General features: G+C 47.9%; 1 protein-coding gene across 1 annotated transcript; it reads left to right on the top strand.

Annotated features, from left to right (window-relative positions):
* The first annotated feature begins 32,720 nt into the window (after positions 1–32,720).
* On the top strand, positions 32,721–130,832 carry LOC141022827 (uncharacterized). The gene is made up of 4 exons (XM_073499097.1): positions 32,721–32,834; positions 129,282–129,366; positions 129,518–129,784; positions 129,883–130,832. The coding sequence occupies exons 1-4, from the start codon at positions 32,721–32,723 to the stop codon at positions 130,671–130,673; spliced, it is 1,257 nt and encodes a 418-aa protein (XP_073355198.1). The 3' UTR covers positions 130,674–130,832.
* The last annotated feature ends 644 nt before the right edge of the window (positions 130,833–131,476 follow it).

Below are 131,476 nucleotides of genomic sequence, written 5' to 3'. Positions count from 1 at the left end.
GCTTTATTTCCTCCAAAATGCTTACCATAATGACCTAGACTTAGCTAATCTTCCTCCAAAATGACATAATTAACTTACTTAGCTCCAAAATGATCTATACTTAGCCTTGTTTCCTCCGAAATGACCTAAGTTATCTCTAATATGCTTAGTTACCTAGGTTTGCTCAATAATGACATACACTTAGCTTACGTATGTAAAACATGGCATAATTAGCTTACTTAGGTTTGAAATGGCACAATAATATTGGTAACCTCATATATGTCATATAGTTAGCTTATTTTCCTCGAAAATGACATAATAAGCCTAATTAGCTCCAAAATGATCAATTTACCTAAGTTAGCTCCAAAATGACCTAAGTTAGCTCTAAAATGCTAAATTAGCTCTAATATGCTTAGTTACCTGGGTTAGCTCAATAAAGACCTATAATTAGCTTACTTATGTCAAAAATGGCATAATATGCTTAGTTAACTCAAATATGGTATAATTAGCTAGGTTAGCTCCAAAATGACCAAGTTTACCTAGGTTAGCTCCAATATGACCCATTTTACCTAGGTTAGCTCCGAAATGACCTATTTACCTAGTTTAGCTCTAAAATGACCTACACACATAGCATTTTTTACCTAGCTTAGCTAAAAAATGGCATTTTTTCCTACCTTAGTGAGAAGAAGAAGAAGATAAAGAAGAGGAGAGGAGACTAATAAAGAGTAGATAAATTATACTTCTTCTTCTTCTTTTTCTTCTTCTTTTTCTTCTTTTTCTAGCTAGCCTTCTTCTTCTTCTTCTAACTTTCTTCTTTCCCAATTTGCAGATTTGCTTTAGATGAGGAGCTTGCTTTCATGGAGTCTACTCTTTTTGTTTTGATTTTGTACGATGAACTTTGTTGGAGGAAACTTCTTATTAGATATGTAGTGTTGGAAACTTGTTGGATATGTTGTTGGATATGTGTTGTTGCAAACTTGTTGGATATGTTGTCGGATGTGTTGGAAACTTGTTGGATATGCTTGTCTATATATATCTTCAAATGTTTATATATATATATCTGTGAAGTTATGTGAAATTGAATGATTTTAAGAAAAACAGAAAAAAACAGGGGCTATACAGGCTCTTTGCCGTCTGCTGGCAGACGGCAAAGAGCTTTGCCATCAGCCAACAGACGGCAAAGCTGCCACGTGGCAGCTACCTGTGCAACCTAGGGCACTGGCTGGCCTATTTGGTTACTTTGTCGTATGCTAGCAGACGGCAAAGACCGTTGCACCTTTGCCGTCTGCCAGCGGACGGTATAGCATGCCATGTGGCAGCACCTGGGGGCTGGCCTATTTGGTTACTTTGTCGTCCGCTGGCAGACGACAAAGGTGCAATGGTCTTTGTCGTCTGCCAGCGGACGGCAAAGGACACCGTTAACCCCCTAACAGACCTAACTTACCACGTGTGTCGTACAAGCTCTTTGTCGTCTGCTGGCGGACGACAAAGACCGTTTCATCTTTGTCGTCCGCCGGCAGACGACAAAGAGCCCTTCGCCGTAGCCTATTTAGCCGGACCTGTTGCCGTCTGCTAGCGGACGGCAAAGGCCTTTGCCGTCCGCCAGGTATGCCTTTGCTGTCAGCCATGGCAGACGACAAAGTGCCTGATTCCTGTAGTGTAGTTGACTAATTAGAGCATGGCTAATCCTCTTGTCCTCATAACTAGAAGCCTAGTGTGGTTCTAATCTCCTCCCTCTAATTCTCCGGGGACGATTAGCTCTGGACAGCAAAGCGCTGCCGGATCGTGAAGGCTGCACGCTTGCAACCAAGTAGAGAGGTCGTGCTTTCGGTCTTCAGTTCGAGGGACTGTTCGTGGGAGGTACAAGGGATCATTCATCGATGGTTCGAGGGACTCCAAGTACAATCTACACCGACACGTTCTTCTTCCACTGCAACTCGGTGACGGTAACGATCGTGATCCCAACCCGTTATGCATCTTCATATTGATCTTGGGCGATCGTAGGTGTGAATTTTTTGTTTTCTACTACGTTCCCAAGAGGAGCATGGAGCAGTACCATACATCCGCCCCATTGCTCTTGCCCTTAGGGGGCATAGTAGCAATGCGATCTCAACAAACGATTAGTGGATTGCGTAGCAAAGACATTGTATAAGGACAAATTGGCACTTCGATGTTTTTTGAACAGGTTGAGTCTGCATCGAATTGTGACATAGTCCTATTTTGCTTCTAGGGTGATTTTATCTTGAGATATTGTGGCACCGGTAAAAATTCCGAATAAGCTACAACCGGAAGCAAACCATATGGTATTTTTGCGCGTTATCCAGTATCGCATGTGACATATGCAGTTATTTTCCTCTTCACCCCCTACCCTCCTGACTCCACCCTTGGTCAAGGGAGGTTTGTGTAGGTTCAAGATGTACAAGACTCCTTGGCACACTCTACAAAATTCTCTTCCTCACGCCGGTCCAAGTCATACAAGACTCTTTGGGATCGATCCTAGAGCTCCCCGAATGGGTTTTGGTACATACCCAAGGAAATTATATATGCTAGTGATCCTTGACAAATGATTGAAACTACCCTTGGGATGGTAGGTGGGAGGAGTAGTGAAGGTAATTTTTGGTCCATGAGTCCATGGTGGACTAGGTGAGGGAAATAGGTTCATAGCTCATGGTGGATCAATCCCTCTCATCCCTCCAGCACGGTGGGCTTCTCTTCTTGGATGTCCTTCTTGACTTAAACTTATTTGAATTTAGCTACTCCTTTGACTTTGTATTATCTTTTTTGCTATATTTGCTAGTTGGTTACCTAACTTTTACCAAATTGGCTTGTCCTCGATGCTTTGTTAAGTTATGCTTTAGGGGGCTAAGTGTAATCTCAGGTAGGATTAATTAGTCCCACAACACAACCGAAACTACAATGGATAATTTATGTGGCACTAAATAGATTACTATATGTCTTTGTTCTTTGGTTTCAGTCTTAGTTGGACCATGTAGGAAGAGGTAGGGATCTGCCTTGCTTTGATTTTTTTTCATTTATAATGTGTGTATATGAAACTGTTTGCTGCAAATTGCATTCGTCGCCATGAATGAAAGCTTGTGCTTTTGTCTTCTGTAAGGGGACTGGAGGGGTAGAAGATAGGAGGTAAGGTGAACCTTTATTTGAGCCTAGGGATTGGTAAATTGAAAGGCTATGTTGCAGTGCGATGGGATTATCAACCGGCCACCTACATGTCGCATGTAGGGAAGTCGGTAGACAAAGGAAGCACATAATCAGGATGCACACTTTGGAAGGCCCCCGCGGCGGGCGTTTTGATGGGCCGCGAGCATGCCAAGTGGTGTGCACAACCATCACCACATGTAAAGCAAAGGGCGCACTCGCGGAAGCACGACTTTATGTGCATGAGTCTTGGGGGGTTTTGAACATTTTTAGGATTAAAAATAAAGCAATAAGACTAAAAAGTAGGATTTAGATATGGCATTGCCTAGTTTTTCTAAGTTTTACCAGCCTTTTATTTTTTCCTTTTTTTGTTTCTTCGGATTTTTCCAGATTTACGTTTGGGAGGAGCATGTGCTTTCCACGTGAAGCACATTTGTGCTTTTGCATGACTAAAGCACAACTGTGCTTCATAGTTGTGCTTTTGAGAAATGAAGCATGGATGTGCTTCCGCTTTCACAGTTGTCGGATTCTGGGTTCCGGCAAACCCTTGAGGTTCGAACACTGGGGTGCGCATGAAGATCTCTCTCCCTAGCTGCAACGATCTCAAGGCCTAGCTCGCCGAACCCAAGGAACAAGAGACACAAGAGTTTATACTAGTTCGGGCCACCATTGTGGTGTAATACCCTACTCCAGTGTGGTGTGGTGGATTGCCTTGCAGGCTGAGGATGAACAAGTACAAGGTATGAACAACCTCCCGAGGAGAGGTGTTCTTGAGCTCGGTGAGCTTGTGTGTGTGAGGGTGATCTGAATGATCCGTCCCCTTTCTAGGGTGGTGGCTAGTCCTATTTATAGAGGCCCTGGTCCTCTTCCCAAATGTTGGAGGGAAGGGATCCCACAATGGCCAATTTTGAAGGGAGACAAGTAGTACAAGTTATCCTGACTAAAGGTGGTCTTCGCCTGCCAAAGGCTCTGGTGGTGATGCAGCTGTGGGCTCCGCGATGACCTTCGCCCTGCCGTCCTGCTGGTCTTGGTCTTGTTGCACCGATATGGAAACCTTTGCCTGATGCCTCGGGACTCCTTGCCTGCGCCTGCCTCTTTGGCTCCAAAGAGGAAACTGGTACTCTGCGCCTGCTGGCGCCTGCCTGGCTTCGGTCGTCATGGCTCATGTCATGCGGACCTCGCGAGGTGTCCGCCGCCTTGATATCTCTGCTCCTCGCGAGCCAGCCTAGCGAGGCTGCCCCTGAAGAGGTCTTGTGTCATCCGCCTCGCGAGGCTTGGCCCCTCGCGAGGGTCTTGAGTGGTTGGTGATGAAGATGGGCCGTACCCGGCCGCTGGCAGAGCCACGCCGTGGGCCGCAGGCAGGCAAGCCTGGGGATCCCCGTTCCCAGAATGCGGACAGTAGCCCCCGGGCACAAGGCGCGCTCGCACTTGGCTTCGAGGCGAAGCCAAAGGGCAAGTGCGGAGCGCCGCAGGCCCCAATAGCCTGCGGCCTTGAATGATGCGTGGCGACTGACGGGACGTGTGCGCCTCCGCTTCCCCACGCTACCTCAGCAACCGTCCGACCTGACAAAAGGCTAGCGCGCGCCGCAGAGACTTCATTGCCTTCCTTTGTCTTGCTACAGATCCCCTTTCCTGCTCTTTGCTCCCAAAGACTCCAGATCCGCACCAATTCTTCCCCGAGCCTGCAACCGATGGCGTCCGGCAAGGCAAAGGCCGCTCTTCCACCCTCCCGGTACGAGCCGACTCTGAGCGCGCGTAGCATTTCGGAGAAGAACCTCACCTCCACGCTCCTGATGACGGCGGAGAGCAGCAACGAGAAAGGAAAGATCGCACTCTGGGCTGGCTCCGCCGAGCGAGAGGCCTCAGGCAGCACCTTCTATCCCTTCTTTATGAGTAGTGTCGTCGCAGGGCTGATCCCCCTTTCTCCGATTTCTTCTACGCCGTCCTTAGCCACTACAAGCTGCATGCCCTTCATCTTCATCCCAACTCCATCCTCCTCCTACCGATCTTCGCCTTCTATTGTGAGGCATTCGTGGGGGTGATGTCGTCTGTCGCGCTGCTTCGCCACTTCTTCTACCTCCGGAACAAGGATGGTCATTGCTCGGGATGCGCCAACTTCGTTGCGGCCACCGGGACCAACGCGATCTCGAAGGCCGGGAACAAGGCCGAGGGCTTCAGGAGCAAGTGGGTCCTCATGGACACCAAGTGCTCCCACCCTCGATTGGCGCTGCCGACGGAGATGCCCACGCCTCATGACGGGTGGCTCCGCGCGAAGCTCACCGACCCCCGGGCAGAGCAGGTGCTGGAGAAGATGACTGCCAACCTGAAGACTGACGATCCGAAGGCGGCAAAGCTGATGGGGGCCATGATCGTCAAGAAATTCCTGACGCAGCGTGTAGCCCCGCTCCAGGCGCGCTCGCGCCCCTTGTGGGAGCTCGGGGACGAGGAGGACGACATCTGCCTGCGCCCGGATGCCTTGTCTGACGAGGAGCTGGGCACGGCTCTCCGCCTCTTGGTCGGGGATGATCAGGGGTATCCGCCAGACACCCATGTTCCCTTGTACTGCCGCCCAGATGGGGCGAAGGTGGCTGCCTCCATGCCCGTCTTCGACGGGCGCATGCTCGTGCCGCCAGCGCCCTCCGAGGCCCTGATGGTGACGGCCCCGGTTATGGTGTCCTCAGGCGAGTCCAACGAGGAGGAGAGGCCCGATTCAGAGGCGACCCTGGAGGGGGAGACCTCTCCTCTTGTGGCGGACCTCCTCCGCGCCCTTCCTGATGATGACGAGGCCGGCGACCATCCGGTGAGGGAGTCCCAGGCCCCCGCTAGGGTCACCACGAGGTCCAGGGGCACCCCCCGAAGAAGCCATCGACCGGGGTTCCGACGAAGAGCCGGTCGGCGTTGGTCTCCCGAGGTGGCGCGACCAGTGCTGCCGCCGGGCCGGCCGCCGCGGCCCCATCTGTTCCTGGAACTCGCATGCCGGCGCCCCAGGCTGCGAGGCCCCCGGGCTCCGTGCTTCTGAAGAGGCCGCGGGAGTATGTCACCGTGTACCAGTAAGCACCTTGTCCTGATTTTGTTCTTGCTCCTGCTTCTGTCGCTACTTCCTGACGTTCTCTTCTTGCACCGCCAGGCCGACGCGGTCGGCGAAGAAGAAGAGGGAGGGAGCGGCTGCACGCTCGGGGACCCAGCAACCTGGCATGGCCACGCCTCCTCCAGCGCAGAAGGGCGGCAACAGCCCTCGCGCCTCTCCGGCCCGGTCATCCTCGCGAGGCCCGGAGGACCGTCCCCAGGAGAAGGCGACCTCCTCAGACAGGCTGGCTCCGGAGGCGCCCGTTCTCAGCTCGTCGGCCGAGGTCCCACAGGCTCCAGAGCTCCCGGCCTCTTCTTCCGCTGACATCAACTCACAGATCTTGGCGACGACGCTGCCTCCTCCTTCTGACACACTGCTAGCTCGTGATCCTTCTGCTTCGCCCGACGCTTTGGAGAAGGCTCTTTCTGTGCCAACCCAGCTCCGGGATGATCTTCAAGGCGCCGACCGTCACCTGGTGGCGGGGCACCTGGAGCTGATCTCAGGTTGGCTGCACTCCGACGCGTCTGTCAGGGCGGCATTGGGCCAGGTCGTGGTAGCTTTCGAGGAGGACAAGCGGGCCGTCGACCAAGCCGCGGCTACCCGCGAGGTGGCGCTGAAGGATGCCGAGGCCGCCGAGGAGCGCTGCAGGGCGGCGGAGACCGAGTTGGAGAACCTGCACAAGGAACGCACGGCCGACGCTCGCGATCGCAAGGCGGAGGAGGAGAAGATGAAGGCTCGGGAAGACGCAGTCGCCGGTCGTGACGCCGAGCTGGAACAGTCGGCGAGGGCATAGGCCGCAGAACGCAGCCGCCTGGAGAAGCTGGAGAAGAAGGTGGAAGCTGAGAGGGTCCAACTGGAAATCAAGGCGAAGGTGCTTGCCGAGGATCGCGAGGCCTTCAAGTCTCTTGAGGAGAGATCCCGCGAGGCGCTGCGGGAACTCTACGAGAAGGGCTTGGAGAAGCCTTTGGTGACAGACGACGACGGCCCCACCCAGCTACTCCCTCAGCTCGTCACGAGGCTCGAGGACGTCGTCAATGGAATCGGCCCCGTGGTGGAGGGGGAAGAGCGCGCGCTCTCCTCATCGGCCTTGACGCGGGTCCTCAACCATCTTCACCTTCGCGATCCCACTGCCGACCTTGGTGTCCTGCTCGAGCCTGTGGAGGAGGAGCGCTGCGCAGCCGCTACCGAAGCCGTGAAGGGCCAAGTGGAGGCCTTGTTGAAGAAGTTCCTCGCCATCGATCCTACGCCCCCGGCCGGCGGCGGCGCCGCTCCCGTGACCACGACCGACAACACGGGCGATGGTGATGTTGCTGACGGGGAGGCGCTTCCTGATGACAATGCCTAGGGCTGAAGAGGAGGCTCACTGGTGATGCTCCCTCCTGTTTTTACTTTCCTATGAACTTTCCTGCAGTATGCAACGTGCCTCATGGAGGCGTTAAAACTTTGCTTGGCGTTCGGGGAACAATATGTTTTGTAATATTTGGTTAAGATTCCGCAATTTCCTTTCCGTTTGCTTGATGTTCTACGTCGGCGAGGCCCGACCCCGCGCATACCTCAGCCGCCGTTGGGTCGTCCGGATCACCAGGACGAGACCAAGGGGTGAGGGGCTACGTGGCCAGTTAGGCTCCTGAGTCGCGATGCTCAGGAGTCCCCCTTGACGCGCAAATGGCTTACGGGAAGGAGATGTGAAAGGAGGGCTTAGTGTTCCACATCGGCAGGGCCTGACCCTGCGCATACCTCAGCCGCCGCTGGACTGTCCGGATCACCAGGATTGGACCAAGGGGTGAGGGGCTACGTGGCCAGTTAGGCTCCTGAGTCGTGATGCTCAGGAGTCCCCCTTGATGCGCAAATGGCTTACGGGAAGGAGATGCGAAAGTAGGCCTTAGTGTTCTACGTCGGCAGGGCCTGACCCCGCGCATACCTCAGCCGCAGTTGGACCGTCCGGATCACCAGGACGGGACCAAGGGGTGAGGGGCTACGTGGCCAGTTAGGCTCCTGAGTCGCGATGCTCAGGAGTCCCCCTTGACGCTCAAACAGACCTCCATACCTGTCCTCGCCGAGGTCCCGCTCGGGAGTGGCGCACGACGACCAGGTCCGAGGGACCTGGCAGGGCAGCGTACGCTAGGCGTGACCTGAGCGTAGCCCCCGTGCCCAGCCCCCTGGCGCGACTCTCCTGAGGTAAAGCGTTGCGGTGAGGCTGGACACTGAGCCGGGTGGCTCCCTGAGGTTGATGCGGCCGTGGGGCCGCCCTCAGTTGTTTATCACCAGCGCGGAGCATAGCGCTTCCGCACTTGCACGGGCATAGCCGCTCCTCGACTGTGTTGACTGCCAGCGTGGAGCATGGTGCTTCCACTGGTGCATGGGCGAGGGCTCCCTCTGAGTGGAGCCCCCGGGGCGTGTACAGCCCCGCCCTGACACGTGGCTTGCACGACAGGGCTAGACGAGGTGTGTCTGGGCACTCGTGAGCCAGTGCGGGACTCACGAGGCCCTACCTCAAGGCGGGTTGCGCCTGGTCTTGATTCTTGATGGATGTGGTGGCCCTGCGAGATGGTTAGGCAACCTGCGCCGGATGAATCTCCTGAGGCGATCACATGAGAAGGCCAAACACCAACGACCCCAGGAGGTGACGTGAACGGGGCCGGCCCACCAGACAGAGCTCTGTCGTTGGATTTATCGACGCTGCAGGGACGGACCCGAGCACAGATGCCATGCCTAGTCTTCTGATGCGAAGATCCTGAAGAAAGACGACCGGCGCGCGGCTCCCGTGGTGGCGAGCCACCGGGTCATGCGCCCTGGCCTGTCCATCTGTGATTAGCTCATGCGAGAACAAGGCACCAAGGGCCATGGGAGGTGACGTACACGGGAGCTGGCCCGGGAGCCAGAGCTCAGCATCTTGGGTTTTGCGACGCTGCAGGGACGGACCCGAGCACAGACGCCGTGCCAGTCCTTAATCATGAGGCGGTCGTGGGCGGGCTTGCAAGGGCGCACGACGTTCATGGTATCGAAGTACTGGACAGGCAGTTGGTAATCATAGGCAACTCATGCAAGGAGACAAGCTAGTTCGGATAGCCGCAAGAACGATACATGCCACCGGGACGGACCCATGCGGCCTGGGGACGATGCAGCCCGAGGGGCGGCCCCAACAGAGTAAGCTAAAGATGCAGGAAGATACACGCCACAGGGACAGGTCCGTGCGACCTGGGAATGATGCGGCCTGAGGGGCGCTCCCAGTTGAGTAAATCAGAAAATGTCACCCGGTACCGTTGTCGAAGAAGTGTTGAAGTAGCTGAAGGTACGTGCTGAAGGAGTCGCTCCTCATGAGCCACCAGAGCCCTGAGCCTCAGGAGGCTCTGGGGGCTCCGGTGGTTCCTGGAGGACCGTCGCCATCTCCGCTAGGACTGCGTGATGCCTGGCCTCCTGAGCCGCCAAAATGCTCCGCAAGCGGTGCTAGAAGGTGATAGCCGCGTTCGGCAGGCCGAAGGGCATGCGAACGTAGCTCTGAGGTGGACCCTCGCACCGACCAACGCGCGAAGGCCAGAAGCGCTCTTGAGATGCGGCCCTGTTGAGCCCTGGAATGTCGACGTAGACGCGCAGCCCACCGTCCTCACCAGGATGGGGGCCGCGCCGGGGGATGGGCGGTGGTCACCGTGTACGGTCCTTGCCTCTTGAAGCTTCTGGGTCGCCTTGGTGATGAACTCCTGAGCACTGGGCACTCCATGCCCTGTGCCCTCTTGAGGGAAAAGTGCGGCGAAGCACACCTCCACATGGTGCTCGAGCGCCTCCCTCGTGACGTTGGCTAGGTCTGAGGCCCTCCAGAAGAGAGACCCCGAGCCCAGCCCGAGGAGGGCGTCGGGCGCGCCTTCCTATGCGAGGGAGGGAGGCGCCCCATCTGTGGGCGCAGATCCTGAGGTGGTGCCATTGGGAACGCCGCTCTCCTGAGGCCCTGGGTGGAGTAGCTACTTCTTCTTCTTGGGGATGGCCTCAGGAGGGTACAGGGTGCCTTCGTTGTCGGGGTCTTCGACCGCTGCAGCTTGGTAAGTGCGCTCGAGGGAGCACACCGCATCTCTTTCTTCACAAGGGACCATGATGATGCCGCCGCTCCCTGGCATCTTGAGGACGTTGTAGCCGTGGTGGGTTACTGCCATGAACTTGGCCAAGGCAGGATACCCGAGGATGGCATTGTACGGCAGACGGATGTGGGCGACATCAAAGTCGATGAGCTCGGTGAGGTAGTTGTTTCGCTGGCCAAAGGTGACTGGGAGGTGGACCTGCCCTATCGGGGTGGTGGAGCCATCGGTTACTCCTGAGAAAGGCTTGGTAGGCTGTAGCTGATCGTATGGCACTTGGAGGCTATCGAACGTCTCGACGGACAGGACGTTGAGCCCTGCGCCGCCGTCGATGAGGGTCTTGGTGACTTGAACGTTGCTGATGACGGGTGAGCAGAGCATCGGGAGGGCGCCGGCAGTTGTCGCGCACTTGAGCTGGTCTGACGAGCTGAAGGTGATGGCGCACTTAGACCACCTGAGCGGGCGCGTGGCCTCAAGCCTGGGAAGGGACGCATTCACCTCACGAGAAAACTGCTTGAAGATGCGCTGAGAGGCTGGGGCTTGAGCACCACCCAAGATGCAGGCGATGGCACGAGGCTTGGAAGCCCCCAGCCCCCTCGTCCTGATGATGGTCGCCGTTCCTCCTCGGTCGCGGCGGCAGCGGAGGGAGACTGGCGTTGCCCTGAGGACGGTCCTCACGAGGCTGGTCCCTCCACGCGCCCTCACGAGGCTGGTCCTGCCAGTGGTCCTCACGAGGCCTGTCGCGCCACTCCTGGCGAGGACTGCGGTCCCAGCGTCCTCCACTACATCCTCCTCCTCGGCTGTAGCCCCAGTCGTTGCGCTCGGGGCGTCGACCGAAGCGTCCATCATGAATGGCCCTGAGCTCTTGGCAGTCGTTGGTGTTGTGGCTGTGTACGTTGTGGAAGGCGCAGAATGGACGACTGCTGTTGGACGACTCGGGGTGGTCCCGGCCGCGCTTCATATCCGGCTCAGCCGCAAGCACGGCTACTCCCTTGCGCTTCACGTCCTTGGCCTGGGCTTTCTTCTCTTCTGGGTCGGCAGCAGGGAGCTCAAGGACGGAGAGGCGCCCCTCCTCAGCTCTTGCGCACTTGGTCGCCATGTTGAACATTTCCAGGGCCGTGCACAAGTCTTCGTGGATGGCGAGCTCCTCCTTCATCTTGACGCCGCGGACACCATCAGAGAATGCTGAGATGATGGCCTCGTCCATCACCTTGGGAATCTTGAGGCGGACGCTGTTGAAGCACTGGATGTACTTTTGTAGGGTCTCTCCCGGCTGCTGCTTGATGCGCTGTAGGTCACCCGCGGCCGGCGGGCGGTCACGAGTGCCCTGGAAGTTGGCGACGAAGCGCTTGCGCATCTCGCCCCAGGAGGAGATCGATCCCGCAGGCAAGTTCAGGAGCCACGAGCGCGCACCATCTTTGAGGGCCATGGGAAACCAGTTCGCCATGACCTTCTCGTCGCTACTCGCCGCCTCGATGTTCAGCTTGTAGAGTTGCAAGAACTCTGCAGGGTCGGGAGTGCCATCATAACGCGGAGGCAGGTCTGGCTTGAACTTGTTGGGACAGACGACGCTACGCAGCTCAGGAGTGAAGGCACGGCAGCCTGCTGTGGTCACCGGAGCTCGTCGAGGAGGCGGAGCCTGATCCTGGTACCCACGCGCCACCGCTGCGGGTGGCACGCGGTCTTGGCGCTGCGGTGCTGGGAGTGCAGGAGCGTTTTCTTGTGGTCGGGGGACTTCTTGGCAGCTTCCTTCTTGGTGCGCGGGCGCACGACGCGACGGATCGCGCCGCGGGGCCGCGCGTCTTGGTGCTAGGGCGCCGTCTTGATGTGGAGGTGGTGGAGGCGCTCCGTGAGCTACGTCGCCCGCAGCTGGAGGTGGGCGAGGCAGCAAGAGGGGCGGTGCGGGGGAGCCCCCGGCGGTGCTGACGAGCTCGTCGATTCGGTCCAGCCAGTCCTCGTAGAGGTCGTCGACCGGGCGGTAACGCAGGAGCTCGCGTGCCATGAGCAGCGTGGCCTGCGCGTCCGTGGGCACGTGACGAGTGTCGGACGACGAGCCGGCCGAAGTCAGCGACGGAGTGGCGGTGCGGCCGTCCCGCCGCACAGAGGGGTGCAACGATGAAGCCTGCTGCTCGTTTGCCGCTGGGCCGGTGGCGGCGTTGGCAGCGGGTGATGGAGAGCGACGGGGAGGCTCGCCGACAGGAGCCGTTTGAGCGACACGAGCGGCAAGGGCAGCCCGGCGCTTAGCGCGGGCTCGGCGAGCGTCAACCATGGATGCGGTGGAGCAGTGGAACGTGGATCAACGGAAGAAAGGCTTCAGAGCACCCCTACCTGGCGCGCCAAATGTCGGATTCTGGGTTCCGGCAAACCCTTGAGGTTTGAACACTGGGGTGCGCACGAAGATCTCTCTCCCTAGCTCACTCTCGCAATGATCTCAAGGCCTAGCTCGCCGAACCCAAGGAACAAGAGACACAAGAGTTTATACTGGTTCGGGCCACCGTTGTGGTGTAATACCCTACTCTAGTGTGGTGTGGTGGATTGCCTTGCAGGCTGAGGATGAACAAGTACAAGGTATGAACAGCCTCCTGAGGAGAGGTGTTCTTGAGCTCGGTGAGCTTTTGTGTGTGAGGGTGATCTGAATGATCCATCCCCTTGCTAGGGTGGAGGCTAGTCCTATTTATAGAGGCCCTGGTCCTCTTCCCAAATGTTGGCGGGAAGGGATCCCACAACGGCCAATTTTGAAGGGAGACAACTAGTACAAGTTATCCTGACTAAATGTGGTCTTCGCCTGCCAAAGGCTCTGGTGGTGATGCAGTTGTGGGCTCCGCGATGACCTCCGCCCTGCCGTCCTGCTGGTCTTGGTCTTGTTGCACCGATATGCACTACAAAAAAATACACTTCCATGATGATACGTGTTTGCCACAGTAGGTCGCGTTTTTTGTCATGCATGTACATCCATGACGATTTTATGACAGAATCAAGATAGTCATACCTGTGCTGTCGTAGAAGTGTTCCATGACATTACCAAAATTATCATCACGGAAGTGTGCACTTCCATGACGATAAATCGCGCGTCACAGAAGTGCTTTCGTCAAGGGTGACGGACACGTGGCATCCACCGTAACGGAATGCCGTTAAGCTATCGGGTCGGGTTTTGGATCCGATAACCCGTTAACAGCCCCGACCAATGGGGATTTTCCACGTGTAAAATCATCATTGGCTGGAGGAAACACGTGTTGGCTCATCGTTGGGACAGATGTCATCCACTCATTGGATAGAAGGCGCCTATGATACGTCGACACGTGGCACGGCCCAACAGAGGCCCATTCCTGTGAAAGGGCCCGTTTGACTTGGTCAAAAGGTGGCGGGCCGGCCCATGGAAAGCTTGTTAACGGCATGTTCGCATATAGCCCATTTACAGCCCGCTAACCCAAGGCCCATTACGCCCTATCCGAATTAGGCCCAGTAGCGTCATCTGGGCCATCCAATATGATTCCAGCCCGTTTTCACTTCTGGCCCATGTATGGCCCATGACGTGTTTCGGCCCATATGAGGCCCTATGTAACTCTTGGCCTATTAACGGCCCATGGTGAAACTGGCCCGGAATGAACAGTGTATCACTTTACACCCATTAATGGCCCGTGGTGAAACTGGCCCGTAATGAACAGTGTATCACTTTATACCCATTAACGGCCCGTTATTCCGTTGGGCCGTTTCCAGCCCATGTTATCTTTTGGCCTTCTCAGAGCCCATTTATTCTTGGGCTCATTTCCAGCATTCGTTTACTTACGGCCCGTTACTGTCATTTTCTGCTTGTGGGCCAAATTCAGCCCGTGGTTACAGTCGGCCCGTTTGTGGTCCGTTAATACGTTGGGCCGTTTTCATAGCATCATCAAATACAGCCTATTAACGATGGCCCGTTATGGTCGGCCCATGAACGGACGATTCCAACTCTAGCCCGTTTACGGCCACAATGCGGCCTGTTATTGGCCCATGTTTGGCCAATCGATCATATGGCCCGTATAAGGCCCATTGATGATACGACCCGTAGAAGGCCCATTGTTTACGGCCCGTAGAAGGCCCATTGTTTCTACGGCCCGTAGAAGGCCTACTGTTTCTATGGCCCGTAGAAGGCCCACTGTTTCTACGGCCCGTAGGAGGCCCAGTGTCACTATAGTAAGTATTAGCCCATGGTTATTGTGGCCTAGTTTTAAAAAATAGGTTATTGCAGCCACTAGCAAACCGCGGAAAAAGAACTGCACTGACTACAAGCAAACAAATAAACAAGACAACAAGGAAATAAATAAGCAAGCAACTTATGCTAGGCTATCACGGCTATTACACATATTACATCCACTGGGCATCAAAGTTCGGCACCAGTGCAAATATAGGGAACAAAGCAGCATATAAACGCTGCAGCAAAACAAGTCTAGAACTGAAACCACTTCAGAAGAGTTTAAGAAACAATATCCTGGGTACCCATAATGCTGGCAAGATGCTTAGCAAGCTTATTAACTTTCTCTTGTTTGGCGCTTAAATCCTCCAGCGCTTGCTGTTGCACAAGAAAGTACGCATCTGAATTTTGCAGGGACTTCCTCAGTCCTTCGGCTTCTTGCTGCAGCACAGCTGACTGATGCCTTTCAGCTTGTAGCTGAGATTGAAGAAGCCGAAGTGATTCAGGCAGCGAGTTCGAAGAGCTTGTGCCAGCGGTACTGGCTAGTAACTCGAACACTACATCAACGCAGGACTGTGGGGTTTTCTCACTGTCTACAATATCGTTTTTATCACCTTTCTTGGAGACCAACAGGGCTGTCTCACTATCTTGAACCTTATCTGCATTACTTTCTCTACCATTTCATAGTGGGGTGCTCTTCTCCAATATTCTGTTTGCATACTACAAGAGAAACAAGCAGACACATCACAGGTTTAGCTTGTAGTATACAAAACTCATTTTGGTAAACCGGTTCAGTAGTAAGGTGGACAGGATAACAGCATGAAACAAACATATATCTATGTACTATGGTCACTGTATTGTCCATATCATTCTACTTTATGTTCCCTAATCAAGATAGAGACACAGTTCAACTCATATATTTTTAAGACACAACAACATAGACAGAATATAAGTGTGCGAAACTACACAGCATTGGCAGCACTTGTAATGTGCATCACATGAGAACATAACTGTTTATACAACTTAAACTAAAATCAACATAGAGCAAGAAGTTAGAACAACAATCCAGTTAAAGAAATAGGTTTAAAACATACCTGTTGCGCCATTGGAGTTTCAATTGAATCCTTCAAATTCGAAAGTAGTTGGTATGAGTAAATACAGTGATGCAACAGCAAAGGAGTATGGACCATAGCTACGGAATCTGACCTGAGAACAGTTGCTCTTCTGCTTTAAACGTGGACTTTGGGTTAGCTGTGGTGGTCTTCGTGCTTTGGGCACTGCAGTAGCTTTACAAACTGCTCGTGTGGGGGTACTCTCTGGTGGACATGGTACTTTGTTAACTATAAGTGGGTTACTATCCGCTGGGGTTGCGGTTAGATGGGTTGTAGCTGGTTCTCTGCCCAACGGTGTAAGTGTGCAATCTGGAAGAGTCTCGATTATGTGTGGTGGGGCTAGTTTGTGGGCCAGTACAACCATGGTTCTATCTGCATCGACGGGTAGCACTGTCTTTTGTGAAGAACGGGTTTTTGCTCCCTTAGATACTACCATCACCCCCTCCAATTCAAATGGCTGATAAACAAGAAAAGAAATTGAACGTACAGACATTGTATGATAGACAGATGTGGTAATTCACATATATGTTGTCTAACCAAACAAGACAGCATGACACAATTTCACATATATGATGCCTAACTAAACATGATAGCATGACACAGTTTCAGATATATGATGGATAACTTAACAGGATATAATGGCATAATTCAACATATGATGAGTACCTAAACAGGATGACATGACAAAACTATATGATGTCTTTCTAAAATAGGTTGGGATGAAATAATTCACATACATGTTGTCTAAGTATACAGGATGGCATGATATAATTGACATAATTGATTCATATACTAAGCAGCTGGCACTCGCATGTATGATCTCTAAACTAAGCAGATAGAATTCAATATTGTGCATATGATGTCTAAACTAAGCAATGCAAGATACCATATGCATCATATGAGAAATATAAACATTGCAACTTAGAGCATACACCTCAGGTGGGATATAGGACTGGTCATCTATCTCTGAATCCTCCTCTGAGGAGCTCCGTGTAACCATCGAGATATATGCTTCAACAGGTACCATTGCCTGCTCTAAAGACCTTGTTTTCACTCCAGATTTTTTCCATAACCGGCTCAATGGCTGATACACATGAAGAGTAGTTCAATATACACAGATTGTCGACAAATGGAATTCGTAATGAAAAAAAAAGATGGCATGAGATAATTCACATATATGATGCCTGGCTCCATGGCAGTGCATAATTCACATATATGATAACTGGCTGAAAAACATGGCATTGCATAATTCACATATCTGATATAGAAAGCAAACATGAGGCATTCACACAAAGCATGTCTAATCTAAGCAGATGGCATGGCAATGCAAGACACCATATGCATGATATGAGCAATATAACCCAGCCAAGTTAGAGCATGCACCTCGGGGGGGGGGGGGATACGACTGGTCATCTCTCTCTGAATCCTCCTCTGAGGAGCTATCTGTAACCAGCAAGAAATTTACATCGACAGGTAGCACTGACTGCTCAGAAGACCTTGTTTTCACTCCAGATTTTCCCATGACCGACTCAAATGGCTGATGCACAGGAAGAGTAGATGAATGTACAAACATTGTTGACAAATGGAATACATTATGGAAAAAAATATGGCACAATACAATTCACATATACGATGACTGGCTAAACAGGATGGCATTGCATGATTCACGTATATGATGCCTGGCTAAAGAAGATGGCATTGCATAATTCCCATATACTCCCTCCGTTCCTAAATATTTGTCTTTTTAGAGATTTCAAATGGACTACCACATACGGATGTATATAGACATATTTTAGAGTGTAGATTCACTCATTTTGTTTCGTATGTAGTCACTTGTTGAAATCTCTAAAAAGACAAATATTTAGGAATGGTGGGAGTATGATATAGAAAGCAAACAGGTGGCATTCACACAAAGCAAATCTAAACTAAGCTGATGACATATAAGATGTATAATGTAAGCAATGCAAGGCGCCATATGCATGATATGACCAACATCAGCATGCCAGGTTAGAGCAAACACCTCAGGTGGTAAACAGGCGTGGTCGGCTCCTTCTGAATCTCCATCTGAACAGTTATCTTCCTCTGGAATACAATCTGGAAATGCAGGAGGGGGGGCACTTCGCCCACCATGGAGCGGCGTCTGCATGACATTATATTCGCACACAACGGTCTTCTCTTTTTCTCTACATGTTCAGTACGATTGTGTACAATATCTGACATGCATAATAAAAAAAATAGTTAGATTTTGTAAGGCCTAAGGGGTGCATGCAAAAATAAAGACTGATGGTAGCAAATGAGTGGATGGATCCAAAACTAATGATAGCAGGTAGATTATACTTCAGTTTGAAAAGATAGACAATGGATCATCTATTGTTTGTTGCCCACCCAACATGAACCACATAGAAGACCCCAGATGAACCAGATAGTAGACAGATACTATTCGTTGCTGGCTCGATATGAGACCCATGGGCAATTCAAAACTCAAGATTGAACGAGAAAGTAGCAGGTAATAATAACCGATGTATAACGTAAGCAAACACGAAAGACTGCGACCTCTCTTCCGGATCTGTGTAGTCCCAGGTTCATCTGCTCAGTCGATGATGGTAATGCAGTTGGTGTGGCTGCCAGCAACGGGGAAGATGATCTGAGGCGGCGAAAGGAAGTCTGCAGGGGGATCTCTGCTGCAGTGAACGCTTCTGTCGATGGTGCACCTCAGGTGGGGTGGATGACGACACGGCAGGAGCAGGACATAACACACACAGAGTTTTCTTTGACGCCTATCTGAAAATGAAGTAAATCTGTAAGGGCTCCTTAGAATTGGAGGATTCTATAAATGCAGGGACAGGAAAAACACAGGAATAGGATAGGAATGCACGTGCAAAACAGAGCATTTGGAAACATAGGATTTCAGTCAACCTGGGTGTTTGGCTCACATGAATTGGAAGAACAGAGGAATGGAGAAACAAAGTGATGCGATGAGTGTACAACCTCTTTGGCATAGCCTTGTGGACCTTAGCATCATTGGGTTGGACGTGGAGGATGGTGATGATGCTGGTGTGACTGTCGGAGGCGGGGAAGAAGATCCGAGGCCTCTGGAAACGGCGCCGAGGGTACTGCTCCGCTGTGATGGATGGTTCCGTCGTTGGAGCAGCTCCGCTAAGGTGTACGGCGACGAGGCTGAAGCATGACAAGACAGACAATGTTAATCTGAAGTGGGACCCTAATATCATCTGCAATAGATGATGTAAAATACATCACCAAAAAGTGCTAGATGTAAAACGCATCAGCCGCGCCACGGCCGCTCCGACAGATGCTGTAAGTACTGTTCACTCTGAACTTAACTGAAGAAAATGAACTTCACAGTCGAAACTGAATTTTACTATCGAAACTGATTGAACTAGTAACAGAGCATTGCAATAGATGTTTAGGGCGTTCGAGCACTAGTAGCAGAGAAGCAGTGATCTAAATCAGCAGACGCTCGAGCAGGGAACGCACTAGCAGAGAGCAAGTCGTGCAGTAGCACCGCGAGCGAGTGCTAAAGCAGCAACTCCTGTAGCTGCCGGAGGTCGTGCAGCAGCAGCGCAAGCGAGAGCAAGAGCAGAGCAGTAGCACGAACGAAAGAAGGAGCAGTGCAGCAGCGCGACCGACAGCAAGAACAGAGCCGCAGCGCGAGCGAGAGCCGGAGCAGCTGCAGCTAGTGCCGTTCTGGAAGTCGCTGCCGAGGAAGCAATGACATGGGGGAGAGACGCCGTGGATGATGTGGCCGGCGACGGCGCCGTCGATGGAGACACGCCATGTCTGCTCGGTATCGAGCACCGGCAGCCCCGTGAGATCGAATAAAAGATAAAATGCAGCGGTGAGTGCAGAACCTCCTTGGTGGCGCCGAGTTGGCCTCGGCTTCATCGGAGGAATTGGTGAGGGTGCTGCGGTTCCAGTGGGGTAGGTCAAGACGGCGCTGTGGGGATTGAGGTGGTGCGATAGACGAGGCGAACGTCGGGGCAGCTCCTTGGAGGTGGAGGACGGGGCGGCTGATCCGGCGGGACGATGACATCGACAACGGATCCTCATTCGGTGCAGTGGATGAGGGACGGCGAGCTATTGCGGTGGACGACGTAGTCGGGGAAGAGTCTCCGGCTGGGCGGCGGCCGGGAGGCCGACGGAGGAGCGTGGGGTTTCGCGGGTTTTGGCATCCTCGGTGTACGAATGGGGGGGCGAAGGGGGAGGGAGGAGCCAAGCTTAGGAACGCGCTTGTCCGAAATGTAGGGTAAGTTACCAGCGTACCCCACCGGTTTTGACACCGCGATGTGGAGCTTCATTTCCGGCTGAGGGGTAGAAGGGGGATTTCGTGTGTCTGGGCTGCGGGAGCAATTTCGGATGAGGAGGGAGTTCTCGCGCGCGTCCAAATTTCGGGATAACAAGGCGCGGCGCGGGTTGAAGAAGCAGGAGTTTCAAAGCAGGTGAGACAAAAGATACTCGAGCTTGAAAATTTCGGGATAACAAGGTGCGGATTCCTTGTTCGGCAGAACAAACTAAAAGTGTAAAAAAAACAATTCATACAAGACACAAGAGAGTCATGTCCCCTTTTACTATATTTCTATATATGCCATTGAAAAAACTACAAGAAAAATGTAAAAAAAAATCGGGAGAACAAGATTACCCAGCACAGTACCAAATCGATTCGCACTTCCCTCAACAACAACAAAAAACAAATCAATTCCCACCAAAGAAAGAGTAATGTCCCTTTTTATATGATTACAGATGCCATGATCTCGAATTTCAATTTTTGAATCCACGTTATGTTGAATTCGAATATATCGTTAGGTGACCTTGCGGTTTATAATTGATGTAGTCGTACATTTTGATCTTCCATCATATATGAACATTTTACTCCACCATGTGAACATATATATTGTCGTCTACCATATGGACTAAATTTGAATCAATTTTCCTTATTTGAATACGATTTTTGTCAAGTTATATAATAATTTAAATATTATCTTGATAACAAAAAACATACATATAGCAGTAATCATATTTCACTATGAACTACATGTACCATACGCTCTCCAATTCAAATATTTGTGTCCATTTTATGTTGAATTCAAATCATAGTACATTATTGGTCTAGGTAGCGAGATGTTTGGGATAATCTAAACCCTGTTTTCATACGTATAATTTTTGGCTGAATTGGGACAAGTTTTGGTATAAGCCTCTTGCAAAACCGGAGATTCTCTCAACAAGCATCGTGGTTCCGAGAGGGAACATGTCACCTTTGTGTGTGAAACGATATACGCTGCCCCCCTGATTTTATTTACAGAGGCAACATAGAACTATATGAGTGCCCTGTTAAATTTTGGAATTATTTCGGGTTCATTTGGCCTTTTTATACATTAATTGAGTTTCTGGACTTTTAATGTGCATAATCTAAATATGAATTGCATGCACATGCTCCGGTGCACCAAAGTGGGTTGAAAAATCACATGTGTGTCCTTGGTTGAATTTCTAGGTCCCATGGAAGAAATGAGAATGAAATTCAAACATCTGGGCGTCATGACTCGGCCGAGAACTTCGAGAAACTTTGATTTTAAATTCATGTAAATCCAAAACTCGCCTGGAAATCATGAAACTTGGCATGGTGTCATGTCATGGCACTAACATGTTGTGGTAAAAAATTGGGCCGATTTGGAAGCTCGTGGTTCTAAGAGGGAACGTGCCACCTTTGAGTATGAAACGATATACACTGCCCCCTTGAGTTTCTTAACAAAGGCAACATAGAAATACATTAGTGCCCTGTTAAATTTTGGAATTATTCCGGGTTCGTTTGTCGTTTTTTATACATTAATTGAGTTTCTGGTCATTTAATGTGCATAAGTCAAATTTGAACTACAAGCACATGCTCTCGTGCACCAAAGTTGGTTGAAAAATCACATTTGTGTCCTCGGGTGAATTTCTAGGTCCCATGCAATAAATGAGAATAAAATTAAAACATCTGGGCATCGTGGCTCGGCCGAGAACATTGAGAAACTTGGTTTTAAAATTCTTGTAAATCCAAAACACGTATGAAAATCATGAAACTTGGCATGGATGTCATGTCATGGTACTACCATGTTGTGGTAAAAAAATTGGCCGAATAGGAACAGATTTTGGTATAAGCTTCTTGCAAACCGAAGCTTCTCTCAAGAAGGCTCGTGGTTCTGAGAGGGAACGTGCCACCTTTGAGTGCGAAACGATATACGTTGTCCCCCTTGAGTTTATTTACAAAGGCAACATAGAACTACATGAGTGCCCTATTAAATTTTGGAATTATTCCAGCTTCGTTTGGCCTTATTTACACATTAATGAGTTTTTGGTCATTTAATGTGCATAATTCAAATTTGAACTACAAGCACATGCTCCCGTGCACCAAAGTTGGTTGAAAAATCACATTTGTGTCCTCGGGTGAATTTCCACTCCCTCCTTCCATCTATATAGGTCCTAATGCGTTTTCGAGGCTAACTTTGACCAAACGTTGGAGCAATAATATATGACATGCAACTTACACAAAGCATACCTTCAAATTTGTATGTCAAAGGATCTGCCAATAGTTAATTTTCATAGTATACATCTCATGTGCTATTAATCTTGTGAATAGTCAAAGGCTATCTTGAAAAACACATTAGGCCCTATATAGATGGAAGGAGGGAGTAGGTCCCATGCAAAAAATGAGAATAAAATTCAAACATCTGGGCATCGTGGCTCGGTCGAGAACATTGAGAAACTTGGTTTTAAAATAATGAAACTTGTCATGGTGTCATGTCATGGTAGTACCATGCCATGGTAAAAAAAAATTGGCCGAATAGGAACAAATTTTGGTATAAGCTTCTTGCAAATCGGAGCTTCTCTCAAGAAGGCTCGTGGTTCTGGGAGGGAACGTGTCACCTTTGTGTGCATAATTCAAATTTGAAATACAAGCACATGTTCCAGTGCACCAAAGTTGGTTGAAAAATCACATGTGTGTCCTCGGGTAAATTTCTAGGTTCCATGCAAGAAATGGGAATGAAATTCAAAATTCTGGGCGTCGTGGCTGGGTTGGAAACATTGAGAAACTTAGTTTTTTAATTCCTGTAAATCCAAAACACGCATGAAAATAATGAAACTTGGCTTGGTGCCATGACATGGCACCAACATGCTGTGGTAAATTTGCAGTCCGATTTGCGAAGGCGCACACATTAACAATCAACAAAGTCATTTTGGAACAAGTGCTGTCACGTTACAATCGGAAACACAAGTATTATTGAAACGGTGGGCGTTCTACTTACTAGTACCATTTACGTGCCGCCACGCGTCCCCATTTTTGATTAGCTAGGAGGCGCCCTGCAGGGTAGCTATTTGAGTACGAGAGGCGTGCGATCAGACCCCTGCGCGTGCTTATCGGGAGGAGAGCCTTTGACCTCCATCTGCCGTCCACCTCTCTCCCAAGGTCTCCATTAATGGCGCCCGAGCCTCTATTTAATGGCATGGCTATGTCTCACTCGACTGAGATTTAAGAGAGAAAAAAGAAAATCTGAAAGCACGGATCTTGATGTAAGATCCGACGGACCTATATAGCATCTAGTGCGACTTATAGCAAGACTGATGAATATATAAGGACGATTAATTTTTTTTGATCAAAGAAGGGCTTGCCCCTTCCGATTTTCATTACTGAAAACCACCACAATTCACAAGAAGTTTAGCACAACTCCAGCCTAACACGAAGGACTAAAAGCTACCAGATTGAAATCGCAACATCCCAAGAGGCCAACAAAGGCCAAACATCCGCGCTAGAACCCAACATTTCACAACCGACGACACAATCCACATCCTAAACCGATTATTACATCAAAAGAAACCAGGAAACTGAAGGAAGCCCAGCAGCAACTAGAAGAACAACAACGCCAGGGTCGCCACAGCAAGAGTTTTCTTCATTCCAGCCTCGCAACATTGATCTTCCACAGAAAGATAAGGATGATTAATTGTATTACATAATTAGAAAGATAATTAAAAAAGCCACATGCGGCTACGCCGGAAATACACAAGGGCAAAAGAAGAAGGAAGACAAGGATCTGGCTTGCTGATCTCTACTTTCTTGATGTGTTGCTGCAGGCCGCGGGAACTAGTCTCCGCGGTGAGCGGCGATGAGACGCTGCTTGAGAACATCCACGGATTCCTCCACCAGCCTTTGGCGCTCATTGCGGAGCATGTCATTCTCATCCATAAGTTTCTTGACGATGACGCCGGTCCTCTTCAACAAGGCACTGGTCTCCTCCTGCTGGTCTGCACTTCGGACGATCTTCTCCCTCAGCAGGTCGCGCTCGGCCCGGAGCCTCTCATTGCCCTCCCTTAGTTGCCGGATGACGCCGGTAGCCTGTTCAAACGAGGCTTTCATGTCGTCCTGCAACCTCGCCCAGCCGGAGATCTGATCCATCTGGCTATGGACGATCGCATGCATGCGCCTGTAACAGTCGTCGCCTGCCCGCGAGAAATTTTCCCAGGCCACCATGGCACGGCGGGACATCTCTGCTGCATTCGTGGCACGGCGAGACATCTCTGCTGCTTCCGCGGTGGGACCTCCGTGCTGCTTCAGCGGCGCGGCGGGACCTCTGTGCTGCTACTTCCGCGCGCCGGGACATGTCGGCTGCTCTCGCAGCGAGGCGGGACATCTCTCGTGCTTCCGCTTCCATGCTCGCCTCTCCCTGGTGGCAATCTCTCGACCCAGAACTCACGCTGGCCATGGCAGACACAAGGGAAGGATGCCGAATGACTTGTTTGTGTTTGTGGATGAGGAGTTGAGGAGGAATGTGCAGTCATCTTGGCATACTAGTATTTATAACCGAGTACTAATACGCTCCTAAGTGGGAAACCATTTAGGTTGTGATCGGCGTGAACAGGTTTGCAATTCAATATAGCGTGGTACTAATACGCTCCTAAGTGGGAAACCGTTTAGGTTGTGATCGGTGTGAACAGGTTTGCAATTCAATATAGGTGGAGCAATTTGGAATGTGACGAGACGCAAGCTCAAAATTTATTGACGGTTCTAGTTTCGAAATGCGGCACTATTCCCGGATGGAGTACTTCTTTTTCTACTCCCTCCTTTTCGGTTTTATAGGGCTTATCTCAAAATTTTAGTTTTTCCATTTTATAAGGCTCAATTTGGTTGTTCCCCAACACATGTTCAGATTCCAAGGTGCATTAAATCATTGCATGCAAGTATTAAGAGAAAATTGACCAATGCATTGCAAATTTATGCATTGATAAACATAAATTTTTGAGAAAAACAAGAGCATTAATTAGGTGCTTTTGCAAACTACAAAAAATATTTCACCACTCACCATCTTGGTTGGTGAGATTTTTGAATTAAGCCCTATAAACCGGAAAGGAGGGAGTACTGCTGTGTACGTGCAATAATTGGCACCGTCATATACATATCTTACGGTTAATGGGGCGTTCGACAGGAATAGCCGCGTGGCGAGCTCTAGGCTAGTCTTTTTTTCAGACGCATTAAACCTATCTCTCGGGACTTCTCGCACGCACCATCGTGCCACCCACAAAAACTTGTACTCTGAGTTTAGTAGTACGTTATACAGGAAGAGAAGAGGTGCACGCACGCACTCGTCCTCTCACACACGCGTCTGTTTTTTCTTGAAAAGGAGGATGATGACCCCCGGCCTCTGCATCTGGGGGTCACACACGCATTTGTAGCTACGAATTGTAGTGTTCTCAACCATCCGATTGGCTCTATCATGGATGTACCTATATACTAAAACATGTCTAGATACATCTATATTTTGACAAATGGAAGGCATGTATTGTGGAACGGAGGGAGTGCTTGTCATCAAAATGGATAAAAAGGGATGTATCTAGAACTAAAATACGTCTACATACATCTCCTTTTATCCATTTTGATGACAAGTAGTACTTCTTACCCAAAGGAACTTTATATCCAACAGACACAAAATATCCGTTCGACTGTTGGAAATTACTGATCTGATGTCGAAGTAATTGCTGCATCGCCACCAAAACCCACCATTTCTTAAGCTAAAGTAGACCAAGGTAATCCCTATATTAGCATATTACTAAGATAAACAGAAGGCACTGTAGAAACATTTAGGACGTGAGCTTGTCAATCTGAATGTGGAGGGACACAAGCTTAGCCCCGGCCAGCAGCTTGGGCGGAACTGTCAAGAAGGTCAGCTCCTGCACGTCGACGTCGCCGGGATCCTTGCTGCTTGTCACCTCCATTTCCACCTTGACGGCGTCGGTCGTGCCTTTGGGCTCCCCCGGCGGGCCGTTCGCCCACAGCTTGGCCACGTAGTGCGGCAGTGGGGACGCCCCCGCTCTGATGCAGACGACCGACATGGCGATAGGCGCGCCGATGTCGAGCACGCCGCCGACCAAGAAAAACGCGCGGCGGTCCTCCTGCGCGAACTGCAAGAGCCATGGCTCCGACAGTGGCACTTGCAGCTGGAGCACCTTGCCGTACTGGATCCTGTGCACGGGCATGGGATGCGCGGTGTTGATGTGGTGGTAGAGCGCCGGCGGCGGGCCTTCGTAGCCGCAAACGGGCACGGGGCATTTGCAGGGCGCGAGGGGACACACGCTCTGGTGATCGGCGAGCTTGTGGTAAGTGACGTAGAGCCCACAGCCTTCGTGCGGGCACTCCACCCTCACCGACGAAAGGACGGAGTCCACCGCCGTGTTCCGCACGTCGAAGCCACCGCCATGCTCGCACTTCTGGCACTGCCGCTGGTTCCCGGGGCGCTCGACGCGACAGTCCACGCAGGCCAGGTGCCCTCCCTTGCACTGCAGAAATCAATCGAACATCACATCAATCAAGAAACCTGCACCTTGCTCAATCAGCCGAACGGACGAGGTGTATTCGAACCTCATACACTGGAGGCGTCAAGGGGCGGAGGCACAAGGGGCAGTGGAGCACGGTGAGGTCCATCGAGACCTTAGAGAGCTCCATCGTCGGGTCCTGTTCGGTCTGCATGATCTCGCCCTCCTCGTGCACAACCATCTCTCGACTTGAGCCGGGGTATTACAAAGCTTTACCGTCACATATTTTATACTACTTCAAGGTGCATTAAATCAACACATGCAAGTATCAAAAGGAGAGTCACGGCATGCATGCATGCGTTGTAATTAATGCATCGGTAAACGCAAATTATTGAAATATATCGAGTGCAGTGCTTTGATGTGTCGCGTCAACTCGTACATCAACGAGAAGTTTGATTATCCTCTCCCTCACGGACTTAACTGCACCTGCCTTTGGCTGTATGACAGGTTGGCCACACACCTGTCGGGCCCACCTGTCATACACACAAAGGCAGGAGCGTCCCTCCCTCGCCCATGAGCGTGGTGGCTGGCAAGACTAGGAGAAGCTTTCGCTACACGCTCTCCCTCCCGCACGCGGTGGACATGCAGCAGTTCAATCGGTGTCAGATGGCCAGAAGCGTACTGTAGTACTCCTCCAGTGCAGTAGTACTCCATCATTGTTCGACTTCCCGAAGAGGCGAAGAGCCAAGCGCAGCCCGGACGCTCGTGTGGCAGTTTCATGTGTAGAGTAGTCCAGGATAGCGTGTACCGTGCCTGTAAGCTTAAAATCGTTGGGGTCGGCTCCATGCTATGTGGCCGTCTCGAAGTTTAAAAAAATAAATTAAAATAGTCTTCTGGCCCTACCTGACACCCTGGTGATTGTAGTTTGCATGCTCATCTGGTCAAGACAGGAATATATATTTTAATTTGTTTTTTTTTTCGAAAAGGGGGGACTCCCCGGCCTATGCATCAGAACGATGCATACAGCCACATATATTTTAATTTGTGGTGGGTAAATGTTAGAGGTTGCATCAAATATATTGTACAATGCGGGTCTTTCAGCCAAGTTTAGAGGCAAGCATGTGGGGCCAGTGCTATGATGTGTCGCGTCAACTCGTACAACGAGGAGAAGCTTGATTTTACTACACGCCTTCTCCCTCACCCATGGGTGCGGTTGCTCGCAAACGCGGACAGGCTTTTGCTTAGTACTCCCTCCATTCCCTTATACAAGGCCACTATGAAAAATACATTTTACATCTATACAAGGCCACTAACAGCAATCGAGGTAAAAGTTAATGATGTTTCCTCGTAGTAGCAACTAGTCTAACACTTGCATGCATGTAGTCATAATGACACTATGCTACTTTCTTCTCATTCCTTCCTTGCATGCATGTGGGCACATTAATGATCCCGGTTAACAAGAAGAAAAGTTGGATTACAAAGCGGTTATTAAATTTTACCTTGGTACCTGTAATCTGAGTTTGTGGCCTTGTATAAGGGAATGGAGGGAGTAGTACTTCTACAACAAGCTATCCGTCCCGCTCGCGGTGGACGGACATGCAGCAGTGGATTCGACACTGTAGAAGCAGTAGTAGTAACATCATTGTTCGTCTTCTCGAAGAGGCGAAGAGCCAAGCGCAAACTGAACGTTGCAGTTGCGAACATTGGAGCACGCATATAGCCAGGCTCTTGCATGAGACAAAATTGCTATGTGAGCCCACTATTGTACTAGTACGTATAACTACTTGCTAGTATAGCCCTATAAACCAGAAAGGAGTATTTGCCCTTCTAGAGATTTCAACAAGTGACTAGACTACACCGAGACGGAGTACATATGGAGCAAAATGAGTGAATCTGCACCATAAGTAAATACGTACTAGTTCTATCGTTTTCCTCTCCGAGGTGCACAATATTGAGTATACTGACTAGTCTCTTTTTGACACGCATTTACGTTTTTTTTACACAGTACAGACGCAAGCGCTCATATACACGCGCATACACTCACCCCTATGAATGCACACAGGCACGACACTATCATCTTGAAATTTACGAAGTCACCATAGGCACCTCGTCGTCGACGGGTCCATAGGTGCTTGAATGCCAAGGAGGGAGAGGGTAGTGGTTCCCGAGACGTTGAACGGTCAATGATGCATCCTCAATTACATGCAGAGGGAATTAATTGGAGAAGCAGAATAGAGCCAGCACGATGTGAATGCAACAGAGTTTGGACTCTCATATAATAAAGGCACCCCACCACTCCAATCCATCTACTCCCAACTCTCTGCGCAACATTGCTCACTCCAATCCAAGACCAAGTGACCAGAAGCCACAAGCACCTATGGAGGCGATGGACGCGAGCGGCAGTCGGCTGTGCCAAATCATCCAAGGCGCCGGCCTACGGCCCCGCACCGCGCAGCGTTTCCAGACGGTGCTGGCGACCGCAGGCATCGTAGACCTCACCGACGCCGGCTTCGCCTCTCGCATGGACGACATGATGGTCAACTCCATCCGCAAGTTCACCGCCGTCAAGAAGCGCGCGGACGACCTTGCCGTACTGCTCTAGCCCGCGTGCCCAGACTCCTCATTGCCTGCCACCCTCATCGGCCTCCATGGTGACGAACTCTTTCAAGCCCTGGTGGCCCTGCAGGTGCCGGAGGTCGTGACGAAGAATGTGCACCTCGAGGCCGCGCTCGCCGCGCAGCGCCTCGCCATGCAAGAAACCGTCGACCTGCACATCCACGTCTACGAGGAAATCGTCTACATAGGCCACTACAAGGCAAGCGAGGACAGAAAGACGTTGGCCTTCTTCCAGCGGCTGGAATCTTTGGACGCCATTGTTCAGAAGCACGTCGACCTGGCCACGAAAGCCGCTGCTACTTAGGCGCCGTTCGGTGGGCCGGCGCCCTGAGTCGAGGAGGTGGACGCCGTCGATGGATGCATCTCTTCTTGCCTCCTGTAACCAGCACTGCATCGCCTCGTGGCCTTAATGTTTTATTAGTATAGTACTCCCTCCGTTCCCAAATATAAGTCTTTCTAAAGATTCCAGCAAGTGACTACTACATACAGAGCAAAATGAGTGAATCTGCACTCTAAACTATGTCTACATACATCTGTATGCTGTATTCCATTTGAAATAGTATCTAAAAAGGCTTATATTTATGAACGGAGGGAGTGTATGGCATTTTTATTCCAGTCGTAACGTTTTCACTGTGAGGTGGGGCCGCAGTTGAGCAAACCCACCCCGCCCACCGGGCGTCGGCCGAGTTTAGAATTAGAAGAGAGAAACGAGGGAGGTGAGCTAGCTGTAGCACGGACGTTGTTGTCAGATGGGACTCGTGTTTATAGAATAGGAGTACTGAGCACTCGTGCCTCTTTTTTTTAGGGAAAAATTAGTCGTATGTCTAGTACCACTAATTGGGTGCGTGCGACCTATATCTGTCATCACTTTAGTTCTCTTTTTCGAACCGCGGATACGCTTCACAGTACATATTATTTCACGCATTTATCCTCCTATATGTACTCCTAGGCTATTTCCACGTGCTCCCATTCGCCGACATGTGGGACATAGAGCATCTGGGTTGTAGTGCATGCACGACTCGAAGCATATGCCGGGGTACTTTACATTTCAGACCTCACGAATTACATGCAAACCCCCCGCAGAAGAATAAATAAATGAATGAATTACTACATGAAACCGGATTATTTTCGTGGAAACCGGAGCACGTTCATTAAATTTTGGACATAACACGTTTATAAAAAATGACCGGACCGAAACCAGTCTAAGGGCCTCTTTGATTTTTCCCGCAAAAAAAGGGCCTCTTTGATTCGCAGGATACTCACGGGAAGATTCGACCGTACACTAATCATGCACGCAAATGTGTACGATCAAGATCAGGGACTCACGGGAAGATATCACAACACAACTCTACAACATAAATAAGTCATACAAGCATCATAATACAAGCCAGGGGCCTCGAGGGCTCGAATACAAGTGCTCGATCATAGACGAGTCAGCGGAAGCAACAATATCTGAGTACAGACATAAGTTAAACAAGTTTGCCTTAAGAAGGCTAGCACAAAAGTAGCAACGATCGAAGAGGCAAGGCCTCCTGCCTGGGACCTCCTAACTACTCCTCGAAGCCGAAATCCATGCAGAATCATCCTCGGGATCTCTAGCTCCTGGACTCCAGCACCTGGTTGCGACAACCAGGTATAGAAAGGGGAAAAGAGGGAGAAAAGCAACCGTGAGTACTCATCCAAAGTACTCGCAAACAAGGAGCTACACTACATATGCATGGGTATATGTGTAAAGGGTCATATCGGTGGACTGAACTGCAGAATGCCAGAATAAGAGGGGGATAGCTAATCCTGTCGAAGACTACGCTTCTGGCCACCTCCATCTTGCAGCATGTAGAAGAGAGTAGAAGGTAAGTTCACCAAGTAGCATCGCATAGCATAATCCTACCCGGCGATCCCCTCCTCGTCGCCCTGAGAGCGATCACCGGGTTATATCTGGCACTTGGAAGGGTGTGTTTTATTAAGTATCCAGTTCTAGTTGTCATAAGGTCAAGGTACAACTCTGGGTCGTCCTTTTACCGAGGGACACGGCTATTCGAATAGATAAACTTCCCTGCAGGGGTGGACCACATAACCCAACACGCTCGATCCCATGCCGAACACACTTTTCTGGGTCATGCCCGGCCGCGGAAGATCAACACGTCGCAGCCCCACCTGGGCTCAACAGAGAGGTCAACACGCCGGTCTAAATCCTATGCGCGCAGGGGTCTGGGCCCATCGCCCATTGCACACCTGCACGTTGCGTACGCGGCCGGAAGCAGACCTAGCCTAGCAGGCGTTCTAGTCCAATCCGGCGCGCGCCGCTCCATCGCTGACGTCAAGAAGAGCTTCGGCTGATACCACGACGTCGAGTGCCCATAACTGTTCCTGCGTAGTTGGTTAGTGCGTATAGACCAAATGGCCAGACTCAGATCAAATACCAAGATCTCGTTAAGCGTGTTAAGTATCCGCGAACGCCGACCAGGGCCAGGCCCACCTCTCTCCTAGGTGGTCTCAACCTGCCCTGTCGCTCCACCACAAAGTAACAGTCGGGGGCCGTCAGGAACCCAGGCCCACCTCTACCGGGATGGAGCCACCCGTCCTTTCAGCCCCCTCATCAGAATCACTTGCGGGTACTCAACGAGCCGACCCGACTTTAGTCACCACATGTGTCATGTATATAAAGTATATAGTATATACCCGTGATCACCTCCCGAAGTGATCATGGCCCAGTAGTATAGCATGGCAGACGGACAAGAGTGTAGGGCCACTGATGGAACACTAGCATCCTATACTAAGCAGTAGGATGGTAGGTAAGGGTAACAACTGTAGCAACAATGACAGACTATGCAGCAGAATAGGATTATCGAAAGCAGTAACATGCTACACTACTCTAATGCAAGCAGTAGAGAGAAGAATAGGCGATATCTGGTGATCAAGGGGGGGCTTGCCTGGTTGCTCTGGCAAGTAGGAGGGGTCGTCAACTCCGTAGTCAAACTGGGGGTCGCCGGTAGTCTTGGGGTCTACCGGAAAGAAGTAACGGAGGGGGAACACAATAAATAACAGAGCAATCAAAGCAACACAAAGCGTAACATGACAATATGCGGTGCTAGGTGTGCCCTAACGCGGTAGTAGGTGATACCGACGAAGGGGGGAAACATCCGGGAAGGTATTCCCGGTATTTCGCGTTTTCGGACAGATGAACCGGAGGTGAAATGTTACAGGCTCACTATGCTAGGGACGCGTGGCGGACGAACGGGCTGCGTATCTGGATTCGTCTCGTCGTTCTGAGCAACTTTCATGTACAAAGTATTTTCATCCGAGCTACGGTTTATTTTATATGAATTTTAAAAGATTTAAATTTAATTTTAGCATTTAATTAATTAATTTAATACAACATTATCCAGAACAGTGCATGCTGACGTCAGCATGACGTTAGCAGTCAACAGGGCGTTGACTGGGTCAAACTGACGTGAGGGTCCCGCATGTCATTGACTGATTAATTAACTAACAGTTAATTAGGTTAATTAGTGATTAGATTAATCTAATCTTGATTAATTAAGTTAATTAATTATTTATTTAATTAATTATTTTTATTATTGTTATTTTTTTAAATTCTTTTTTATAAATAAAAAAAAACGTTCTGGGGCTGGTGGGCCCCGTTCGTCAACGACCCGGGGGTTTAACGGGCACAGGGCGCGGGTGTAAAGGGTGCCGGGTGCCCAGCCCATTTGGGCATCTGCCCAGGCCACCAGGGGGGGCGCCGGCGACAGCAAGGCATGGCGAGGCCGGCCGCCGGAGGCGGCAGTGGCGAGGCCACGGCGGGGCGGCGCCGGGGCGCGGCAGCAGCGGTGGAGGGTGGCAAAGGGGCGCAGCGGCGCGGCCTCAACTGGGTGAGCGCGTGCGGGCGCGAGGGGCAGGGCCGTCGCAGGTGCGACGAGTTACGGCCGGACCGAGCGCGACCACGGCGGGGCAGTGGACGCAGCCGGTGGGGCGCGAGCACGGGGCGGCCTGAGCGCGGGCTAGCGGGGCGCGGTCATCGCCGGCGAGGACGCCATGGGCGCGGGGTCAGAGAGGGGAGAGAGAGAGGAGGAGGGGGTTTCCTCACCCCACGTTGCAGGGGAACAAGCGGCGAGGCTCGAGGTGGCTGCTCGGGGGGAGACGAGGGTGCGTTCCGGCGAGGCAGATCGAGGACGGGGGCGAGCGCGACGCGGACGAGGTGGCGCGGGTCGGGCGGCGCCGGCGAGGCGACGGGTGGACGACGACCCGAGGCAGGGGCATGGCGTCGAGGTGGCGGGGGCGTCTAGCGATGGCGCCGTCGTGGACGATGGCGTCGAGCAGCACCGGGCGGCGAGGCGCGGTCGTCGGGGCGCAGGGGGTCGATCCCGATCTAGCTCGGGTCAAGGTGGGGCGGGCGCCATGCGGGGGAAGTCGGGGAGGCAGGCACCGTCGAGGGGGTGGCCGGAGGCGCCGGGCGGCGGCAGCGTGGCGAAGGGGTCGGGGCCCTCTGCCCCGATCCAGGCGGGGAAAGGGGAGAGAGGCGTGCGGGGAGCGAGTGGGGGAGTGGGGATCGGGAGAGGTTAGGGTTCGGGGAGTGGGGTGGGGTGTCCTAATAGGCCAGGGGGCAGCAGGGGTGGGCCGGTTGGGCCAGTGGGCTGGCCGGCTGGGCTGGTTGGCCCAGTTAGCCGGGGGGTCTTTCTTATTTTTGCTTTTCTTTTATTTTGCAATACCCTTTTGTTTTGTTTATTTTTAGAGCATTTAGGCATTATATAAAAATGTGGTTTCTCCACCATACGTGCCTATGATTTATTTGTCACAACCAGAACATTTTAGCTTTAATGTTTGAAAACTTTTATTGTTTTACTTTAATTCAAATTTGAATTTGAATCGGTTTTGAACTAGCGCGAGATTAACAACAGTAGCCGTGGTGACGTGGCATCATTAACGTGGTATTACTGTAGCTTAATTATCCGGGCGTCACAATTCTCCTCCACTATAAGAAATCTCGTCCCGAGATTTAAGAGGTAGTGAAAGGGGGGAAGGTTTGGTAACGAATCTAGCGGGTCTTCTCGAAGAAGTTAATCCTTTGGTTGATGTCTTCAATTCTTTATTCCAAAGCATCATGATGAAGTCGTCGTCCTTCCTTCGGGAACTCCATCGTACTTACGAAAGGAGAAGGGGACATTACGGAAAAACGGGCCGCTACAACGTTTGTTTATCTAGTAGATAACATCAGGGAGGGTGGCGGGAGGTAACCCTCGAATTGAAACTTAAGACATTATCGAGAGCAAGTAAGAAGGTGCAAAATAGAAGTTTCGAGAGGATAGGCAATAGTTCATTGCCTGAAACAAAACGTGATAGGGTTCATAGCAATGGGAATAAGTATTGTGTCTGGTACCAGAATAGATCACTAGGCAGGTGGCCCGTGAATCACATACGAAGTCAAGCGCGAGGAATATCTTTGATAACATGGTGTACAGGAGAGTCAGGTTTCGATCCTGTGGAACTGTGGGTTATGGGCCCACCATGTGGATTAAAAGTAGGAGGAACAGTGACATCTTGCCCAGTCATGATAGCAAGGCATGTCAGAGGGTAGCCTGCCAGTTATGTCGGCAACAACGTCGGTACCAAGGGCGAGGGACGAAGAGAACCATTTCCCTGCTCGTTGAACGAGGCGGACCAATAGGCAAAGTTCTCGTCCATCGGTGGCTAACGGAATGTCATCAACAATAGTAACAGGGTCTTACTGACAGAGTGGTACAACAAGGTGCTTACCTAAGCAGGGAAATGTCACTGCTCAGTTAAGTCAGACTACTGGAAAGGTTAAATAATACAATGGAAAGGATAGTATGATTATCAGATTAAACAGAACAATGGAAAGGAAAATGTGTTTAAACACATATTTCAGGGGTATATCCTTCCCAAGGACAAGCAGAGCATGATAACCATGATAGGATATTATATAGAAAACCCTCTAGGTAAGGGGAGAGAATTTTCATGACATTACCCATACAACGGTGTTTGGATAATTGAGCAAGAAAACATTTAGCATTGGGCTTCAATGTTCTTGTCGAAAATCAGAGTACCACAGACATGCTTCGGGATAGCATTGACATGGTCTTCAAGCAAAGGTCAGACTACTGGAAACACAAAGGATCCATCAGGATAAACTTATTAAACAAGGCATTCAATTTCCTAATGGAAAAATGGTTAACCTTGTTAAAAAGGAAACTATAACAATAGGCCCTTCGGCCAGGTGTGCTAGGCATGACATCACCTTACCGGGTCATATAAAGACCAATGTTATAACTCTTGGAAATATGTTCCAGCCATCGTCTCTGACCAAGGTTCAGATCCGATGGGTGTCAGGATACCTCAGACTCAGGATGCCTGAGAAGAAAAGGTGCAACACAATTTGACGAAATGGCATGGTAAGATTCTCGGGGAATGAACTATGGGAGTGAGTTCCGAAACAAGAGTTCATCATTAAACTAAGGAGAGGATGAGGAGGTGGCTGATGGACTCGACGACATATCATGAAAATTTCCAAAAAGATGGATTTCCACAATTATGTGGATAAGGAGATAACATTTGTCAGATCAAATGATATAATGATGTGTGCTCGAGGAAAACATATGAAATTAACCATTGGTTGAAAGGTGCACCCGTAATATGGGATTAGGTAGCATGATCAACGTTAGAATGGTGATTCGATAACCATTAATCTAAGAATGAACGGCGACCAATAACTTCAAAGCAACAGGGTTGCTAGAAGGGTAGAATCCAAGCTGCACCGTTGGCTTGTAGGTATCCCGGTTAGAACCAACACGGGGACCAATAAAGAATGGTGATTGTGATAAGTATCACTATCCCAAGAATTCTTAAAAGGTGGAGCAATCCTCACAACATACTTGTCATCAAGTACGTTAATACTTCAAGGTAGAACATCATAAAAGCTGGATAGCAAGTTGCATCCATAACATGAACAAGTTTGTGTTGGGGGAAGGCAAGAAAGTGGTCGATGATAACACAAATCATCGAGGGCAAGGATGGTATTTCTCATTATGAATTCAATTGATATCCTGGAAGAGCTCAAAATGTTGGTGTTGATCACGACACATTTGTCGAGAGATTTCATGAAGATGTAATCTATCGGTGATGACATCAAGTCAAAGGAATTATGAAGCAAAAGGTTATTGGAACCATGGGTACGACACAAACTCGAAATCAAGCTTGTTGTTCAAGGTGAAATGATATGACGAGAAAGATCGACGTAAGCTTAGCTCATCGTCGAAAGTCGTGCTTCGGGATTAAGGACCAGGTAGCACACAGTTGAAAAGTTGCACGATATTGATATAGTTGATCAGGCTAGGAATGACTTGAAGGATTTTTAAACTCGTAAGCAACGAAAATTACTTAGAGTTATTGAATTGGAGTGCGGAATTGATTCACATATCGGTGTTCTCGAGTGAATTAACTCAGAACCCGGGAGAAATCTGAAATCAGTGAGAAGCAATACTAGATGAAGACTCATTGGAAGCAACACAGTTCTTTGATATTCTCGAGATATTGGAGGGTATTACTCGAAGGAAGATCGACATAGGGGTTGCGGAGAGGTATTGATCTGCAGAAGACAAGTGTTTTAACTTGTCTGAGAAATGGTATTTAAAGGAGAACATGGTCGGAACCACGACTGCAAAGGGGCAATTCACCGATATCAGATGATATTATATCAAGGAAATAGTTATTATTACAAGAAGCTTCCATGATAGGATCTACATCGTGTCCATGGGCATGAACACAAAGTTCAAGGTCGACTCCCACTTGTTCAACGCATAACCTTTCATTTACCTCTCGTATTTCGAAAATGACATTAGTTGTTGAAAGTTTTTACCTGATGCAATACCAGATAAGTATGACCCGTGAAATCTTTCGGGTTCACACGGATTAGGGAAGGCGTAGGTTCAACCCATCAGGGCATCTTGGGAACATATACCACAAACTTTGGAGTAAATAATACAAGCTCGAAAGTAGAGCATGGTTCACAAAGCAGAGGATACAATTTACCAAAGGCATCATGTATCCGAGGAAAAGCTCACAAGCTTATTTAATATGAAGGACATTGTCGGATAAAATCCGACAAAAGGGTCTGGTGGTCCATAAGGGATCTGATGTGAGCATCAGTACTCACTAGAGGAAGAAATAATGCAAGGAGATCAGATTATAGAAACAACTGACTAATTCAAAGTTCAAATGCAAAAGAATTATGATTTCCAAATCAGGGGATCAGGAGCAACTCTCTGATCAAGGATGGATAAGTTCAATAGACATAGGGGCAAAATCGACGACAATTTGATTGGCGAGAACCAGCTCACGTTTCAAATGACGTCTGAGCCGGAAGGATGAATTCTAGGCTCTGATTGAGGATTGCGAGCATTCGCAACAGATTGAATCAACGGACTCAAAATGATAATGACAAGAGATGCCAATAAGATTACGAGACTTAAGATTAATCATAATGCAAGTAAGCAAGAATTTCAAGAGCAAAAGGCTCCTGAGGATTTTGGAAGATCGAATGGTATTTTGAACACTTTTGTGAAATACTTGAATCAACTGGGGATGAGCGGATACTCGGTAAGTGCGAGAATTATCCGTAAGGGTATTCAGGTGACAAAGAACAGCAAGGCAGTAAGCTCAAAAGATTCTCGGAACAACAGAGAGAATTTCAGGGTATCTTGTAATAACAAGATCAACTGGGAAACATTGTATGAATGGCAAGTATACGTGGTTATCCATAGGAGTTCATCGATGAAAGGGAATTGTAAAAGCGATGAACACAAGTTCTCGGGTTATCAGCGGAGAGTATCTTCAGGGTCTTCACGTGCAGCAGACGATCATCAGTAATAAGGGGCTCTCCGGGTGAAAGTGATAACGAGATCCTAATGTTATATTTAGTAAAATCGTTTAACCCGAATAGAAGAGATGTCAGAGTCCCACAGTATAGGTTGAGGAATAAAAGATCCTACTACCACCCAATGGCGACGTGGGCCCGTAAGCCACACAGCCATGTTAGTAAAACAGTTTTCACTGACTAGACTCAACTTCGGCCAAGGAGTTGGAAAGGGGGATTCCTATAGGCAACCTGGCTCTGATACCAACTTGTGACGCCCCCGATTCGACCGTACACTAATCATGCACGGAAATGTGTACGATCAAGATCAGGGACTCACGAGAAGATATCACAACACAACTCTACAACATAAATAAGTCATACAAGCATCATAATACAAGCCAGGGGCCTCGAGGGCTCGAATACAAGTGCTCGATCATAGACGAGTCAGCGGAAGTAACAATATCTGAGTACAGACATAAGTTAAACAAGTTTGCCTTAAGAAGGCTAGCACAAAAGTAGCAACGATCGAAGAGGCAAGGCCTCCTGCCTGGGACCTCCTAACTACTCCTCGAAGCCGAACTCCATGCAGAATCATCCTCGGGATCTCTAGCTCCTGGACTCCAGCACCTGGTTGCGACAACTAGGTATAGAAAGGGGAAAAGAGGGAGAAAAGCAACCGTGAGTACTCATCCAAAGTACTCGCAAGCAAGGAGCTACACTACATATGCATGGGTATATGTGTAAAGGGTCATATCGGTGGACTGAACTGCAGAATGCCAGAATAAGAGGGGGATAGCTAATCCTGTCGAAGACTACGCTTCTGGCCACCTCCATCTTGCAGCATGTAGAAGAGAGTAGAAGGTAAGTTCACCAAGTAGCATCGCATAGCATAATCCTACCCGGCGATCCCCTCCTCGTCGCCCTGTTAGAGAGCGATCACCGGGTTATATCTGGCACTTGGAAGGGTGTGTTTTATTAAGTATCCAGTTCTAGTTGTCATAAGGTTAAGGTACAACTCCGGGTCGTCCTTTTACCGAGGGACACGGCTATTCGAATAGATAAACTTCCCTGCAGGGGTGCACCACATAACCCAACACGCTCGATCCCATTTGGCCGGACACAATTTTCTGGGTCATGCCCGGCCGCGGAAGATCAACACGTCGCAGCCCCACCTAGGCTCAACAGAGAGGTCAACACGCCGGTCTAAATCCTATGCGCGCAGGGGTCTGGGCCCATCGCCCATTGCACACCTGCACGTTGCGTACGCGGCCGGAAGCAGACCTAGCCTAGCAGGCGTTCCAGTCCAATCCGGGGCGCGCCACTCCGTCGCTGACGTCAAGAAGAGCGTCGGCTGATACCACGATGTCGAGTGCCCATAACTGTTCCCGCGTAGTTGGTTAGTGCGTATAGACCAAATGGCCAGACTCAGATCAAATACCAAGATCTCGTTAAGCGTGTTAAGTATCCGCGAACGCCGACCAGGGCCAGGCCCACCTCTCTCCTAGGTGGTCTCAACCTGCCCTGTCGCTCCGCCACAAAGTAACAGTCGGGGGCCGTCAGGAACCCAGGCCCACCTCTACCGGGATGGAGCCACCTGTCCTTTTAGCCCCCTCATCAGAATCACTTGCGGGTACTCAACGAGCCGACCCGACTTTAGTCACCACATGTGTCATGTATATAAAGTATATAGTATATACCCGTGATCACCTCCCGAAGTGTTCACGGCCCAGTAGTATAGCATGGCAGACGGACAAGAGTGTAGGGCCACTGATGGAACACTAGCATCCTATACTAAGCAGTAGGATGGTAGGTAAGGGTAACAACTGTAGCAACAATGACAGACTATGCAGCAGAATAGGATTATCGAAAGCAGTAACATGCTACACTACTCTAATGCAAGCAGTAGAGAGAAGAATAGGCGATATCTGGTGATCAAGGGGGGGCTTGCCTGGTTGCTCTGGCAAGTAGGAGGGGTCGTCAACTCCGTAGTCGAACTGGGGGTCGCCGGTAGTCTTGGGGTCTACCGGAAAGAAGTAACGGAGGGGGAACACAATAAATAACAACACAAAGCGTAACATGACAATACGCGGTGCTAGGTGTGCCCTAATGCGGTAGTAGGTGATACCGACGAAGGGGGGAAACATCCGGGAAGGTATTCCCGGTGTTTCGCGTTTTCAGGCAGATGAACCGGAGGTGAAATGTTACAGGTTCACTATGCTAGGGATGCGTGGCGGACGAACGGGCTGCGTATCTGGATTCGTCTCGTCGTTCTGAGCAACTTTCATGTACAAAGTATTTTCATCCGAGCTACGGTTTATTTTATATGAATTTTAAAAGATTTAAATTTAATTTTAGCATTTATTTAATTAATTTAATACAACATTATCCAGAACAGTGCATGCTGACGTCATCATGACGTTAGCATGACGTCAGCAGTCAACAGGGCGTTGACTGGGTCAAACTGACGTGAGGGTCCCGCATGTCATTGACTGATTAATTAACTAACAGTTAATTAGGTTAATTAGTGATTAGATTAATCTAATCTTGATTAATTAAGTTAATTAATTCTTTAATTAATTAATTATTTTTATTATTATTATTTTTAATTCTTTTTTATAAATAAAAAAAAACGTTCTGGGGCTGGTGGGCCCCGTTCGTCAGCGACCCGGGGGCTTAACGGGCACAGGGCGCGGGTGTAAAGGGTGCCGGGTGCCCAGCCCATTTGGGCGTCTGCCCAGGCCACCAGGGGGGGCGCCAGCAACACCAGGGCACGGCGAGGCCGGCCGCTGGAGGCGGCAGTGGCGAGGCCGGGGCTCGGCAGCAGCGGTGGAGGGCGGCAAAGGGGCTCAGCGGCGCGGCCTCAACTGGGTGAGCGATTGCGGGCGCGAGGGGCAGGGCCGTCGCAGGTGCGACGAGCTATGGCCGGACCGAGCGCGACCACGGCGGGGCAGTGGACGCAGCCGGTGGGGCGTGAGCACGGGGCGGCCTGAGCGCGGGCTAGCGGGGCGCGGTCATCGCCGGCGAGGACGCCACGGGCGCGGGGTCAGAGAGGGGAGAGAGAGAAGAGGAGGGGGTTTCCTCACCCCACGTTGCAGGGGAACAAGCGGGGAGGCTCGAGGTGGCTGCTCGGGGGGAGACGAGGGTGCGTTCCGGCGAGGTAGATTGAGGACGGGGGCGAGCGCGACGCGGACGAGGTGGCGCGGGTCGGGCGGCGCCGGCGAGGCGAGGGTGGACGACGACCCGAGGCAGGGGCACGGCGTCGAGGTGGCGGGGGCGTCCAGCGATGGCGCCGTCGTGGACAATGGCGTCGAGCAGCACCGGGCGGCGAGGCGCGGTCGTCGGGGCGCAGCGGGGTCGATCCCGATCTAGCTCGGGTCAAGGTGGGGCGGGCGCCATGCGGGGGAAGTCGGGGAGGCAGGCGCCGGCGAGGGGTGGCCGGAGGCGCCGGGCGGCGGCGGCGTGGCGAAGGGGTCGGGGCCCTCTGCCCCGATCCAGGCGGGGAAAGGGGAGAGAGGCGTGCGGGGAGCGAGTGGGGGAGTGGGGATCGGGAGAAGTTAGAGTTCGGAGAGTGGGGTGGGGTGGCCTAATAGGCCAGGGGGCAGCAGGGGTGGGCCGGTTGGGCCAGTGGGCTGGCCGGCTGGGCTGGTTGGCCCAGTTAGCCGGGGGGTCTTTCTTATTTTTGCTTTTCTTTTATTTTGCAATACCCTTTTATTTTGTTTATTTTTAGAGCATTTAGGCATTATATAAAAATGTGGTTTCTTCACCATACGTGCCTATGATTTATTTGTCACAACCAGAACATTTTAGCTTTAATGTTTGAAAACTTTTATTGTTTTACTTTAATTCAAATTTGAATTTGAATCGGTTTTGAACTAGCGCGAGATTAACAACAGTAGCCGTGGTGACATGGCATCATTAACGTGGTATTACTGTAGCTTAATTATCCGGGCGTCACAACCCCTGACTAAAATTTTTTAGTCTCAAGACTAGTTTTAGCCCCTCTTTAGTCAGGGGTGCTTGGAACTTTAGCCTCTTAAAGAGACTATTTTTAGTCAGACTAAAATAAGTCCCTTGGATCCAAGAACCCTCTTGGTGTGGCCGGCTATTTTGTGGCCTCCTCCCGCTCACAATTGACATAAACGAACCATCTATACAAATCAAGCATGCAAAACATGGTAATTTTTACTTTGTCCATACAAATGAGATATCCCACTTAAACATACAAGTCGTCAATCAAGCATCACAAAATATAAAAACACTTCATGAAACAAAGAATGAGCTAACTCATCACGGAAGTCATTCACGATAGGGAGGGAGCCCGGAGCCCCTCACGCACCGAGGGAGGAGCTCGCCATCGTCGCTCTGGAGGAAGGCTCTGTAGAGCCCAAGCCCCGGGAACCCCTCTGACGCCGGCCCTTGCGAGTTGAGGTCGACACCGGCATGGGTAGCAGGGCCGCTTGCCGCCGACTGGGAACTTAATCTTTGGGCCTCTAGAAATAATGCAAGCCTGTAACTAAAATACCTAGAAAGGTGAACTGAATCTTTGGGCCTCTAGAAATAATGCAAGCCTGAAACTGAAATACCTAGAAAGGTGAACTGAATCTTTGGGCCTCTAGAAATAATGCAAGCCTGAAAGTGAAATACCTAGAAAGGTGAACTGAATCTTTGGGCCTCTAGAAATAATGCAAGCCTGAAACTGAAATACCTAGAAAGGTGAACTGAATCTTTGGGCCTCTAGAAATAATGAAAGCCTGAATTGAAATACCTAGAAAGGTGAACTGAATCTTTGGGCCTCTAGAAATATTGCAAGCCTGAAATTGAAATACCTAGAAAGGTGACCTGAATCTTTGGGCCTCTAGAAAGATTTATTACCTCCTCAAGCAGCATCAAACAATTCCATGCGTGCACCACAAATCTATACCAAGTTTGATCAGGATCTACTTTTCCAAATCAGAATTAGCGCTAGAGCAAGCAAGATCAATGATATGGCCGTGAGACAGAGAAGGAACGAACAAACTAACCCCTCTCGCGACCTCCCTGGTAGATGCGCCGCCACCGCGCACGACAGAGGGAGAAAAACGACTGGTGAAGGGGGAGCGGGGCGACCTTCGAAGGCCGGAGGGAGAGGGCGGCCGGAGTAGGGCGGCGGAGGCCGGAAGGGGAGGGCGGCCGGAGGAGAGAGAGGGCAAGCGACCCTATGGGGAACAGAGAGGAGTCGTGCGAGAGGGGGGGAGCGATCTGGTGCGGGCAGGGGAGATTTTTTTAGTTCTCTTTTAGTGGGCCCAAGGATAACTAACCCAATTAGAACCTCTCCATCGGGCTAGTTTTTTTAGCTGGGTTAGAGCAAACTAGCTCAAACTAACCCCTCTTGTTTCGATAATTTGAGGCTATTTCAACCCAAACTAGCTCTAACTCAGGGATCCAAACAAAGAGGAGTGTTACTGTACATGCTACAGTGTGGACCATAGCACATTGTTTTTTATGGCCATATCACCACATTCTTTTCTACTGCTGGTTCACTGGGCTACCGTGGTTCGCACTGCTGGTTCACTGGGCTGCCGTGGTTCGCACTCCTTCGACCTGAGTAGTACTCCCTCCGTTCCTAAATATAAGTCTTCGTAGATATCTCACTGTGGACCACATACGGATGTATATAGATGCATTTTATGTGTGGATTCACTCATTTTTCTCTGTATGTGGTCCATAGTGAAATCTCTCCAAAGACTTATATTTAGGAACGGAGGGAGTAGTATAGTACTAGTATATACCGCATCATTCTTTGCTCCTTCTTACTACTCCGACATGTGGGAGAGCCAGCATCCGGGTCGACGTGTCATGCACCGGATTAGAGCGCAGAACGGAAGGGGGGCATCACCCCGGTCGGAGCGCCAGTAATTCATGACTATAGTGAGTGGTCATATCACAAGTCTTTCCAGCAGTAACGCGCCGTCAAATCGCATAGCCCCACTCGCTCACCCTCCTCGCCTCTTTGTCAAACCGCCTACCCGAAAACTGCCGCGCGTACTGCCCGGGAAAAGCCCCGCCCTCAACTTTTAACTACGCGAAAATAGTTCGAGCTTGTTCGTTCTATATAAATACAGTACTTACTGTATGTTTATTCACCCGTGGGGTTGTTCAATGAATGGAGGGGCGGGGAGCACAAGTGAACAATACTGTAGTGCTACTAGTAGTAAGTAGGAGTCGTACAGTAGTCACCTTAAATAGAGAGTTTCTTTTCTTTAATGCCACGTACACAAATTGAAACGCTTGTTGTGGAGAGAAAAAAGATAATCACTCCACTATATATGGACGCAGGGGCCTGAGCGCTTGCTTTACTAGGGTTGCTCTCTTCATTCTCTCATCCTCTCCAGATATAAACAAGACAGCGGTAGCGACATTTTCTCTCTGCTCACCGCTGGTCACAGATCCGGCCGGATCCCTTCGGCCAGTGTGTGTAGAGGACTAAAAGGTGCATCGTTCACGCGGTCATCGCCGCCGAGGGAGGAAACCCACAGCTGCCGGAGGGGCCCGATCCTCTGCCCGTATCGTTCTCTCCGACACAGCGCCGGCTCGGGAGGTCCTCCGACCCTTCTTCCTCCCTGCCGTATTGTCCGCAGATCCGACCTGCCGCCGCCGACATCCCGGCGACCCTCAGGTATAAGTTCTTCGAAAGCGGCCTTGCTCTACTACCCCAGCTCCCCACATGTCTGCATGTGCATCTTTTTCTACTCCCATCAGCTCTTCCAAAGCCACCTAATTTTTTAGTATTATTAGAGGTAAAGCTACTTCATGCATTCGAATCTAGGGCTTTGTTCAAACAACGAAGAACGGGGGGAAAGTTGTAGCATGAATCTAGGACTTGATTCAAAGAGGAAATAATATGGTGAAAGTAGTAGAGACCAGATACCCAACCAGTCTCTTGGTTGAAAAGGGAAATAATGGGAAAACGCAGTACAAACTAGATAAGGAACAGATCTATTATTGGTTGAAAAAAGGATAGAAAGTGGCGGCTGGTGCACAAGTCAACAGAGTATGTCCAGGATTAGATTTGCTGCCATCACATAGTAAAAGGTCTCCAGGATTAGATTTGCTGCCCTCACATAGTAAAAGGTCTCAGGATTAGATTTGCTGCCCTCACATAGTAAAAGGTCTCAGGATTAGATTTGCTGCCGTCACATAGTAAAAGGTCTCCAGGATTAGATTTGCCGCCCTCACATAGTAAAAGGTCTCCAGGATTAGATTTGCTGCCCTCACATAGTAAAAGGTCTCCAGGATTAGATTTGCTACCCTCACATAGTACAAGGTCTCCAGGATTAGGTTTGCTGCCCTCACATAGCATGAACAAACTCGGCATCACCACTTTATGCCTCCTTGTAGGTACATTGTGCTGATGCGTCCACTGTCGCATGTCCTTATACCAACCTTTTGCTGTTGTTAATGTAAGGGCGCATGTAAAATGAAGCGATCACACTGTTACCTTAGGGACATGTCTAACCAATGTTATTGTTAATCTAATGCCTCCAGTGATAAGATGCAATTAAACTGTGTTACAAATGGCACTCCTGCTGTTTTCCCCAGTATGATAAGTAAGTTGCTCCTTTACGCTGCTGAGTGTCCTGGTGTCCCCACGGTCCCATGCCCTTAAACCAACTCTTTAGCTGCTGTTGATTTACTGTGTTTGGTAAACAAGCAATGCCACCATTAAAGTAATCCCATATTTGAGGAATCTCATTGTTGATCGTAATGCTTATGGTAACATGAAGCATTGCTGACGTTTTTAAATTACTACTGTCCTTGTGTGACTGCCATGAACATAATTAAGATGCTTCTTTTCATTTTGTATATCTTTCGTATATTCTTATTGACCAGCAACTGTTTACTTTCTATCTTTTTGTGCAGATAGGGATATCCATTTCACCTTGTTGCTATTGTGACCTTTTGGTGAACTGCACAAAACACTTTTTTTTGGAATGAGTGTCTTGTGCAGTTCAACTAAAATGTCACGTGGGCAACATCTCTCAATTTTGGTGGAACTGCACAAAATGGTGATTGGAGTTTCCAAAATCTCCGTCAAGTTCTGCTGGTAATCTCGTGCAACATTTTATTAGCCTTTGCAAGATGGAGCCGTCACTGTCACCACAATGGCACTTTATTTTAGTGGAACTGCACAAAAGGATAAGAAAATTATAGTTGCACCTTACATGAGTCGGACAGCCAACCTTAATGTTCCTCAATTTTAGTGCAACTACTAAAGAAGAACCTGCCAGCTCACAAGAGCAAGTACTTCTTGCTAGCTGAATGATGCAATCTTTGCTTCATTTCAGGTGAACTGCAGAAAAAGGCGCATGAATTGAATCATGGAACTCCAGGCAGACCTCATCTAAGTAGAGCTGGAGGTTGAGTTCAAGGAGGCCGCTATTAAAGCGAAATCATGCTCTCCCGTCTCCTTGTTTGTGCTGTGCAAACATGCTGTGCAAACAGGAATACTCAACTACAGATGTTGTGACGGTCAAGAGCATTCGCCAAGTTCTTCGATTGTATGACATGGCTAGCCAAGATGGATTTAATCCCGATATTCACTTTATCAAAAGGCTCTAATGGGTTGGTTCTGAATCTTGCAAGCTGGGAATCAGTGAGATGTGTAGGCATCTTTGTTGTACTTATTATTTGAATCTTATTTGTTGGTTCTGAATCTTGCAAGCTGGGAATCAATGAGATGTGTAGGCATCTTTGTTGTACTTATATTTGGATCTTATTTGTTGGTTCTGAATCTTGCAAGCTGGGAATCAATGAGATGTGTAGGCATATTTGTTGTACTTATTATTTTTATCTTATTTGTTGGTTCTGAATCTTGCAAGCTGGGAAACACGGCATGATGATGCAGAGGACAACAACCATAACAAACAGTTCAAACTTGGTAGTATTATCTTTGTGAAAGTGCGACAAATGTGCTGATCGTGTGCGTCCTGAGAATAATAATTCTAATTGTCGTGCATGTTGATCCTGTGGCACTGATAGAACGAGCGAATGCATTGCTTGTTTTAAGTATAAATTTCTATTAAAGCCAACTAAATTTAAGTAAAGTGACCACTAACTCCTGTTATTACAGTACCAATACAGACCCGCTCGTGAACCTACGTGTGGCCGAGGGTGCATCTTCTGCCGGGCGTGCAGCGGACGAGGGAGGGGTAGTAACTGTTGTCGCCTGTACACACTCAACTTACTGTTGAATCCAGTTCCCCAAGAGCTGAAAAACGAACTGCTGCCGCCGCCTACACACTCGTTCACTCGAAGAGACTCCAATGGCGATCCGAGGGGTGAGCCTGCTGGATATGGACTTCAGGAAGGAGTTCCCCTTTGAGTTCGCCGTTCAGTCCTATGGCTGCACCAAGTTGAATGTGATGTACACCAACGATACAGACTCGGTGAAGCTCTGCCTCGCCTCAGTCCTATGGCTGCACCAGGTTCTGGAGCATTCGCCCGTTTCATCGGTAGCGCCGACTGCACCTTCGCTACGGTGGAGAGAAGGAAGAATGCGACGATTCGGCCATCTGGTGCAACAAGCTTGTCGACATCCAGAAGCAATACAAGATCATCAGCAACGGGCAGGAGAAGGACTCCGTGGTTGACCTCGCTGAGACCATCATCGACCCCTGATACGCCAACATGAAAGAAGACGACCTGAACACGTGGGAGGTACCTCTGAATCTAGCCTACATAACCTACGCGGCCAAGGACGCATACGCATGCTACGACATGTACAGGCAGAGCTTGGACATGAGGGCGTGTCTGCTTCCCGTAACCGACGAGTACACGGACAGCCGCAGCGTCATGATCAAGCGTGCCAGGAAGGTCTAGATGTTGTACTTTATCTGTTTATAAGCACCTTTATCATCTGAGTGTTTCATGCATTAGCCTATCTGTCGTAATTATCTGTTTTGTACGAAATATTTCTTTTAAGAACCCATTAATCTGATTGCTTTTTTAGTGGCTATTTGCTTATGTATGTAAACTAGATCACTTGTCCGTAAAAAAAACTAGTTCACTCGGCTGCCCTGCTTTGAATCTCCTTCCTCCCAACATATTCCCCTCCTCAGGTGGACCCAGCAGGTCTCTGAATTTTCTCCCACTTTCTTTTTCGATGTAAACTGAGTTTTCTCCCAGTACTTTCCCCTAGAACCAACTCAACTGTCCCACGTCTAGCCTAAAAAATAATAATACCCCACGTACTATTAACTCATCAAATTAAAATGATATTTTATTTCGTAAGTTGAAAGTTCTTACAAAATAATAATAATAATTGTTTATATATAACTTGGCAAGTTAACTCCTAGTGATTGCGTACATAAGCTTGCAAAGATTTTACTGACGTGCAATCATGTGTTTATGTTTTTATAACATTTCTCCGTCTAGCCCAACATGATATTTTCACCCAGCCCAGCAAGTCCGCGGATTTCGAGAAAAATGCAAATGGGATTTAAACGGGCTGCATAGATGCTACATCATTGTTTCACCCAGCCCACCAAATGGACTAAAAAAACAAATGGACTGGCTGACATGTGGGCCAGTAGGTCGAAGCCTAAGAAGGCGTTGGACTTACATCCAACGGCCGACATTCTTCTTCAATCTCTCGTCTTCTTCCCCCAGCGCTGCCGGAACCGCCTGCTCCAGCCTTTGGCGTCCAGCGGCGTTGTTTTGCGCTCCTCAGCGAAACGCTACCCCGCCGACGGCCAGGCCATCCCTCCACTCCGCACCTCCTGTGTTGGGGAACATAGTAATTTCAAAAAAATTCCTACGCACATGCAAGATCATGGTGATGCATAGCAACGAGAGGGGAGAGTGTTGTCCACGTACCCTCGTAGACCAAAAGCGGAAGCGTTAACACAACGCGGTTGATGTAGTCGTACGTCTTCACGATCCGACCGATCAAGTACCGAACGCACGGCACCTCCGAGTTCAGCATACGTTCAGCTCGATGACGTCCCTCGAACTCCGATCCAGCCGAGTGTTGAGGGAGAGTTTCGTCAGCACGACGGCGTGGTGACAATGATGATGTTCTACCGACGCAGGGCTTCGCCTAAGCACCGCTACGATATTATCGAGGTGTAATATGGTGGAGGGGGGCACCGCACACGGCTAAGAGATCAATGATCAATTGTTGTCTCTATGGGGTGCCCCCTGCCCCCGTATATAAAGGAGCAAGGGGAGAGGCGGCCGGCCTAGGAGGAGGGCGCGCCAAGGGGGGGAGTCCTACTCCCACCGAGAGTAGGACTCCTCCTTTCCTTGTTGGAGTAGGAAAAGGGAAGGGAGAAGGAGAAAGAAGGAAGGGGGCGCCCCCCCTCCCTAGTCCAATTCGGACTAGTCCATGGGGAGGGGTGCGGCCACCCTTTGGGGCCTTTCTCTCCTTTCCCGTATGGCCCATTAAGGCCCAATACGAATTCCCGTAACTCTCCGGTACTCCGAAAAATACCCGAATCACTCGGAACCTTTCCGATGTCCGAATATAGTCGTCCAATATATTGATCTTTACGTCTCGACCATTTTGAGACTCCTCGTCAAGTCCCTGATCTCATCCGGGACTCCGAACTCCTTCGGTACATCAAAACACATAAACTCATAATATAACCGTCATCTAACTTTAAGCGTGCGGACCCTACGGGTTCGAGAACTATGTAGACATGACCGAGACACCTCTCCGGTCAATAACCAATAGCGGAACCTGGATGCTCATATTGGCTCCCACATATTCTACGAATATCTTTATCGGTCAGACCGCATAACAACATATGTTGTTCCCTTTGTCATTGGTATGTTACTTGCCCGAGATTCGATCGTCGGTATCTCGATACCTAGTTCAATCTCGTTACCGGCAAGTCTCTTTACTCGTTCCGTAATACATCATCCCGCAACTAACTCATTAGTTACAATGCTTGCAAGGCTTATAGTGATGTGTATTACTGAGTGGGCCCAGAGATACCTCTCCGACAATCGGAGTGACAAATCCTAATCTCGAAATATGCCAACCCAACAAGTACCTTTCGAGACACCTGTAGAGCACCTTTATAATCACCCAGTTACGTTGTGACGTTTGGTAGCACACAAAGTGTTCCTCCGGTAAACGGGGGTTGCATAATCTCATAGTCATAGGAACATGTATAAGTCATGAAGAAAGCAATAGCAACATACTAAACGATCGAGTGCTAAGCTAACGGAATGGGTCAAGTCAATCACATCATTCTCCTAATGATGTGATCCCGTTAATCAAATGACAACTCATGTCTATGGCTAGGAAACATAACCATCTTTGATCAACGAGCTAGTCAAGTAGAGGCATACTAGTGACACTCTGTTTCTCTATGTATTCACACATGTATCAAGTTTCCAGTTAATACAATTCTAGCATGAATAATAAACATTTATCATGATATAAGGAAATAAATAATAACTTTATTATTGCCTATAGGGCATATTTCCTTCAGTCTCCCACTTGCACTAGAGTCAATAATCTAGTTCACATCGCCATGTGATTTAACATCAATAGTTCACATCACCATGTGATTAACACCCATAGTTCACATCGTCATGTGACCAACACCCAAAGGGTTTACTAGAGTCAGTAATCTAGTTCAAATCGCTTATGTGATTAACACCCAAAGAGTACTAAGGTGTGATCATGTTTTGCTTGTGAGATAATTTTAGTCAACGGGTCTGTCACATTCAGATCCGTAAGTATTTTGCAAATTTCTATGTCTACAATGCTCTGCCCGGAGCTACTCTAGCTAATTGCTCCCTCTTTCAATATGTATCTAGACCGAGACTTAGAGTCATCTAGATTAGTGTCAAAACTTGCATCGACGTAACCCTTTACGACAAACCTTTTGTCACTTCCATAATCGAGAAACATATCCTTATTCCAGTAAGGATAATTTTGACCGTTGTCCAGTGATCTACTCCTAGATCACTATTGTACTCCCTTTCCAAAATCAGTGTAGGGTATACAATAGATCTGGTACACAGCATGGCATACTTTATAGAACTTATGGCCGAGGCATAGGGAATGACTTTCATTCTTTTTCTATTTTCTGCCGTGGTCGGGCTTTGAGTCTTACTCAATTTCACACCTTGTAACACAGGCAAGAAACTCTTTCTTTGACTGTTCCATTTTGAACTACTTCAAAATCTTGTTAAGGTATGTACTCATTGAAAAAACTTATCAAGCGTCTTGATCTATCTCTATAGATCTTGATGCTCAATATGTAAGCAGCTTCACCGAGGTCTTTCTTTGAAAAACTCCTTTCAAACACGCCTTTATGCTTTGCAGAATAATTCTACATTATTTCCGATCAACAATATGTCATTCACATATACTTATCAGAAATGTTGTAGTGCTCCCACTCACTTTCTTGTAAATACAGGCTTCACCGCAAGTCTGTATAAAACTATATGCTTTGATCAACTTATCAAAGCGTATATTCCAACTCCGAGATGCTTGCACCAGTCCATAGATGGATCGCTGGAGTTTGCATATTTTGTTAGCACCTTTAGGATTGACAAAACCTTCTGGTTGCATCATATACAACTCTTCTTTAATGAATCCATTAAGGAATGCAGTTTTGTTTATCCATGTGCCAGATTTCATAAAATGCGGCAATTGCTAACATGATTCGGACAGACTTAAGCATCGCTGCGAGTGAGAAAATCTCATCGTATTCAACACTTTGAACTTTGTCAAAAACCTTTTTCCGACAAGTCTAGCTTTGTAGATAGTAACACTATTATCAGCGTCTGTCTTCCTCTTGAAGATCCATTTTTTTATGGCTCGCCGATCATTGGGCAAGTCAATCAAAGTCCATACTTTGTTCTCATACATGGATCCCATCTTAGATTTCATGGCCTCAGGCCATTTTGCGGAATCTGGGCTCACCATCGCTTCTTCATAGTTCGTAGGTTCGTCATGGTCTAGTAACATAACCTCCAGAACAGGATTACCGTACCACTCTGGTGCGGATCTTACTCTGGTTGACCTACGAGGTTCAGTAACAACTTGATCTGAAGTTTCATGATCATCATCATTAACTTCCTCACTAATTGGTGTAGGTGTCACAGGAACCGGTTTTCTGTGATGAACTACTTTCCAATAAGCGATGAGGTACAGTTACCTCATCAAGTTCTACTTTCCTCCCACTCACTTCTTTCGAGAGAAACTCCTTCTCTAGAAAGGATCCATTCTTAGCAACGAATGTCTTGCCTTTGGATCTGTGATAGAAGGTGTACCCAACTGTCTCCTTTGGGTATCCTATGAAGACACATTTCTCCAATTTGGGCTTGAGCTTATCAGGATGAAACCTTTTCACATAAGCATCGCAACCCCAAACTTTAAGAAACGACAACTTTAGTTTCTTGCCAAACCACAGTTCATAAGATGTCGTCTCAATGGATTTAGATGGTACCCTATTTAACGTGAATGCAGCTGTCTCTAATGCATAACCCCAAAACGATAGTGGTAGATCGGTAAGAGACATCATATATCGCACCATATCTAATAAAGTACGGTTACGATGTTCGGACACACCATTACACCATGGTGTTCCAGGTGGCGTGAGTAGTGAAACTATTTCACATTGTTTTAACTGAAGGCCAAACTCGTAACTCGAATACTCTTCTCCACGATCAGATCGTAGAAACTTTATTATCTTGTTACGATGATTTTCCGCTTCACTCTGAAGTTATATGAACTTTTCAAATGTTTCAGACTTCTGTTTCATTAAGTAGATATACCCATATCTGCTCAAATCATCTGTGAAGGTCAGAAAATAATGATACCTGCTACGAGCCTCAATATTCATCGGACCACATACATCTGTATGTATGATTTCCAACAAATTTGTTGCTCTCTCCATAGTTCCGGAGAACGGCGTTTTAGTCATCTTGCCCATGAGGCACGGTTCGCAAGCATCAAGTGATTCATAATCAAGTGATTCCAAAATCCCATCAGTATGGAGTTTCTTCATGCGCTTTACACCAATATGACCTAAACGGCAGTGCCACAAATAAGTTGCACTATCATTATTAACTTTGCATCTTTTGGCTTCATTATTTTGAATATGTGTATCACTATGATCGAGATCCAACAAACCATTTTATTGGGTGTATGACCATAGAAGGTTTTATTCATGTAAACAGAACAACAATTATTCTCTAATTTAAATGAATAACCGTATTGCAACAAACATGATCAAATCATATTCATGCTCAACGCAAACACCAAATAACACTTATTTAGTTTCAACACTAATCCCGAAAGTATAGGGAGTGTGCGATGATGATCATATCAATCTTGGAACTACTTCCAACACACATCGTCACCTCGCCTTTTACTAGTCTCTGTTTATTCTGCAACTCCCGTTTCGAGTTACTACTCTTAGCAACTGAACCAGTATCAAATACCGAGGGGTTTCTATAAACACTAGTAAAGTACACATCAATAACATGTATATCCAATATACCTTTGTTCACTTTGCCATCCTTCTTACCCACCAAATAGTTGGGGTAGTTCCGCTTCAAGTGACCAGTCCCTTTGCAGTAGAAGCACTTAGTCTCAGGGTTAGGACCAGACTTAGGCTTCTTCACTTGAGTAGCAACTTGCTTGCCGTTCTTATTGAAGTTCCCCTTCTTCCCTTTGCCCTTTTCTTGAAACTAGTGGTCTCGTCAACCATAAACACTTGATGTTTTTCTTGATTTCTACCTTCGTCGATTTCAGCATCACGAAGAGCTCGGGAATTACTTTCGTCATCCCTTGCATACTATAGTTCATCACAAAGTTCTACTAACTTGGTGATGGTGACTAGAGAATTCTGTCAATCACTATTTTATCTGGAAGATTAACTCCCACTTGATTCAAGCGATTGTAGTACCCAGACAATCTGAGCACATGCTCACAAATTTGAGCTATTCTCCTCCATCTTTTAGCTATAGAACTTGTTGGAGTCTTCATATCTCTCAACTCGGGTATTTTCTTGAAATATTAACTTCAACTCCTGGAACATCTCATATGGTCCATGACGTTCAAAACGTCTTTGAAGTCCCGATTCTAAGCCGTTAAGCATGGTGCACTAAACTATCAAGTAGTCGTCATATTGAGCTAGCCAAACGTTCATAACGTCTGCATCTGCTCCTGTAATAGGTCTGTCACCCAGCGGTGCATCAAGGACATAATTCTTCTGTGCAACAATGAGGATAATCCTCAGATCACGGATCCAATCCGCATCTTTGGTACTAACATCTTTCAACATAATTTTTCTCTAGGAACATATCAAAAATAAACACAGGGAAGCAACAACGCGAGCTATTGATCTACAACATAATTTGCAAAATACTATCAGGACTAAGTTCATGATAAATTTAAGTTCAATTAATCATATTACTTAAGAACTCCCACTTAGATAGACATCCCTCTAATCCTCTAAGTGATCACGTGATCCATATCAACTAAACCATAACCTATCATCACGTGAAATGGAGTAGCTTTCAATGGTGAACATCACTATGTTGATCATATCTACTATATGATTCACGCTCGACCTTTCGGTCTCAGTGTTCCGAGGCCATATCTGCATATGCTAGGCTCGTCAAGTTTAACCTGAGTATTCTGCGTGTGCAAAACTGGCTTGCACCCGTTGTAGATGGACGTAGAGCTTATCACACCCGATCATCACGTGGTGTCTGGGCATGACGAACTTTGGCAACGGTGCATACTCAGGGAGAACACTTTTATCTTGAAATTTAGTGAGAGAACATCTTATAATGCTACCGTCAATCAAAGCAAGATAAGATGCATAAAAGATAAACATCACATGCAATCAAATATAAGTGATATGATATGGCCATCATCATCTTGTGCTTGTGATCTCCATCTCCGAAGCACCGTCATGATCACCATCGTCACCGGCGCGACACCTTGATCTCCATCGTAGCATCGTTGTCGTCTCGCCAACTATTGCTTCTACGACTATCGCTACCACTTAGTGATAAAGTAAAACAATTACATGGCGATTGCATTGCATACAATAAAGCGACAACCATATGGCTCCTGCCAGTTGCCGATAACTCGGTTACAAAACATGATCATCTCATACAATAAAATTCAGCATCATGTCTTGACCATATCACATCACAACATGCCCTGCAAAAACAAGTTAGACGTCCTCTACTTTGTTGTTGCAAGTTTTACGTGGCTGCTATTGGCTTAGCAAGAACCGTTCTTACCTACGCATCAAAACCACAATGATAGTTTGTCAAGTTGGTGCTGTTTTAACCTTTGCAAGGACCGGGCGTAGCCACACTCGGTTCAACTAAAGTGAGAGAGACAGACACCCGCCAGTCACCTTTAAGCAACGAGTGCTCGCAACGGTGAAACCAGTCTTGCGTAAGCGTACGCGTAATGTCGGTCCGGGCCGCTTCATCTCACAATACCGCCGAACCAAAATATGACATGCTGGTAAGCAGTATGACTTATATCGCCCACAACTCACTTGTGTTCTACTCGTGCATATAACATCAACGCATAAAACCAGGCTCGGATGCCACTGTTGGGGAACTTAGTAATTTCAAAAAAAATCCTATGCACACGCAAGATCATGGTGATGCATAGCAACGAGAGGGGAGAGTGTTGTCCACGTACCCTCATAAACCGGAAGCGGAAGCGTTAACACAACGCGGTTGATGTAGTCGTACGTCTTCACGATCCGACCGATCAAGTACCGAACGCACGGCACCTCCGAGTTCAGCACACGTTCAGCTCGATGACGTCCCTCGAACTCCGATCCAGCCGAGTGTTGAGGGAGAGTTTCGTCAGCACGACGGCGTGGTGACAATGATGAGTTCTACCGACGCAGGGCTTCGCCTAAGCACCGCTACGATATTATCGAGGTGTAATATGGTGGAGGGGGCACCGCACACGGCTAAGAGATCAATGATCAATTGTTGTCTCTATGGGGTGTCCCCGGCCCCCGTATATAAAGGAGCAAGGGGAGAGGCGGCCGGCCTAGGAGGAGGGCACGCCAAGGGGGGGAGTCCTACTCCCACCGGGAGTAGGACTCCTCCTTTCCTGTTTGGAGTAGGAAAAGGGAAGGGAGACGGAGAAAGAAGGAAGGGGGCGCCCCCCCTCCCTAGTCCAATTCGGACTAGTCCATGGGGAGGGGTGCGGCCACCCTTTGGGGCCTTTCTCTCCTTTCCCGTATGGCCCATTAAGGCCCAATACGAATTCCCGTAATTCTCCGGTACTTCAAAAAATACCCGAATCACTCGGAACCTTTCCGATGTCCGAATATAGTCGTCCAATATATCGATCTTTACGTCTCGACCATTTCGAGACTCCTCGTCAAGTCCCTGATCTCATCCGGGACTCCGAACTCCTTCGGTACATCAAAACACATAAACTCATAATATAACCGTCATCTAACTTTAAGCGTGCGGACCCTACGGGTTCGAGAACTATGTAGACATGACCGAGACACCTCTCCGGTCAATAACCAATAGAGGAACCTGGATGCTCATATTGGCTCCCACATATTCTACGAATATCTTTATCGGTCAGACCGCATAACAACATACGTTGTTCCCTTTGTCATTGGTATGTTACTTGCCCGAGATTCGATCGTCGGTATCTCGATACCTAGTTCAATCTCGTTACCGGCAAGTCTCTTTACTCGTTCCGTAATACATCATCCCGCAACTAACTCATTAGTTACAATGCTTGCAAGGCTTATAGTGATGTGTATTACTGAGTGGGCCCAGAGATACCTCTCCGACAATCGGAGTGACAAATCCTAATCTCGAAATACGCCAACCCAACAAGTACCTTTCGAGACACCTGTAGAGCACCTTTATAATCACCCAGTTACGTTGTGACGTTTGGTAGCACACAAAGTGTTCCTCCGGTAAACGGGGGTTGCATAATCTCATAGTCATAGGAACATGTATAAGTCATGAAGAAAGCAATAGCAACATACTAAACGATCGAGTGCTAAGCTAACGGAATGGGTCAAGTCAATCACATCATTCTCCTAATGATGTGATCCCGTTAATCAAATGACAAATCATGTCTATGGCTAGGAAACATAACCATCTTTGATCAACGAGCTAGTCGAGTAGAGGCATACTAGTGACACTCTGTTTCTCTATGTATTCACACATGTATCAAGTTTCCAGTTAATACAATTCTAGCATGAATAATAAACATTTATCATGATATAAGGAAATAAATAATAACTTTATTATTGCCTCTAGGGCATATTTCCTTCATGCTGTTATTCTCTGCCGAGTGTAGGCCCACCCCGCACCCGAACCAGTCAAGTTTCCCACTCCTCTCTGTCTGCGACTCCACTGCCGCGTCTTCCCCATCTCCGGGTCGTTCCAGTCTGGGGCCTCGCCGTCGTCCACCGCCTCGGTGTGCTCGGCGCGGCGTGTTCAACATACGAGAGTCATCGGAAGAGGACTGTACGTGGAGAGCCTGACGGCTGGGACCCACGAGGTCCATGGTCGCACGCAAGGAAAGTTCCTCCTTATTACGCACTGTACGTGCACTGTACGTGGGAAGGGCTTCTGTATTTCGCGAAAAAAACGTTCCCCCCGCTGACAGGTCAGACCCACCAGCTATATCTTCGCACACAAGGAAGTGCCTCCTTATTACGCACCAAAAATGAATACCCCCTGCTAGCTGGGACCCACCATAGTGGGTGGCTGACTTGTGGGCCTACTAAGTTGACGAGGATGGAGGGCTTTGTCAACTTAGTCAATATGAACGATTCTAGCTCCAGTGACCGTACGATGTCCATCCAACGGCCATAGTGCTTCTTCAACCTCTGGTCTTCTTGCTCCAGCCGCCCAAAGCAGCGCCGGTCGTGCCGCGAGCTCCTGCCTCTCGTGGCCGGCTGTGATGCCGCGGAGGCCTCACCTCCCCTACTACTCCCACTGCTGGCCCAGGGTATCCCTCTACTCACCCACACCCCTGTTATTCTGCGGTGATGGCAGCCTCACACCGCAGCCGAACCAGTGAATCCTCGTACTCCTCTCCGCGTGGGCATCCACTGCCGCGTCTTCGCCGGCTCCGCGTCGTCCCCTTCCTAGGCCTCGCCGTCGTCCACCGCCTTGGTGCTCTCGGCGCGGCGTGGTCAATGTGGTGAACGACCGACTTCCATCGGAAGAGTACTGTACGTGGAGAGGCTGACAGCTGGGTCCATGGCCACATCCCAGTTTTTTTGTGATTTGCCAAGTAAGTCGCTTTGTCAGGCCTGTTGGGCTGCAAATCTTTCAAGACGAGGAGAGCTTCATTCGGTTGGCCGAGAAAATGGCCTATCAGTAATGAGAAATGGGTTGTACATTTTTAAAACACATCAAACCGGCAATTAGTTTCAAATATCTTTTTTTCATTTCGAGATTTTAAGTTACATTAATTTTTATGCGTGGAGAATTTGTTAGATTTTATATTGATATACATTTATTTTTAAAATCAGTTTGAATGTGAGTCGAAATTTCGGGATTAAAAACAGTTCGGACCGCACCGAAATATGCAAAATTTCGTATAATTTTTTAACCGTGGCCACAATATGGGCTGTAATGCTAACAAAAAGAATATGGGCTCCAAAAAAACCTTAAGAATTAGCAAATGGGCTGTAAATTATTAGAAATAATGGCAGATGGGCTGTATGCTGTTTTCCACAGATTTGAGGCTTTCCTAAAAAAAGGTTGATGCACAAGCAGTGACTATTGGATGTCCATCGAACGGCCGTCGTGCTTCTTCAATCTCTGCTCTTCCTGCTCCAGCCGCTCAAACAAGCGCCGGCGGGACTGCCTGCTCCCTCCTCCCCGCGGCCAGCTGTGCTGCCGCGCAGGCCTCACCGCCCCACCGTACTCCCATCGCTGGCCTAGCCATCCCTCTAGTCACCCACACCTGCTGTTATTCTCCGGCGACGGCAGACGAACCAGTAAACCCTCGTACAGTCGTACTCCCCTCCGCGTGTGAAACAACTGCCAAGTCTTCCCTGCCTCCGTGTCATTCCCTTCCTAGGCCTCGCCGTCGTCCACCGCCCTGGTGCTCTCGGCGCGGCCTGGTCAACGTGGTCAACGACCGACATGCATCTAAAGTGGACTGTACGTGGAGAGGCCGACAACTGGGTCCACGGTCGCACGCAAGGAAGTGCCTCCTTATTACGCGCAAAATAATGATTCCTCCACCTGACATCAGGGACCCACCGAAAGGGCCTCTGTATTTCATGAAAAAAACGTTGCCGCCGCTGACAGCTCGGACCCACCAGCTATATCTTCGCACGCAAGGAAGTGCCTCCTTATTACGCATAAAAAAATGAATACTCCCCCTGTTAGCTGGGACCCAGTATAGTGGCAGGCTGACTTGTGGGCCTACTAAGTTGACGGGGACGGAGGGCTTTGTCAACTTAGTCAATATGCACGATTCTAGCTCCAGTGACCATACGATGTCCATCCAATGGCCGTAGTGCTTCTTCAACCTCTGGTCTTTTTGCTCTAGCCGCCCAAACCAGCACCGGTCGTGCCTCATGCTCCTGCCTCTCGTGGCCGGCTGCGATGCGGCGGAGGCCTCACCGCCCCCTACTACTCCCACCGATGCCCAGGCCATCCCTCTACTCACCCACACCCCCTGTTATTCTGCGGCGACGACAGCCTCACACCGCAGCGAACCAGTGAACCCTCGTACTCCTCTACGCGTGGGCATCCACTGCCACGTCTTCCCTGGCTCCGCGTCGTCCCCTTCCTAGGCCTTGCCGTCGTCCACCGCCCTGGTGCTCTCGGCGCGGCGTGGTCAACGTGGTCAAGGAACGGCTTCCATCGGACGTGGACTGTACGTGGAGAGGCTGACAGCTGGGTCCACGGCCGCAGCAAGGAAGTGCCTCCTTATTATGTGCAAAATAATTATTCCTCCACCTAACAGCGGGGACCCACCGGGCGGGCCACCGTATTTCACGAAAAAAATGTTTGCCCCTGACTGCTGGGACCCACCAGCTACATCTTGGCACGCAAGGAAGTGCGTCCGGGCAAAAAAAAACGATTCGCCCCCTGACTGCTGGGACCCACCAGCTACATCTTCGCAGGCAAGGAAGTGCCTGACAGTCGGGACCCACCTGGTCGAAGCGTACGTAGCGTTGTCATTCTGGTCGCGAACGTGTAGGTACATATATACTGGTGGATGTAGAGGCGCGCACGTGTCGTAGTAGAGGCGCGTACGTGTCGTAGTAGAGGCGCGCACATAGCATGTACACGTACATACAACGGCCAGGGTGCAAGAAAGAAAATACGGCCACGTATGTGTACATACGGGCGGGGTCTCGAACGCCTACTCGCGCATACGTACGGCCAGGGCTCGTGTACATGGCTGGGTCGGAACGGAGAAACAACGCCGTCGTCGTGTTCATGGGGAGGCAACGGAATGCGTCGTGTTCATGGGAAGGCAACGGAATGCGTCGTGTTCATCGGGAGGCAACGGAATGCGTGGGAGCCAACCGACTGGGTCGGAACAGAATGCGTGGTCGTGTTCATTGGGAGGGCTTGGACGGAATAGGCGATGGAAACGAGGCCTGGCGTACCACACAACGGAGGAAACGGACCTCCTATGTTCTGAACGGGGTCCTGTTGATCGGGAGGGGTGTGGCATACTGCAAAACAGAGGAAACGGACCTCCTACGGTCGAACCGGGGGTCCTGTTGATCGGGAGGGGTGTGGCGTACCGCAAAACGGACGAAACGGACCTCCTACGGTAGAAACGGGGGTCCTGTTGATCGGGAGGGGTGTGGCGTACCGCAAAACAGACGAAACGGACCTCCTACGGTCGAAATGGGGGTCCTGTTCATCGGGAGGGGTGTGGCGTACCGCAAAACGGGACTCCACGGGATACTGTTCATCTCCACCGTCGAACTCCTCCAGCCTCCACGGGCTACCGTCGACCTCCTCCAGCCTCCACGGGCTCCTGTTCATCCAGCCTCCACCGCGTGCTACTCCACCGGCTACTGTTCAACCACCCCTCCACGGGCACCCCTCCACCGTCTACTGTTCATCCAGCCCTCCACACCACGGGGTCCTCTTCAACCACCCCTCCACGGGCACCCCTCATCCATCTACTGTTCATCCAGCCCTCCACCACACCACGGGGTCCTGTTCATCCAGAGGCAACGCCACCGCTCACTGTTCATCCAACCCCCCCGCAACGCTCACTGTTCATCCCAGAGGCAGCATCGATCGGCTTCAGTTAGCAGCAGTAGCGAAGGAATCGCTCGATCGGGTTCAGTAACGCGTAGCCTGCAGTGCAATCGCTCGGGTTCAGTTAGAGCCCAACGCCTCGCTCGGGTTCAGTTAGAGCCAATGCCTCGCACATGCGCGCGTACGTGTATGAGAGAAACACGCATCGCTCGGGTTCAGTTAGAGCCCAACGCCTCGCTCGGGTTCAGTTAGAGCCAATGCCTCGCACACGCGCGCGTACGTGTATGAGAGAAACGCGCATCGCTCGGCCCCCGACCTCCCACCGTAACTGGGAACTCGCCGAAATTTTCCTCGCCCTCGCTTCTACCACGGTTTTTTCCGTCATGGACGGCCCAAAGAATGTCATGCAGTTGCGTCTCCGGCCCGCCCAGGATGAAAAGCCCATTTTCTGTCATGATTTTTTGTCATAGAAGTAGGAGCCCACCACATCTATGATGATACCGGGTTTTGTCACAATTATCGTCATAGAAGTGTCATATGTATGACAGAAAAAAATTTGTTCGGCCCAAAATGTCACAGATGTGTCTTTGTTTGTAGTGATGGAAACCTTTGCCTGATGCCTCGGGACTCCTCGCCTGTGTCTGCCTCTTTAGCACCAAAGAGGAAACTGGTACTCTGCGCCCGCTAGCGCCCGCCTGGCTTCGGTCGTCATGGCTCACGTCATGCGGACCTCATGAGGTGTCCGCCGCCTTGATATCTCCGCTCCTCGTGAGGTCTTGAGTGGTTGGTGATGAAGATGGGCCGTACCGGGCCGCTGGCAGAGCCACACCGTGGGCCGCAGGCAGGCAAGTCTGGGGACCCCCGTTCCCAGAATGCCGACAACAGTTGTGCTTTTGTGCTTCTCAAAAGTGAAGCATGGATGTGCTTCCGCTTTCACAGTTGTGATTTTGTGCTTCTCAAAAGTGAAGCATGGATGTGCTTTCGTGTGAAGCACTGTTGTGCATCCACACGAAGCACAATTGTGCTTCTACGATTGAGCCTCTAGTTTTTCCAGTTTTATGTTTTTCTCAGCTTTCGTTTTTTTGGTTACGACCTTTTTTGTTTTCCTTTTTTTTCGTCTTTCGGTTTTTTTATCCTGATTCTTTGGTTTTTGATTTTCTTTTTTTGGTTTTCATTTCTTTTCCATTTCTGTTTTTTTGTTTTCATTTTTTTTGTTTCTCTTGTTTTAGGTTTTCTGTTTTTTTGTTTCCGCGTGAAGCATAGTCGTGCTTCTCACGTGTGAGCCCTATTGTGCTTCCCTGAAAAGTGAACCACGGTCGTGCTTCCATGTGAAGCACACTACTTGCAGAAGCACAAGTTAGTTTACTTGGAAGCATAGGTTAGTATACTTCGGAAGCACAAGTTACTAGTTTTGGGAGCACAAGGCTGCCCAAAGAAAAACCTATTAACATGAGATCTAATGTCAAAGATCTCGACACACGAGATGCAATGATGAAAACAAATCGTGATTTAGACATATGGTTTAAGAGATCAAATGTTTTGCAATAACAAATCTAAAAAAGCACAGGCAAAACGACACGTGCCTCTCATGTGCGAGGAGAAGTCTCACAAAAACTCTCTGGTGGTGACAAGTGTCACACATGCAGTGTGTCACTTGTCACAACTAGAGGAGGAGGGAGTAACCTTTGCAAGTGGTATCATGCTTGTTACATTCTTGAACGGTTGTTGGGAGCCCTAGTGTAGGAGTTTGCAATACACAACATGTTTCCCCTTAGTGAGAACCCAATGTACAAATTCATTAAGGTACCGGTATCCTATAACAATTTAATGCCTAGCAACACAAATAGAACTTCACTTGTGTCCCCAACAGTTCTAATAAGAGTGCCAATCCTTGTCAGTTCCAAAAAGGTAACGTGGGATATGTATCTTTGGTATTTTTGGAATAAAATAAAACTGAAAACAAAATAGCATGTAAAAGTTGTTGGAAGGATATTCTTATACTAAAAAATGAACCGTGATTCGTAGTTTGACTAAATGTAACTCTCCAAAGCATAAAGTGTGGTAAGTAACATTACCATGTGAAAAAGTGCATCATGAAACATCTCGTACTCATGCAAGATAGGTGAACGTGTAAGATCATATATAGACGGCACGTCCAAATAATAAAACCGAGATCTCCTCGTACATCTTATAGCTAAATGGCCCACCATACATCGCGAACACTCAACATCATTCGGACATTAATTAAGTGTAAAAACATGAAATTCCATTAAGCATGATGTCATATTGTTATGGTTAGGGTGTTATTGATCCTTTACTAACCCTTGACCCTCAGTAGCAACAATTCTAAACAAAGCCTTTTCTATTTTTTATCACTATGGTAGATTACTTGCAAGATTGAACCCAACTAACGCACACCTCTTTCAATATTGGCCACCGATCTAAACTGGCCAAGAGAATACAAACAACCGGAGAGAATTATGCATTTATAATATTAAACATATTGCACACACAAATTTGAAATAAAGAGATTATTCATCACATGATCAATATCACTACCACAACTACATCAGATAAACCATACTCATGTGGGGAAACTCATATGGCTATTATATTGAACATAAAAAACAAATCTAGATGGATAGATTGCAACATTGGCTATTGCCATGAACCCGTAGTCCAGGGGATGGAATATTCACAACTCATCTTGGAGCACAAGTATCGAGGTTGGTGATGATGGAGATGGATTCCCCCTCCGACAGAGTTTTGGATTAGGGCTGAAAAGGATGATCGCCTCGGAAACGCTATGTGGCAGAGGCGAAAAAATGATCAATAATTAGGAGGTGCAAATTGGGGGCATTTATGGACCATTGGGCACCTGCGGCGGACAGGGGGCCCACGCCCTGTAGGCATCCTAGCGCTAGGGCGCATAGGGACTGTGCGGCCCACCTAGTGTTGGGCCAAGCCTCCATGGCCTTTTCTGGTGCCGAAATATTCTAAACCATTTTTAAAATATTTGGGGGGGGGGGTTCTAGGTATTTTCCTTAAAATACAAAAACACTAGAAAACATAAACTGGCATTGGGCGCTAGATTAATATGTTAATCCAATGAAACATGAAATTAATATGTTAGTCCATGAAACAGGAGATTTGTTTTTTTTTGCGAAAAGACCTCATATTCATTTAGGATTGCTATAGAATGAACCCCAACAAAGAAAGAAAATACACCCACGTCCCTGGGGAACCGACCAGACACACACACCACCGTGAGTTGAGGGCGCGCCGCCGCTACCGCCGTCGCTGCTCCCTCCCGGAGCCGGCGTGATCTTGGAATCTGTGGATGGATATTCCGTGAACAGGAAGGCTTCAAGCTTAGGTCCTTCCGGACCAGCGCGTCGGAGTCATGGCAGATCGCAGACATCACCGACAACATGCCATCATCTTCCTCACCAATAGAGAAGAGGAAGGCAGATCTGGATCCATTCTTGTAGAAATCACAAACAACGCCAACAATGTCTCGCCTCCAACCCCATGATTGACGATGAGGAAAGAGAAGCTTCGCAGACCAATCCACCCAGAAGCATCGATGGATCTGGCACCGGTCGCGCCACTAGCCGGAGAAGATGCCATAGGAAGCTTTATTCATTTCCGCCGAACTAGCAGCAACACCAGGAAGAGAACCCTCACAGGAGACATAGATGGAACAAGGGAAGACAAACTACTTCGCCGCCGCCACGCCTGAAAAAGACGCACCGTTGGACAACAGAACCCTAACTACAAACTACCTACACTAGTACACAAGTCCAGTCGGTAGATCAAGCCCTAACCCAGTTCGCTCCGCCGCCGGTGAGGCCGTCGGATGAAGTGGGAGGTGCCGATCCGCCAGTGGAACATGGGTAGCCGATGGGTTTGCTTAGATACCTTATGTCTCTTTGTGAATCTTGTCTTACTCATGTCAATCATCAAAATAAGGTTAGGGGCTCCCCTCCCCACGTCGCCCCCGCCCTGGGTGACTCGGGGGCTTTGAAACCCTAGGCAGCGGCGCCACCCTCACCGCGCCTCCGCTGGGTGAAACATGCGTGGCAGACGGCGGTGGCGGGGGGCTCTCCTCTCCCGGCTCCCCCTCCTCCGTGGGCGGCGGTGTCCTACGGCACTCGCGGTCGAGCCTGAGGCGGCAGGCCTCGGCGAGCGAGGGCGGGGGCCGTGGCGGCGCTCAGGCGTGCGTGTGGCGGCGGGCCTCGGCAGGCGCGGGGCTCCCGACGGCGCTCTGGCGTGTGCGGGCGGTGGCTCTGGTGCGCGGTCGGCGGCGTCGCGGGCTGCATGGTGGTGGCCGTGGTGGCTGATGCGTGCGGGGGGTCGGGCCTCTCCTTCTCCGACCTAGATCGACTAGGTTTGGGGGCTTCACAAGCTCATCCCCCCAGCAGCGTGGCGCACGGGTGCCTGCCCGGTGGCTCCGATGCTTGGAGCTCACCGGGCGGCGTGGGTTGGGCAGTGGTCCGGTGTGACTGCTGCTCCGGCCATGGATGGCTCCATGGCAGCTTGGCAGGTCGGCTACGGCGGGGGCCGACTGGTTCCAGCATTGAATCGTCCGCAGACGGCTTGTGTCAGCCTTCGATCCTCTCCTCGTAGTCCGGTGGTTCTCTCATCGATGGGTTGGCCGGCACCCAGCTGTGGTCCATCGCTCGTCTCGCGCCCGGTGCGGTAGGACCGAGCTTGTCTCCCGCACGGTGCAGCAGGACAGAGCTTGTCTTGCGCATAGTGCAGCAGGACCGACCTCGCCTCGTGCACGGTGTCGCTGGACTGAGCTCGTCTCATGCCCGGTGCTGTAGGACGGGTCGATGGAAGCCAGCGGTGGCCGAGCTTTTGAGTCTCGGTGCTAGGGGCCGCCCAAGGGTGCGAAAGGTTGGACCTTTCCACTCGTCTCGTTGGTTGGGGTAGTGGCGGGTCTCGGGCGAGGTGGTGTCAAGGTCTTGAATGCTGGGGCGGCGGCCCTAGTGGTGGTAGCGCAGTGCTCATGGGCAGAGGCCGTGGCTTGGTGCTGCCCGGTGGCCATGGTCATGTGGGCGGCGTGGTGGTCGGGGTGTGGTGTCCGGTGGCGGTGAGTGTTGGTCAGGATGAAAACCCGTTCTATCTTCAGACAGACCGGTGGCGGCGGAGCTTGTTCCCTTCTTGAAGGCGTCGTTGCGGCTCTCACTGCCCGTCGTGCGGCTCCAGGGGAAACCTTGATCCTCAGATCGGGGGTGGCGGCGCTCCGGTGTCGTATCCGTCCTCAAGGTGCCACCTTGGAGCCCACGGTTCGTCTTATGCGATTTCATCTCTTTGCGGTTGAGGGAGTTATGGACTAAGGGGTCCTCGGGGTGTCGGCCCAATGGATATGGGCCGAACTGGTGAAGCCACATAGTTAAGGAAGATCTATGAAGCCGTGGTGCGTCCTCCAAGTTAAGGATAGACATGATCTTTTTATCCCTTATTGTAATCTATATCCGATAACCCTAACCCTATCAGTGTCTATATAAACCGAGGGTTGTAGTCATTAGGGGGGATATATTCATCACCCCATCACCTTAGCGTTGAGCTCATACTGATCTCGAGGTAGATCTACTCTGTAAACCATACTATACAGCCAATATAATCAAGCAGGACGTAGGGTATTACCTCTTCGAGAGGGCCCGAACCTGGGTAAACACTATTTTCGTCGTCCCTTGTTCCCCATCGATCCTAGATCCACAGCTCGGGACCCCCTACCCCAAGGTCTGCCAGTTTTGACACCGACATTGGTGCTTTCATTGAGAGTTCCCTTGTGGGGTCGCCTGAAGGATCGATGGCTCGCTGATACATCTCCGACGTATCTATAATTTTTGATTCTTCCATGCTATTATATTATCTGTTTTGGATGTTTTATATGAATTAATATGCTATTTTATATTAATTTTTGGGACTAACCTATTAACCTAGAGCCCAGTGTTAGTTTCTATTTTTTCCTTGTTTTAGAGTTTCGCAGAAAAGGAATATCAAACGAAGTCCAAACGAAATGAAACTTTCGCGATGGTTTTTCTTGGACCAGAAGACGTCCAGAGGACTTGGAGTGCAAGTCACATAAGCCACAAGGCAGCCACAAGGACGGAGGGCGTGCCCAGGGGGTAGGGCGTGCCCCCACCCTTGTGGGCCCCTCGTGACTCCACCGACCTATTTCTTCCACCTATATATATTCTCAAATATCCCAAAACCTACAAGGAGAGCCATGAAAACACTTTTCCACCGCTGCAACCTTCTGTATCCGTGAGATCCCATCTAGGGGCCTTTTCCGGCATCCTGCCGGAGGGGGATTCGATCACAGAGGGCTTCTGCATCAACACCATTGCCTCTCCGATGAAGCGTGAGTAGTTTACCTCAGACCTACGGGTCCATAGCTAGTAGCTAGATGGCTTCTTCTCTCTATTTGATTCTCAATACCATGTTATCCTCGATGTTCTTGGAGATCTATTCGATGTAATAATTTTTTTGTGGTGTGTTTGCCGAGATCCGATGAATTGTGGATTTATGACCAACTTATCTATGAATATTATTTGAATCTTCTCTGAATTCTTATATGCATGATTTGATATCTTTGCAAGTCTCTTCGAACTATCGATTTGGTTTGGCCAACTAGATTGTTTTTCTTGCAATGGGAGAAGTGCGTAGCTTTGGGTTCAATCTTGCGGTGTCCTTTCCCAGTGAAAGTAGGGGCAACAAGGCACATATTGTATTGTTGCCATCGAGGATAACAAGATGGGGTTTTAATCATATTGCTTGAGCCTATCCCGCTACATCATGTCATCTTACTTAATGCGTTACTCTGTTCTTCATGAACTTAATACTCTAGATGCAGGCAGGCGTCGGTTGATGTGTGGAGTAATAGTAGTAGATGCAGGCAGGAGTCGGTCTACTTGACACAGACGTGATGCCTATATTCATGATCATTGCCTTAGATATCGTCATAACTTTACGCTTTTCTATCAATTGCTCGGCAGTAATTTGTTCACCCACCGTAATATTTTCTATCTTGAGAGAAGCCTCTAGTGAAAACTATGGCCCCCGGGTCTACTTTCCATCATATAAGTTTCCGATTTACTTCCTTTGCAATATTTTACTTTTCGTTCCATAAACCAAAAAATACCAAAAATATTACTTTACCGTTTATCCATCTCTATCAGATCTCACTTCGCAAATAACCGTGAAGGGATTGACAACCCCTTTATCGCATTGGGTGCAAGTTGGTGTTTGTTTGTGCAGGTATTCGGTGACTTGCGCGTTGTCTCCTACTGGATTGATACCTTAGTTCTCAAAAGTTGAGGGAAATACTTACTCTACTTCGCTGGATCACCCTTTCCTCTTCAAGGGAAAAACCAATGCAAGCTCAAGAAGTAGCAGGAAGAATTTCTGGCGCTGTTGCCGGGGAAATCTACGCCAAGTCAATACATACCAAGTACCCACCATAAACTCTCATCCCTCGCATTACATTATTTGTCATTCGCCTCTCGTTTTCCTCTCCCCCACTTCTAAAATGATTTTCGAAAAGATTGCCTTTTCTTCGCACCTCTTCCCTTTGTCTTCTTCGCTTGCCTTTTGTGTGCTCATGTGTTGGATTGCTTACTTTGTCAATGACCCCACCAAAAAACGTTGACCCTCACCTTAGGAGGTTAGACGAAATCGAAAATAATGTTAGAAGCTTCATGTCTTTGCAATTTGAGCATAATAATTTCTTTAGAAACGAGCTCAAGGAGCAGAAAAGTTTCATGGAATACATGAATAAGGAGCTTGATGATATGTCTAAGGAATTTTATGGTTTGAAATCTCAGTTTGTGCATCTTGAAAATTTAGTAGGCCAAATTTCCGATAAACAATCTACCTTAGTAAACAAAATGGCCGCTAAACCGGAGGCTTTGAATAATAATGAAGATCTTAAAGTGATTGATGTGACTCCTATTGAATCTTTGTTTTCCAATATAAATCTTGATAAAGATGGGACTTGAGATGAGTCAACTTTAGTTAAAAGGCGTCCCAATGATTCAGAGTTTTTAGATCTTGATGCAAAAAATGATAAAAGTGGGATTGGAGAGGTCAAAACTTTAAGTAGCAATGAACCCACTCTTTTGGATTTTAAGGATTTTAATTATGATAATTGTTCTTTAATAGATTGTATTTCCTTGTTGCAATCCATGTTGAATTCCCCTCATGCTTATAATCAAAACAAAGCTTTTACTAAACATATCGTTGATGCTATGATGCAATCTTTTGAAGAAAAGCTTGAATTGGAAGTTTCTATTCCTAGAAAACTTTATGATGAGTGGGAACCTACAATTAAAATTAAGATTAAAGATTATGAACGCCATGCTTTGTGTGATTTGGGTGCTAGTGTTTCCACGATTCCAAAAACTTTATGTGATGTGTTAGGTTTTCATGAATTTGATGATTGTTCTTTAAATTTGCATCTTGCGGATTCCACTATTAAGAAACCTATGGGAAGGATTAATGATGTTCTTATTTTTTCAAATAGGAATTATTTTCCCGTAGATTTCATTGTTCTTGATATACATTGCAATCGTACATGTCCTATTATTCTTGGCAGACCTTTCCTTAGAACGATTGGTACAATTATTGATATGAAAGAAGGAAACATTAGATTTCATTTTCCGTTAAGGAAGGGCATGGAACACTTTCCAAGAAATAAATTAAATTGCCTTATGAATATATTATGAGAGCCACTTATGGTTTGCATGCCAAAGATGGTAATACTTAGATCTATTCGTGTTTTATGCCTAGCTAAGGGCGTTAAATAATAGCACTTATTGGGAGGCAACCCAATTTTGTTTTTGTTTTTGCTTCTTAGGTTATGTTTTGCAATAAATATTTCATCTAGCCTCTGTTTAGATGTGGTTTTATGTTTTAATTAGTGTTTGTGCCAAGTAAGACCTTTGGGATAGCTTACGATGATAGTGATCCTGCTGAGAAACAGAAACTTTTGCGCCCAGGAAAATAATTTTCATAATTCACAGAAGCGTGATTTTGATCTGATTCTTTTAGCACTGGAATGGCACACAAATTTCCCAGGTTCCCTAATTTTTCAGAATTTTTGGAGTTGCAAAAGTATTCGAGAGTTACAGATTCCTACAGACTGTTCTTCTTTTGAAAGATTCTGTTTTCTATGTGTTGTTTGCTTATTTTGATGAATCTATGGCTAGTATAGGGGGGTATGAACCATGGAAAAATTGGAATACAGTAGATATTACACCAATATAAATAAATAATGAGTTCACAACAGTACATAGAGTGGTGATTTATTTTCTTATACTAACGGAGCTTATGAGATTTTCTGTTGAGCTTTGTGTTGTGAAGTTTTCAAGTTTTGGGTAAGGATTTGATGGACTATGGAATAAAGAGTGGCAAGAGCCTAAGTTTGGGGATGCCCAAGGCACCCCAAGGTAATATTCAAGGACAACAAAAAGCCTAAGCTTGGGGATGCCCTGGAAGGCATCCCCTCTTTCGTCTTCGTCTATCGACAACTTTACTTGAGGCTATATTTTTATTCACCACATGATATGTGTTTTGCTTGGAGCGTCTTGTATGATTTGAGTCTTTGCTTTCTAGTTTGTCACAATCATCCTTGCTGTACACACCTTTTGAGAGAGACACACATGAATCGTGATTTATTAGAATACTCTTTGTGCTTCACTTATATCTTTTGAGCTAGGCAATATTGCTCTAGTGCTTCACTTATATCTTTTTAGAGCACGGTGGTGTTTCATTTTAATAGAAATTGATGAACTCTCGTGCTTCACTTATATTATTTTGAGAGTCTCTAAACAGCATGGTAATTTGCTTTGGTTATAAAATTAGTCCTAATATGATAGGCATCTAAGAGGGATAGAATAAAAACTTTCATATAAAGTGCATTCAATACTATGAGAAGTTTAATTCCTTATGATTGTTTTGAGATATGAAGATGGTGATATTAGAGTCATGCTAGTGAGTAGTTGTGAATTTGAGAAATACTTGTGTTAAAGTTTGTGATTCCCGTAGCATGCACGTATGGTGAATCGTTATGTGATGAAGTCGGAGCATGATTTATTTATTGATTGTCGTCCTTATGAGTGGCGGTTGGGGACGAGCGATGGTCTTTTCCTACCAATCTATCACCCTAGGAGCATGCGCGTAGTACTTCCTTTCGATAACTAATAGATTTTTGCAATAAGTATATGAGTTCTTTATGACTAATGTTGAGTCCATGGATTGTACGCACTCTCATCCTTCGACCATTGCTAGCCTCTCTTATGCTGCACAACTTTCACCGGTACCATAAACCCACCATATACCTTCCTCAAAATAGCCACCATACCTACCTATTATGGCATTTCCATAGCCATTCCGAGATATATTGCCACGCAACTTTCCACCGCTTCGTTTGTTATGACACGCTCCATCATTGTCATATTGCTTTGCATGATCATGTAGTTGAAATTGTATTTGTGGCGAAGCCACCATTAATAATTCTTTCATACATGTCACTCTTGATTCATTGCACATCCCGGTACACCGTCGGAGGCATCCACATAGAGTCATATTTTGTTCTAAGTATCGAGTTGTAATTCTTGAGTTGTAAGTAAATAAAAGTGTGATGATCTTCATTATTAGAGCATTGTCCCATGTGAGGAAAGGATGATGGATACCATGATTCCCCCACAAGTCAGGATGAGACTCCGGATGAAATAATAAAAAAAGAGGCCAAAAAAATGAGAGAAGGCCCAATAAAAAAATGAGAGAAAAGAGAGAAGGGGTAATGCTACTATCCTTTTACCACACTTGTGCTTCAAAGTAGCACCATGATCTTCATGATAGAGAGTCTCCTATGTTATCACTTTCATATACTAGTGGGAATTTTTCATTATAGAACTTGGCTTGTATATTCCAATGATGGGCTTCCTCAAATTGCCCTAGGTCTTCGTGAGCAAGCAAGTTGGATGCACACCCACTTAGTTTCTTTTTGAGCTTTCATAAACTTATAGCTCTAGTGCATCCGTTGCATGGCAATCCCTACTCACTCACATTGATATCTATTAATGGGCATCTCCATAGCCCGTTGATACGCCTAGTTGATGTGAGACTATCTCCTTCTTTTTGTCTTCTCCATAACCACCGTCTATTCCACCTATAGTGCTATGTCCATGGCTCACGCTCATGTATTGCGTGAAAGTTGAAAAAGTTTGAGAACATCAAAGTATGAAACAATTGCTTGGCTTGTCATCGGGGTTGTGCATGATTTAAATATTTTGTGTGATGAAGATGGAGTATAGCCAGACTATATGATTTTGTAGGGATAAGCTTTCTTTGGCCATGTTATTTTGAGAAGGCATAATTATCTTGATAGTATGCTTGAAGTATTATTGTTTTTATGCCAATATTAAACTTCTGTTTTGAATCATACGGATCTGAACATTCATGCCACAATAAAGAAAATTACATAGATAAATATGTTAGGTAGCATTCCACATAAAAAAAATATGTTTTTATCATTTACCTACTCGAGGACGAGCAGGAATTAAGCTTGGGGAGGCTTGATCACTACAAAAAAAATACACATCCGTGATGATACGTGTTTGTCACAGTAGGTCACGTTTTCTGTCATGTATGTACATCCATGACGATTTTATGACAGAATCAAGATAGTAATACATGTGCTGTCGTAGAAGTGTTCCATGACATTACCAAAATTATCATCACGGAAGTGTCCACTTCCATGATGATAAATGGCGCGTCATGGAAGTGCTTTCGTCAAGGGTGACCGACACATGGCATCCACCGTAACAGGTCACCGTTAACCTATCGGGTCCGTTTTTGGATCCGATAACCCGCTAACAGCCCGGACCAATGAGGATTTTCCACGTGTAAAATTCTCATTGGCCGGAGGAAACACGTGTTGGCTCACCGTTGGGACAGATGTCATCCATTCATTGGACTGGAGGCGCCTATGATACGTCAACACGTGGCATGGCCCAACAGAGGCCCATTCCGGTGAAAAGGCCGGCCCGTTTGACTTGGTCAAAAGGTAACGGGCCGGCCCACGGAAAGCCTGTTAACGGCATGTTCGTATATAGCCCATTTACGGCCTGCTAACTCACGACCCGTTACGGCCTATCGGAATTAAGCCCGGTAGCTTCATCTGGGCCGTCCAATATGATTCAGCCCGTTGTAACTTCCGGCCCATGTATGGCCCATAATGTCTTTCGGCCCATACGAGGCCATTTGTAACTCTTGGCCCATTAACGGCCCGTGGTGAATCTGGCCCGTAATGAACAGTGTACCACTTTATACCCATCAACGGCCAATTATTCCATTGGGCCGTTTCCAACCCATGTTATCTTTCGCCCTTCTCAGGGCCCATTTATTCTTGGGCTCATTTCCAGCATTCGGTTACTTACGGCCCGTTACTGGCCTTTTCTTGTTGTGGGCCAAATTCAGCCCGTGGTTACAATCGGCCCGTTTGCGGCCCATTAATCCGTTGGCCATTTTATAGCGTCATCAAAAACGGCCGATTAATGACGTCCCGTTATTGTCGGCCCATGAATGGACGATTCCAAATCTAGCCCATTTACGGCCCATAATGCGGTCTGTTATTGGCCCATGTTTGGCCTATCGATCATATGACCCGTAGAAGGCCCATTGATGCTACGGCCCGTAGAAGGCCCATTGTTTCTACGGCCCTTAGAAGGCCCATTGTTTCTACGGCCCGTAGGAGGCCCATGGTAACTATAGTAAATATGTAGCCCATGGTTATTGTGGCCTAGTTTTAAAAAATAGGTTATTGCGGCCACTAGCAAACCGCGGAAAAAGAATTGCACTGACTACAAGCAAACAAATAAACAAGACAACAAGGAAATAAATAAGCAAGCAACTTACGCTAGGCTATCACGGCTATTACACATATTACACCCACTGGGCATCAAAGTTCGCCACCAGTGCAAATATAGGGAACAAAGCAGCATATCATATACACTGGTTGTCAAAGTTGGCGACCAGTGCAAATAAACGCCGCAGCAAAACAAGTCCAGAACTGAAACCACTTCAGAAGATCTCAAGAAACATATCCTGGGTACCCATAATGCTGGCAAGATGCTTAGCAAGCTTATTAACTTTCTCTTGTTTGGCGCGTAAATCCTCGAGCACTTGCTGTTGCACTAGAAAGTATGCATCTAAATTCTGCAGGGACTTCCTCAGTCCTTCAGCTTCCTGTCACAGCACATCTGATCAATGTCTTTCAACTTGAAGTTGAGACTCAAGAAGACGAACTGATTCAGGCAGCGAGTTCGAAGAGCTTGTGCCAGCAGTAGTGGCCAGTAACTCGAACACTACATCAAGACAGGACTTTTGGGTTCTCTCACTATTGTCAAGATAGTTTTTATCAGCTTTCTTGGAGACCGACATGGATGTCTCACCATCTTGAACCTTATCTGCATTACTTCCTTTACCATTGCATAACGGGGTACTGTTCTCCAATATTTTGTCCGCATTCTAAAAGAGAAACAAGCTGACACATCACAGGTTTACCATGTTGTATATGAAACTCATTTTGGTAAATCAGTTCAGTAGTAAAGTGGACAGGATAACAGCATGAAACAAACATATATCTATATACCATGGTCACTTTATGGTCTATATCATTCTTTTTTTTGTTGCCAAATCAAGATAGAGACACAGCTCAAATAATATTTGTTCAAGACAAAGCATAATAGACTGAATATAAGTGTTGTTAACTATAGAGCAATAACAACACTTGTAATGTGCATGACATGAGAACATAATTGTGTATTCAATTGAAACTGAAATCAACATAGAGCAAGTTACAACAGCAAACCAGTTAAAGAAACAGGTTTAAAACATACCTGTTGCGCCATTGGAGTTTCAATTCCATCCTTCAAATTTGAAAATAGTTGGTATGAGTAAATACAGTGATGCAAGAGCAAAGGAGTATGAACCATAGCTACAGAACCTGATCTGAGAACAATTCGTCTTCTCCTTTAAGCGTTGAGTTGGGATTCAGAGTGGTGGTCCTCGTGCTTTGGGCACTGCAGTTCCCTTACTAACTGCTCGTGTTTGGGTGCTCTGTGGTGGAGACGGTGTTGTGTCAACTGGAACTGGGTTACTATCTGCCGGGGTTGGGGTTAGAAGGTGTGTAGCTGGTTCTCTATCCAACTGGGTAGGGGCACAATCTGCGAGAGTCTGGGTTATGTGTGGTGGGGCTGGTTCTTGGGCAAGTACAACCGTGGTTCTATCTGCATCAACTGGTAGCACTATCTTTTCTAAAGACCATGTTGTTACTCCCTTAGATACTGCCATCACCCTCTCCAATTCAAATGGCTGATAAACAAGAAAAGTAATTGAATGTACAGACATTGTATGATAGACAAGTGCAATGGATAGTGGGGAATAAAAGAGGGCATGAAATAATTCACATTTATGTTGTCTAACCAAACAGGATAGCATGACACGATTTCACATATATGATGGCTAACTAAACAGGATAGCATGACACAATTTCACATTATGATGGCTAACTAAAAAAGATGGAAAGATATAGTTCAAAATATGATGACTATGTAAACAGTATGACATGATATAACTATATAATATGTTTACTAAATAGGTTGGCATGCCATAATTCACATACATGCCGCCTATGGAAACATGATAGCATGATATAATTCACGGATAGAATGACATAATTCAAAATATGATGACTATAAACACTAAACATGATGACATGATATAACTATATGATGTCTTTATTAAATGGGTTGCCATGCCATAATTCAGATAGATGGTGTGTATGTAAACATGATGGCATGATATAATTCAAATATATGATTTATATAGTAATCAAGTAAGCAGATGGCAATCCATATATGATATAAAAACTAAGCAATGCAAGACAACATGCATGACATGGGTAATATAACCCTGCCAAGTTTGAGCATAGACCTCAGGGGGAAAATAGGACTGGTCATCAGTCTCTGAATCCTCCTCTGAGGAGCTCTCTGTAACCAGCAAGATGTCTACTTTAGCAGGTAGCATTGTCTGCTCTGAATACCTTGTTTTCACTCCAGGTACCTCCATCGCCGCTTCAAATGGCTGATGCACAGGAAGAGTAGTTGAATATACAAACGTTGTCGACAAATGGAACACGTAATACAAAAAAATGATAGCATGATATAATTCACATACATGATGATTGGCTAAACAGCATGGCATTGCATAATTCACATATATAATGCCTTTGCAACAAGATATCATTGTATAATTCACATATATAATGTCTTGCAACAAGATGGCAATGCATAATTCACATATATGGTAATTAGACACTAAACAGGTGGCATTCATACAAAGCATGTCTAAACTAATCAAATGACATAGCAATGCAAGACACCATACGCACGATATGAGCAACATAACCCTGCCAAGTTAGAGCATACACCTCGGGGGGGGGGGGGGGAATAGGATTGGTCATATGTCTCTGAATCCTCCTCTGAGGAGCTATCCGTAACCAGCGAGATATGCGCTTCATCAGATAGCATAGTCTGTTCTGAAGACCTTGTTTTCACTCCAGAATTTTTCATCACCGTGTCAAATGGCAGATGCACACGAAGAGTAGTTGAATGTACTAACATTGTTGACAAATGTAATACGTAACGAAAGAAAAGGATGGCCTGATATAATTCACATATAAGATGACTGGCTAAGCAGGATGGCATTGCAAAATTCACATATATGATGCCTGGCTAAACAAGATGGCGTTGCATATTTCACATAATAGATGAATAAACTAAACAGATGGCATTCACACAAAGCATGTCTAAACTAAGTAGATGACATATTTGATGTATAAAGTAAGCAATGCAAGGCACCATATGCATGATATAACCAACATCAGCATGCCAAGTTAGAGCAAAGACCTCAGGGGGTAAATAGGAGTGGTCTTTTCCTTCTAAATCCCCCTCAGAACATATATCTTCCTCTCGATTACAATCCGAAATGGGTGGAGGGGGGCTGCCTTTGCGCCTACCATGGAGCGACGCCTGCATGAAATTTTATTTCCACGCAAGGCTCGTCTCTTTTGCTCTACATGTTCAGTTCCATTGTGTACAATAACTGACATGCATAGGAATAAAACATAGTGAGATTATGTAAGGAGTGCATGCAGAAATCCAGAGTGATGGTAGCAACCTGTGGATAGACCCAAAACCAATGATAGCAGGCAGATAATGGCTTCAGTTAAAAAATACAGATAATGGCTTCTTTACTATTTGTTTCCCACCCAACATGAAACTCATAGTAGACACCGGAGATTAACCAGATAGTAGATAGATACTATTGATTGCGGCCCCGATATGTACCCCACAACCATTTAAAAACTCAAGTTTGACCATTAGTTTGGAGCTGACTCGGAGTCTAATCGGTGAACAGGACGATAAAGTAGCATGTAATGTTAAGCGATGCATAACGTAAGCAGACACGAAAGAGTGCGACCTCTCTTGCGGACCCGTGTAGTCCTCGAGGTCATCTGCTTGGTTGTTGATGGTAATGCAGTTGTCATGGCTGCCCGCGGCGGGGAAGAAGATCTGAGGCGGCGAAAGACAGTCTGGAGGCCAGATCCCTGCTGTGCTGGACCCTTCTGTCATTGGAGCAGCTGAGCTGGGGTGGACGACGGCGCAGCGGGAGCGGGACAAACCACACAAGGTTTTCTTTGACAACTATCTGTAAGAGAAGTAATTCTGTAAGGGCTCGTTTGAATTGGAGGATTCCAACAACGCAGGGATAGGAAATACACAGTAATAGGATAGGAATGCACGTGCAAAACAGAGAATTTAAAAACACAGGATTTCTGGCAATCTGGGTGTTTGGTTCACAAGAATTGGAAGATCACAGGATGCAAAGAAGCATGGTGAGATTAAGTCAAACCACAAGAAAATGTATGATTATAATGCTATTATGCTACTATCTCTTAGTCTTGTGCTTTATGAATAGGAATTTGAAAAGGAGGACAAGTGAATATTAAAATTCCTACGGTTTTTCTTTCAAAGAGACACTAAAGGAACAAATCCTATAGTTTTCCTTTGCTCCATTCCTTTGAACCAAATGCATGAATAGTAGTACCATAGGAAACTTTCCAATTCCTATGTTTTTCCTTCACTTTTCCTTTCAAGCACTGGCGATTCTAGTAGGCAGGCTTGAGCAAGGAAAAGCTTACACTCAAAAAATGTTTTTGTGCTACTTCTACTACTTTGGACCCAGGCCACTGCCCTACTAGCTCAACTCACAGGCCACTGCCCTACTAGCTCAACTCCTAGGCCCATCGACAAATGCACAGCTCAAACACGCAGAGATAAATGATGATGGCGTTCAAGAGAGTCCATCACAGATAGCTAAGTTGCCTGGTACCTCACTGCTTGTCATATAGAAGGAGAAACTAATCATATTTCATGTCACTACGTGTGCTCAGTGGATAATATATATAACATGTAGAGTAAAAAAGAGATGCAACAAGTGTACAACCTCTTTGGCGAAGCCATGTCGATCTCAGCGTGATTGGGTTGGTCAGTGAGGATGATCCGGCTGACTTGGCGGTCAGAGGGGGGGAAGAACATCTTAGGCATCTTGAGATGGAGCCCGGGGTACTGCTCCGCTGTGATGGAGGGTTTCGTCGTTGGAGCAGCTTTGGTGAGTTGTACGACGCCGAGGCTGAAGCAGGACAAGAGAGACAACGTTAACCTGAGTGGAATTGTAATAGCATCTCCAATAGATGACGTAAAATACATAACCACAAAGTGCTAGATGTAAAATACATCAGCCGCTCATCTCTGAACTTAACTGTCGAAACTGAACTTAACTGTCGAAACTGAATTTTGCTATCGAAACTGAACGCACTAGTAGCAGAAAAGCAGTAGCAGCAGCGCGTGCGAGAGCCGGGGCAGCTGGTTGTGTAGCAGCATTAGTCGACTAACACCACCGGCCAAACCGCCGCCACCCGCCGCCCGCGGCCTGCGGTGCGCCGCCCCGCCCGCCCCGAAATCACTCCCCACCGCCTATCCGCCGCCACCCCGGTGATGGTAGCTGCAACTACGTCGGTATATCCCCGAAGAGGGAGGGATGATTTAGCACAGCGATGGTAGGTATTTCCATCAGTGATGAAACCAAGGTATCGAACCAGTAGGAGAACCAAGCAACACAATGTAAACAACACCTACACGCAAACAACAACACCTCGCAACCCGACGTGTTAAAGGGGTTGTCAATCCCTTCCGGGGTACGGCGCCTAAAGATAGGCAAACAGACGTGAGGTAAATTGTAATAGATTGATAGATCGAACGCCAAATAAAATAAATAAAGATAAAACGCAACAAGGTATTTTGTATTTTTGGTTTAATAGATCTGAATAAAAACGCAAAGAAAAAGTAGATCGCAAGGCAAATATATGAGAAAGAAGACCCGGGGGCCATATGTTTCACTAGTGGCTTCTCTCGAGAAAAATAGCAACGGTGGGTAAACAAATTACTGTTGGGCAATTGATAGAACTTCAAATAATCATGACGATATCCAGGAAATGGTCATTACATAGGCATCACGTCCAAGATTAGTAGACCGACTCCTGCCTGCACCTACTACTATTACTCCACACATCGACCGCTATCCAGCATGCATCTAGTGTATTAAGTTCATGGAAAACGGAGTAATGCAATAAGAACAATGACATGATGTAGACAAGATCCATTATCTATTGCGACAGATAGGGATCCATCTTTTTATCCTTAGTAGCAACGATACATACGTGTCGGTTCCCTTTCTGTCACTGGGATCAAGCACCGTAAGATCGAACCCACTACCGGGCACCTCTTCCCATTGCAAGATAAATAAATCAAGTTGGCCAAACAAAACCCAAATATCGGAGAAGAAATACGAGGCTATAAGAGATCATGCATATAAGAGAACAAAGAAACTCAAATAACTCTCATGGATATAAAAAGATATAACTGATCATAAACTCGAAGTTCATCAGATCCCAACAAACACACCGCAAAAAGAGTTACATCACATGGATCTCCAAGAGACCATTGTATTCAGAATCAAAAGAGAGAGAGGAAGCCATCTAGCTACTAACTACGGACCCGAGGGCCTACAAAGAACTACTCACGCATCATCGGAGAGGCACCAATGGAAGTGGTGAACCCCTTCGTGATGGTGTCTAGATTGGATCTGGTGGTTCTGGACTCTGCGGCGGCTGGATGAATATTTTGTCGATGCTTCTAGGGTTCTAGAATATTTGGGGTATTTATAGAGCAAAGAGGCGGTCCGGGGGGCACCTGAGGTGGGCACAACCCACCAGGGCGCGCCTGGGCCTCCTGGCGCGCCCTGGTGGGTTTTCCCCTCCTCGGGACTCCCCCAGGTGCAACCAGGGCCCATCTTCTTCCTTCTGGCCCATAAAAAATCTCCGTAAAGTTTCGGGGCATTTGGACTCCGTTTGATATTGATTTCCTGCGATGTAAAAAACATGGAAAAAATAGCAACTGGCACTTGGCACTATGTCAATAGGTTAGTACGAAAAAATGATATAAAATGACTATAAAATGATTATAAAACATCCAAGATTGATAATAAAACAGCATGGAACAATAAAAAATTATAGATACGTTGGAGACGTATCACTCGACCATCCCTCTAGGCCCCCCATGCCGAGCTTTTTCTCCGGCAAATCCCCACGCCACCGCCCCACCACCGCCGGCGACCACCGCCCCCACCCTAAACCCTAAGATTGATAGTGGGTTACCTCCCCGACGAGCTCCCCTCCCCGCTACGGCTAGTTCTTCCTTAACTCTGGCGAGCCCCCCCCCCCCCCCCCGAAAATTGACTGACCCACAAGTCAATTTAGTCGACTGAAGTGTAGCCAAATCGGAGCAGCATCGCAAGCAAGAGCAAGAGCGACAGCAGCAGCGCGAGCAAGAGCAATAGCAAGAGCAGAGCAGGCAAGGGACCGAGAGCAAGAGCAGAGTAGCAGCGCGAGCGAGAGCTAAAGCAGCACCAGCTCCTACTGATGTGGATGTCGCCGCCGAGGGAGTGACGCCATGGAGGAAGTGGCCGGCGACGCCGCCGCGGATGGAGCCACGCCATGTCGGCTCGGGACCGAGCGCCGGCGGCACCGTGAGATCGAATCAAGAAGAAAATACGGCGATTAGTGTACAACCTCTTTGGTGGCGCTGATTAGGCCTCAGCTTCATCCGAGGAAACGGTGATGATGCTGCTCTTCCGGTGGTGCAGGTGAAGACAGCGGTGTAGGAATGGAGGTGGCACGAAAGACGAGGGGAACTTCGGGGCAGCTCCTTGGAGGTGGAGGATGGGGTGGCTGAACCGGCGGGACGACGAGATCGATGACGGATCCTCATCCAATACAGCGGATGAGGGACGTCGAGGTGTTGCTGTGGACGATGTCGTCGGGGAAGAGGCTTCGACTGGGTGGCAGACGGAGGAGGGTGTGGGGCTTCGCGGGTTTTCGCGGCCTCGTTGTACGAATGGGTGGGCTGATGGTGGGAGTGGGGAACCATGTCTTAGGGATGTGCTTGTCCGAAATGTGGGGTAAGTTACGGAAGTACCCCCACCAATTTGTGCTAGGCGGTTCTTTCGGTTCAGGGATATCACAGGCATTTCACGTGTCGGGATTTCGCAGGAGGTGGGAGTTTTCGCGCGCGTTGTAATTTTGGGATAGCAAGGCGCGGGTTGAGATAGAGGGAGTTTTCGGAGCACAATGAGACAAAGAAGTATCTTAAATATTTCGGGGTAACAAGGCGCGGGTTGAAATTTCCGGACAAGCCTAACGTGTACTGTACCAAATCAATTCGCACTTCCGTCGACGAAAAAAAAGAAATCAATTCGCACCACACAAGAGAGTCTAGTCCCGTGTACTGTACCATATCAATTCGCACTACAAATTCCATTCAAAACTTTGAATTCATGTTATGTTCAATTGAAATATTTCGCTACGTGTATAATGCATGCAACCTGCTACTCAAATGAACGTTTTAGTGCATTCCAAACGTATATACTACCGCTTCAATATGAACTAAATTTGAATTCGTTTCTCTATTTGAATAAGATCTGCAATAATGATTGTTGTGAAGTCAAACCATTTGAATTCTTTTCTCTATTTTAATAAGATCTACAATCATCATTACTGTCAAGTTAAACCATCGTTTGTGTATTATCTTCACAGCACACCACATGATTACTGTCGAGTTAGATATGAACTATGTGTACTATATGAACTCGAACTCGATTTTTTGAATCCACTTTATGTTGATTTCAAATCATAGTACATTTCAAGCTCTAGCTAGATCTTCATAACCTAAACCATGTCTCATATGTATAATGTGTTTATCACATAATGTATGGTGCCCCGCCCCCTACTCCTACAAGTATTTAGATGTGAGTTGCAAACTCCACACATTACCACAAATTCAAATAAAATGTGAGATTGTTCGATATATAGTATTGTTTAGATTGTTCGATATTTAGTTGTAAGCTGCAAACGCCACACATTATCACAAATTCAAATAAAATGTGAGATTGTTCGATGTATAGTATGGTTTAGATTATCCGACATTTAGCTGTGAGTTGCAAACGCCATGCATTATCATGTTATGGTATAACATGTGCAAAACCACAACACGCGTACCACCGCTATATTCATGCATGCATATGTTTATAACACTATGATCCCCTATTCAAATATATGAATCCACTTCCATATCAAATTATCATCTTTATTAGTCTCTTACACCCACACAATCCTCTAACCTAAGTAGCTAGCACTAACTTTCACTCGTGCATGCACACGCCCTCCTCGCCCTCCCCTCCCTCAGCATTCTATCCATCACGCACATTCTTTTTTTTCTTTAGGTCGTTCTCCCACAGTCTCCACAACTCCTTTCCGACACACACCGATCGATAAACCTCTCCAGCGATGTCTGCCTACAACATACACACGCACCTTCCATCTCATCCTTTCTGTGTCCATGCCTCGTGTCTCTCATACGGTCCCACACACGTGTAAACTCTCGCCCCTCTTTTCATCGATCTCACAATCGCACACTCCTCCCCCTATCTAGCTAGTAGCTCGGCATCTCGCACCACCTCCTAGCTCCATTCTCTCTGTCTATCCGTCTCGCCGGGCCTCATTTGCCTCTAACAAATGGATGTACACAGACGGATCTCCCGCTATACATATAGCTAGCTAGGTCCTTATAACTCGTTTTCCCCACGCGTCGATCGATCTACCTCATTAGTTATGTCTCTCCCTTCCTCCGACAAACAACAATTAATCTACCGATATAGTTAGGTTTGCTTACCAAACACATGGTTCCCCTTCATCATCCATGCATGCGTCCTGACACGTCTATCACGCACATACACACACAGAAACACATCCCCACTCTTTATTGATAATATTGCAGTTCTACCCTCAGTTTGTCTAGTAGGCCTCTCCCACCATCTTCGAGAAGCAACTCTATCACCCATCCAGCACTCTACCCCTCTCCCTCCCCCCTCTCTCTCCTCTTTCTCTCTCTCTCTCTTTCTCTGTCCCAACCTATTTCCCATCCTTCAGTTATGTATGGATGTCAACTGATCTCCCTCAAGACATAGCTGGGTCTCTCCTTATCAACACATATACGAGTCGTTCTACCTCTCTAGTTAGGCCTCTGCCTCCCCCCTCCTCCCCCACACACACCGATACATCGAGCGCTCTAGTCATGTATCCCTGCCACACACAAACTTGCCCTGTGCCCTCTGACGTTCCGGTAGGTCAGTCACCCTATATCTTTGACCTACACACACACACACACAATTTCGATGGCTCTCTTCATCGATCTCGCACCCACCCACTTGATCCTCTCTTCGATTCTATCGATATCTATGACCCCTCCCTCTCTTCTCGTGGATATCCCCCTCTATATATGATATCGATAGGCCTCTATTTCACACACATTGCATGTGTCAAATTTTTGTTTGAGATGTCATCGACACATATTCCCACAAATACATTCATGAAATCACCCCCCCAAACAAAAAACACTCACGAACGCACACGCCATCTGTCTAGGTTTGTATCTCTCTCACACACACCCACGTAGGTGGGGGACGTGCACGAAGAGAAGAGGTGGACGCACGGTGTACGTACTCCAGTCTCTTTCACAACCACACCCGCGCGGGTACACGGTGGAGCTCATTTCTGTACGAAAAGGCAGCCCACGTGGTAATTTGACACGTGTACTGGTTGTCCACTGGATGGAGGATCATCTACCACGGGTGAACAAACAAATTGCGACTTGACACATTATGTAAAAAAGGAGGCAAACCATGCGGGGCCTACCTTAGAGGCAATTCTCTATACACTCGGGATGCTCTGTGCGTATTACTTTTGATGTGTCCCGTCAACTCACAGAACAAGGAGAAGCTTGCTTAGTACGTCGTCTCCCCCGCCCACGGGCGCAGTGGCTCGCAGGACGAGGTGAAGCTTGCTTACTACGCCTTACGCTCGCTCCCTCGCCCATGTGTGCGGTGGCTCGCAGGACGAGGAGAAAACGTCCATACCTTGGTTAGAGAGATTATCATATTGTTTGGAATATATGTCCTTTAGTAGATTTCAATATGAACTACTAGTACATACTCCAAACACTGATGTATATAGACGTATTTTAGAGTGTAGATTCACTCATTTTGCTCCGTATGTAGTCAATATTGAAACAGACGTAATAGTACGCACTCTCCCTCACCCACGTGGTGGACGTGTAGCAATTCATTCGGTCTCATATAGCCAGAACGATGTATACTGCAGTACCATTATTGCTCGACTTCTCGAAGAGGCGAAGAGCCAATCGCAAGGTTAATATTTTGGAGATGCCAAGCGCAAGGTTTATAGGAGAACGAGTAGTAGTAGTACTAGTAGTACGTACCAGTGGTAAGTACTGTACGAGGAAGAAGGCAACAAGATGTTAGGCCTCCTTTGGTTTGGAGGAATTTTGTAGGAATTTCACAGGATAGGATTTCTATAGGAAAAATTCCTTTAGTGCCCTTTGGTTTGTAGGAATAGAATCCTATTCCTATGGAGGAATTCTTCCCATCCTCCACATTTCATAGGAAAATAAACATTAGCCTAGACTCAATGGAAAAAATCCTATGATGCGAATCAAAGGACATCTCCTTTCCTATTCCTACTTATAGGATTTAAGATGCATGTCATCTCATTTCCTATGACTTTCCTATTCCTATGATTTTCCTACCCTATGAACCAAGGAGGCCGTATGTTTTGCGTGACAGTCTCTTCTTACAGGACGTGCTAGACCTAGTGGACCTCATTGTTGCAATGGGACTACTCCCTGTCATAGATGGCACGATTCAGAGTCGTGGGCAGCGGGCATAATTCAGAGCTGCTTACTTAAACCCAGTGAAGATGTCCCACCAAAAGGAATAGCCATCCTCTACACGTGCTCCTATGTAAAATGAGTAAATGAGACAAAAAGAGAAAGAGACAAAGTAAAAAAATCACCAGCCTTAGATCCAGCCCTATTGTATCAGTGAATGATATTTCTATGTCGTGATTGACATGGCTATATTATTAACCATGCTACGGAGGTAGAAGCGGATTTTTATTTATTCGTGGAGGTAGCAGCAGATGGATATTCAACAAGGAGTGAAATGATGGCTGCTTCCTCGGTCAAACATAGAGAAAGGTGGGCCTCGTGATTTCACGGCTTATTAGTCATTATTACTGCCTATACTCTTTGCCCATATATAATAACCGCGTGGTAGTACAGTAGTGGGCTATACTTTTAATAAACATGCTTGAAGAGAAGAGGTGCACGCACCCACGCACGTAGTGTACTAGTAGCACTCTTTGCGTCTTTTGCGTCTTCCCCAACCACACACGTGACACGGTGGAGCTCATTTCTGTAAGATGATGCAGCCCACGTGATAATTTGACGCGTCTAGTAGTAGCTACTCATTTATAAATAATGGAGGTTCGGGACCACGCATGAACGGTGCCGCGTCATTTATAAATAAAGTTTTTTTTGTCAGTGGCACATACGCAATATAAATAGGTTCATATGGAGAGAAAAGGAAACCACTGCACTATATACATAGCCAGGACGAGCCTACACGGTTGCTTGATGGGGTTGCTCTCTTCACACTCTATCGCACAAAACGACTGTGGCCGCATCTCTAACATCTTGGCGGATCACGCCCGCCGGGGGAAGGGGTGGATGCTTAGTGTAGATGCGGTCGCCATTGCCGACGGCGAAAACCCACTGTTGGCATGTCCCGATCAGGGGTCCCCGCCGTTCTCTTTCACAAAGCCGATGAGGTTGCATTCGTCCCTTGCTCACTGCCGCGACGTGGGCAGTTGCTGCCTCCCGCCGCCCTCCTCTAGGTTGAGCTACGTCCCGACATCCCTCAAGTACAACTTCCTTTACAGCCGGCTTGCACCACTGCTCCAGCTACCCACATCACTCCATGTGGATATTTCTCTACTTCTTTGCCCCGCACATACCTCTACTGGCTTCTACGTACTGTATTTGTGATGAGTTTATGTCTCATCAACTAGTCCCAGTAATCTTATTCTAATCACGCTTCTTCAATTTCTTTGCCACAGGGATGCTCATCTCGATTTTGGTGAAACTGCACAAAATGATCCGATGGTTAAAGGGTTGCAAACTTCATTTCTTCGGAAGCTCCAACGTTGCCAGCAAATTAAAGCCTGGTTAGGATTTACGGTTCAAGGGCTAGGGACTGCATGGATCGTTTTTTTTCTTTAGCTGTCTCTGTTCCAAAATAAGTGTCAACTTTAGTAGTAGTACAACTTTGTACTAAAGTTTGCATAAAGTTGAGACACTTATTTTGGAACGGAGGGAGTACATATTGGCTATGATCTGTCAATCATTGAGATGCAATAGCATGCATGTTAGTCTCCTTTGTATTTGATGAAATGTTGCAACGGGCAACCTTGGACGCAAGATACATGAAACATAAGCTAGAAGCTTCATAGCATTGTACAAATTTATCTCGCTGAGAAATTACAGTACATACTATACTAGTACAGTACGATGTAAAGAGTTAGGTATCGCAGGGTGTCCAGTAAATATGGTGATAGTGTGAGATGGGCCATGCAATCACTGAGCCTGCGTGTTTTCACTGCTTGCGCACTTCTCCACTGGAAGAATGGAGAAAATTGTAATCTAGTAGTACCTCCTTTCGCCGAAAGCGTGGGACATCCAGCAGTCGTACCACCTCAGTAATAATGACCAATGAGCCGTCAAATCACATAGACCTAGCAGTAAGTTGGACGGACGAAGCAACCATCACTCTTGAATCTGCTTCTCCCTTCAATGCAGGCGCCAGTGAGAGGTCATGTCCGCTCTGCCCGGTCATGAATGCGGCACCGATTCTTTGGAGCGGCGTTGACCGTTTTGGGCGGGAAGCGCGCGCGAGCGATGGAGGGGCTTTGGGTGGGCCAGGATGGTCAGGAGCGGGCGTGGTAGCTGTCCGCCTGTCCCGACCGGTCGCCCGGAAATGAGAGGATGCACCGACTCTCGCGGCTAAATCGTACACTACACACCATCTCTCTGTAGGAGTAGGTCGATGTGTCGCTCTCTCTAACACACACATGCTGTTAAACACACACACACACACACACACACCGAGGTAAAATGAGTCTATATCTCAATTAATGAAGACTTGCATGTTACCATCCATATGCATGTTACTAGTCCAAGTTACTCACCACTATGACCAGCCTAGCAATGTAACCAAACGCTCCTTACTCTGCCTTGTTATCTCCCCCGGAAACCCAATGCATGGAGCGCAACTATGCGTTGGTCAGTCAAGAAATCAAAGTCGGCTTGCATGCGAGTTAATATGTGGCCCTGCATGGTAGCTAAAACGGCATCTCTTAGTTGTTGTGAGTAATTGTTGCGTTTAGAGACAGAAATCATGGCTTTGATTGGAGGAAGGACCGATGAAGTTTCTCCTTCTCCTCCAATCTGCTTGCACCTTGGTCCCGCTGCACCTTCTAATGTGACTCATTACACCTAGACGGAGGGAGTAGTATGAGATACGGTGGCACACTAACTTAGGTCGAATATAAGTGCCCAAAATTGTGTGCATGTTATAATAAGGATTCACTTAAAATAGTACGTGAGCGAACAGAGGGATCAGTTGGACAGTGTTCACGAGCAGTAGCGAGATGTGTGAAGTAAGATACACCGTTGGTGCTTTTAATTTTTCTTATTAATTTGTTTGTTTCACCCTCTGACTGGTGGGACCCAACGTACTACGTGGAGAGAGGTAAGGTGACTAAGGCTGCATTATTTCTGTACTACCAACACTGCTTTAAATCCCAAAAGACTTTACCACCAAAGCCACATGACACGATTATTATTTAAATCCCAATGACTCCCACGCAAAAAAACGGCATGCTTGTCACACGAATGCAGGAATGTATAAAAGGTTACTTTCCTCTCTTTAAACATAACGTGAGGGTGGTGTAGCTGGTTAGCCTATTCGCTCATCAAACTTGAGGTCTCGGGTTCGATAACCGCACTTGAGCATAAATTTTGTTTTTGTTCGACTTCTTTCTTCCACCCAGCATGACAGAGAGAGAAAGTGATCTGGGGCGGTGCCAGGAGGATTCTTTGACTGGTCAAAATGGATGGATACAGAGCTATACGATCTCGGCGTCGGCGCTTGTTTTCTAGGGTTTGCACTCTTCACACTCTCTCTCCATTATATATATACACGCTGGAGCCTCAACGCTTGTAGTTGCTCTCTTCACACTCTCTCACCCTCTCCAGATCTAAACAAGACTTCATTGGCCTCTCTCTCTCCCCTCACTGCTGGTCAAAGAGCCGACAGGATCCGTCTGCCGGGAAGGGAAGGAGGCTTAACGCTGTCGCCGTCGGCGAGGGAGGGAATCCACTACCGGCGCAGCTGTTCTCTTTCACCCAGTGGCGGCGCAGGAGGGCCTCCGACCCCTTCTTCCTTGCCGCCGTACATAGTGTGGGCAGAATGGCCTCCGATCGCCCACCAAACCACACTCCAAGAACCTTAAGGTATAATTTACTTACTCCACATGCATTGCTCTAGCTGCATGTGGGCTTTTTGTGCTTCTGCACTTGAATCTAGGTGTTGGATCAAACAGGAAAGTAGTGGGGAAAGTTGTATAGCATGAATCTAGGACGTGGTTCAAAGAGGAAAGGAATGGGGGGAAGTAGTGGGGAAAGTTGTATAGCATGAATCTAGGATGTGGTTCAAAAGGAAAGGAAGGGGGGAAAGTAGTGGGGAAAGTTGTATAGCATGAATCTAGGACGTGGTTCAAAGAGGAAAGGAAGGGGGGAAAGTTGTATAGCATGAATCTAGGACGTGGTTCAAAGAGGAAAGGAAGGGGGAAAGTACTAGTACAGACTGGCTATCCAGCACCTACGTTGGTCGAAAAGGGAAAACAATGACAAATGCAGTACGCACATCTGTAACGAACTGATCTTTTTGTTTTGGGGGACAAGGTTGTAGAGTTTCAGCAGGACTAGATTTGCTGCGCTCACATAGGGAAAGGTGTCTAAAGATAACAAAATTGGGACCAACACAAATATGCTCCTTGGTTGTTTGTTCTTTGTTGCAACAGACTGTGCATCACCCCTTCATACATCGGTAGATGCACATGGTGATGGTGAGTCCATTGTCCCGTGCAACTCTTTAGCGGTTGGTAATCTAAGGCCCTGTTTGGTTATAAATTCCTAGGAGACTTTTTTTAGTCCCAACTAAAAAGTCCCTAGTCCCTACCTGCTTGATTCCAAGGACTATACATGGACTATAGGTTATTAAATGACATGCTAAAAGACCATGTTACCCCTAGTAATGAACTAATAGAGATAAGGTGCGATGCGGGGTAGGGCAACTATTGGGAAAAGTCCCAAAAAGACTCTCCCTCGGGGTCTTCTTTCTTTAGTCCCAAATGCCCACTTTTAGTCCCTAAAAGTCCCTCCTGTTTGGTTTAGATGGGACTAAAAGGGACTTTTTTAGTCCCTACACCAAAAAGTCCATGTAAACAAACACCCTCTAATAATGCCGCTGGAAAATTGATGCAATGCCACGGTTAAAAGCAAATTACATATTTAACGAATTTTATTGTTAATATAATCTCTCTGTTAATATGCATCAATGCCACCGTTTGAGAAATGCTACTGTCTTGCTTTATTTCCCAATTAGCTAAGTTAGATGCTTCTTTTTGTTGGCTTCTGTGTCATCCACCATTATTGACCACTTGTTGTTTCCTTTGCACCTCTGTGTAATCAGGGTTATCTACTTCACCTCGTTGCTATTGTGACCTTTTGTTGCACTGCACAAAACACTTCTGTTTTAAGAGTGTTTTGTGTAGTTCAACCAAAATGTCACACCGACAACGTTGCTTGATTGCTTGATCTTAGTGGAACTGCACAAGAGGAGATCTTACTTCCTATCCGTGTTGGCAAATTTGGTTCAGATCTTCTTCTTGTGAGTTGTTTGAATTCCGCGCCATGAGAGGTCAGTACTAGCCTTCTTTCACATGATTGTGTAGTGTGCTTTCATATGTTGTGCTACTTGTACGGTAATGTTGCTTGATTTTAGTGAACTGCACAAATGGAGACAAGACTTCCAATCTGTATGTGCACCGTAATATCCCATTGAGGTAAGATAAGGATATTGCACAACTTTTGGCCTGTATTTTGCCACTTTCATCAGAAAATTAATGTCGTTGTTTAGTGCTATACTTGTGCTCCCTAATTGACATGCCAAATCTTACATTGAAGGCGAAGCTTGTCTGTTATTGAACCAAGTGATGAAGGGGAAGAACAAGCGGAAGAAAAACAAAAATCAACTCCCGGTGCTGTAATGAAGCACTGGAACTGTGATGACACAAGTAATGATGTAGTTTTGCATCTTAATTTATTGCTATGGCTGGAACGAGCAATTGTTTTGCCACTGATTTGATGCCACTCTTAATGTAATATGTAATTATCTCTACTCGTGCAAACAGGGATCTTCTTTGAAGATACCATATATTTTAGTGGAACTACACAAGAAGATGTTGGAAACATTAAACTAATTGAGGAGTATATAGTAAGCATGGCAACCACAGTAGATAACAACAGATGGTTCCGGAGAAGTGCTTGATCTGTATGCCCTACACAATAAGCCTCCTGACAAAGGTTGTTACTCGCCCACGGATTTCATCCATATGATTGAGCTTTGTCATCTCTATTGGTGTTGTGCTACTGTTTAGATACTGTCATGAGAAAGTGGTATTGTCCTTGAGAAGTGCTTCATCTATGTTGTTTTAAATATTTCCTTTCCTTTTTTTCGAGCAAACAGGGATGCTAGCATTTAGTTGTCCTCTTGTCTTTGCACAACAGGATCATCCTCCTCTGAAGAACAATATGGAGTACGTGAAGTGACTAGTTCCGATTATGCCAGGATGAAGAAGCCCTGTCTATCTTCTCATCAGAAGGAGTAGTTGAAAGATGGTTACGTTACTCCCCACAAGACCAAACTAACTTCAGCTCAGAAGGACTGACAGATCTCCATCTTTTTTGCTGTGATGCGCAAGTACAATGTTGTTCTAGGATTCTTTTCGGTGAGTTTCATTTTTTTAAAGTGTGCTCTACATGGACCATGTAGGTGCCTGTTTAAACTGTCAATTCATAGTACAGTTTGCTTTATACTAATCACTTATTTTGTATTTGTGCAAACAGGGGTGCTCAGCTTGATTTCAATGGGAACTGCACAAAATGTTCATGAATACACCGAATCATTCATTTCCACCACAAGAAAGGAGGTGCCGATATGTTCAAGGAGTTGCAACACATAAAGGCGAAATCATACAAGCTACGCGCGAATTTGGTTGATTTTGGTGGAACTGCACAAAAAGAACAGCTGGTTTATTTAGCACGAGGTGCCATGTCAATGTCCAAACTGATGGCAAACCCTGCCCATTCCACAATCGTAGGCATTTGATATTTTGGAATGGGAAAACCTTGTCAAAGTTTGCTCATTGATGTACACAAAACAACACGCATTTGACATTTTGGAATGGGACAACCTTGTCAAATTTTGCTGATTGATGTTAGCAAGAAGACATGCGTTTGATATTTTCGAATGGGACGCCCTTTGCTGTCAGCAGCATTGATCGATTTTTCTTTATTGTTTAGTTGTGAATTAAATATTGGCTCTGACATGTGAATCGCTAAGATGCATAATCATCGATTATTTTGAATGTTCTCTATGAACTGCCAGGCCTGTTTGTTTGATTGCAATGTACAGGAACGCTAAAAAGCAGCTCAAACTCTTTGTACTCCCTTTGTTCGTTTTTACTTCGCATATTAGATTTCTTTCAAGTCAGTTGATTTTACATTGTGAATGTTCATACTTTTTTCTAAGTAGAGATACTTTGACTGCAGACTAAAAAGGACCGGATGGAGTACATGTGAAACTGCTGCAAATAAGGTGATCACCCTGGGAACTATCCTAGTACGTATTGTTTTGCATGTTCATCCAATGCCAGTGATACAAGAATTCGAACTAAATTCATTCATACACGGTCGGATTTCATATAAACATGCCGAATTTCATTACATTTCATACATTCTTCAACTAAAAAGGGGTGCGCTGGAGGTATAATTAATTAACCGAATCTACCCACCTGTGTCCGGCTGAGCCGAACAGAAGTTTATTCTCCAGCGGACTGAGCTTTAGTGACTTAACTGCAGGTGCAGTTGCATAACTGACATGTGGCCCAGATGCCTGTTGGGCCCACGTGTCAGTGACCCAACTACACCAGCAATTAAGTAACTGAAGTAGCGTCCTTCTCCAACATAGCTCTCCGACTCCATGTTGCCGCCAAGAAGCTAATCGGCCATCAATGGTCAACCCGCCTAGCTTGGCTTCAACCGGAGGGTAGCAGCGGTGACCTTACTTGGACCCGAGCGGCGGCGTACCGTGTCCTACTCTTCCTCATTTTTGGGTGGCGCGGCCTCGTTGGCGGCGGGGCGGGGCCTCGACGGAGCCGGCAATGTCCTCTGTCTCATTGCCGGCGGGGCGGCGCCTCGGTGGAACGGGGGAAATCCTCCCCCTCGTTGCCGGCAGGGTGGGGCCTCGACTGAGCCGGCGATGTCCTCTGCCTCGTTGTTGGCGGGGCGGGGCCTCAGCGGAGTAGGGCCTCGCCGAAGCCGGCGAGGTCCTCCGCCTTGGTGCCGGTGGGGCGGGGCCTCGGCGGAGCCGGCGGTTTCCTCTGCCTCGTTGTTGGCGCCGCGGGGCCTCGGCGGAGCAGGGCCTCATCGACGCCAGCGGATCGGGGACTCGTCGGAGCCGGCATTGTCTACTGCGTCATCCTCAGTCTCGCCAAACAGTGCCTTGCCTGCTTCATCGCCCTCTTTGTAGGCGGCCGCAGCCTCCGCCACCCGCATGCGGTACCGCCAGCGCTCGAGGCGGCCCTCGCGGGCGGAGCGGTACGAGTCGAGCAGCGCCTCCTGCTCCACCCGCTCTGCGACGATCTGCTCCTCCGCCTGTAGGTGCTCCTAGAGGAGATGGTGGTTGTAGGCGGCGTCGGCCTACGCCTCCTAGAACTACTCCTGACGCTTCTGCCTCACCATGTCCATGTATTGGGCATGGGCCTCGCCGATGGTCATGGTGCAATGCATAGGCGAGGATGGCACGGAGGAGGGGGTTGGCGCCGGATCATCGACTAACATGTTCTCCATTGGGACATCGTCATCCTCCGGTTGCCTGCCGGCCAGCCAGTCGGTAGCAATGGCTGCCATCTCCTTGTGGTCCATCATCCGCCCGTCCCGAAGAGCGCTGGAGCGCGAGGAAGCCATGGCGGGCAGTAGTGGTGTGGACAGGAGAAAGGGAATGGAGGCGGATGACTGTGGCTATGGCCGGCATAGCAGTTTATATACCAATGGTGGGTGGCGGAGGGACGTGATACGTCTCCGTCGTATATATAATTTTTTATTGTTCCATGCCAATATTCTACAACTTTCATATACTTTTGGCAACTTTTTATACTATTTTTGGGACTAACATATTGATCTAGTGCCTAGTGCCAGTTCCTGTCTGTTGCATGTTTTATGTTTCGCAGAAACCCCATATCAAACAAAATCCAAACGGGATAAAAATGGACTGAGAATATTTTTGGAATATTTGGAGAATATGGGAAGAAGAATCAATGCGAGACAGTGCCCGAGGGGGGCACGAGGCAGGGGGCGCGCCTGCCCCCTCGTGGGCCCCCCGTAAGGCGGTTGCTGCTATTCTTTTGCCGCAAGAAACCTAATTTTTGGAGAAAAATCTGGGCGAAGATTTCAATCCAATCGGAGTTACGGATCTCCATATATATACGAAACGGTGAAAGGGCAGAATACCAGAACGCAGAAACAGAGAGAGACAGAGAGACATATCCAATCTCGGAGGGGCACTCACCCCTCCCATGCCAGGGAGGCCAAGGACCAGAGGGGAAACCCTTCTCCCATCTAGGGAGGAGGTCAAGGAAGAAGAAGAAGGGGGCCCCTCTCCCCCTCTCTTCCGGTGGCGTCGGAACGCTGACATGGCCACCATCATCATCACCGCGATCTTCACCAACACCTCCGCCATCTTCACCAACATCTCCATCACCTTCCCCCCTCTATCTATAGCGGTCCACTCTCCCGCAACCCGCTGTACCCTCTACTTGAACATGGTGCTTTATGCTTCATATTATTATCCAATGATGTGTTGCCATCCTATGATGTCTGAGTAGATTTTCGTTGTCCTATCGGTGGTTGATGAATTGCTATGATTGATTTAATTTGCTTGTGGTTATGTTGCTGTCCTTTGGTGCCCATCATATGAGCGCGCGCGTGGATCACACCATAGGGTTAGTTGTATGTTGATAGGACTATGTATTGGAGGGCAAGAGTGACAGAAGCTTCAGCCTAGCATAGAAATTGATGCATACGGGATTGAAGGGGGACCAATATATCTTAATGCTATGGTTGGGTTTTACCTTAATGAACGTTAGTAGTTGCGGATGCTTGCTAATAGTTCCAATCATAACTGCATAGAATTCTAAGTCAGGGATGACATGCTAGCAGTGGCTTCTCCCACATGATACTTGCTATCGGTCTAGTAAACTAGTCAATTGCTTAGGGACAATTTCACAACTCCTACCACCACTTTTCCACACTCGCTATACTAACTTTATTGTGTCTTTATCTAAACAGCCCCTAGTTTTTATTTACGCGCTCTTTATTATCTTGCAAACCTATCCAAAAACACCTACAAAGTACTTCTAGTTTCATACTTGTTCTAGGTAAAGCGAACGTCAAGCGTGTGTAGAGTTGTATCGGTGGTCGATAGAACTTGAGGGAATATTTGTTCTACCTTTAGCTCCTCGTTGGGTTCGACACTCTTACATATCGAAAGAGGCTACAATTGATCCCCTATACTTGTGGGTTATCAGGACAGACGTGTGGTGCCGGAGTAGCCGCCTCGGCAACCGCGTATCATTAATGTGGGCAGCAGACGGACGGACGGACGACACTTGTGTCGTTTGAAGGCGGAGCAATCGCCTGCACCGGGAAGCGGGGCGGGCGGCGCTGACCGTTTTGGGCGGAAAGCGCGCGCGGGCGAGGGAGGCGATCTAGGTGGGCCAGCGCAGTCAGACTCGTGCTTGGTAGCGGGTCGGTCCAGTAGCCGGACACGCTGGTTCGCCAGCGAGCTCACCGAGCTGAGCGACGACAATTAGACGATGGATGTAGCTTCCGACCAGGAGCTAGCGCCATTGTCCAAGCCGGTTCATGCCGTTTCACCATAGAGCAGGTGCGGCCTCACTTAGACGCCCTAATGGTGGAAGAGCTACCAGCGCAGGAGGACCTGTGCTACAACCTCCGTCTCCTCAACAAGCACCGGCGAACAAGCGAATGACAATGCCGTCATGGACATGTGGCCCTATGATCCTGGCTTCCCGAATGAGCAACATGGTAAACGGGCATGAGGAATGAGGAGATGAATTTACTTGGAGGGGATGACAGTGGGGACCCACCATGGCCATAGCCGCACGTACGCAAGTGCCTCCTTATTATATACAACTGTAATTTTTTTTGCTTCCTCCTGGTTTCCTGACATCACGGTCCCACACCATTGTCAACCTATGTAGTCAATAAACATGAGAATTGCACAAGGAGCGGCCGACAGCTGGGACCAAGCAACTCGAGCAGTATTTGTGTTTTTGAGGTGTGAGCACTGCAGAGTTTTTCTTGAGCGATGTTTTCGGTGTTGTTCAGAGGAGAGCAGGGTATTAACTGGGCGGGCTGTGGTCCGTCTAGCCCAGGCCAGATATCCAGCCCAGATATTAATTTTTTTCAAGCTGAAAATGGCTAGCCCAGCTATACTTTTGTTTGAGGAATACCCAGACAAGGTCAACTTGTTATTCTCCGCCCCGCTGGGCTGCAAATCTTTCTTAGGAGGGATGCATTAGGCTTAACAAGAAAATGGGCTTTAAGAAATAATAAATGGGATGTAATTAAAAAAAACTAGGCTGTAGCTATAAAAATGCACCAAACACGCAATTAGTTTATAAAATATATTTTTGGATTTGGAAAATTTTAATTTCATTAATTGTTGCGTGCAATGTTTCGTTGGATTTTACGTAATATAAATTTATATTGAAATTGTATTTAATCTGACTAGAAATTTTGGGATAAAAATATTTCGAATGCCACCAAAATGTGGGAAATTTTATTGAATTCTGTTTTGAACGGTTGGTTGAAATTATTAATCGTTATCCTAGCTAGAAAATGGGTTATACTTTTAACAAACTGTAAATGGGCTGTAGTAAATTCCATTAGAATTCAAAAATGGGTTGTACATTCTTACAAATCTCAAATGGGTCATAAGTTCTCTGCCACACACTTGTGGGCCTACTAAGTCGACGCGCCCCCTCAAAAAAAATAAGTTGACGCGTATGCAAGGCTTTGTCAACTTATAGTCAACACACGGTTCTAGCAGCAGTGGCCGTTGGATGTCCATCCCACGGATGTCATGCTTCTTCTTCAATCTCGGATATTCTAGCTTCAGACGCCCAAAAAATGATTCCCCCCTGACATCTGGGGCGCACCGTTTCGGAGGCTGACCTGTGGGCCTACTAAGTTGACGCGTACCAAGGGCTTTGTCAACTTAGTCAATATAAACGATTCTAGCTGCAGTTACCGTACGATGTCCATCCAACGGCCATCGTGCTTCTTCAACCTCTGGTCTTCTTGCTCCAGCCACCCAAAGCAGCGCCGGTGGGACTGCCTGCTCATTGCTGGCCAGGCCATTCCTCTACTCACCCACACCTCCTGTTATTTTCCGGCGACGGCAGCCGCACCAGTAAACCCTCGTACTCCCCACCGCATGGGCAACCACTGCTGAGTCTTCCCCGGCTCCGTGTCATTCCCTTCCTAGGCCTCGCCGTCGTCCATCGCCCTGGTGCTCTCGGCGCGCTGTGGTCAACGTGGTCAATGAACAACATCCATCGGACGTGGACTGTATGTGGAGAGGCTGACAACTGGGTCCATGGCCGCACACAAGGAAATGCCTCCTTCTTACATGCAAAATAATGATTCCTCCACCTGACAGCAGGGACCCATCGGACGGGGCACCGTATTTTGTGAAAAAAAAGTTTCCCCCTGACTATTGGGACCCACCAGCTACATCTTCGTGAAGGAAATATGCCCTAGAGGCAATAATAAAGTTATTATTTATTTCCTTATATCATGATAAATGTTTATTATTCATGCTAGAATTGTATTAACCGGAAACATGATACATGTGTGAATACATAGACAAACATAGTGTCACTAGTATGCCTCTACTTGACTAGCTCGTTGATCAAAGATGGTTGAGTTTCCTAGCCATAGACATGAGTTGTCATTTGATTAACGGGATCACATCATTAGGAGAATGATGTGATTGACTTGACCCATTCCGTTAGCTTAGCACTTGATCGTTTAGTATTCTGCTATTGCTTTCTTCATGACTTATACATGTTCCTATGACTATGAGATTATGCAACTCCCGTTTACCGGAGGAACACTTTGTGTGCTACCAAACGTCACAACCTAACTGGGTGATTATAAAGGTGCTCTACAGGTGTCTCCAAAGGTACTTGTTGGGTTGGCATATTTCGAGATTAGGATTTGTCACTCCGATTGTCGGAGAGGTATCTCTGGGCCCACTCGGTAATGCACATCACTTAAGCCTTGCAAGCATTGCAACTAATGAGTTAGTTGCAAGATGATGTATTACGGAACGAGTAAAGAGACTTGCCGGTAACGAGATTGAACTAGGTATTGAGATACCGACGATCGAATCTCGGGCAAGTAACATACCGATGACAAAGGGAACAACGTATGTTGTTATGCGGTTTGACCGATAAAGATCTTCGTAGAATATGTGGGAGCCAATATGAGCATCCAGGTTCCGCTATTGGTTATTGACCGGAGACGTGTCTCGGTCATGTCTACATAGTTCTCGAACCCATAGGGTCCGCACGCTTAAAGTTTCGATGACAGTTAAGAGTTTCTATGTTTTGATGTACCGAAGGTAGTTCAGAGTCCCGGATGTGATCACGGACATGACGAGGAGTCTCGAAATGGTCGAGACATGAAGATTGATATATTGGATGACTATATTCGGACACCGGAATGGTTCCGGGGGTTATCGGATATATACCGGAGTACCGGGAGGTTACCGGAACCCCCCCGGGGGTTTAATGGGCCTACATGGGCCTTAGTGGAGAAGAGGAGAGGCGGCTAGGGCATGCCGCGCGCCCCCTCCCCCTCTAGTCCGAATTGGACAAGGAGGGGGGGCGGCGCCCCACTTTCCTTCCTCTCTCTCTCCTCTTTCCCCCTTCTCCTAATCCAACAAGGAAGAGAGGGAGTCCTACTCCCGGTGGGAGTAGGACTCCTCCTCGCGCGCCCCTCTCCTGGCCGGCCGCCTCTCCCCCCTTGCTCCTTTATATACGGGGGCAGGGGGCACCCCAAAGACACAACAAGTGATCATTGATCTTTTAGCCGTGTGCGGTGCCCCCCTCCACCATAGTCCACCTCGATAATATCGTAGCGGTGCTTAGGCGAAGCCCTGCGGCGGTAGAACATCATCATCGTCACCACACCGTCGTGCTGACGAAACTCTCCCTCAACACTCGGTTGGATCAGAGTTTGAGGGATGTCATCGGGCTGAACGTGTGCTGAACTCGGAGGTGTCGTGCGTTCGGTACTTGATCGGTCGGATCGTGAAGACGTACGACTACATCAACCGCGTTGTGCTAATGCTTCCGCTTTCGGTGTACGAGGGTACGTGGACAACACTCTCCCCTCTCGTTGCTATGCATCACCATGATCCTGTGTGTGCGTGGGAATTTTTTTGAAATTACTACGTTCCCCAACACTTCGCACGCAAGGAAGTGCGTCCATATTACGGGCAAAAAAATAATGATTCGCCCCCTGACAGTCGGGACCCACCTGGTCGAAGCGTACATAGCGTTGTCATTCTGGTCGCGAACGTGTACGTACATACGATCGGTCTGTCTGCAGGCTACATCAATGAACCGTGGCCGAGTAAGGAAGGGCATGTGTCGTAGTAGAGGCGCGCACGTAGCATGTACACGTACGTACAACGGCCAGGGTGCAAGAAAGTAAATATGGCCTCGTACGTACATACAGGCGGGGTCTCGAACGCCTACTCGCGCATACGTACGGCCAGGGCTCGTGTACATGGCTGGGTCAGAACGGAGAAACTGCATCGTCGTCGTATTCATGGGGAGGCAACGGAATGCGTCGTGTTCATCGGGAAGCAACAGAACGCCTGCTTTTCAACGGGAGCCAACCGACTTGGACGGAACAGCCGATGGAAACGAGGCATGGCGTATCGCAGAACGGAGGAAACGGCCTTGTGTTCGACCGGCCATGGTCGAAAAGGGATCCTGTTCATCAGGAGGGGTCTGGCATACCACAAAACAGAGGAAACGGACTTCTCTTGGTCGAAACGGGGTCCTGTTGATCGGGAGGGGTGTGGCGTACCGCAAAATGGAGGAAACGGACTTGAGTTGGAGCGCTATGGTCGAATCTGGGGTCCTGTTCATCGGGAGGGGTGTGGCGTACCGCAAAACGGGACTCCACGGGATATTGTTCTTCTCCACCGTTGACCTCCTCCAGCCTCCACGGGCTATTGTTCATCCACCGTCGACCTCCTCCAGCCTCCACCTGCGTCTGTTCATCCATGGGCTCCTGTTCATCCAGCCTCCACCGCGCGCTCCTCCACCGGCTACTGTTCAACCAGCCCTCTCCATGCGGTCCTGTTCAATCACCCCTCCATGGGCTACTGTTCATCCAGCCCTCCACCGGCTACTGTTCAACCAGCCATCCACGGGGTCGTCCTGTTCATCCATCCCTCCACGGTGTCCTATTCATCCACCCCCAACCGGCTCGATCGGGGTCCTATTCATCCAGCGACAACGACCTCTACTACCACGGGGTCCTGGTCATCCAACCCCCCACCGGGAACTGTTCATCCAAACCCCCCAAGAACGCTCACTGTTCATCCAGAGGAAGCATCATTCGGCTTTAGTTAGCAGCAGTAGCGAAGGAATCACTCGGGTTCAGTTAACAGCAAGGGATCGATCGATCACTCAGGTTCAGTAACGTGTAGCCTGCAGTGCAATTGCTCGGGTTCAGTTAGAGCCCAACGCCTCGCTCGGGTTCAGTTAGAGCCCAACGCCTCGCACACACGCGCGTACGTACGAGAGAAACGCGCATCACTCGGCCCCCCGACCACCCACCGTAACCGGGAACTCCCCCGATATTTTCCTTGCCCTCGCTTCTACCACATTTTTTCCCATCATGGACGGCCCAAAGAATGTCATGCAGCTGCGCCTTCGGCCCGCCTAGGACGAAAAGCCCATTTTCTGTCATGATTTTTTGTCATAGAAGTAGGAGCCCACCACATCTATGATGATACCGGGTTTTGTCACAATTATCGTCATAGAAGTGTCATAAGCATGACAGAAAAAATTCGGTCGGCCCAAAATGTCACGGATGTGTCTTTTTTTGTAGTGGATACGTCTCCAACGTATCTATAATTTTTGATTGTTCCATGCTATTAAATTATCTGTTCTAAATGTTTTATATGCATTAATATGCTATTTTATATGATTTTTTGGGACTAACCTATTAACCTAGAGCCCAGTGCCAGTTTCTGTTTTTTCCTTGTTTTAGAGTTTCGCAGAAAAGGAATATCAAACGGAGTCCAAACGGAATGAAACTTTCATGATGATTTTTCTTGGACCAGAAGACATCCAGAGGACTTGGTGTGCAAGTCAGAGAAGCCACGGGGGGGCCACAAGGACAGAGGGCGCGCCCAACAGGGTAGGGCGCGCCCCCCACCCTTGTGGGCCCCTCGTGACTCCACCAACCTATTTCTTTCGCCTATATATTCTCAAATATCCCAAAACCTATTTGGATAGCCACGAAAACACTTTTCCACCACCGCAACCTTCTGTACCCGTGAGATCCCGTCTAGGGGCCTTTTTCGGCGTCCTGCCGGAGGGGGATTCGATCACGGAGGGTTTCTGCATCAACACCATTGCCTCTCCGATGAAGCGTGAGTAGTTTACCTCAGACCTACAGGTCCATAGCTAGTAGCTATGGGTCCTGTGGCACTCGCGATCGGGCGTGGGGCAGCACGCATCAGCGAGCGAGGGCGGGGCCCATAGCGGCGCTCAGGTGTGCGCGTGGCGGCGGGCCTTGGCAGGCACGGGGCTCCCAGCGACGCTCCAGCGTGTGCGGGCGGTGGCTCTGGTGCGCGGTCGGCAGCCTCGCGGGCTGCATGGTGGTGGCTCTGGTGGCTGATGCGTGCGAGGGGTCAGGCCTCTCCTTCTCCGACCTGGATCGACCAGGTTTGGGGGCTTCACAACGCTCGCCCCCCGGTAGCTCGGCGCACAGGTGCGTGCCCGACGGCTCCGATGCTTGGAGCTCGCCGGGCGGTGCGGGTTGGGCAGTGGTCCGGTGTGACTGCTGCTCCGGCCATGGATGGCTCCATGGCAGCTTGCACTACTGCAGGATGCTGCTAACGTGACACTACGATCAGAGACCCTTTGATGAAACTGTGTGCAATGCATTAATCACAAACGGGGATGTAAAAAACCGTCAAAAAGGTGCAAAACGTTTGCGATGGCGGAGCCATCAAACATGGTTTAGATTTTAGTTGCGTGTGCGATTCAGGGGACACGGTTAACCCGTTCGAACTGTTTGCGATGAGGCAGAACAACAGAAACGGGCAGCCATATCAATGTCTGTCCGAGATAGGGCATACAGTTCGCTCTGATGAACCGTTTACTATTAGGGAGTGCAACATAAACGGTTAGCCAAATCAAGGTGTGTATGATATAGGGCATACGGTTCACTCGGACGAACTGTTTTCGATTAGCGAACGCAACAGAAACAATTCAGCTTAACAAGATGTGTGTGATACGTGGAAAACAGCCAACTCGGATAAACTGTTTGCGATGAGAAATTACAACACAGACGGTTAATACAGTTAGTTCGTGTGCGATTCTGTGTGTACAAAAAACTTTGAAAAATGCAAACTAGTTGCTTGCGGTGGCTAGGAGTATCGCACATGATGCATCTGCGAGTACTCGTGTGCGATGATTAGTAAGTTACACATACGTTTCCTTATGTTAACACTTGTGTGATAAATAACACGTGGCACCGGATACGGTATTCGGGTTGTTTGTGTGCTCCACTTAGTCTTCCCGCGCTCAAGCGAATGCTTCCCGCGCTCCACATGGGTGAATTGTAAAATCCACGCCTATTCCCTCACCGGTTTCACGCCACCAGCTAACGGCTTGCTGCATATAACCCAGGCGGCAACGCACCTCCGCGACACTCTGCGAAGATCTAGTCCTCAAACATCTACCATTAGTTATTCCAAGCATGCCAGGCAACGACCAAAGCTTCAACGTCGACGCCTACCTGCGTTACATCTTCGGCGAGGAGAACGAGCTGGAGCAGGTTGGGGAGCAAGAGCTTCATCGGCTGGTGCAGGCACCATGGCCCATCGGCAGTGATATCGGCGTCACAGTCCGTGGGAGCACAATCAACATATTGCATAGGAGGTGTGATGAGGAGTTTGCCATCCATCGTGCAAAAGATCCAGAGCTGCTCGGCGGCATGATCGACAACCCACCCAAAGAGCCGCCGTCACCAGTGCTCATCGAGAGCCTGATGCCTCGCAAGGAATGGGCAGAGGACCTCTACGATTCAGTCAAGACAAAGGCAGCCTGCGGCTTCATCATTTCCCACGGCGGCCGTGTCAACCTCGATCCCGATGATGTGGTGGCCAGGCTCGAGCGCATCCTTGGTGGAGTTGGCGTCCCCGACGAAGTACAACATCGCCAACGTGATATCTTGAGGATGTAGGTGATCGACGGAATTTGCTACCAGGCCAGAGACATGGAAATGGAGCGGTTCCGCGGAGTTGTCATGCACGTGATTGCACGCTGTCAAGCTCTTTTGAAAGAGGCCCAGCAGCCCCAAGAGCCTCCCAGCGCCAGTAGCTCCGTAGGCGGAGGTGGGTCGGGACACTTGGAGTGAACAACCGCAAGGGTGCTATGCTGATCATGGAGTCCGAGAAGACCATCGTTGGAAGGCCGCCAGCTCAGCCTTTTAGCTTATATTTTATTATAATTGTATGCATATGTAGGTCGTGAGTGTTCTGGGCCTTGCCGCATTTGGCATTTTAAATTATCCTGAATATGTAAGACAATTTTTAAGAATTATTAACAGTTGCCATTGTAACTTTGCCTCAACGGCGAGCAGAGCGCGCGCAGGGACGCCAGAGCGGAGCGCGCCGCGGCCGCCTCAACGGCGAGCAACCACGTGGTCAACCTTCTGCCATCAATAAATTTTGACCTTGTTTCTCGTCACATTGTTGATTACAACGCAATAAGTAATTGCAAATATGTTCACAACTATCAAACTAATATGTGTTCACACTTAGCACCGGGCTATAAAAATCACCCACTCGAGAATTACTTCACAGTTCCTCTCCTCATCACCCACAAAACGGGTTTTTTCTGTCAAGTCGTTCCGCCATGACCGGTAGGAGGTGTTTAGGGTGGACATATAACTAGGCAGCAAAGACCAAGGCCGCAGAAGCACTAGAGAGGTCCCGCGGCGAAGCCGCAGCCGTAGCAGAGATGTCCCGGCGCGCCGCGGAGCCCTCGAACGAGCTCTCACGGGCAAGCGAGGGCTCTCACAAGCGCATTCGCGGCGTCGGCCATCACGACGAGCTGACGTTCCTGAAGTCCTTCGCCGGCGACAACGACATTCTCGCTGGCATCACTACGCAGCAGGAGCTGGTCGACGGCTTGATGAAGCTGCTCAAGATCAGCGATGCCTCGGTTGACAAGGCGACCGGCCTCATCCAGCAACTCATGGGTGATAATGCGAAGCTCCTCAAGTTGGTCGCCAAGGAGGAGGAGGCCGCCGGCTGGAAGATGCTGCATGAGCAGAGCAGTGCCTCGGAGATGATGCTGAAAGCAGTCGTCGAGGAACTGATGGGTGGCATGAGGAAGCTCCGGATCGAGCGCGAGCAGGAGGTGGAGGAATCCGTGGCTGCTTTCAAGCAAAGTCATGAGGAATTGAATAAGGAGCTGGAGGATTTTGCCGCCCGGCGATCCATCGACGAGTAGAGACAGTAGTGACCCAGATCGTTGTCTGCAATTTCCTTCTTCTCTTGCCCCCGTGTCTTCCGGGCTTTGCCGCATGTGGAATTTCAAATTGTCTGGAATATGTAAGACAATTATTATCTGCGCCATTGTAAATTTGTTGTCATATTATCCGTTGCCATTTTATTTGTGGTCGTATTATCCATTGCCCTATGTGGCAATTTAAATTAGGGCGGAATACGAGTTGAAAACACGAACAAAGCAAATGATGCCATGGGATCACAAGCAAACACCCTCCGTCCAGGTGCTTTAATTAACCCATTAATGGAGAAGTTGTGAGCGAGGCGGGCGGCGGCTGGTGCATGGAGGTCAAAGAGCTCGCTTCCCGGTGAGCATGGGCGGCCTTGCTGCTCGCACGTGTCCCGTCGAGCCTGCGAGGTGGATAGGATGTACAGGTCCCATCGAGCCTGCACGGCGGACTGCTCTCACGCGTCCCGTCGAGCCTGCACGGCGGACTTCTCGTGCTCGTCCCATCTAATCAAACAGCTACACGCACGCCACCGAGTATGGTTAAAATTTTTTGACACGGTTAATATAATACAACCGTTTGCAATATTAACGTGTCAGCTTTTTGTTTCAAAAAGGACTTCATTGGCTACTAATGTGTGCGCCTCTTCTCAAACTGGACGATTTTTTACCACGGCATATATGTGCCATGTCATGAAACCATGCCAAGTTTCATTTTTTTTGGGGTGACTTTTTGATTTACTGGGATTTAAAAACCGAGATTCTCAATGTTTCAGGACGACGACAAGTTTGTAATTCATTCCCATTCCTTAAATGAGACCTACACATGCACCCAATGACACATGTACAATTTCCCACCCATTTTTCTTCACTGGAGCATGTGGTTGTAGTTCAAATTTGAATTATGGACTACATTAAATGCATAGAAAACTTAGTAATTAGTAATATATATACAATGGCCAAACCAACCGTGAACAGTTTCAAATTTCAGCCCGACACTCCTGTTATTCTATGTTGCCTGTAGAAAACAAAGTTCAAGGCGAGAAGAGGCGGCGATTATCGTTTCGCCCACAAGAGGGGCATGTTTCCCTACCGGAACCACGAGGGTTGCTACAGGCTCCGGTTTGTAAAAGGCTTGTAATATAGCTTCGCCCAAATTGGACAATTATATGTACCATGTAGTGACACCATGACAAGTTTCATGATTTCCTGGTGAGTTTTGGATTTACAGAGATTTAAAAACCGAGATTTGCAATGCTTGTGGCAAGGCCAGGACGGCGAGACGGTTGAATTCGTCCCCATTCGTTCCGTGGGACCTAAACATGCACCCCAAGGAAACATGTACATTTTTTCTAGCCATTTTGGTGCACTGGAGCATGTATTTGTAGTTCGAATTTGAATTATGGACATTGAAATGCCTAGAAAACTCAATTAATGAATAAAAAAGGTCAAATGAACCCTGAATAATTTCAAAGTTCAGCACGAATCTCCAGTTGTTCCGTGTCGCGTGTAGAAGAAAATACGAGGCTAGAATAGGAGTGATTATCGTTTGGCCCACAAGGGGACACATTTCCCTATCGAAACCACGAGGGTTCTTGCGATAGGCTCTAGTTTGTAAGAGGTTTGTAATAAAGCTTGGCCCAAATTGGCAATGTTTTTACCACGACATATATGTGCCATGACGTGACACCTTGCCACCTTTGATGACTTTCTGGTGAGTTTAGGATTTATGGGGGCTTAAAAACCGAGATTCAGAATGTTTGAGGACGAGCCAGGACACCGGTACGGTTATAATTCGTTCCCATTCCTGGCATGAGACCTAAACATGCACCCAAGGACACATGTATAATTTTTCTAGCCATTTTGGTGAACTGGAGCATGTATTTGTAGTTCAGATTTGAATTATGGACATTAAATGCCTAGGAAACTCAATTAGTGTATAAAAAGGCCAAACGAACCCTGAATAAGTTTAAATTTCAACACAGATATCATGTCGTTCCATGTTGCCCGTGGAAGAAAATACAAGGCGAAAAGAGGCAGTGATTACGTTTCGCCCACAAGGGGAACACGTTTCCCTATCGGAACCATGAGGCTTCTTTGAGAGAAGCTCCGATTTTTGTAAGAGATTTGTAATAAAGCTTGGCCCAAATTGGACAATGTTTTTACATGACATATATGTGCCATGACGTGACACCATGCCACCTTTGATGACTTTCTGGTGAGTTTAGGTTTTATGGGGACTTAAAAACCGAGATTCGAAATGTTGAGGACGAGCCATGACACCGGTACGGTTATAATTCGTTCCCATTCCTGGCATGAGACCTAAACATGCACCCAAGGACAGATGTATAATTTTTCTAGCCACTTTGGTGAACTGGAGATTGTATTTGTAGTTCAGATTTGAATTATGGGCATTAAATGCCTAGGAAACTCAATTAGTGTATAAAAAGGCCAAACGAACCCTGAATAAGTTTAAATTTCAGCACAGATATCCTGTCGTTCCATGTTGCCCGTAGAAGAAAATACAAGGCGAAAAGAGGTAGTGATTATGTTTCGCCCACAAGGGGGACACGTTTCCCAATCGGAACCACGAGGCTTCTTTGAGAGAAGCTCCGGTTTATAAGAGGCTTGTAATAAAACTTGCGCCACAATGGACGAAAAAAATTCCTCGACATATAAGTGCCATGTCGTGACACCTTGCCAGGTTTCATGATTTTCGGCTTAGTTTTGGATTTAGGGGGATTTAAAAACCGAGATTCTTCTCACGAAATGTTTTCAAATAGCACACGGTTCATTCATGAAAGCCAATATTCAATGAAAACTTCGTGGAAACCATATTTTAAAGTTTCATAAAAATCTGAAAAAATGTAGGATATTAAGAAGGTGATGTTTTATTGCGACACAAAATTTCAAGTTGAAAAACATTACGAGATGTGAGCTATGAAAAAGACAAATTCAGCCTTGAATAGTGACATTACTATTCAGCACTATTCAACGCTGATTTTGTCTTTTTCATAGCTCACATCTCGTAATGTGTTTCAACTTGAATTTTTGTGTGGCAATGAAACATCATCCTCTTAACATCCCGCATTTTTTTCAATTTTTTTGAAACTTCAAAACATCTTTTTCTCGTTGTTTTCACCGGTTTCCACCGAATGTTGGTTTCTGTATGATATCCCCCCTGCTGTGCGTGCGATCTGAGTCGTGCATTCTAATTGGCCAGAACCCAAACCCCACGGATCGTACGTCTGCACTGTTGGATTCTCCTTGATCGAACAACGATCCTCATCCCTTTTGATAGCACATGTAAATGTTTTCAAATAGACCCTCCAAAAAAATGTTTTCAAATAGCACACGGTTCACACACGAAAGCCGTGTGCCTACCAAACCATGGCCGATGCCCCCCTTTGCTACACGCGCGATCTGAGTCATGCGTTCTGATTGGCCAGAACCCAAACCCCACGGATCGTACGTGTGCACCATTAGATGCTCCCAAATCGAACGGCAACCCTGAGCCCTTTCGACAGCGTGAAACGCCTTAATGGCAAGGAGGCAATTCTTATCAGCAAGGGCCGGCTTCCCATCCGCTAGCCTAGTCGAATAGAACGCAGAAATTAAGCATGCTCAGGCTGGAGTAGTCCAAGGATGGCTGACCCGGTGGGAAGTTGTATATCTCAAGCTTCATTTAAATGCTGTGACAGGGTCATTATAGAGATATAGAGATATTTTTTTGATGGAAAGGACAGTAGGAGAGGCTCCTACTGTGTTTTCATATATAAAGAAGATACTTTACATAGTTACATCATTTTTACAAGCAACTCGACCCAACCACACAAGGGTTTGTGGGTATGGTCAGAGGTGAAAGTAAAGATACAAGCCAAGTATGTATATCAAGAAACTACTTATGTGTCAAAGATCAGCTAAGAAGGAAGTTATGAGGGCAGAGTGAGCCCTCTTGGTTCTGTGCTGTAGTAGTCCAAAATCTTCCTTGAACCTCCGAAGCCAGGAGTTGATGGAAGGGTCCACCCTTCTAAAATGCTTGTTGTTTCTTTCCTTCCATAAGCTCCAAGCTGCCACGAGGAAAATTTCAAGGAATAAAGGGCTGCTCCAGGAGTCCTTGGTGGTTTGCAATACGTGTAGACGGTAGTCGAATCTCGGCCAGATGATCCCTAGTTGACTCCAACAGGCTTGACTGAAAGGACACGTAAAAATCATATGATCCACCGTCTCTTCATCTAGGCCCCCACAAAGGAGGCAACTGTGATCATCCCCGATGTCATAGTGGCGTCGTTTCAGCATGTTACGTGTGTTGAGCTTGTCATGAAATAGGAGCCAGCCGAAGACCTTAATCCTCATGATGCAATGTGAACACCAAAGACATTTGAAGATGGGGTGGGCATGTGCGTCTCTGAATAAATACTGATAGTAGTCTTTTGATCTATACTCCGTCCTACCCCAAATATAGTGCCAAACATCATTAATGGAAGTGGTCGGGCTCATGTGCAGGGAGAGCATTTGGATATCTCGCACCTCGGATAAAGCCTGTGGCGAGAGCGGTAGGTGAAAAGCCGCAGCCAGCGACGTGGTCTCCAAGAACCCCTTGATGGAAGTATCTTCATGCATGGCGAAGGAGAAGGCATGGGGGTGTGTGTTTTGGAGTACATCTTGTCCCCATAGATCCTTCCAAAACAACGCAGACGTGCCAGATACCACTTGCACCTATGAGATGCCGCGGAAGATTGGAGTGAGTTTCAAGATGTCTCGCCACCAAAAAGGGCTGACCGGTGGCACATCATGTGGTATCTTGTCGGTGTAGTAGGCGTCCCACACGAGCTACACCCACGGAATATCCATCTTGTTGTAAAACTTATGGAGGAATTTCATTAGCAAGGCTTCATTTTGCAGCTTGATGTTGATGACCCCGAGACCTCCATGTTTCTTGGGCTTACAGACCATCTCCCATGCAGCAAGGGAGTTGCATTTCTCACCTTGCTCAGATTTCTTGGTCCAAAGACATCTCCTCCTGATCTTGTCGAGCATCTCAATCAGTTTTGGTGGGAACTTAAGCGTGCACATGGCGTAGATGAGGAGCGAGGTAACAGTAGCATTAAGCCAAGAAAGCTTCCCTCCATATGACATCATTGCAATGGTGGAGGTGAGATGGCATTCGGCACTGCAAACCAGCGGCATGAGATCTAGGATCGTGGGCTTGGAGGTACCAAGGGGTAGTCCAAGGTATGTAAACGGCATCGTCCCAACGGAGCAACCAAATAGACTTGCAAAGGTAGTGGCTGCTTCAGCAGAGAGATTGATTGGTATAAGTGTGGACTTATGAAAATTGATTCGCAAGCCAATCGATGCAGCATAATCAGTTAGCATCCCTTTCATAGTGCCAGCTTGTTGCAGGCAGGCTGGCATTATTAGAATCGTATCATCCGCGTATTGTATCACCGGATATTCCGTTTGACCTGCACATGGGAAGGGCAGTTGGATTCGTCCTTGTCGGAAGGCATCATTAATGGCAGCCTGGAGAAGGTCAGTGGCAAGGACAAAAATCAAGGGGGACAGCGGGTCACCCTGGCGTACTCCCGTACGACAATGAAACTGTCGGCCAGGAACCCCGTTAAGCAACAGAGAAGATCTGCCAGTGGAGAAAATACAATCAATCCAAGACAGCCATTTGTCGTTGAAGCCCATGTGTTTCATGATGTTAAGCATGGGGGCGTGCTCGATTGTGTCGAAAGCTTTGGCGAAGTCCAACTTAAGAAGAACAATCTCTCGCTTCGAGGCTTGACATTGATGAATGTACTCGAAGGCCCAGGCGAGACTGTCTTGGATCGTGCGTCCTTTGATGAAACCGTACTGGTTTTTATGAACTATTTGCAGGATGACACGCTGTAAACGATTGGCAAGGAGATTGGTAATCGGCTTTAGACAGCAGTTTAGGAGTGTGATCGGTCTATAGTCATTAGCCGTCTCAGGGGAGTTAGTTTTTGGGATCAAAGTAATCAAACCATCATTTATGCTTGTGAGGTCCAGACTACCTTGGTGAAATTGGTCACACAGAGAATAAAAATCATGTTTGATCAGAGGCCAGCAAGCTTTAAGAAATGCACCACTAAACCCATCCGGACCAGGTGCACGATCAGAAGGCATATCTTTAATCACTTCGTCAATTTCCGCATGTGTGAATGGATCAGTCAGGTGGTGCAGGTTAGCATGACGTTGTATGATGTCAGGGAGATTAAACCGCATTTCAGTTGGTCGAGAAGTGCCCAGGCGGTCAGTATAAGTTTGAAAAAGCAGAGCCTCTTTCTCAGCGTGATCATCTATAGTTTCTCCCGCGTCATTTCTGAAACTAGCAATGTTGTTGCGTCTAAACCGTTCAGTGGCAACAGCTTGGAAAAACTTTGTATTTTCGTCTCCAAAATTGATCCAACGGATGGTACAATGTTTCTTCCAGTATATGTTTTGATAATTAAGGAGACACAAGAGATGTTTCTTAAGTATGTTGCGGAAGTTCATCTCCGGGATTGTCAAAACTCTATTGTTTTCAAGCTCATCTAATTGTGCCAAGGTCTCATTACAGTTGGTGATGGCAACTGAGAGTCGAGAGATGTTTTTGCTCCAATTGTTTAGGGCATATCGGAGCGCCTTGAACTTACGGCAAAGAACAGTCGCAACACTATGGGATCAAACAGGTCTATTCCAAACCGCGTGGACTATGTCATTGAAGCCAGGGTGTAGAATTCAGTATGGCTCGAATCTCAAAACTTTGCTGCGAGGTATAGTGGTTTGGATGGAGACTCGACAAGGCACGTGGTCCGAGACAGGCTTACCGAGGGGTTTAACCATGGTGTTAGGGTAAGCGTTAGTCCAATGGAGCGAAGTAAAGAACCAGTCCAACTGTTTGAGGAGGGGGTCCTGCTGCATATTACTCCAAGTAAACAATCGGCCTTTAATATATCTCTATGATGACCTATCATGGCAATTAAATAAACCTTGGGATCCTTGTTTTGCTAATTTGTAGACTGTGTTTTTATGGGTTATTTTTTGCTCTAAAAAATTAAAGAATGATTGACTGGACTTGTCATGGTGATTATATAAACCTACTATGTTTTTATGGGTTATTTTTTCCTCTAAAAAATTAAAGAATGATTGACTTGACCTGTATGGCGATTATATAAACCTTTTTCAGGTTGCATGCAGGGTATAGGGGCAGGGTGTTCTTCTCGAGCATGTCTCCCTTGTGCGCCTTATAGACGCGGTACATATCTATGCGCTCGCCAAGGTATATATACTATCCTTTACCGACAATTAGGGGGCCCCACACAATCTATCCCTTTGACCCAGAACAAGAAGGGTTTGACCATGATGGTATCCTATTGATACTAGTAAGGTACACGTGCATTGCACGCATGAGATTTGGTAACCAAATTATGAATAAATACCACACTATAGCATGTAAGCTTTGAGTCATATATGCATGATGTAGATGTTCGTTTAATTTTTATAGTTCATATCATCCAAAATCAATTAGTTTTATAAAAAAATCTATTTTAAGATTCATGGAATTGTGCATTGTAAAGGTAAAAACAAAAAGTGACAATTCATTTAGAAAAAAAGGTTTGGGCAATTAAGATATGGAAGATTCTAGAGAACAAAGGAGAAGTGCTTGTGTGTTTGAGGTTTGTGCATTATGCTTAAGTTCAACCATGGAGTCTTCTAGATTGTACATGCATGTGGCAGAATCTGGTGGAATGTAGATGATATCCAACGGCCAGTAGTGCTCGGATTTTCCATCTCTGTACCATCGGATTGGCTTCATCCAACGACCAACTTTCAAAGTTATTCGCACACTATAAAGGTGTGTATATATATATATATATATGTGTGTGTGTGTGTGTGTCCCATGCTAGACCAAATAAAGTTTGAGCGCTTGCGTGGGATGCCCCCCCCCCCCCGCCGCCTCGAAGTTGGGAAACTGACATCATACGTATTGAACCAGGCTTGGAGTCGGGTACGGTGTTCGGTTTGTAATGTAGTTGGTGGCCATCAAAGTTGTGCATTTGGGATTGAAACACATCACACGCCACCGTACCCATACATATTTTCGGGCCGCATGCAGAGTATACGGGGTCTTCTGGTTGACCACGCCTCCCTTGTGCGGTTTTTGTAACGACACGCATATCTGTGGGCTCCCCGAGTGTATATATATATCATCCCTTTGATCGATAATGAGGGGTATTATGTGTTGGCCATGAATAGATTCCTCCTAGTTCGTGTTAGGGCCGGCCACCATCACATGTCGCTCAACCAAAGCTCGAGCTCATGCGTTGTCAGGATTCCCTCCCACATGCTCGGATTGCTGGGTTCGACCTACATCAAACCCTGCGTATCTCGTCCTTAACTACCTTGCCTTCATGGTTGTTGTCTGTATCGAGAGGTAGGCACCACATCTAAATTTTACATTATTCTATATTGAAAACACACATCACCCCTTCCCAACGTACATCATTTTGGGCTGCATGCAAGAGGTGCTGGTTTTGTGGTCCCTCTCGTGCGATTTTTATGATGGTTCAATCTATTGGCCCAAGCGATTTATCGACAACAACAACTGTCATTTGACCAAACGATAGATTCATTGGTCCGTCTTATGGTAGGTCATGGCGACATGCATGTATGACCAAAGTAAAGATCATTATGTGCATCCGCCCCATTGACACGAAGTGGGAGGTGCTGGGCCAAGCATCCTAGCTAGGTACGACATTATGTCATTATATATATCCTAGCTAGGTGGTTGTTAGGGTGCTTTCAGGTTTGCGAGGCAGGTGCCACCAAAGTTATGCATTGTGTATTTAAAGATTTAAACATCCCCAATATTCGTACATATATTTGGCCACTTCCAGGTGGTTCTTGACTTCTGGCCCCTCTCATCGATCTTCAACGATGCGCCCAACCATGGGCCCGCGCGGTCAAAGTTGTGCATTGGAATTTTGAACATCACATACCACCCTTTTCACTCATATATATTTGGGCCACATGCTGGTGTGGCTGTGAATCACCACGCGATTCAAGTGCGATGTGAATCACCACGCCTATGCAAGTGATACGTCTCCAACGTATCTATAATTTATGAAGTATTCATGCTATTATATTATCCTTCTAGGATGTTTTATATGCATTTATATGCTATTTTATATGATTTTTGGGACTAACCTATTAACCTAGAGCCCAGTGCTAGTTTTTGTTTTTTACCTTGTTTTTAAGTTTTGCAGAAAAGGAAAACCAAACAGAGTCCAATTGACGTGCCAATTTTTGATGATTTTTTCTGGACCAAAAGAAGCCCCCCGAGTAAAAGAGTTGGGCCAGGAGAGTCCCGGGCTGCCCACGAGTGTGGGGGGCGCGCCCACCCCCCTGGGCGTGGGCCCCTGCCTCATGGACAACCCGAAGACCCCCTGATGTCAGACCTACACCAAAAAATCCTATAAATACTGAAACCTCCAGAAAACAGAATTGATCGGGAGTTCCGCCGTCGCAAGCCTCTGTAGCCACCAAAAACCAATCGGGACCCTGTTCCGGCACCCTGCCGGAGGGGGGATCCCTCACCGGTGGCCATCTTCATCATCCCGGCGCTCTCCATGACGAGGAGGGAGTAGTTCACCCTCGGGGCTGAGGGTATGTACCAGTAGCTATGTGTTTGATCTCTCTTTCTCTCTCGTGTTCTTGAGGTGGTACGATATTGATGTATCGCGAGCTTTGCTATTATAGTTGGATCTTATGATGTTTCTCCCCCTCTACTCTCTTGTAATGGATTGAGTTTTCCCTTTGAAGTTATCTTATCAGATTGAGTCTTTAAGGATTTGAGAACACTTGATGTATGTCTTGCATGTGCGTATCTGTGGTGACAATGGGATATCACGTGATTCACTTGATGTATGTTTTGGTGATCAACTTGCGGGTTCCGCCCATGAACCTATGCATAGGGGTTGGCACACGTTTTCGTCTTGACTCTCCGGTAGAAACTTTGGGGCACTCTTTGAAGTACTTTGTGTTGGTTGAATAGATGAATCTGAGATTGTGTGATGCATATCGTATGATCATACCCACGGATACTTGAGGTGACATTGGAGTATCTAGGTGACATTAGGGTTTTGGTTGATATGTGTCTTAAGGTGTTATTCTAGTACGAACTCTTGAATAGATCGATCCGAAAGAATAACTTTGAGGTGGTTTCATACCCTACAATAATCTCTTCGTTTGTTCTCCGCTATTAGTGACTTTGGAGTGACTCTTTGTTGCATGTTGAGGGATAGTTATATAATCCAATTATGTTATTATTGTTGAGAGAACTTGCACTAGTGAAAGAATGAACCCTAGGCCTTGTTTCAACGCATTGCAATACCGTTTGTGCTCACTTTTATCATTAGTTACCTTGCTGTTTTTATATTTTCAGATTACAAAAACCTATATCTACCATCCATAATGCACTTGTATCACCATCTCTTCGCCGAACCAGTGCACCTATACAATTTACCATTGTATTGGGTATATTGGGGAAACAGGAGACTCTTTGTTATTTGGTTGCAGGGTTGTTTGAGAGAGACCATCTTCATCCTATGCCTCCCATGGATAAATAAACCTTAGGTCATCCACTTGAGGGAAATTTGCTACTGTCCTACAAACCTCTGCACTTGGAGGCCCAACAACGTCTACAAGAAGAAGGTTGCGTAGTAGACATCAAGCTCTTTTCTGGCGCCGTTGCCGGGGAGGTGAGTGCTTGAAGGTATATCTTTAGATCTTGCAATCGAATCTTTTAGTTTCTTGTTTTATCACTAGTTTATATTATAAAAGAAAACTACAAATAAATGGAATTAAGGGTGCCTCATATGCTTCATCTTTTTAATATCTTTCGTGAAAATGATGGGAAGGAAAATTGTGCTCAAGTTCTAGAAGAATAAATCTATAGAATGTTTGGCACTAAATCTTTGTATGATGAGCAAGATTGCAATGTTGTTAGTATGAATTCTACGAATATCCATGATGCTAATGATATGCAAAGCCACAAGCTTGGGGATGCTATGTTTGATGAAGATGATATGTTTAGTCCCCCAAGTTTTGATGAGAATATTTATTATGATGAAAGCATGCCTCCTATCTATGATGATTATTGTGATGACACGGATGCTATAAAGAATAATGATAACCATGAAACTTGTCATCTTGATCTTAATTTTCAATCACATGATAGTTATTTTGTTGAGTTTGCTCCCACTACTATTGATGAGAACAAATTTGCTTACGTGGAGAGTAGTAAAATTTCTATGCAAGTAGATCATGAAAAGAATGCTTTAGGTGCTGGTTATATTGTTTAATTTGTTCATGATGCTACTTAAAATTATTATGAGGGAGGAATATATGCTTGTAGGAATGGCAATAATATCAAGTTTCCTCTGTATGTGCTTAAAGTTTTGAAGTTATGCTTGTTTTGCCTTCCTATGCTAGTTGATTATTGTTCCCATAAGTTGTTTTCTCACAAAATCCCTATGCATAGGAAGTGGGTTAGACTTAAATGTGCTAGTCATATTCTTCATGATGCTCTCTTTATGTTTCAATTCTTATCTTTTATGCGAGCATCATTGAAATCATCATGCCTAGCTAGAGGCGTTAAACGTTAGCACTTGTTGGGAGGCAACCCAACTTTATATTTGTTCTTTGCTTTTTGGTTCTGTTTAGTAATAAATTTTTGATCTAGCCTCTGGTTAGATGTGGTTTTATGTTTTAATTAGTGTTTGTGCCAAGTAAGACCTATAGGATCTTCTTGGATGATAATTATTTGATCTTGCTGAAAAAGACAGAAACTTTCTGCTCGCGAAACAAATTGTTAAAAATCACCAGAAAGTGATACAATACTGATTCCAATTGCAGTAGATCAATAATCAAATTATCTAGGTCTTCCTATTTTGGCAGAATTTTTGGAGTTCCAGAAGTATACGTTTGATACAGATTACTACAGACTGTTCTGTTTTTGACAGATTCTGTTTTTCGTGTGTTGTTTGCTTGTTTTGATGAATCTATGAGTAGTATCGGAGGGTATGAACCATAGGGAAGTTGGAATACAGTAGATTTAACACCAATATACATAAATAATTAGTTAATTACAGTACCTTTAAGTGGTGGTTTGTTTTCTTTCGCTAACGGAGCTCATGAGATTTTCTGTTGAGTTTTGTGTTGTGAAGTTTTCAAGTTTCGGGTAAAGATTTGATGGACTATGGAATAAGGAGTGGAAGGAGCCTAAGCTTGGGGATGCCCAAGGCACCCCAAGGTAATATTCAAGGACAACTAAGATCCTAAGCTTGGGGATGCCCCGGAAGGCATCCCCTCTTTCGTCTTCGTTCATCGGTAACTTTACTTGGAGCTATATTTTTATTCACCACATGATATGTGTTTTGCTTGGAGCATCATTTTCTTTTGTTAGTATTTGCTTTCTGTTATTTAGAATAATGTTTTGCATCTCTACTTTCAATAAAAATGTCAAGGATAGCCTTTACCATGCTTATTTTGCAAGTATACATGTTGCTGTTTCAAAACAGAAAGTTTACCGCTGTTGCAAAAATTCCCTAGAAAAGTAAGAATGTGATAAAAGGTTGAAACCTTTTGCATAATAAGCTCTGATAAATTTACCACAGTGATAATTTTCTTTCATAATTTTTGGAGCTAGGGAAGTATAATGAATCTTGCATTCTTTACAGACTGTACTGTTTTGGCAGATTGCTGTCATGTTTGCATTGTTTGCATATGTTTGCTTGTTTATTATTCTATTTGAGGATAGGAGTATTAAATATGCAGAGGAATTTAGTATGCAATGTTGAATAATAATTTTAGTGATTTGCTACAGTAGAGTATGATAAAGTTTCTGCATTGGTTTATACTAACTTATCTCACAAGTCCTTGTTGAGTTTTGTGTGGATGAAGCTTTTGAGATTTAGGGAGACCGTGATATGAGAGGAATTAAGGAGACACAAAAGCTCAAGGTTGGGGATGCCCAAGGCACCCCAAGATAATATTTCAAGAAGTCTCAAGCGTCTAAGCTTGGGGATGCCCCGGTTGGCATCCCACCTTTCTTCTTCGACAACTATCGGTTAGTATCGGTTGATCCTAAGTTTTTGCTTCTTCACGTGATGTTTGCTATTCTTAGAATGTCGTTTTCTTTAGATTTGCTTGCTGTTTGAATAAAATACCAAGATCTGAAATTCTTAAATGAGAGAGAGTCTTCACATAGCTACATAATTATTTAACTACTCATTGATCTTCACTTATATCTTTTTGGAGTAGTTTGTCATTTACTCGTGTGCTTCACTTATATCCTATGAGTAAATGGTTGAATGATTTGAATGTCATAAATCTAAAATTATATATGTTTCATATGCCTTTCCCATGGGGAGTAATGCCTTCACATATAAGAAGTAGAGGTGGTAAATTTATTGAAGGTTAGCAAACATTGTATTGGTCACTTGAACAATTCATGAAAGAATATTGAAGGAAGAGAGATTTCACATATAAATATACTATCTTGGACATCTTCTATGATTGTGAGCCCCATTAATTATTTTCAAACCTGAGCAAATTAGTTGAAGTTGGACAAGGAAGACAACATAATGAGTTATGCTTGGGTATATTTGTATAGAAGTTATATTGTTATGGATCCTCTAACATGTGGTGCTTGCTATTTAGAATCCTTTGCTAGCCAAAATATCTGTACTAAGCGGGAATACTGCTTGTGCATCCAAATTCCTTGAACCAAGTTTATTCCGTGAGTGTCCACCATATCTACCTATATGCGGTATTTACCTGCCGTTCCAAGTAAATTTGCATGTGCCAAACTCAAAACCTTCAAATAATAATCTGTTTTGTATGCCCGAATCGCTCATGTAGCGACTAGGGGATGTCAGTATCTTCCATGCTAGGTGGGTTATTCTCACGATGAGTGGACTCCGCTCATCATTCACGAGAAAATGGCTGGTAACTGGGATGCCCAGTCCTATGATCAAAAGATCAAAAACAAAATCGCAAATAATTTAAACAAAACTCCCCAAGGAATGTTGATAGTTGGATGGCACCCGTTGTTTCGGACAAGCCGTGGAGTGTGAATGTTGGTGGAGGGGGAGTAACAACTTTACCTTTCCGCGTGGGAACCGCCTATAATGTATCTAGTATGGAAGATATTGGGAACTCTTGGTCGTTATGTTGACAATGTAAGCATACCTCTCAAAATTATTTTCATCTCTGTTTTAGCTTCGAGCTCTGGCACCTCTGCAAATCCCTGCTTCCCTCTGCGAAGGGACTATCTTTTACTTTTATGCAAGAGTCAGTAGTATTCCTTCTCATTCCAACCCACTCCTTAGTTGGCAAGCATCATGTGATGGAAAGATCTAAGCATATATGGCCATTCAAATATATTTGAGCATGAATTATTATTGTTGAATTACCCTTGAGGTAAAAGGTTGGGAGGCGAAACATTAAGCCCCTATCTTTCTATGTGTTCGATGAATACTATTTGTTCTAAAAATATGCTTTGAGTGGTAGCAATCATGGAAGACTATATGATAGTTGAGTATGTGGGATCTGCTAAATCAAAGCTCTGACATAGACTCTTCCTGAAAATAAGATGAATTGTAATTGTTTGATGACTAATAACAAGGTTTGTTAGTTTTCAAGAAAGTTTATGATCTATACTTTAACATGTGAATAGTTTGTTACTTGATCATGAGAAGCTTTAAGATATGAGCTACTGTTATGATATATAATGATGCTAGAAAAAGTGATTGGAACTATCATTGATCAAACTTATGCACTTGCTAGCATTCACACTTCATAAATTATTTCTTTTATCATTTACCTACTCGAGGACGAGCAGGAATTAAGCTTGGGGATGCTGATACATCTCCAACATATCTATAATTTATGAAGTATTCATGCTATTATATTATCCTTCTAGGATGTTTTATATGCATTTATATGCTATTTTATATGATTTTTTGGGACTAACCTATTAACCTAGAGCCCAGTGCCAGTTTTTGTTTTTTCCTTGTTTTTAAGTTTTGCAGAAAAGGAAAACCAAACGGAGTCCAATTGACGTGCCAATTCTTGATGATTTTTTCTGGACCAAAAGAAGCCCCTGGAGTAAAAGAGTTGGGCCAGGAGAGTCCCGGGCTACCCATGAGGGTGGGGGCACGCCCACCCCCCCTTGGCGTGGGCCCCTGCCTCGTGGACAACCCGGAGACCCCCCTGACATGAGACCTACGCCAAAAAATCCTATAAATACTGAAACCTCCAGAAAACAGAATAGATCGGGAGTTCCGCCGCCGCAAGACTCTGTAGCCACCAAAAACCAATCGGGACCCTGTTCCGGCACCCTACCGGAGGGGGGATCCCTCACCGATGGCCATCTTCATCATCACGGCGCTCTCCATGACGAGGAGGGAGTAGTTCACCCTCGGGGCTGAGGGTATGTACCAGTAGCTATGTGTTTGATCTCTCTCTCTCTCTCTCGTGTTCTTGAGGTGGTATGATCCTGATGTATCACGAGATTTGCTATTATAGTTGGATCTTATGATGTTTCTCCCCCTCTACTCTCTTGTAATGGATTGAGTTTTCCCTTTGAAGTTATCTTATGGATTGAGTCTATAAGGATTTGAGAACACTTGATGTATATCTTGCATGTGTGTATCTGTGGTGACAATGGGATATCACGTGATTCACTTGATGTATGTTTTGGTGATCAACTTGCGGGTTCCGCCCATGAACCTATGCATAGGGGTTGGCACATGTCTTCGTCTTGACACTCCGGTAGAAACTTTGGGGCACTCTTTGAAGTACTTTGTGTTGGTTGAATAGATGAATCTAAGATTGTGTGATGCATATCGTATGATCATACCCATGGATACTTGAGGTGACATTGGAGTATCTAGGTGACATTAGGGTTTTGGTTGATATGTGTCTTAAGGTGTTATTCTAGTACGAACTCTTGAATAGATCGATCCGAAAGAATAACTTTGAGGTGGTTTCGTACCCTACAATAATCTCTTCGTTTGTTCTCCGCTATTAGTGACTTTGGAGTGACTCTTTGTTGCATGTTGAGGGATAGTTATATAATCCAATTATGTTATTATTGTTGAGAGAACTTGCACTAGTGAAAGTATGAACCCTAGGCCTTGTTTCAACGCATTGCAATACCATTTGTGCTCACTTTTATCATTAGTTACCTTGCTGTTTTTATATTTTCAGATTACAAAAACCTATATCTACCATCCATATCGCACTTGTATCATCATCTCTTCGCCGAACTAGTGCACCTATACAATTTACCATTGTATTGGGTGTGTTGGGGACACAAGAGACTCTTTGTTATTTGGTTGCAGGGTTGTTTGAGAGAGACCATCTTCATCCTACGCCTCCCACGGATTGATAAACCTTAGGTCATCCACTTGAGGGAAATTTGCTACTGTCCTACAAACCTCTGCACTTGGAGGCCCAACAACGTCTACAAGAAGAAGGTTGCGTAGTTGACATCAGCAAGCACGAGCAAATTAAGGTGGAGGTACTGACTCAACCGTGTGCGATGCAAGTGCGCTGAAATCACGACGACCATGCAAGCGCGAGCAAATTAAGGTGGAGGCACTGGCTCAACCGTGTGCGATGCAAGTGCTTCGAAATCACCACGACCGTGCAAGCGCGAGCAAATTAAGTGGAGGTACCGGCTCAACCGTGTGCGATGCAAGTGCGCTGAAATCACCACGGTCGCGCAAGCGCGAGCAAAGGGTGGAGGTACTGGCTTAACCGTGTGCGATGCAAGTGCGTTGTAAAACCACCACCCGTGCAAGCTAAAGGCGGGTAAGTTTATTTGGGAATTAGGACGAACCGTGTGCGATAGACCAGCTAGCTAGAAATATAAAAAACAAACTACCCGCCTTGAGCGTTGCAAAAATCGGCGGATCCGCGCCACTTTTCCTTATTATCATACACGCATATTGTTATTGGACCGTGCGCGATCTTGGGCACTCCCGCCCCGCATCAATTCCTTTACCAAATTTTAGTAACCGCCGTACTTCAACCATCGCCCACACTCCTCCAGCACCGACCTTATAGTAAAATTGCAGTAGCCGAGGCATTTGAACCATCGCCCTCCCTCGTCCACCACCATCTCCACCCACCATTACTTAAATTTTCAGTAGCCGCGGCGTATCCTCAAACACCACCACCGCTCCACAGTCCCCCACCCGCCCCCTCCCTCCCTTGAACCCTAGCTCGCGGCCTCCGCCGGCGCCGCCGCCAACCCCTACCGGTCTGCACGTTCCTCCTAGCTTAGATAATAAAGTTTAGGTTACCCAGCGATTCCCATATTGTCGCCCCACTCCCCTGAGTTTTTAGATGAGGCCTGCGGTGTCCCTCCCTGCTAAATCCACATCCCATGCTCCAGAATGTCGCAGCCTAAGCTCGACCACGTATCCCGGGGAGCCCGACGAGCGTTCGGCCAAGAAGAGGTTTATCATGGCCTCTCCGACGGACGTTGGCAAGGTGGCCGCCGTTTGCCCCGACCTGTCGATCCCGGAGCAACACATCGCCGCGGAAGCCGGCAAAGACGTTGACTACATTGCCAGGCCGAAGGCTTCATGTCAGCGGGCTAGCGTATTACTGTATCTCGGGAAAGCTGGCTACGACATCAAGCTCGTCCACACCGACGGCTTCATGCGGACCATGTCACAGGTTAAGTGGTCCATCCCCAACCCCTCTGGTTCAACCACCATCGATCTCTTCGACGGCCCTGCCACTGATCTCCTCCGCCAAGCGGTCAAGGATTTGTGAGCTTTATACGCCATCGAGCCCATTTTGTCATTTCTGAAGGACACGTTCTACGGCGGCGGCTTGGGATCCTCAATTGCCAAGTCAGATCTCATCGACCACGACCACGAGGAGGGCACCCACGAAGGTTCTTCCAAGGTAAAACAGCCCATCTGTGACATCAGAGAGCGCGCCATGGGTCTGTGCTCTTCCAACTGGAAGGATCCCGTCCATGAAATGTGAGGCAACATTCTATCAGCAAATCTTACCTTTTCTAGCTTGCCAACCCATACCCTTTGTTGTAGTAGCATTTGCCGTGCGGTGCTTTAACTATGCAATGTTTAATTATTTTGATTATGCAAAAATGTATTGTTCAATAGGTCTATGTGATGTTTAATTATGAATTGTCCACTTCAGTTTCACGAATGGCTATATTTGGTTGTTTATAGTGAGTAGATGCCTTGTTTACCTGCATTTGGTTGTTAGGTTGGTTGGAGTGAGCATTTTTTCAGTTATCGAGCAGATGCCTTGTTTATCTGTATTTGGTGAATAGTTTGGTTGCAGTGAGCATTTGTCCAGTTATCAAGCAGATGCCTTGTTTATCTGTATTTGGTTGTTAGGTTGCTTTTTTTAGCATTTGTCTAGTTATCAAGCAGATGTCTTGTTTATCTGTATTTGGTTGTTAGGTTGCTTTTTTTTAGCATTTATCCAGTTATCAAGTAGATGCCTTGTTTATCTGTATTTGGTTGTTAGGTTGCCTTTTTTAGCATTTGTCCAGTTATCAAGCAGATGCCTTGTTTATCTTTATCTTCTTGTTAGGTTTGTTGCAGTGAGCATTTGTCCAGTTTTCAAGCATATGCCATGTTTATCTGTATTTGCTTGTTAGGTTGGTTGCAGTGAGACTCTGTCCAGTTTTCAATGGCTATATTTGGTTGTTATACTGGTCATTTACGTCTTGTTTATTTCAGTCATTCACAATGTGTTGTTCATTATGTGCAAGTCGGAACTGTGCCACTCGACTACATCAATACCAGTTTGAACGGCTATATTTGGTTCCAGTTATTCCTGGCGTAGTTAACACATGCCCTTTATTTCAGTTTTACACATTTATCTAGTGTGATGTTTAAGCATTACCTACGTTCTATTCATTTTCAACAATACCAGTTTGAATTGCAATATTTGATGGCTGTTAAGCCTGCTGTCGGTAACATTGCCTTCCATTTATATCTGCTTTAACAGCATGCTGAAACCAACACATTCAAACTATCATTTGGAGATGATGTTGTTTACTTTGCGATATTTGTTTGATGTTAAGGTTGTTGTACTTATCATGCCTTTCCACTACTTATGCAGGACAACAACTGGAGTGGCCACCATTTTACGCCGAGGTTAGCTTCATCCCTCGGCTTGTACTCCCCCCGTCGTTCCATAATGTAGTGCATATAGATCCAGGCTTGGACACTAGTTAGCTTCTGATATTTTGCTTGTAGGTACATATGCCCTTGGCAAGGATCCACACATCGACCGTTTTTGCGTATGGGGCAATGAGATATTGATGAACAAGCATAAAGTGAGGAAACTGATAAGGATTATTAGCAAAATGAAACGAATGGTGGCAAGCAAATTATTTGTTTATGCTCTATCCAACACAACAGTGAGCTGTAGGATGGTAACTACAAACTCTGCAGCCTTCTCTTTTTACTGCCCATAATGAGTTGTTAGACAATAATGTTTGAATCTCTTTCGTTCCCAGTGGTTCCCGAAGCAGTTCACTCAAGATTACCTCGCAAAGTACATGATCGGTGGACACGCAATGAAGGTTAAAGTATTTCATCCAGACTACAATGAGCATCGAGAAGTCGTAATGAAGACAGTGAAGGATGGACGGGCAGCCATCACAAGAGGTTGGCCTAGAGTCGTGCACGCATTATGCATGGAGGAGGGCAAAGTATGGGCATTCCGCTTCACCTTCTCCAGCAACCAGAATGTCTTTCGCCTCTCTCTTTACAGTCTTTAGTACAACTGTGGTTCATCATTCTTTACTTGGTGCTTCTGTAGTTCTTCAGTATATGTACCTGTGCATCGAATTATGCATTCGTGGTTGAACCTATATTTGTAATAAACATGGTTGGATATGAAATAAGTGATTGCCTACTTTCAAATTCAAAACATATGATTTTTAAGTTAGGGATTAATTAGGGATTACACTGCACACGGTTTGCAAAAGCGAAACGTCTGCGATATACGTGGAGATCAGAAATGTTTCTAGGATCCACCACGTGTGCGATCAATCTCCACTGCACACACGATGTCGGGTGGTAGGTGCGACATATGCCAACGGGTGGCTTATCATGGTGGGAGCCAGTAAGACGTCGCCGGTGCCTGGAAACGGGATGAGGCGAAGACATGCACGCCGGCGAATCTTACCCAGGTTCGGGGCTCTCCGTGGAGATAACACCCCTAATCCTGCTCTGCGGGGTCTCCGCATGATCACTAGATCAGAAAGAGTAGCTACAAATGCTCCATGAGCTGTCGGGTTCAAGGGAGAAGAAGAGCAAGGCTAGCTCTTGCTTCCCTCTCTCTATGGTGTGTGTGTAACTCTAAGAAGCCAACCCTTTGCATGGGTGCCCCGGGGGGTTTATATAGGCCTACCCCCCGGGGGTACAATTGTAATCCGGCTGGGCGCGGGTCCCAGTCGTCAGTGTCTGTGCTCGCCGGCTTCTCCGCCGGCCGTTGGGGCCCGCCGACTGGTGGGTCCCGCCGGCTGCCGGCATCTTGGTCGACATGCCGGCCCCACTGCCTAGGGGTCTTGTCGGCGGCTGCTTACTATAGCCTCGTCCCTGATGACGAGGGCTTTGTCGAGGTAAGCGTGGCTACAGTGTGCCGCCTCGAGGGCTCTCACTGTAGCCTTACCTCGTCTTGTCTCCTTAATGTGGCACATGCTTCGAGGGAGGGGGGTAGCCGGCTTCTGGGGGCCGGCTACGCCCTTGGCCGACTGGGGGAGGCCGGGCCGCCTTCGCGCCTCTCTCTAGCTAAAGGGGCCCGCCGCCCGGGGGCCGTACAGGCGCCCGTCATAGATGACGTTGAGGCCAGCATGGCTACAGTGCCGAGTCGAACGGGAGATGGCCGGCCCGTACGGTGTCCTGTGGCCATGCCTGCCTCGGGCTTCGGGGGTAGTGGGCCGCACTGTGGCCACACCCCGTCTTGTCACCATTATGTGGGCGTAGTATTGGTGGGTGTGGTCTTGGCCGGCTTCTTGGAGTCGGCACTCTCTACAGCCGGCTTCCGGGAGTCGGCCATCTCATAGCTATCTTGGGGGAGGTGTCCGACGCTGGGTCACCTTCTGAGAGTCGGCTTCTGGGGTAGCCGACTGGGGGAAGGCGGCCCAGAGCTTTGAATGCTTGAAGGGTCAAATGGCCTGATAATTTTTGAAGAACCATGGGTAGTCGGTTAGGCTACCCATGGCCATTTACTCCGACAGTAGTCCCCGAAGCTGATTGGGCTTCGAGGTTGGGTGGGAGTCGAGAAGCTCGATCAGCTTCCTATCTTGACGAGCCGGTAGCGGGGAGCCGACTTTGGTTGGGGGCGCCGTCTCGGCGAATTTTTTTGGAGTCGGAAGGCGGGAGCTGGCCAGCGCGCGCACCGGGCCGCGGGCCGGCCACTTGCCGCCTGTGAACCACATGGCATCCCCTGGCTAAAAAGCCTGCCAGCCCACGCGCGCGACGGGACGTCACCACAGGTCGGGGGCCCGCCACGCCCACGCCCGGGCCCAGGCGTGGATTCTCTACGGCCCGAAGCCGCCCGCACGTCTTCCTGCGGCGGTTTCGGCACGCTTTTAGGGCGTAATAATCGCGAGGCGTGGGGGAGTGGGTGCAGTTAATCCCACGTCTCACCCCACGCCCTGCCTCCCCGGCTTCACCTTGCGAAGCTATAAGTAGGGGGAGGGGGAGAGCGGCAGGCTCTCGCACGCCCCTCCTCTTTCCACCATCTTCTTCCTCCTGCCCTTTCTTGCAACAGCGCCTCGCCGCCGCGCTGTTCCACCACTCGATCCTCCGCCGCCGCGCTCGTGCTCGCTAGCCCCACGCCACGATGCAGTACGGCGGGGATTGGGACGGCTCCAACGTCCATGAGGATCACGTCGAATACCTCCGCAAGACGCGGCGGCTGCTCGGCGTGGACAAGGTGGAGGTCCGTCTCGCGCCGGCGAAGGAGATTACACCGGAGCCGCAGGAAGGCGAGCGGGTAGTCTTCCGTTCGCATTTCTTGCGCAGCATCGGCCTGCCCGTGAGCGCCTTCTTCCGCTCTTGGCTCGAGTTCTACCAACTCCAGCCGCACCACCTCACCCCGAACACGGTGGTGCTGCTGTCCGCCTTCGTCACCTTATGTGAAGGCTACCTCGGCGTCCTCCCTACCCTCGAGCTCTGGGGGGAGTTCTTCCAGTCCAAGCTGGGCACGCGCATGCAAGGCGTGCCAGCTCAGAGTGGCGCCTTCATCGCGATGCGGAGGGTGGCTTCCGACAACCCCTTCCCCGTCATCACGCTGATCCAGTCGGTGAAGCTATGGCAAAAGTCATACTTCTACGTGAAGAACATCGCCCCGCAGGGTGACTACGTCAATCTGCCGGCTTACGTAGCCGGCCCACCGGCGGGCAGGCGGCCCCAGTGGTCCTATCGGGCCATGACGCTGACGCCGGCTGGAGCCGCAGCTGTCGCCCGACTGCGGGTGATGATTCAGTCGGAGGGCTTGTCGGGGCCCGACCTGCTGGCCGCCTTCGTCACGCGCCGGGTGCTCCCACTCCAGAGCCGCCCTCATCTAACCTGTCAGATGAGCGGCCAGCTCGATCCGAGTCGGATGTGCACCAAAGACATGCCGCACGACGAGGTGGCCCATATGGTGAACTACCTTGCGAACTGCAAACTCTCCGCAGAGTGGCAGTTCGGCAAGGAGCCATATTGCCGAGCTCATCCGCCGCCCACGGTATGTCCTCTTCTTCTCTTTTCCTTCTCTCAGTTTTATTGCCGAGTTCCTTTTTGCCGACTCTGACTAGCCGGCTTGTCTCGACAGAGCCCTCTTCTTCGGCCTGCAGGCGGGTTGGACGCGGAACGCCGATTCGTCCCTGAGCGGACGGAGCACGATCTGGAGGACCCCGACTTGGGGGCGGCCGCTATGGACGACAACACCGAGGCGGGCGGTGGCCAAGCCGGCGGCGAAGCAGGCGGCTCCGGGTTTGGAGTCAGCTTTGACGACTGGCCGGACGATGACGAGGCTGAAGTCGTCCCGCGCCGCCAGCCGGCGTCTAGCCACGGCGCGGGTTCCTCCACCGCGCCGCCTACTCGGGGCGGCGGGCAAAAGCGTCGCGCCGCGCCGGGCTTGTTCGGCAGTCGGCCGAAGAAGCCCAGAGGCGGGGCAGCGGCGACCAGGCGGGAGGAGGCAGCCGCGAAGGCGGCTCGCTTTCGCAAGGCAGTGAAGCAGCCGCAGACGGTGTCGGCGTAAGCGTACTTTCCTTCGTGCATTCTCCTTTCTTTTCTCTGGTAGCTCCTGAATCCTTGTCTTTTTCTCCAAATAACCAGAGCTCCATTGTCGCTCGAGCGGGCCGCCGCCGCCTCCGTCGTTGGGTCGCCAGGAGGATCCGAGAGCACCACTCGCCGCGTGGACCCCCGTGCCGATCTTCAGGCGGCGACGGAGCGGAACGCGCGGGAGGTGCGAGAGGAGCGGGAGGCGGAGGCGTTGAGGGCGGCCGCCGCCAAGGCGGCTTAGGAGGAGGAGGCGGCGAAGGCGCGCTGACGCCGCAGCCAAGGCCCAAGCAGAGGCTGCGGCTGCGGCGATGGCAGAGGGGGCCTTGTTAGTCACCCCACTGCGCGTCGCAGCACCTGGGGCCCCGGAGCCCCCGCCAGAAGAAGCCGGCGGTGACCAGCCGGGGCTGGAGAGGGATGACGACGTCGTCATCCTAGAGAGGGCGGCGGTACCGACCCCGCCGACTGGGGCGGCTCAAGGCGGCCGGCCTGATCTGCCGCCTACGCAGTCGGCGGGGGGCGAGCCGACCGCGAGGACTGAGCTGGCGGTCCGGACGCCGCCGAGCCGGCGCGCGGGGAAGGCTGCGTCAGAGCCACAGAAGGCTACGTCGGAGCCGCAGCCGGCCGCGGGCTCCAGCTCGTCGGCCCAGGATGTGGAGGTGGCCAGCGCCACCTCGGGGTGGACGCCGGGCGGAGGGACGGTCGTGATGAACGTGGTCGCGCAGGACGTCCGGACCCGGCTCCAGGCCCAGGCTACGGCGCTAAGGCGATACACCGACGAATTCCTTGCGACGCGGGCGGCCATCCGGGTTAGTCTTCTTATCTTGCTTCTTCTTGATCTTGGTTTCTTCCGTGGGGGTGCGTCAGCGCACCCACTGGGTGTAGTCCCCGAGTTCCGAGTTGGCTGCTGAGCAGGCGGCTTGGAACTTCTTAGTGGATTTAGCTTTGCTATTCTTGTTCTTACTTCGATCTTCTGCCTGTCTTGCAGGACTACCACAATCTTCGCGCGGCTGCCTTCAACTCCCAGGCTCGGGAGCTGACCCAGAAAACCGCTGACCTAACTGAGAGCCGGGGTAAGTGCTTCATCCTTTATCTCACGTGGGGGCGCGTCAGCGCACCCACTGGGTGTAGTCCCCGAGATTCGGGCCGACTGCTGAGCAGTCGGGTCGGATCTTCCTTGAGGACTTCCTCTTATTGCTTCTTCTTTTTCTGCCGTCCTTGCAGCGGCCAACGCCAGCCTGAGGGCGCAACTGGGAGGTTCTCAGGCTGCCCTTCGTGCCAAGGAGGCCGAGTTTGCCGCCTTGGTGCAGGAACGTGACCGCCTGGCCAAGAGGTTGGACGACCAGGAAGAGAGCCACAAGGCGGCTCTGAAGGCGGTGCAAGACAGCGAAGCCGCCCTTCAGGCCAAGTACGAGACAGAGGCGGCTGGCTGGGCCGAAGCAAAGCAGACGCTGATCAATGGCTATGGCCAGATCGAAGATTTGGTTGACGGTAAGCCGCCTGCTTCTTCGTCCTTTCTTGCCGCCTGCCGCTTTTGGCTTGTTTTCTGACTTGGTGTTTTCTCTTCTTTCTCTTTCTTTCTTGCACAGAGTACTTCCCTGGCTACTCTACCGCCGCCAACCAGATCATCGAGGCCCGCCGCCAAGCACGAAGGCAGGCTGGCGCCGAGATTGCACCAAACGCTGGCCGTTCGCTGGAGGAGCAGCTCTTGGCGATCCAGGCCCGTCTCCAGCCGGCTCACCGACTGCTCCGCCGGCTTCAGCGTGCCGAGGCGCAAGTGTTGGCCGCCCTCTGGCCCGGCGAAGTGGTTCCTCGCACCCCCAGTCGGACTGCCGACTGGCTGGAGGTGGCAGTCGGTCGCTTTGAAGCCTGGAAGGCTTCGGCGGCTCGGTCCGGCGCCAGGCGGGCGCTGGAGTTCGTCAAGGCCTGGTATCCCGGCCTGAGTCTGGATCAGCTAGCTACCTGGCGGCAGCAGGCCGACACGGAGCTGGAGCCGGCGCGACCGGCTATCATCCGGCGGGCTTCGGCGATCGCCGACTACACCGACACCAGCGCCTTCGCCCCTGAGGTAGATGACAACGGTGTTGCCCAGCCGGAGGAGTGGTTCGGGCTGAACCCGACAGACGGTGAAGACTCGGCGGAGGAGATCGACTCCAGCGACGAGGGCGAAGAGGAGGAGGAGGAGGGTGAAGACGCCGGGCCGGATGGTGGAGCGGCCGGCCAGCCTCAGCCTGACCGCGCCTCCAGCACCACGTCACGCGCGGGTGCGTCGCCTGCCACCGGTGGTGACCAAGCCGAGACCCGCCAGCCGGCCACTCCTTCAGCCGGTGACGCCGTCTCCACCGACCAACCCGGCTCCCGCACCGCGCCTTTAGTCTAGTCTGCTATCTTTTGTTTTCCTGTCTTGTCACTTTTGGAACAATATTCTGTTAAGTTTACACAATTCCACCCACTGGGGGTGTATTCGAACTATGTCGATTGCCGGCCTGTTGGGGGCTTTATATGTGTATATGACTATGCATGTGTTTGGTTTTTCCTCGTTCTTTGCTTTTCATCCTTCTGCTGTTTCCTTTGCTGCCCTCCCTTGGTTGCCGCCTCCCCAGTCAGACAGTTGCTCTGCAATCTGTGGCTGGAGAAGTGCTTGGCCAGTTGGGAGGGCAAGTACTTTAGCTTTGTTGGATTATAGCTAAGTGTTTGGGAAGCCGGCCAGCCGGCTGTTCTGACAGCCGGCAAGCGTGGTTGGAGGCCGTCTTTTCGCTATATGAGTTCATTAGTCCTTAGCCGTTTTTCGTGTGGGCGTCCTTTCTGCCTTGTCTCTTGCTAGTCGGACAGTCAGTTCTTCGAGCTGCGACTTTCAACAAGAGAGGACTCGGGAGCCGGCACACTACTTGTCTGACTTCAGGTAGAACTTTTAATATAGCTTAAGGCGGCCAGTCCCCGGGCCGACTAGTCGAACCCGGTGCCAGACAAGAAATCAAATGTAATAATACATTTATGGATATGACACTCGTCACTCATAGATAAATGAAGGCAGTCCCCGAGTACTGTTCGGGGGGCCTGTTGTTTCGTACTTAATACAAAAGGGTAGCATGATACATACTGCTTTCAACTGTAAAATCTTCTCAGGAGGTTCGCGTTCCATGGTCTTTCCGACTCCTTGCCGGAGTCATCCCTCTTGCGTGC

Source organism: Aegilops tauschii, chromosome 5, assembly GCF_002575655.3.
Source record: "Aegilops tauschii subsp. strangulata cultivar AL8/78 chromosome 5, Aet v6.0, whole genome shotgun sequence".
Classification (NCBI taxonomy): Eukaryota; Viridiplantae; Streptophyta; class Magnoliopsida; order Poales; family Poaceae; genus Aegilops; species Aegilops tauschii.
This window is presented reverse-complemented; position numbering and strand designations above follow the sequence as displayed.

Coding starts and splice junctions, on each gene's coding strand:
- LOC141022827 (XM_073499097.1), top strand. CDS start 32,721: ATGGCGAGGCCGGCCGCCGGAGGCGGCAGTGGCGAGGCCACGGCGGGG. Junction 129,367..129,517: donor TGACCTAACTGAGAGCCGGG/GTAAGTGCTTCA, acceptor CCGTCCTTGCAG/CGGCCAACGCCAGCCTGAGG. Junction 129,785..129,882: donor GATCGAAGATTTGGTTGACG/GTAAGCCGCCTG, acceptor TTTCTTGCACAG/AGTACTTCCCTGGCTACTCT.